Source organism: Leopardus geoffroyi, chromosome B1, assembly GCF_018350155.1.
Source record: "Leopardus geoffroyi isolate Oge1 chromosome B1, O.geoffroyi_Oge1_pat1.0, whole genome shotgun sequence".
Lineage (NCBI taxonomy): Eukaryota > Metazoa > Chordata > Mammalia > Carnivora > Felidae > Leopardus > Leopardus geoffroyi.
The window spans coordinates 185,366,846-185,503,088 of record NC_059327.1 but is presented as its reverse complement, the minus strand read 5'-3'; the positions used below and the strand labels follow the sequence as shown (position 1 = coordinate 185,503,088).

Here is a 136,243-nt window from a genome sequence, read left to right as displayed (position 1 = left end):
GCCAAGATGACAAGCAGAACACCAAACACCGAATATAGCACTTAAAAACCTTGATTCCAGAATTCCAGTTCAGATGCTTACCACCTGATGAACTTGATCCACTGAGACTCAGCTGCTTCAGCTGCAAAATGTGGCTAATCATATTCCCTTCACGAGGTCATGAGAGCCAAGTGAAAAGGGCATCCCCTCAGCATAGATTCTATACAGTTAAGTTATATTGTTATGACTGCCATAACTACTGTCATTGTTAGTCTGTTAGCCCTCATTTTTAAAAGAATCTGGGGGCGCCTGGGTGGCGCAGTCGGTTAAGCGTCCGACTTCAGCCAGGTCACGATCTCGCGGTCCGTGAGTTCGAGCCCCGCGTCGGGCTCTGGGCTGATGGCTCAGAGCCTGGAGCCTGGAGCCTGTTTCCGATTCTGTGTCTCCCTCTCTCTCTGCCCCTCCCCCGTTCATGCTCTGTCTCTCTCTGTCCCAAAAATAAATAAACGTTCAAAAAAAAAAAAATTTAAAAAAAAAAAAAAAAAAAAAAAGAATCTGCCTCCTTAGTTTTGGCCTTTGTCTTTCTCTTCCCCCCGCCCCCCACCCCCGCCTCGAATGGAGACAGTAGAAAGGAAAGGAATGTCAAACCACGAACTCTGCCATTATTTAGATTAGAAAACACCTTGCAAACACATGAGCTACTATTTTACTAAATACCCTTTCCCACTTAATTTGTCTGAATCAACCCTGTTTAATTTAATAAAGACACTCCAGTAATAGCATAAGACATTTTATAGCTTTTTAAAAAACTTTTTATTTTCGACAGAGAGAGAGTGAGCACACAAGTGGGAGAGGGGCAGAACTGGGGAAAGAGAGAGAGAGAGAGAGAGAGAGAGAGAGAGAGAGAGAGAATCTCAGGTAGGCTCCACACTGCGCATGGATGCAGGGCTCGATCCCACAGCCCTGGGATCATGACCTGAGCCGAAATCAAGAGACGGACGCTCAACCACCTGAGCCACCCAGGCGCCCCACGACATTTTATAGCTTTAATAAATGTCACCAAAGTAATGCTAACCACCCACCAAAGTGAAGTGATTATGCCAGAGTGTTGAAAAGGGGCATTTGTTGAATTCAGTGCAATCACCTGTTGACCATAGGTATTGGATTGAATACTATTTGCAGATGTAAATCAAACTCTAACACCAGAAAACGGCAACATCATTTACTGCAAACAGTGGCTTGTAACTCTTAGGATTATGAAGTCACTGCCATTATTTGCTTGGCCTTTGACTGCCCCAGAGCCTTCATGTCAAAGAGGCACAGGGAGAAATGAGTGGAGAGGAAAGACCACAGTTTCACATTTGTGCTCGGTTTGCGCAGTGCATCAGCTGGAGATATAATAACGTTGGAGGTTTTATTTTGCTGTTTGAGGGAGAAGGCAAAAAACTGGTAAGTTTTTTATTGCCCCTGTAAGAAATTACCACAAACTTCGTGCCTTCAAACACATAAACTTAACATGTTACAGTTCTCGAGGTTGGAAACGTAAAATTAATCTTGCTGGACAAAAGTCAGGGTGCTGCTGGGACCCCATTCCCTTCTGGAGGCTCGAGGGGAGGATCCTCCCCCTGCCTGCTCCAGCTCCGAGAGGTTGCCTGCACCCCTTGGCTCATGGCCACTTCCACCATCTTTAAAGCCATGGCTCCAGCCACTGCTCTATCATCCCATCTCCTTTCCAATCTCGACCCTCCTCCCTCCAGCTTATAAGGCCCCTTGTGATTATACCAGATAATCCAGGATAACTTAACCATGTCTAGAAAGTCCCTTTTGTAAAATAAAAGTTTCTGGGAATAGGGACGTGGACATCTTTGGGGGACCATTTTCCTGTCTGCCACAGAGGGAGAAATAAAAAAAAAAAATATATATATATATATATATATATATATATATATATACAGAGGAATGATCCCAAATCCTTGAGGAAATAAGTAGAATGTCACCTGACCTTCTAGAGCCTTTTTCCTGAAGTGTGCTGCCATGACAGGATCCAGATCCTGGGCAGCCAAGTCTTCAATCCGTTCCTCATGCTTCCCTGGTTCTATCCCTTCGAGGCAATTCCTCAGGTCTCTGTGAGGGAGCTGCTGGCTGAGTTGAGCTGATGAGAGGGACTGAGAGGGCGGGAAGGGGAGAGGAAGGAGAGAAGCTGAGGCATTTCTCCCCTCCCTGTTCACCTCAAGTAGCGTCCCCTAGTCTGTACCACTGTTACAGCTTCTCGTTGGTGACCTTGACTTCAGACCTCCACCTCCTCCTTACCGGCAATCATGGCTTCCTGCTGAGGCTAATCCCTCACTTACCTCTAGGTCTCCTTTTGGCTTCTCTCATCTGTGAACAAATTCCTGCATTGAATTCACTCTCTGTAAATACCCACAGGGGTTTCTACTTGCCTAGTTGGACCCTGACTGATACAGGTGGGGAGAAATTATTTTAAGTAGACTTTAAAGGAAAATAGACACTTATTTCTTTTTTTTTTTTAATTTTTTTTTTCAACGTTTATTTATTTTTGGGACAGAGAGAGACAGAGCATGAACGGGGTAGGGTCAGAGAGAGAGGGAGACACAGAATCGGAAACAGGCTCCAGGCTCTGAGCCATCAGCCCAGAGCCCGACGCGGGGCTCGAACTCACGGACCGCAAGATCGTGACCTGGCTGAAGTCGGACGCTTAACCGACTGCGCCACCCAGGCGCCCCCCCCTTTTTTTTTTTTTTAAATAGACACTTATTTCAATGATATTATCACTACTCAGATTCGTTCTGAAATTTCTTTCTCTTGGAGAATTGTCTTAAAACCACCTTTTCAAGCCAAAAAAAAAAAAAAAAAAAAAAAAAAACCCACCAGACCAGTGTATTAACTTTCTGGAGCTATCGTAACAAATTACCACAAACATGGAGGCTTCAAACAAAATCAATGTATTCTCCTACTTCTGTAGGCCAGAAATCTGCAGTCAAGATATCGGGAGGGCTGTATTCTCTCTGAAGGCTCTCAGAGGGAACGCTCTGTTTTCTGTTCCAGCTTCTGCTGGCTCCTGGACTCATGCCTGTGACACTCGCATCTCTACCTCTGTCTTCACATGGCCTTCTCTTGGCTGTCCTCAATCTCCCTCTGTCACATTCTCAGAAGACACTTGTCATTGGATTCATGGCCCACCCAAAAAATAAAAGATGATCTCATCCTGAGACCCTTAATTACCTCTGCAAAGACCCTTTTCCTAAATAAACGCACACGCCCAGAATTCCTCAGAATGGGACGTACACATAGACCTTTTTTGGGCGGGGGGCATCGTTTAACCCACTACAACTTGTTTCATTGCTCTGTGGCCAGCTAGGAAGATCTCTTACACACATATACACGCGTGCACGTGTGCACATGCACACGCACTCACACTCATTGCTCTATCATCAACTTTTTTCACCCAACTTAGCCCTCAATGTTTTTTGCTGTTTCCAAAAATTGAATCAACTCTTAAAAGAGTTGAGGAATAGCGGGATGACATAACAGCATAAATAGAAAAGAAAAATGATTTGCTGATATCACAAACGTTGGTCCATGGAAAAGGTATGCTTTGAAGTCCGTCTTTCGCCATGGCTGACTCCTCCATTCAAGCAGAAAAGGGATTTGAGTCTCTTTACTACAAAAGTATGCTTAGCCCACTTTGTACTCCCTCTCTGCCCTCACTCAGCCGTTGCTTTTTCTGTTTTTAATCTGAATATATGTTTTCTCATTTATTCTTAGTGCTCATTTGTCTGCCAAGTTAAATACAGGTAAGACAGCTATTGGCCGTGCGATTATTTTTAATGGTACAGGGAGGTCCTTCATAAAGGCGTAAGTTTTCACGGGATCTTCTGAAGGCTTCATTTATATCATTGTCCGTGTCCTGATTCAAGTCGATAAACAACAAACAGTGACGTAAATGCAGACTTTAGATGACTTACTGAGATAATACTCCAGTTACTGGTTCAGAGCAAATAGAATCCTTAACTAAAATATAGCTGCACTGACTAATGCTCACCAAGAATAAGCTGGAAAAGAGCATTAGATGTTGAAATAGAACAAGTAATTGCCCTGAATTAAAAAGAGAGAGAGAGAGAGATGTGCTTTGTAGATGAGTCAAATTCCATATAATTTTTAATGTAAGGGAGAAGCAAAGTCCTCTGTAGACTATTTGTAGAGTCTTCAGAGAGCCAGGGGGAGGGGACAGCGGAGCTTTAAGTGTGCTTCCTAGTGACTGGTTCAACAGCACCCCTCTCCCCTCTCCCCTCTCCCCTCTCCCCTCTCCCCTCCCCATGTGCGGGTACTGGGGAAGGCTTGTCTCACAACATAAAGATACTAGAGGAAGGTTTTGTACAGTATTAATTAAAATGTAAAGAGGAAAGAGCCCCTAAAATCCCTTTCTTTTCCTTTTTAAAACTGTGAGTGGCCAAATGTGTCACCGACCATCCAAGGATATGGATTATTCTCACAAAACACTAATCTGACACATATTTTATGAAACTCATAATAGCCTTTCTATTGATGAATTAAAGCCACCAGTCACTGTGCTGAGGCCATCATATACATCTCCAATATTTACGACAACTCTGCCCTTTTATAGATAAGGAAATTAGGTCTCAGAAAAGCAAAGACTTTACCCAAGGCCACACATGGAATTACCTCAATTCCAAAGTGCCATTGACTGTGGGACTCACCATTGATTTCGTAACTGCTTCACAGGGACCAACAAAAAAGACACTTCATTAACTGTACAGCTCGGTGGTAAGATCAATTGTGCTTTCGAAAACATTAAAATTTGAAGGAAAAAAAAACCAGAGCATCTGAAACCCACAGAAAGGTGGCAGAACATCAGCCTCAAGGAAGGGCTTCGGCATCAAGGTCTCTGTGGACCCGAGACTCAGGTCGTCTCCACGAATGCCTGCTTACTGTCTGCTGTGTAGCTCAGGGCCAATAGCCAGCACCACACTGTAAAACAAAACCACGGTTTTAGTCCTCCGTGTCTCTGGGTAGCTTTTCTGTCCGCTGCATCAGCGAGGCCTTTTTGTTTTTAAACCTAACATCAGGCAGCGTTGACTCATCGGCATCTCCCCCATCCACTTCTTCAGTCTGCAAAGATTGTGAGCCAGAGCCCATCCCTCCAGGGCCCTGCACGGGCTCTGGCTCAACAGCGAAGAGCAGAACTCTGTCCTCATGGAGCTTCCGTGTGGGCTGGAGGAGGTGGGAAGATGGGAAGCAGGGACATTAGTAAGTAAGTAATCACCCAAACCAATGAGAGGCACTGCTGGGGTGTGTGCTGTTCAGGGAGAGTCCTCAGTGCTCTGGAAGCCTCTCTAAGGGAATTCGATCTACTGGGGAGGAGATGGCATTCCTGAACTGAGGTCCAGGAAGTGAGGAGGAGTTACCTCTGCTAAAAGGGGAAGGAAGAGCAGGCTTCATAGAGGGCAGAGTATGTGCAAAGGCCCTGTGGTGAGAGCAGAAGGGACACAGGGAGAGGAAGCAGGCCAGTGTCACGGGAGTGTGGGGAGTGAGGAGGCTGGTGAGGTGGCAGGTGCATCCAAGAGGGTTTCAAGAGCCACTAGGCCATTGTCCAAAGCACTAGAAGACCATGCCCCCAGAGCCCATCTCCTTGGGTTAAAGTCCCTATTTTATCACTTATTAGCTGTGTTACTTAATCTCTCTGTTTGCTCATGTGAAGCATGAGGATATTAACGAGGATTACATTAATTAATGCTGGTGTATGTAACACCTTTTAGGACGGTGCTTGGTATATATCCAGTGATGTACGTATATATTTGCTGTATCATTCTAAGAGCAAGAGGGAGACAATGCAGCTTTGTAGCAAGAAGGTGACATTCTCAGGTTTGGATTTCAAAAAGGTCACATTAACCTCCATGTAAAAAAAATGGATTGTAGGAAGGGAAGAAGCTTCAGGTTGGCCAGGTAGAATTGTTGCAACAGTCCAGGTGATACTTGAAGAACGATGGTGGGGCGGAGACGGACAGAAGTAGACAGAATGCAGAGACAAGAGACAAAATCAACAGGACGTGGAGAGTGAGAGGAAGGGCTCATCCTGGTCAACACCACCATTTTTACCACGTGACAGCCAAGGACCTGTGACTAGAAGACTCAGAGGCAAAAGCAAGAAAGAATTCTGAGAAAGCCAGGAAATAAAAAACACAACAGGTATTTATTTAAAAAAAAATTTTTTTTAACGTTTATTTATTTTTGAGACAGAGAGAGACAGAGCATGAATGGGGGAGGGGCAGAGAGAGAGGGGGACACAGAATCTGAAGCAGGCTCCAGGCTCTGAGCCGTCAGCACAGAGCCCGACGCGGGGCTCGAACTCAGGGACCGCGAGACCGTGACCTGAGCCGAAGTCGGACGCTCAACCGACTGAGCCACCCAGGCGCCCCAAAAACACAACAGGTATTTAAAAGAAACACCTGCAAAACTACCCAGGTTACCAACTTTGCATTCATCTATTCGTGGTAGAATAACAGCTGTTTTTCGGACAAGATTATCATTTTCACATCTGCAGAAACCAGCATTATGCAAGTCAGGGATAAAGGCATTTTGCTAGGTAAACCACAACTGCCAGGAAATGCTGAAGGATTCATTTCTTTTGGGTACTAGAACTAGACAGGGTGATCCTGTTCTTTTGTTTTGTTTTGACTTGTTGTTATTTATCTCAGGATGCAGCATTTCCTATTTTTTCCACCCATGGGCCATGAGGGGTGCACGTTATTATGCCCAGTGGGGTTGTGCAAAGAGGCTGTGTGGCTTCTCTACCTCCTGTCCCACTTCCTCCTGCCACCTCCAGTGCTGAGGGACCTTCTGTGCTGCACGTCCTTCTTCAGCCTTTTCTGGATCCTCCTGCCATTTGGGAGGTCCCCAAGAAGCTCCCTGGACTCTTATCTGCCACTGGACTTTGTACATGCAAGGGGCTTTGAGCAACAGAAATTCAGGGCCATGAGGAGGAAGGTGGTTGGAAAGCTTCTGGCAGGATTCCGCGTTCTAGTGAGGTAATATAGTGGCTTGAATAGTGTCCCCCCACCCCACTACTCATGTCTACCTGGACTCTCAGAATGTGACTTTATTTGGAAATGGGGTCTTTTCTTAAAAACTGAGAACAAACTGAGGGTTGGTGGGGGGTGGGAGGGAGGGGAGGGTGGGTGATGGGTATGGAGGAGAGCACCTGTTGGGATGAGTGCTGGGTGTTGTATGGAAACCAATTGGACAATAAATTTCATATAAAAAAATAGATAAAAATCAAACGAAAAGAAAAAGGAAATGGGGTCTTTGCAGGCATGATTAGATAAGGATCCCAAGAAGAAATCATCCCGGATTTGGGGTGGGCCCTAAATCCAATGACTGGCGTCCTTATAAGAAGAGGAGAGATACAGTGGAGAAGGAGATATCAAGATGGACGCAGAGATTGGAGACATGGGTCTAGAAGCCAGGGAAGGCCAGGAGGTAGGCCAGAAGCTAGAAGAAGCAAGGGAGAATTCTCCCCCCCTCTAGGACTTTGGAGGGAGCATGGCCCTGCCAGCACCTTAATTTTACGTTTCTGGCTTCGAAAACTGTGAGAGGATAAATTGTTGTTTAAGCCACCAAGGTTGTGGTAGTTTGTTACGGCAGTAGGTAGAGAAATACAGGTGGCGTGTTGGTGCAGGAGATGCAGAGGGGCTCAGAAGAAAGGCAGAGGATTGGGGTGGTGGTCTCAGACAGGAACCCCCTCTCCCCCCCCCGCCCCCCCCCCCCCTCGCCCCATCCCAACAGGTTAACTTCCAGGACCAACCGAAGGCAGGGTCTGACTTCGGAATCAGAAAATTGTTGAACAATGACATACAACTTAGATGGTATGGCAAAAATTACGGTGTACCAGTGCCTTTTCTCCCTTCCTTCCTCTTAATGATAGAACCGCCCCCTGCCAACAGTTACCACCCAATCTGTACCTTCTTCCTCAACTGCAGTGTCAGATGAGAGACAGAAGTAAATTTGAGTCTCGTGTGAGGTTCTGTGTCTTCGCAATGAGTAGTTTGGCTTCACCCTAAAAAAATGTGGGGGAGCCCACAAGATGAAGTTGTAATGAGAGGTCCCCAAAGGTGGGTATTTAGGGTAAGACGGTGGAGCACAAGTCAGAAAAAGACATTTCTCAAGCTTTGCCCCCAGGGGGGGCCTGGGCCCAGAATGTTAATTGCCACTATAGACCATGAGCCTATAATGTAGGGTCAAAACTTCATCCGGGCTTGGCCCCTGATTCTGAGAAAACCAGTGGGTAATAGGGGTCATGGAGGTTAATTGCCAGCTTTTACTAAACAATCACACTGTTGGCATTTGAAATCCCTTTGTCACCAGGCTACTGCTTGTTTAAAGCCCTCAGTAATAATGACAGTGCTGTTTGGAGACAGGCTCCAAAATGTGCAATCAGCTCTCTTTCCTGAGCTTAACCAGGGCTGAATACGCGGATTCCCCAGGTGACCGTGACAGTGTCCCCAAATGGGCAAAGTCCAAATACACAGGCTGAGTGGTCTTTCCTCCCCTCTCTGTCTCCCAGGCCTTGAGCTCTCCTTAACACCCCTCCGCCTGCCGACTTGGAGCTCTTAGAAGAGTGTCCCCTTCACACGACATTTGCAATGCAGTTATCTACCTGCTTCCCAATGACAGCAGTGCCTTGGGTAATAAATTCTCCTCTCTCCGACACGCCTGAGAAGGCAGCCTCTTCCGCTGATGGAAAAATTAACCTATAAACTGAGGGCCTTATTACCAGACACAGCTTGCAGCCCTACAAGCCAACCCCCAACCCTCCCCTTTTTCCTTATTGTATAAAGAATGTCACAGTAATATATTGAACTGTTTTCGTGGGCATCCACATCAGCTTTGCAAATGGTCACTTATTAAAGGAAGGCGAAAACGCACGCAGGGCGGTCAGGGTAGAGGGTGTGCCAGCCTGCCCCTGCACAACCAATTTCCGGTGTCGAAAAGTGTCCCATCCGTTTGGGGGAGGGGCTGTCGCAGATAGTCGCAGAAAAATCTACATTTTGGGCTCGGCCACCAACGGCACTCCCTCCTCTGTCGCAAATCCAAAGGTGGTATTTCGTGAACTTTCGCTCTTCCCACTGTCACCATGGGGAAGACTGGCAGAGAAAAGTCGAGAACGAGCCCGAGGCTAGAAACTCAGGGTCTCCGGAGTGGCCTATGCTGCCCAGATGCCTTCCGGGGAGGACGAGAGGTTTTGTTTTCCCAGGAGAAGGCTGACCGACACCAGGCGTGAAGGGATGCTGCAATCGCTCCCCCCCCCCCCCATACCTATTTTCACTGCCTTCCTCCTCAGGAGCCCTTGCATTCTTGAGTGCAAGTGCCAACTGTGTTCAAAGCATTTGTTCCCATTTGTCTCAAAAGACGGCAGATCCAGGAATTGCATCTTTGTTTATCCTGGCCTCTGTAGTCCCACTCCTTCACACCTCTCTAACCCCCCCTCCCCCCCCACCTACCACCTTGGGCCAAACCTCAGGGAGTCTTGGCCGGCCCCTCTCCTCATGAGTTTTCTGAAACAGAACAAATGCTTCCACAATTCTGCTTGCAAATCCAAATTGTCCACTGCCTAATTCTCAGGATGGTACCCAAATCTTTCTGACTCCAATTGGCTTCGCCCCTTAACCCTTCCATCCTACCCCACCACGCACCATCAAAGCTCTGCCATATCAACCCCCCCTTCCGGTCCTTAAATTTACTCCTTCAGGCTTCCCGACATGTACACATCTTCTTTCTGCCAGGCTTCTTCTCTGCTCTACCTGGCAAACTCCTATTCATCCTTCAGGACCCGGTAGTTTAAATATCACCTCCTCTTTAGGACTTCCCTGACACCTCCAGGAAGACTGTTCCCTTTCCTGTCTGGTTTCTTGCTTTGCTTTGTGCATCACATCGTGATTAAGAGCTTTTATCACATTGTATCGTAATTGTTGCATGGCGAGAGATTTTGTGATTATGTTACACAGGGAAGCTGCCTAAGACAGGGTATTTTCAATTTTTCACTATAAGTAATCCCAAGATGGTTATATCTCTGCTTATTTACTTTGGACATATTGAGAAATATGAATGAAAATCATACACTTTTTTTTTGAAAATCATAAAAGTTTTCAAGGCCCTTGATACATGTCACTAAATTGTTTTCCAAAAATGTAACAATTTACCCTCCTACCAGCAATGATGAAAGATCCCTTTTCTCACCACACTCAGCAGAATTTTATTTAGAAAACAAAACAGGGGCGCCTGGGTGGCTCAGTCGGTTAAGCGTCTGACTTCAGCTCAGGTCACGATCTCATGACTCAGGGGTTCAAGTCCCAGGTCAGTCTCTGTGCTGACAGCTCAGAGCTTGGAGCCTTCTTCTGACTCTGTGTTTCCCTCTTTCTCTGTCCCTCCCCTGCTTGCTCTCACGTATGTGGTCTCTCTCTGTCTCTCTCTGTCTCTGTCTCTGTCTCTCTCTCTCAAAAATAAATAAACCTTAAAAAATACAAATCTGTCATATTTCCTTGTGGGAATTTTCAATTCTAGTTCATTTTGGGTTAGTTTTAATATTGTGTATGGAGTTTAACTTGTACAACGTCTTTCTTTTCATCATACGTTTCATGCTTTAGAAAGTCCATTTCCGGGGCGCCTGGGTGGCGCAGTCGGTTGAGCATCCGACTTCAGCCAGGTCACGATCTCGCGGTCCGTGAGTTCGAGCCCCGCGTCAGGCTCTGGGCTGATGGCTCAGAGCCTGGAGTCTGTTTCCGATTCTGTGTCTGCCTCTCTCTCTGCCCCTCCCCCGTTCATGCTCTGTCTCTCTCTGTCCCAAAAATAAATAAACGTTGAAAAAAAAAATTAAAAAAAAAAAGAAAGTCCATTTCCATCCCTGAATCCTATAAACAACTTGAAATGCCTTCTAGACTTTCTGGTTTCTTGGGGGGGAAAGGGAAAGTTTAACTCTCCAATCAGTAATTCTGATCAAACGTATGAGGTGAAATCTGCATTTTCCCCCTGATAATTAAATAGTTGTTCCAATACATTTATTTAGCAATTTTTCTTTACTCTTTTATTATATTTATCAAATAAAAATCTTATGCTAGAGTTTTTTCTGGGCTAAATCTTCTGCTCCATTCATCCATTTGTCTAGATAGATTTTAGAGGCTGGATTTTTACTATCACATTATGTTTTCTGGAAATTAGATTTCTCAAACCTCATAATTTCCCATCTACTCAACTATATTATAGGGCTATTCTCCTTGCCTGGTAGCCTTTATTTCATATCTTTCTATTTGAGTGTGGCTTCCTTGGGAAGCCCTCTTAACCCTCATCTAATAAAGCTCCCCTCCCCAGGGCTTACCTAATAAAACACTTTATTACAATTCACTGCGTAGAATACCTAACTCTTTGTTCTCTTGCCTGCTTATTCCATTAGACCATCAGCTCCTTGAGGGAAGCTTTTTGCCCCTTCATTTTGTATCCCTATTACCTAGTAAGTATAATGCCTTTCTCAAAGTAGGTGCTCAATAAACGTTTGTTGATTTGAATTGAGTTAAATTGAGTTGAGTTGAATGGAAGCCAATCATATTGAATTGGATTGCTAATAGTGTATAGATTGAGCTGGGTCCCAGATGTCATTGTTTAGCAAACTGGCTTCCCTTTCTGTATCAGTTAGGCTCCAGCCAGGTAAAAAGAAACCACTCTAAGTATTTGAGACAGGAGGCAGTTACTGCTAGAATCACTGGGGGCGGAGAGGAGTAAGAAATATCCTGGCTTCTGCCTTCTTTCTACCCTGCCAGCTCCCACCATTGGGAGTCACTAGCCAAACACAGCCAAGGTCAATTATATTGGAACCTGGGGAGCACAGCCTGTAAGGGCGACTCCCTCCATACAGAGCAGAACAGGAGAGGGAATGAATTCAAGAACAATAGGACCCATACATTTTTTTCTTTTTTTGTTTGTGGTTTGACAATATTATTAATTTCTAAATGGAGCAGCTAGGGAAATGAGATAAGGAAAGTCAACGAGTGAAAAATCAACCCACAATGGAAGGCAAATTAACAGACTGCAGTGACTCCTTCTAACAGACTCTTCTCTCCAGTGGTCTAGGAGTCAGTATGGATGGCTAAGTGCTTGGGGAGCAGGAGTGGCAAGGGGGAGGCCATGATAAGTTAAGCATGGCTGCAGTCTCATTAAAGATCCAAGGGTGACGTTGGCCATCAATTTTCTTTTTCCCAGAATCTTTCTCTGATCTGATGCTTTGTGAAGATGGATGGCTGAAATGCAGAGAGAAGACAGAAAGGAAGTCTAGGGATCCCGGTATACTCCCGAGCTGCTGGGTCTCAAACTGGGCCAGACGTCCACATGAAAGAGAAAAGAAAGCAACAAATATATTGCAAGATGACTAAGGAATGCTGGGATCTTGGCTTCAACAGTCTAAACGGAGCTCCAGAGAAAGTATGGAAGAGACTTTTAAGAGCTTTGCTTTGGGAATTGGAAAAGCCACTTTCAATTCTAAACTCAGATGCTGAGTTGACTGTGTAAATTTGGACAAATTACCCAAACTCCCTGTGACTCAGTGTCCTCATTTGCAGAATGGGAAAATGAAAAACACCTGTCTCCAAGGGCTACTGTGAGAATTAAATAAGATTATACGTGTGAATCGCTTCACCGTATAGTAAACATTCGGGAAATGTCGGCCCCCACCTTGGTGGTGTTTTTTCATTACCGGGCGTGTCTTAATAGAGCTGACCCATGGCTTTGTGTGTGCTGTGCTGTATTTTCTGCCTGAAAGGTCTTTCTCCTTGGTCTCTTCTCCCTCCTTGGTCTCCTCCCACCCCTCCTTCAAGACCCAAATCAAATGTTACCTCCTCCAAGAAGTCTTTCTTCCCTGATCCCCACAGGTCTGAGTTGGCTGACCCTTCTCTGTGTTCCCATGGCATCCTGTTCTTACACTTACCATATATCACTTCCCACATTGTATTGTTTTTGACAGATTGCTTAGTGGGCCACAAGAAACTAAGACTACAACTAGGCCTTTTCAGTCTATCTCTTTAGTCCCTAGTACCTGGACCAAGACATAACAGGTGCTGAAAAACTGCCTGTTGAGTAAGGGAATTATAATTTCAAGAGTCCCTGGAAAACTCCTCTTGCCTCTCTCACTTCCTAAAATTCTACCGTCAGAGCGTCTCCTTCTAGCTAAGACTCTGGTCTTATTTAAATCCTATATATCGCCCACCATCCCCTGCCACCTGCCACCAGAAAATAGGTGCTCAACTAATATTTGAAGAATCTAATTGATTGAGAAGTTGGGAAAAAACACAGACATCGGCAAATCAGAGAGGAGAGGATGGGGTGGGGCAGAATAGAAGGTGCCTTCTCAGTAGGGATCTCTCACCAAAACAGAAGCCCAGCTCCTCCCACTCAAGGCAAAGTTCAAGGAAAGGGAAGGTTTCTTCCGGGTCCTCTGATTTTCCTTGGGTTCCATTTTCCCCTGTAGCCCTTCCAGACCTACTTCATCTCCTCAGGAAAGCTCCTGGTGCCTTCATCTGTTCCATGCCTTTGAGAGGATAGACTTTACTGAGAAGCAATACTTAACTCACAAGAATGGGGATTTGAAGGAAGGAAGGGCAGGTACCCATGCCAGGAGCCCTACATGCAATTTGCTACCGCCTCTAATAATGCAGAAAGGTAAATGCTATTAGCCCCATTTTACAGATGGGGCAAATGAGGCTCAGAGAGATGATCGCCTTGCCCAAAGCCAGGCAGCAAGTAAGTTGTGGAGCAAACACACCACAGCACCAGACATCTAAGAGGCCTTCCGTGAATGCATGTATTTTATTTGCTAAATCTGGCCACCCTACTGTATTTCAATGGTGGGTTCAAAGTACTTCCCTTGCTGCCCTAAGTTCATAATGGGAAAAGTTTCCTGGCATTTTTCTTGTTCGTATTGCTGCTCTATAGAAGTTGGGTATACCCAACTTTGCATTTCTATGTCTAAGTTCCCTGATTTACGTGTTATCTCTTGGTGATTTTTTTATGCCTTCCTCTTCAAAGTTTTAAAAGGGTTATCAAGCACTCGGCTAGCTGGATGTGTGGTGATGTGTGTTGTATTGATATAAAATAGAGAAGAAACACTGTTGAAATGTCTTTTTTGTTTTTGTTTTTGTTTTAATACACACACACTCACTCAACAGGAGATGGGTGGTGGGTGATATGCTAAGAAGAAATGGCATCATGTTTAGACCAAAGACTGGGAAACGCAGCCTTGCTGGGTGACAGCCAGTCAAGACAGCCCTACCTAATGGATAGTACAAGCGTTGTTTGGGGACATTTACTACAGAATACAATGGGGTAAAGGCACCAAAGGTGAACAAAATATCATCCTTCATGGGCAGAAACACAGGCAGTGACAGAAAATAAATTGCTGGCGAAGTGTCTCTTAAAGAAAAATAGGCTTAAATGTCTGCCTGATGTGAGTTCTAGAGGCTGCTAGGACTTTTATCAACTGTAGGGATGGAGTTCAGCAAAAGAAGTTTGTTTTATTTTTCTTTTGGAGGGGGCGACGTGATGTAGAAAAAGCTGGTTGGGTTTGGAGAAACATTAAAATGCTTAGCTTCTTTGGCAGTAAGCATTTTTCCTTTTTCTTTCTTTCTTTCTTTCTTTCTTTCTTTCTTTCTTCTTTCTTTCTTTCTTTCTTCTTTCTTTCTTTCTTTCTTCTTTCTTTCTTTCTTCTTTCTTCTTTCTTTCTTTCTTCTTTCTTTCTTCTTTCTTCTTTCTTTCTTTCTTCTTTCTTTCTTCTTTCTTCTTTCTTTCTTTCTTTCTTCTTTCTTTCTTTCTTCTTTCTTTCTTCTTTCTTCTTTCTTTCTTTCTTCTTTCTTTCTTTCTTCTTCTTTCTTTCTTTCTTTCTTTCTTTCTTCTTCTTTCTTTCTTCTTTCTTTCTTTCTTTCTTCTCTCTTTCTTTCTTCTTTCTTTCTTCTTCTTTCTTTCTTTCTTCTTCTTCTTTCTTCTTTCTTTCTTTCTTCTTCTTTCTTTCTTCTTTCTTTCTTTCTTTCTTCTTCTTTCTTTCTTTCTTCTTTCTTTCTTCTTTCTTTCTTTCTTTCTTCTTTCTTTCTTTCTTTCTTTCTTTCCTTTCTTTCCTTCTTTCTTCTTCTTTCTATCTTTCTTTTTTCTTTCTTTCTTCTTTCTTTCTTTCTTTCTTTCTTTCTTTCTTCTTCTTTTCTTTCTTCTTTCTTTCTTCTTTCTTTCTTTCTTTCTTCTTTCTTTCTTTCTTTCTTTCTTCTTTCTTTTTTCTTTTTCTTTCTTTCTTTCTTTCTTCCTTCCTTCTTTCTTTCTTTCTTTCTTCTTTCTTTCTTTCTTCTTTTCTTTCTTCTTTCTTTCTTCTTTCTTCTTTCTTTCTTCTTCTTTCTTTTTTCTTTCTTTCTTTCTTTCTTTCTTTCTTTCTTTCTTTCTTTCTTCCATATATTTAACCTCAAATAAATAGTTTGGGAGCAATATTGGATAACATGATGGTAGTAGAGTACAACACTGAAGACCACAAAATTTTGTAGCCGAAAGAGCTAGAGTTGCATCCTGACTCCAATGACTATTAGCTGGTTAAGTTACTTAACCTCCCTGTATATTAGTCAGGATAGGATAGGCTGTGCTGCAGTAACAAAAATGCCCCATAGCTCCAATTTGATTTCTGGCTTGTGTGCCAGTCTGATGCAGGTTGAACACCAGATCTCTGTGGCTCTGCTCCAAGCAGGGATTCAAGGGTTCAGGCTCCCCCCATCTTTTGACAGTTTCACCTTAAACACGTGGCCTCTGAGGTTGCTGTGGGAGGGGAAGAGAGGGTGACAGGTAATGCGGGAGATTCCAGGGCCAGGCCTGGAAAGGATACGTATCACTTCTGCCCCTACTCCATTTGCCAGACCCAGTAGAGTGGCCCCACCTAACTGCCACAGAGTCTGGAAAAGGCGGTCCCCCAGTATAAAAACCAGGAATTACCCCCACCACACTGTGTGAACATCTATGTAAGGCAGAATGTAATAGAACCTGCTGACGTGGCTGCTGTGTAATTCATGGCTCGTGCCAACATAGCTACTGTTATTTGAATGTAAGCTGATACAGGTATAGCTAATGTGTCCAAAAATTAGGTTTGGGTTGTAGTCAGAGTCATAGAAAACCTAGAATGGTGGTTACCAGGGGCTGGGGGCAGGGAAGAATGGGCAGTTATAGTTTACCGGGCACAGGGTTTCTGCTGGCAAGGTGAAAAATCTCTATAGAGGGTTGTGATGGTTTCACAACCGTGTGGGTGTACCTAAGGCCATTGACCTGTACACACACAGGTGGTTAAAATGGTACATTTTCTGTTATGTAGATTTTACCGTAATTTTTTAAATAAATAATTTTGTTAAAAATCAGGTCTGGGTTAACTCCAAGGTCTGGGTTCAGCTGGCTCCAGACAGAGCAAGGGCTGTGGAACTCATGTCCGATGGCAGTCAGGTTGATTCTGGGCCTCAGCTTCCAAGGACACGAAGGAAGTTTGATCTGATCCTCTCGTGTTGTGCTTTATCTTTGGAAGCATGGTGTTTAAAGTGGTCGAAGTCTATCTAGAATGCAGTCACTTAGCATGAGGATTAAAGCAGTGATGATCCCAGTCACTTTTCCCGGCACCCGCCTCTCCCATGCTTGCTGGCTCTCCTGTCCCTGGGTCTTGCCCCGGTCTCAGTCGCCTCAGGTCTTAACCCTGGGTCTGCACCGTCCAGCCGGAGTTCCTGGCCCTGGTGCGCAGTCAGATTCGTCTGGGGAGCTTTAAAGCCTACGGATACCCAGGCTGAAGCTCATTGCAATTAAATCAGCCTCTCCAGGGTGGGGCCTGGGCACCAGTGCCGTTTGAAAAGCTCCCCACTGATTTTCCTGTGCATCCAAGCTGAGAACCGTTGACTACAATCTGTTCTGGCCTCTTCCCAGCTGCCTTTCTGCAGCTGCTGAAAGCAGGGCCTTGAGGACAGACTCAGGCTTAAGCCCTATTTCAGCCCCTCCTGTGTGGCCTCAGGCACATTGCATAACCTCTCTGGTCCCTAGTCTTCATATCTATACAATAGGGGTGATGGGAAACAGTACAGTGCCTGACACAAGGTTTCAGTGCTTACTATACAATGATATATATTACTATGAACCTTTCCTGTTACTGTTACCTCCTGAGAAGGATAGAATGCCGATTTCCCCACACAAATTCCTTTTTTTTTTTCTCGTGTACCCATAGTCCTGGTTATAGAATCTATTTTCTATAAATTATTCAATTTATTTAAACTAAAAAAAAAAAAAAAACCATCAGTTCACCCATTTTTCCTACCCTCACCCCCCAACCTCTGGCAACCACCAACCTGTCCTCGGTATCCATGAGTTTGGCTTTTTGTTTTTAAATTCCACACATAAGAGAGATCACACAGTATCTGCCTTTTTGCTTGACTTGTTTCACTGGCATAACTCCCTCGAGGTCCACCCACGTTGTCACAAATGGGCGGGTGCCTTCTTTTCCATGGCTGAGTGGTGTTCCATCGTATGTACGTAAGTACCACAATTTCGTAATCCATTCAGCCTTTGATGGACCTTTAGGTTGTTTCCATATCTTGGCTTCTGTAAAGAATGGTTCCATGAACACAGAGGTGCATATATCTTTTTGAGTTAGTTTCCATTTTCTTCAGATAAATACCCAGAAGTGGAGTTACTAGATGGTATGGTATTTCTATTTTTTTTTTTTTAACTTAGGGGGAACCTCCATACAGATTTCCACAGTGGCTTCACCCATTTACGTTCCCTTTTCTCCATATCCTCACCAACACTTGTTATTTCCTGTCTTTTTGATAAAAGTCATTCTAACAGGTATGAGGGGATATCTCATTGTGGTTTTGATTTGCATTTCCTTGATGAGTGACATCGGGCGTCTTTTCCTGTGCCCCTTGGCCATCTGGATGTCTTCTTTAAAAAAATAGCTATTCAGGTTGCTCAGTCAGGTAAGCGTCCGACTTCGGCTCAGGCCACGATCTTATGGTTTGTGGGTTCAAGGCCCACATCAGGCTCTGTGCTGGCAGCTCAGAGCCCGGAGCCTGCTTCGGATTCTGTGTCTTCCTGTCTCTCTGCCCCTCCCCCACTCGTGCTCTGTCCGTCTCTCTCAAAAATGAACATTAAAAAAAAATTTAATAAAAACAATTATAAAAAATAACTATTCAGTATTCTGCTCATTTTTTAATCGGGTTGTTTGGTTTTTTGCTATTGAGTTGTATGAGTTCTTTATAGATCTTGGATAATATCTTCTTATCAGATATATGATTTGCAAATATTTTCTGCCATTCAGTAGGTTACCTTTTCATTTTGTGGATGGTTTCCATTGCTGTGCAGAAGCTTTCTAGTTTGATGTAGGAATGTTTTAACTTGCAGCGTGTTGCCTGCCCCACCGAGATCCCTCAGATTCCGTCAAAGACCATGAAGGGGCCGTCTCTCTTTGTCCCTTAACATGGCCCCTCCCTTGGCCAGTCACCTGCTACTCTCTTACAGCGCTCTTTTCCCTTAGAACATTCTAAATCCTATTAAGCAAAACCAAACATGAATATAAATAATCAAATCCAGATTTCTTCCTCCTACACCTGCCAAGAAGTGCGACAGAAATGTTCTTATGGGGGGTGGCCCTTTAACCACGGCTTACAGGAATTTGTTCAGGCTGGTTTGAAGCTTAGGAGTATGGCTCGGTAAGGAGTTGTTGCCAGTCTGAGTTAAACTAGGTTTAGTCCTTAATCTCCTAAACAAACCCAATTCAGACAGGCTGAGGCACGAGGCATACTAGCTAGAGCCAGGCCATTGGGACAGGTGGGAAAGTCAAGGCAGCTAAGGAACAGAGGGACAGAGACTAGGAACATGCTCTAGGCGCTAGCCTGGGAAGGGAGTGACCTTGTACTTGGTCAAAACAGGAGGTGAGAACTGCTCCCAGATATTGTAACGGGTATGAGTTTTATCCTTGCTTCATTTACATAAAGCATATTATTTACATAATTATGCATCAAATTAAATACAAGTCAAGCCTCCACCTACCAAGTTCTTTTCCTGGGAAAGATCCTTTGGGGGTTAGGTGGGCGGGGGGGGGGAGACAAGAGTTCGTAACTAATCCAGAACATCTCCAGAGGACCCTTTTGGTGGCCAGGTCTCTCTGGACATTGTTGACAAGCCGGAGATTCTGAGGACCTCCAGGGGCTCCAGGTAGGAGCCTCCCAGAAAACCACGCTCAGGGCACCTCCTTCGAGGTCCAACCACACCAAAGCAACTGAGGTGAGGCCCCACCACCCCGGCCGCTCTCCCAATCACATGCCCTTCCAAGTCTTTGAGAACTTTGCTCCCAGCTCTTGTGACTTGGAGGTCTCTCACTTCCCCGCTCATGCCTCAGTTTGCTCATCAATGAAATGAAAATAATACCAATTGTGCCCTCCTCAGAGGATCAGATTGCAGCAAAGAATGGAGGAGTTAATACGAAGCTCTTGGCACAGTGCCCAGCACAAAGTCCTGAGTGCCTGTTAGCTTTTGTTAATGCTGCTAATCCTCAGAGTCCCCCCCCACCCCCCGCCACCCTCAACACCACCCAAGCTTCCTGTTGATGCTGCTACCCCTCCCCCCACCGCCAACGCCACCCAAGCCTCCGCATCCCCTTGTAGCCTCTGGGCTCCTTGTCTACGCTTTCAAAACCAGGGGTCCCTTCCTTCCTCCCCAAGCATAACAAAATGCTCAGTTTCAAGACTCCAAGTTTCCAAGCTCTGCTTGCCTCTTGAGGGGAAAGAAAAGACCAAAAAAAAAAAAAAAAAAAAATGCCTTTCATTTTTACCAACTCATCTGCCATTCCAAGGACATATAAAAACCTAATATTTCAATATCTTCAGCAGCTGGGAGCCTAAGGAAGAGGAAGATCCAATTCCCCAAGAAGGAAGGCGGACCGTATATTCACTTTTTCATTTTGTATTAAGCACCTACTGTGTACCAGTAAGACAGCAACCCCCCCCCTCCCCCTCCAGGAGGCCACAGTTTAAGGCTGTGTTCTCAACCCTGGTTGCACATTAGGATCCCCTGGGGAGCTTGTAAAAGCGTCAATGCCTCCAGACCTGTTAAATCAGAATCTCTTGGGGTGGGGGTGGAGCTCAAGTGGCAGTATTTTTTCAAGTTCCCCAGAGGAGTCCAACGTGTAGCTAAGGGGAGAGCCAGTGATCTAGTAAGAGTGGCAGGTAAAAGATTATTCCGATCCGGTGTTGTTACAACAGGCAAGTGATATATAGTGCCACTATGATACCTTGGTAAAGCCGTTGAAAACAGGCAAGTATGAGGTTAAACAGGCAAGTATGAGGTTACCCGCACCCAGGGAGGACAGGCTGATTCCACCCGGGGATTGGGGTAGAATTCAGCAAAGCCTCCCAAAGGCGGGAAGTTTCCTCCTGCTTAGATAGCAGAAATAGACATGCTGAGATAATGAGGGGAAAAGTGTGCACTTAATTCTCATTTTGAAAGCAACAGCCCCCCGTGTTATTGACAGTATAGGACACACTGCATAATTAAGTCTGTTAATGAGTATTAATAAAATCGGCGCATTTTTTTCATTTAGATTAACACTTCTCAAGCCTGGAGGTGGTTTAGTTGGAGCCGACTGGGAACTCTGAGGGAAGAAGCCTGATGTGTGAGCGAAAAAAGAAAGTCCTGGACCAGAAAAAGCTCAGTGGCAGCTTTCACTCACCTTTCTCTCATCCTGGGTCTGAGGCGTCCCCAGTCCTCCTCGGTCTCTGCGGTGAAGAGAGTCCAGACATGGCCCTGGTAATTCCCCTTCTCCCGGTGCTTTTGTGCCATTCATCAGGTTAAGAGGTGGGACCGTGGGGACGCCTGGGTGGCTCAGTTGGTTAGGTGTCCAACTTCGGCTCAGGTCGTGATCTCATGATGTGTGAATTCGAGCCCCGCGTCCTCTCTGTGCTGACGGCTCAGAGCCTGGAGCCTGCTTCGGATTCTTTGTCTCCCTCTCTCTCTGCCCCTCCCCCTTCTCACTCTCTCTCTCTCTCCCCCCAAAAAAATCATTAAAAAAAAGAGGTGGGGCCCATATTCTCTCCCCTGGGATCTGGACTGGCCTGTGACTTGTTTTGATCAATAGAAGGTTGTAGAATTAATTTTGAACTGCCATGCCCAGGCCTGAAGGGTTGGCAGGGGCTTCTTTGTCTCTCTGGAGCCCAGAGGTCATGCTAGGAGGAAATTCAGGCTACCCAACTGCATGGTCACAGGTTATGCATGAAGAGAGGCCTTGGAGGATGCTCTGGACTGAACTGCATCCCCCCTGAAATTCTTGTTGAAGCCCTAATCCCCAATGTGACTGTATTTGGAGATAGGTCTTTTCTGGAAATCAGTAAGATCAAATGAGACCATAAAGGTAGAGCCCTGATCTGAGAGTATCTTCCTTATAAGAAGAGAGACCAGAGCTCTCTCCCACCCCAGCAACAAGGCATCTGTGTATACACCAGCAAGACAGCCCTGACAAGAAAGCAAACACTGCCAGAAACTTTCCAGACTCCAGAGCTGTGGGGAAATAAATTTCTGTTGTTTAAGTCACTCAGCCTGTGCTGTTTTGTTATGGCAGCCTGAGTAGAAACACATAAAATGCGAGGCCAACTTGGAAGTTCCAGGTCTGGCCAACCTCCTAAGTGAAGGGAGGCACAGGAAAAAACCCAACTGAGACCAGCAGAAAGTTGCCCACCTGAGCTCTGGCCAACTACTCGACCTACAGAATCATGAGGAAATTAATAAATCATTGTTCTAAGCCACTAAGCCTTGGAGTCTTTTGTTATATGGCAACAGCAACTGAAAAAAAAATTCTCCCACGGCACCTTTCCTTTCCATTGAGTAGCTTCACAGTCTGATGGAACCATGCTTGTTGTGTCCCAATTATTAGTTGGGCAGCTATTAGCAGCCTCCCAATAAGAGCTTTTAATCTGGGGGTCATGGAATTCAAGAAGGTTCATGAACTTGGATAAGAAAAAAAAATAACACCTTTATTTTCATTAACCTTTAACTGAAACTTAGCATCGTCTTTCATTACGAGTGAGACAACCAGTTACAGCCGTGTAAGAATACTTGTGACTTTGTCACTAATAGAAATCACAGAGAAATTTTTTCATATCATGTTACAATTGTTATCAAATATCCTAGAATATCTTTCAGGCTTATCACTACCCACTGCTAGACATTGCTATTTAAGGCATTCATAAAGGAGTGCACATATTGTAATAAATTTTTCATTAACATTTCGATAGCTGTACCTCAATGTAATTTATTTCTGCTGCATCCTAGTGTTTTGTTTGATGCATTTAGAAGCATCATCCTGCAATGGTATCTGTAGGCTTCACCAGGCTGCTGAAGGGGTCCATCGCCCTAGAAAGGAATAAGAAGCCCTGAACCAGAGGTAGATATGAGCCAAAGTTCTGTGCTCTACAAATTTCCCACCAGGTTTCACTGAAAGCAAGTGTCAGACTAAGTCCTGCCACCTACACAGACATTTATCAGCAAGCTGGCACTCAAGCAGTTCCTACAATGTATTCTGGAAGCAAGATCAAGTTCTGGCTCCCTCTGTCTTTTTAGGAGTTCCTATGGCATCTCATCTGAAAGGTTCATTCAAGGCAAATATTCTAGTTGCACGATTCAACCAGCTAGCAGCTGGACACTATAATCATGTCTTAGGAACTCTTCCAAAAATCAAAATCAAAATAGTGCGAATGCGAATAATATAACAGCTAGCACGTAGTTGAGAACTGCTTCTTATACTAAGCGCTCAACATAAATTAACTCATTTAAATCCTCACAACTACCAGATGAGGTAAGCATATTATTATACCCAGGTCGTAGATGAGAAAACTGAGGCTCACAGAGGTTAGTAACTTGCTCAAGGTCACACAGCTAGCTCCTAAGCAGCTGAGCTAAATGTGGAGCACACCAGTTAAGTCAAGGTTGGCAGGCAGAACTCCGGTATCAGATTTCTTAAGGCTGCGCGATCACAATGTGTAGCCAGGTTTGAGAACTCATGTATTGTTGGATTCCCTGGACACTTAAACTCCGCTCATGCAAGAGTGGGAGTCCCCGTACAAAATTCAAGCCCATCCACACATCTTGAATACTTCGTATTTCACCAATAAGCAACAATTTCTAGCATCCATTATGTTGATTAACAAAGCCTCTGACATTGATCCAAGATAAAGATTGCTGAAAACTTATGGTGGCCACCTCAAGAGGTTAGACTGACTTGAAATGCTAACCACCCACCCCTGGAACACTCTGATTAGAATGTTCTAAATGTTAACTGTCTATAAAGCATGAATCAAAACGAACTCACATTTACATCTTATACTATCTCTGTTAAAATATTTTAGATTAACTTATAGACAACATAATGCTTCACCATTACCTCTACTCCCTTCTCATGTTGACAAACCTAACAAATCTTCCCGCCTGTCCTATGGTCAACAGCTGGAGTTTGGCTAATCAGCTAATTTATAATATTAGTAGATCTTTTTAACCACCAAATTTTCAACGTGGAATTTCAAGATCAGGTGCTATTTGCCTGTCCTTGAGATCAGAACAAGATCACCTCAAGCTATCCTGTCCCCCCCTTTATACTTTATCCCCACTATTCTGTCAGGATCTGAGACGTTATCCTCTTTGCAAGCTATTAAGTTAGCCTGACATGGTTTCACGGATGTTGGCAGAAGACACAAGACTCTTGGGTCAGAGACAAAAGGATTCATTATTCACAGCCTCGCAAGTAGTGGGGCACAATGTTGGCACTGGTATTCGTATCTCCCGAGTCCCATTGGGATGACCCAGAGGGGCCAAGTGGGATGCATTACATATAATGGATTTGCATTCCAGCAGAAGAGCGTGGGGGAATTTATAGCTTCTACAGTGAGCAGTAAGCAAACCTGCTCTATGTGTGATGGGAAACAAGATTGCTCACCACAAACACAAGCCTGAGAAATGGCCTAGTAGAGAGGGTCTCACATTCTTGGCATACCGAGCAATGAAAAGCAGGACACTCAACACCCATATTGGATTGCTTCTTCCAACACCCGTTGCTTTGTTTTATTTTCATCTCAGCACCTAGCTTCTTGACATTTTCTCATTAGTTATTTCCTACCCACTTCTAATGCAGAAGCAGCTCCACGAGGGCAAGGACGTGTCCACCTTTTCGTTGCTAATCCCCCAACACCAAGGATAACACCTGGCTTGGCCCATACGAGGTGCTCAGTGAACGTTTGTTGAACGAGTAGGACTGGCTTCAACTTCCAACTTGGGCTCACTGCTCAGGCTCATCCACCCCAAACCCAGTTCAGTCCCCTCTCAATGTCCTTCCACCTCTACGTCTTCCTCTTTTTTTTCCCACGGTCTTCCCCTTTGGCCTCATGCATTATTATTATTATTGCTATCACTATCCCCTTCTTCCCTACCATTCTTATTTAGTTGCCATGGTTTAAGGATCTCGTTAACATGTATGTATATATCCCAGGTGGTGAGAAAAGGAGATGAGGCCAGGGAAATAGGAAAGGATAGTCCTGACAGTCTCCGGATATCTGCATTGCTACTTACTAGCTGCATGGCCTTAGGCAAGCAGTTGAACCTCTCGGTGCCTTAGTTTTACTATCTGCAAAATGGGAGGATGCCCATACCTATCTCATAGTGTTATTCTGAGAATCAAATGGGCTATTCTATGGAAGGTATGAAGAACGGAGCTTTTTGGTTATTTATGGCACACCTACTACCTGGATGTTTTAGATGCATTCTTGGAGGCCCCCTTGGGAGTGCCTTCCTTGAGGGCAGAGGTCTGGGTTTCCAGTTCTCCTGCTTCCCAAGCTGCTCTTCACTCTGCGGGGAGAACACCTGACTACTGGGGGAGGGAAGGCATGGAAAGCATGTTGAGCAGATATCCCCAGATGAAGTCAAATCTGTCACAGTATTGGGAGTCGGTGCTCACACATGACTTTAATTATGGTCAAAAAGAAGGGCCTTGGGGCGCCTGGGTGGCGCAGTCGGTTAAGCGTCCGACTTCAGCCAGGTCACGATCTCGCAGTACGTGAGTTCGAGCCCCGCGTCAGGCTCTGGGCTGATGGCTCAGAGCCTGGAGCCTGTTTCTGATTCTGTGTCCCCCTCTCTCTCTGCCCCTCCCCCGTTCATGCTCTGTCTCTCTCTGTCCCAAAAATAAATAAACGTTGAAAAAAAAAAAATTAAAAAAAAAAAAAAAAGAAGGGCCTCGTTGAGCCAAATGGCTGAGAAACGGTTACCCCACATTTCAATACCGGTAAGAGAAGCAAAAGTTATAGTGGGTCGTCTTACTTAGAGTTGGTTTTCTTGGTTGAGGAAGACAAATATTTCCAACTAGCTCTGGACTGGCTTGAACTAGTTTTTTCTCCCCAAGTACTATTTTATTGATAGCAAGAAGCCACCTGTTTGTAGAACTTCACAAAACACCTTAACATACCTCATCCCCTTTAACTTTTACAATCCTCGGGGGTAGGCGTTTTCACCAGCCTCATCATTATCCCACTTCATAGAGGAGGAAACTGAGGCACAGAGGGTTGCAGATAACAGAGCTGGGATTTCAGCCCCGTCCGACCCCTGAAGTAGAATAAATGCATTTCCAAAGATGACCTTGCCCTAATCCCCAGGATCTGTTAATATGTTTCCTTGCATGACCAACGGGACTTCAGAGCTGTGAATAAGTTAAGGATCCTAAGATGGGAAGATTAGGCTGGATCCTCTGGGTGGGCCCTCTCACGCGGGTCCTTAAAAAGAGGAAACCAGAATCATAGATAAGAAGATGCAGGAGCCACAAGCCACAGAACGCAGAACTCTCTAGAAGCTGGAAATGGCAAAGAGGTAGATTCGCCCATGGAGTCCCCAGAAGGAACACAGCTCTGCAGTACCTTGATTTTAGCCTGGCTAGATTCACTGAGGACTTAGGGCCAGCCAAACTATAAAATGAGAAGTCAGTGCTGTTTTCAGCTAAGTTTGGGGTAATTTGTTACGGCAGCAACAGGAAACTAATACATCCCCCGAGTGGCTGCCAGGGCACCATGATGTTGTCAGCGTGCCTTTTTTAAGTGAATTTATACTTGATGGGAACAGGATACAGGCATGTAGGATCCAGAAGGGGCCTCCATCTACCTTGTCCTGTCGGCTCCTGGAATTACCTCCTAGGAAATTAGTAGAGGCAGGACGCATGGTGGTTAGGACGTGCCTCTGGAGCTCACGGCCTGTGAGACACTAGACCAATTATTTAGCCTCCTTCCAGCTGTTTCCTTTCGTGTGGACGAGAATGAAAACAGTATGGACTTCAAGGGCCAGGAGAATTAACAAACGCTTGGAACTGCGCCTGGCACTGGGCCGTCAGTTATCGCTATCAAAGAACTTCTAGTCCTTTAAAAAGCTTATTAAAATTCAAACGTGGTAGAATGGATGGTGAGGGTGGGGGGAGAGGGGGGAGATCGCTGACTGAGCCTCTTGTCTGGTCACCTACCCAGTAGGTGGGGGATCTGGGATCCAGACCTGGGCTGTGCCAGGCTCCATCTCAGGGACTGCAGATACACTATCTGATACAATCTCCTGACAACCAAGAGGTGAAGCTCAAAGGACTAAATGCCCAAAGTTATGCGGTAAAGACGAGGCCGAATTCAAACACAAATCTGTCAGATTCCAAAGCTCTCTCCAGAGCCACCTCTCACACCACAGCAAGAACAGACAGAAATTGGAAGGAAATTGACAAGTTAGGGTATTTTCTGAGCCTCAGCTCTCTCGTCTGTATGATGGAGATGAAGTGAAGAATAACCAGAACTGCTGGAAAAAATCAGAACACATAATACCCAGGAGCTTCCTTTGCAAGCCAAAATGCACTGTTCCGATGAGAGGGGCAAGTGTGATTACTGGGAAAGTCAGCTGGGGTGGGACTGAGGACAGGGAGGGGTGGGGTGGCCAAATGTGGACAGAGCGGCTGGGAGGATGGGGAGGAGAGAGTGAACACCAGACCGAGGCACTTTACTCAAGAGCCGCTATTTCTTTTTTTTTTTTTTTTTTTTTTTCAACGTTTATTTATTTTTGGGACAGAGAGAGACAGAGCATGAACGGGGGAGGGGCAGAGTGAGAGGGAGACACAGAATCGGAAACAGGCTCCAGGCTCTGAGCCATCAGCCCAGAGCCCGACGCGGGGCTCGAACTCCCGGACCGCGAGATCGTGACCTGGCTGAAGTCGGACGCTTAACCGACTGCGCCACCCAGGCGCCCCAAGAGCCGCTATTTCGAAAGGTGGTTCTGGGCCGGGCACTGGGCCAAGTGCTGGACATTCGGTCCTCAGGCCAGCCCCGCTCCCCCTGGGGTCGCAGATTCTTTTTTTCTTAGAGATAGAAGGAGTGGAGGTTTGGGGGGAAGTGTGCAAGCCACTAATACATCAGCAACCACCACTGAAATGCTGAGTGGAGAATGTTCTGGCCTGGAGTGTGTCGGCTGAAGGATTTTCCAGCAAGCAGTGGCCAGGCCATTTGGGGTCAGTCAGCACCCTGGTCTAAAAGCATTGGTTTTGTGGTGGATGAGAGGTCCCTGTGCCCCATGATCCCAAGCAGGGAGACCACCTTTCCTGGTTTGCCAGGGACCGAGGGGTTTTCTGGGACCCCCTCAGGCTTTCAATGCTAGAACCGGGAGAGCCCGAGACAGAGCAAGTTAGTCTCCTTATTCCCAGGACTTTGGCCCTCCGTTCACCAAACCACCATTGGGAATTCTCCCCAGCTTGACCTGGAAGAGCATGGATTTCAAGCCCTCGAGTTTGGATTTCCTGCCTGAAGCAGAGACTGCCAGCGTTTACAAACCAAGAGCAAACACGGCCCATTTGCCGAGCTCTTTACCGCGTGCAAAGTGCTTTCTCACACACTAACATGTTTAGTCTTTAGAGCGATTTCCAGGCTAAGGAAAATAAAAAAGGTAGCTGTATGAGGAATGCTTTGGGCTATAAGGGACAGAAAACGTAACTAGAGTACCTTAAGCAAACGGGTTGGATTGTTTCCCCAAACAGGAAGTCCAGAGGTAGGAAGCTACTGGTTTTGATTCAGGAGCACAATGGTGTCAAGATGGTTGCCTGTGACTCTCCTGGCCTTCCCTCATGGCTGTAAGACGGCTGCCACTGCTCCAGGCATCCTGTTGCGTTCTAGGCAGGAAGAAGAAGGGTGAAGGAACGATACCAGCAGAATTCTGGTTATGTTTCTTTGCCGGAAAAGTGTCATGCAGGCACTCTTCGCTGCACGGCAGGTAGAGAAACCAAGTATTTAACCTTCTAACCTCTATAGTAGAGGAAAGTAATGGATAAAAGATTTGGGAATGGTGTTGAATGAGTCACCTGCTGGTGACTGCTATCATAGAAGTAGAGGCTACAGGCTGGAAGAGACTAGAATGACTCAGGATCTTATGGAACCCAGCGGTCCTCAACACTTGGTTGTACATTAGAATCACCTGAAGATCTTTTAAAATAATGATGCCAGGCCTTACCCTAGACTACTTAAATGAGAATCTCAGGGAACGCATTCTGGCATTGTTATCTTTAAAAACCACCCGGCAGATTAAAATGCGTGTAGCCAGCTTCTCAGAGCTGTTCTGTCCAACACGGTAGCCACGAGCCCCATGCGGCTATCGACATTGACATTGAGATGAATTAAAATTGGATAAAATTTAAAATTTACTTTCTCAGTTGCACTGGCCGCATCGCAAACAGTCATCAACCACACGGGGCCGGCGGCCGCAGTATTGGAGAGCACAGGTATAGACCATTCCCATCACCTCAGGTAGTGCTGTTCCGGAGGAACCTAAGAGTGAGAGCCTGTTCAGCATTTCAAGGCTTCTTAAGTCTGGCCTGACTGAAGTGGGGCAGGGCAGAGAGGTTTGACCTGGAAGCAGTGGAGAAGAGGTGCTTAAGGGCATGAAGCACGGGGCCACACAGCCCAGGTCCGGATCCCAGATCCCCCACCTACTGGGTAGGTGACCAGACAAGTCACTTACCTCCTCTTTCTACATGTGTAAACTGGGAATGCCGTCTCCTGGGCTCGCGATGAGAACGCTAAGCTGCTTCGGGTAATGGTGCCGTGGCCCCTGCTATCTGCTATACGTATCTGCAGCCCATGTTGTCTAGGAGGGCGCCAGGGGTCCGAAGCCCCCACCCGGAGGGGCCCTCGCTGGCCACTTGTGCCATGTTACCCGTCAACACCACCGGGAACCGCACCTAAGCTTCCTGACTGGGGCCCCGACGCTGGCATTTCCACGCCACCCCTTGCTCTGAGTCTGTCCTCCTGGCACCCAGCTGGATGGCCCACCCTGGTCCCTGCCTGTAGGGCGAGTGAGAGAATGAACGAATGGATGAACCCTGCTCACATCCTTGTTTTCATTCACAGAGTGTAAGGAGGCCCTTTGCCATGTAACTCGCTCCTGGGTGTGGTGGCTGCAAGAGAGTGTGGGGGCAGGAGAGGCAGGCTGTGTGGTCCTGGGCAGGCCACTGGGCCTCTCTGAGCTTGTGGCCCCTGATCTACAGAATCAAGGGCTGGAGGGAAGAGGGAGTACCGCCTCTGAAGGGCGTGAGATCTCTGCAGCACAGTTGTCCCTTCTTGGGGAAAATTACAGCTTCCTAACCAGGGTGGCTGTACCTTGGTCTTCTTCCAGGGCTTCTGATCTCCCCAAGGTGAGATGGGTTTCCTTTCTCAGCTCCCCAAGCTGCCACCCGAGCCTCCCCTGGCCCTTCCCTACCGCCAGGCTGTGTTCACAATGTCTAGGAATGGGGTCCTGGGGTAGGAAGATGTCATTTACTGCACCAGAAATGAACACGATGCCCCCCTCCCTGCCACATGAGGGTTCTCAGAAAGTGGGGGCGGGGGTGGGGGAGGGGGGGCAGCGGCGAGGCTCCTTGAACAGTCCGCCTCCCAAGGAAGGAAGGGCATTTTCAGATGCAACAACCTTGAGCCTCAGCACATCTGCTCCTGGCGTGCGCACTCCTCAGCGCGGCAGACACGCCACGATGGGTCCCAGTCATTAACTGGCTGTCAGGTTCTTCAGATGATGGAGCTAAAAATAGAGCGCTATAGATAGAACCTTCTCCCACGCAGGCAGGCACAGACTGCAAATGGAAGTGGGGAACAGGAGCTGCGCGGCTCCCTCTCCCCTAAAGGGAGGTGTGTGCCCATCTCCAGCCCCCTGCCGCCCTCATGGGCAATGCCCTGCCTCCCTCAGCCGCGTCCCCCCCCTCCCCTCACTTGCGACCCGCAGATGCGCCCCACTGTCCCTAACGCTCACTGCTGGCGGGGCGCTGCGGCGGGGTTCATTTGTATGCAGCACCCTGGATAAAAGTGATAAGGCCCCAAACCCTCCAAGGAGACCGCGCAGATGAAACCCCGCGCTGCTCGCTCCGGAGGCGAGCTATTTATAGAATCCAAATATCAGCATTTTCCACCCATTTACACAAAGCAATTTCAGCCTTTTCAGATGAGAAAAGAGCAGCCCGGGCCGTCATTCATGCCGGTGCCGGAATCACATTTGGGGCCAGGAAGCCCTGATTTTATAGGAAACCTCGAGGCGGGCTCGGATTAAAGATCAATGGCCACATAAAATGTAGGCTGTCATATTCTCGCTGCGAACTTGTCCTGGTAATAAAAAATGTTGTTTTAGTAAATAAACTCGGGGAGATGCATTGCCGGGTGCTGTTTATCCCTCCACCCCTTCCCCGTGCTTCACCCTGAGCCCTGAGAGCAAAGGACTCAGAGACAGAAAGAGACAGGGGAGCAGGTCATGGGAGCCCAGCGCTGAGCCTGCCCCCCTGACTCGCTCTCCGCCCGCAGAGCCCACGGGCCTGCCCTGGGTAGGTCTTTCTCTGCTGCTTCCTTAAGAAAAGTGGGAAACGGGTTTGCAAATAATGATGAGGCTGGCTCTAGAGCTGACTGGTTGGCAGAGTAGATCCTGGGACGGACAGAGGTGGGGCCGAGGTGGGGTCCTAGCACATTCTAGCTGCTGGCGTCTGGGGAAATTATCCAGTCTGCTGAAGTTCAGTTTCTCATCTGTTAGGTGGGGGCCTGGTGGTCTCCCCTTCCCCCCTCTCTCCCTCTCTCTCTCTCTCTCTCTCTCTCTCTCGTTGGCCAAAGATCCTCGTGCATTCAGACCGTCCCCTCCACACATCCGCGTCCCCTCCGACACCACACCCTGGTTGGGCACATCAAGCCGAGAAGGGGGCTGGCAAGGACCTGTCGCTCATCTGTTTGCTCACTGGCTAGACCAGTGGTTCTCAAACTTTAGCGTGTCTTCAAAATCGCCAGGACAGCTCACTGAACCCCAGAGTGCTGAGCCCCGCCCCCGGGTTCTGATTCAGTCAGGAGTGAGACGGAGTCTGAGAACTTGACGTTCCTAACCGGTTCCCAGATGATGCCAATGGCTAGAAGAGGACCCGGCAAAGAGCACTGTGGGAAGGAGGGGCCAGCGTATGTGTCGGATGGAGACACATGGCCGAGGGAGGGAAGTGAGAGCAAAGGAGAGAATACGGTTAAGTATGAGTTTCTAACCCAAAGAAACCAACTGCCAGCTGTGGTCTTGTCATCTTGTCGACGCTCCTTGATGAGAGGTCAGAACAGACGCTCAGAGGCTTCCTCCTCCCCAGAATTCCTCCCGCCTGCCTCAACCCCATCAAGTCCCGAGGCTGAGGGCCCCACCCTTGTTGACTGTTCTCACCCTGTGTATTGTTTCGGTTGGGGACTGCTGCATAGACACCCCAAGGGTTAGTTCTCACAACTCTGTGGGTGGGCTGGTTCCTCGGCTGGTCTCACCTGGGGTCCCATGTGCCCGCAGCTGGCAGATGGCCTGGGGCAGCTGCTCAGCTCTGTCCATGTTCTATTGGCGGAGGGGAAACGGAAGGCAGGAGGTGGAGAGAAGAGTCATTCCTTCCTGTTTTCTTCCTGTTTTCATCCACATCAGCCACAGCTCTCAGGCCTCAAGAAAGGGTCTAGAGGTTGACAGTCTGAAGGCTGGCTTAGTTTTTCAACAGGGTTGCAAAGGACCCAGATTCTGTCTTCTTACTCTGCCACCTGTGAGTGTTGTCTTTTCATCTTCATGCCTGTCACCTCACGGTAGCAAGATGGCTGCTGCAGCTCCAGACATCATGGCTACATCAAAGGCAGAAAGCAGAGAGATGGCTATGAGGGGCGATGAGAAAGAACTTCTTCCTTCTCTCTCTCTCTCTCTCTCTCTCTCTCTCTCTTGAAATTTCCTCAACAGACTTTCCCCCCACATTTCATATACCCAAACTAGGACAATACCTCTAGCCGCATGGGAGGCTGGTTAATGTAATGTCTAGCAAAGGAGGATGAGATTACCATGAAGAGCTGAGGTCAACCGTCATTTCCTACCCAGGGCTCCGTGTACGACCTGAAAAAAAATCAGGGGCCTCTTCTCAGTAGGATGTGGAAGGGGAGCAGCGAAAATGGGGAACACTGCAGAGAAAGCAGTCCCCATCCAGCTCCTTGCCTGGCCTGCCTTCCTTGCCCCCGGCAGATCCACAGGCACTCAGCTGGGCTCCCCTCCAAGTCTCCTGACCCAGGGCTTGCTGCGACCTCTGGGGCCACCCCTGCAACACAGGAAGCAAGCTCCGGCCCTCCCGCTGCAGACACGCAGGTGGCCAGACAAGCCTGGGGTCCCGTGCTCCGGCTCCCTGGCCTCTCTCTGCCTTGACTTCCACACTCTTGGCTAAGGACCCTCTTTCTGGCCAGCTAAGGAGACACATCTCTCCCTCCAAGCTCTGTGTTTCCACATACTCCCTCAGACCCCCCCTCGGAAGACAGGCTCAGACCTTAAAAAAAAATGCACAGTCCCACCAGGGCCCTGACTCCCCATTCTCCCTGCTGCTGCTCCTTCGTGGGCCTGCCTGTGTTCAAGAGAGAAATAAAGGAATTTAGGAAAACGTCTGTCCTCTCAACAGCACCTGGCTTCAGGAGACTGTTCTCTTCCTAGCGCAGGCAAGAAGATCCCAGCCCAGGAACCCAGGGGACACCTCCTCAGGATGGCGTGGCTCCCCACCCCTGCCTCTCCACCATCACCCATCACTGCGTCACTGTATGGACAGACTGAGGGCTGGGGTTCCCCGGAGGCCTGCTGCCTCCCCTCGGCCATGAGCGCCCCGTGCAAATCTAGCACACCCACGCTTATCTGGATATTTCTAAAGCTACTCACTCTGCCAGTGGACCTAGGTCCGTGACGTTTTCAGTCTCTGTCTGGTGCCATTTTTCTCCATGACCTCTTGGGGTCAGAAAGGTGGGAAAGGGATTTCCACCTCCTTTGTGTTATATCCTCCTTCTTCTTAACTCCAGCTCAGCTTTTGTGACCCATGTTGGCCACTGCTCTCTTCCCAGGGCCTAGAACAGTGCCTGGCACACAGTGGGTGCTCACCGAGTTGTACTCTGGAAGGCTGAGCGCCTCTGGTCCCCTCCCTCACCCTGCTCCTGGGATGTCCGGCCCATCCTCCCCCCCCCCCCCCCCCCGCCTCTTCCTGGCAAATCCTGCTTATCCGTCATCGTCCTGCACACATTCACATTTTTCCAGGAAGCTGTCCTATCCTCTGCAGCAATTAGAATGACTCAAGAGTTTCTTCTTTCTTTCTCTGATCTCTCCCTGAGACTCATCCCCACCCCCTCTGCTTAGAAAGGACTTTTTTTTTTTTTTTTTTAACTTTGTGTTTGATCAAGTTGCACACGCACCCTACCCCCATTCTGGGTGTTTGTTACTCATTGAAGAGAATGGGAGACATTTTATCTTGCTTTATATTTATTCCCCCTCCCTCTTACCCCCATTTCCAGGGGCCATCACCATGCTTGGCACATAGTGGGTGAATATTCGTTGAACGACTACTAATGATTATTTTATTGTATATAATATGTATGTAATATTATATTTACCTATAACAGATGTATATTGTACGTTGTAGATGTATATATATGTTATGTGTGTTATATATACTAGTTATATATAATGAGTCTTCCTCTACGTTCTTAGCACATTATTAACTCATTCCCTCCTCCCAGCAGCCCTGAGGGCTGCACAGTCAGTAGGAGAGAGTAGGAGAGAAAGCTGGGAATACAGCACTGGAGGGTGCTTGGTTTTAAAAGCATATTCTAGGGGCGCCTGGGTGGCTCAGTCGGTTAAGCGTCCGACTTCGGCTCAGGTCATGATCTCACGGTTTGTGAGTTCGAGCCCCACGTCGGGCTCTGTGCTGACAGCTCGGAGCCTGGAGCCCCTCCAGATTCTGTGTCTCCCTCTCTCTCCGCCCCTCCCCTGCTCAAGCTCTGTCTCTGTCTCTCAATAATAAATAAATGTTACAAAAAATATTTAAAAGCACATTCCAAGAAAAGGGTGTTGGTCTTTGGGGCATGGTAAATCCGGGAAGGCTTCTTGAAGGCAGGGGTAGATTGCATGGTTATTTAAAGGAGAGGAAGAATGTTTTCTAGGTGGGTGGAGGCAGAGAAGAACAAGACAGAGTAGGAGGCCCATGGCAAAGCCAGTTGCCCTTTTTCTATTCCTCCCTCATCTGGCCTTAAGTCAGCGAACTCGAAAGAGCAACTGCTTTATTTGGTTCCAGGGAAAGATGGTTCCAACAAACATTATCCGGATATGCCGACTTACCGGCCATCTTCGCTGCTGGAAAAGTCGCCCCGTCTTGGCGTATCAGACCTTTAGTAAGAGTTTACGGTCAGTTACCAAGGTGCATTACTTCCCACATAGGTATTCAGTGAATTGCAGAAACGCCATCCGCCGTAGCTAAAGGGTTCCGTCGCCATCTGCATAATTCCCGATGCTGTCAGTCTGCGTGACATGTGTGCACTGGGCCTCTCACGGCCATCTGGCAGTCTCTCTGAAATCACAGCTTCCCCTGCACCCCCCGCCCTGTCCTCCATCAGGAGTGGGGTCCCCGAGCCAAGACTATCGGTAAAGCAAGATCAGGACGTATGGACGCCTGTGTGATGATTTAGCCGCGTCACCTGCTTTCTGACATTTCCATAGCTCTTCCCGGCTTCACCTCTGCGGCCGGCCAGTTGAAAGCCGCAGGAGGCAACAAGCAGAAATTGAATTTTCCACAGTCTGCCCACATTTGGGAGGCCCATTCCTCAGCTCTAGGGGCAGCTACCTGGGAAGGTTCCAGCAGCTGCGACTGTCCCCCACGCTCTGCCCTTGCCAACTCCCCTGAGAGGAACTGTCCCCACCCGGAAAGGGAAACGTGGCTCCAAGGACAGAGGCGGAGGTAGGACTGTGCTCTTCTCTGTGGCCCCTGAACAGGTGTATGGAGGCCCTCCCTCGATTATCCTGAGAAAGCCCAAGAGAATTTCCCATTTCGTGGACAATTTGGCCACACAGAGGCTCCCCGGGGTGTCATGATGAGTGTGGCTACGGGAAAGGCACATCCGCATCCACACTTGGCTTAGTTCTCTAAATCCCTCGGACGAAAGAATGTTTGTCCACGGCAAGGTAACACAGGAACCGGGAAGAGAGATTTTCTTCGTGGTCTGCTGGACACCGGACCCACGGGCTAACGTGAGGGTGCGTGAGTGAAGCGAGGGTTCCAGACAACCCGGTTATTTGTTTCCGTCTAAACCCAAAGTCCCCTTTCTCTGACTGAGCGTTTCACTCCAGCACCTATCAGGCGGGCCACGAGTGACGGTTCCTCGGTTGCGGTGTGTAAAGGAATTTCCTGGTGGCTGTGGCAGGACCGGTCCAAGCTGCAGGGGTTCTCACTGAGTCGCTTTGAGTGGACCCAGGAAAATACGCGTTAAACAAGTACCATGCAGGGTTCTCTTGTAGGTGCTTCTCAGCTGTAGTTTAGGAAGTGGGGTTGCTACCTGCAGTCCCTTCCTACCGCGTGGAATCTCTCCTTGAGGGTTAGGGCAACGGTGCCCACGGGTGGGGGTGGAGGGGGTTGTTACAGATGTTCTGTGCTGCTTCTTTTCTTTTGTTCTTAAATTTTTAAAAATTGATTTATTTGGGGCGCCTGGGTGGCGCAGTCGGTTAAGTGTCCGACTTCAGCCAGGTCACGATCTCGCGGTCCGTGAGTTCGAGCCCCGCGTCAGGCTCTGGGCTGATGGCTCAGAGCCTGGAGCCTGTTTCCGATTCTGTGTCTCCCTCTCTCTCTGCCCCTCCCCCGTTCATGCTCTGTCTCTCTCTGTCCCAAAAATAAAATAAAGTTGAAAAAAAAATTAAAAAAAAAATTGATTTATTTATTTTGAGAGAGAGAGGGAGGGAGCGTGAGTGGGGGAGGGGCTGAGAGAGAGGGAGAGAGAGTCCCAAACACTCTCCACACTGACAGTGGGGGGCTCAAACTCACGAACCATGAGATCACGGACCGCAGCCGAGAAACCAAGAGTCAGATGCTTACCTGACGAAGCCACCCAGGCGCCCTGATGCTTCCTCTTTTCTATCCCTTAGGACATGGGATACAGTCTCTGCAATTCACTGCTCGGGATGACCCTTGCTTTCCTGCGTTCTCCCTCCCACTTATTTCTCCTCAAAGGCAGGTGCCTCCCCGACTCCTTGTCACACGCTGGGTGTCCATGGGGGGCAGCAGCAGAAACGAAGCCTAGCATGACGGACTTTGTAAATATTTTCGAGCTACTGTGTTGCATATGTATTAAGTCCTAACTTTGCTTCAGGCCCTAAGCTAGCTGCTAATGAGAAGAAATAAGGTAGAGAAATAATTTTAACTGAAATTGATAAATAGCGCTGAGGGTAAAGGATGAAGCAGCCACTCTATTGGATTGGCACAGGTTGAAAAAAAGGAAAACACCCAGCTTTGGCAGAGGTGGGGAGAAGTTCTGACGGGGTGTGTAGGACTGCAAATGGGCAGGGCCGTTCTGGAGAGCAATCTGGCAATACACGACCAGAATAAAAATGTCTATTCCCTTCGATCCTAAAACTCTAGTTCTAGGACACTTTTTCTAAGGAGATAACTGAACGAAGACACAAAGCTCTTCACCTGAGTTGTTCCTCAAACATCTGCTGAGAACCTCCTATACCTGGGCGTGGAGCGAGGCACTGGGCAGCCAGAGGGTGACTCAAACAGGCAGGACGAGGTGAGAGTGTGGATGGTGTAGGTGCGTGTGGGGAGGGGGACGGTTATCAGAGCAAAAGCCCAACAGCAACCTACAAGGCCATCCGTGGGTGGCCCACGCAGCGTTTTGATAGAACAGAATACTGAGGACCCTAAGCATCCATTTAAAATGTTGCTGTGTATTTGCAGTCGTTGTTGGAGGCTCTCCGTGACATTGTTGAATAAAAAAACATGCAAAACCAGAAAATGTCTCATTACGTCAAGTGACACCCAGATGTCCACGTGACTGTGTACATAGAGAAAGGTGTCGAAAACTTCACCGTCCCGTGTCAGAATGTTCAAAGGGTTTGTTTCTGGTTCATGGGGTGTTCTGTATTCCTCTTTCTACCCTTCTGTATCTAGATTTTTTATAAGAGCAGGCACTCAGGATGCAAATACCGTCTTTGTAAACGGAATGAACGAGCGAATGAGTGAACGAGTGAACCAACGAACGAGGGAAAAAGCAAAATAGCATCAAAGCTCAAGCAAAGAGCTAACTGCCTGGGCGGGCCAAATGGCTTTTCATGGAAGCCCTGGTGAGCCCTCGCCCTCTGCCCTGGGAGGACTCTAGCTCCTGGAGGGTAGGCACCAGGGCCGGCAAATGGTAGGTGTGCAACTGTGTGGAGGCTGCCCTTCTATGTCCTTGGGTGGCACATCCTCACCCCAGAAAGCCTCACGGATCTCCTCTCGTCCGACAACTGTTGGACCCCATGGCTTTTCCGGGCCTCTTCCACCAGGGAGGCTCGGAGAGGCTGAGACTCCGACAACAAGAGAACCCCATCCAGGCCTCATCGGGCTGGAGTCCGCCGGCTGGCCCCGGGTTGCTGTTTCTTATCTGCCGAGGCTCCGTTGAGCTGGCTGAGTGACAAGGCACAGCTGAGGCAGTTAAAGCTCCCCCAGCAACGCATGTGCGGTCAGGATTATTCACAGCGGCTTCGGTCCCCTGCCCAAGACCCCTTTTCCCCAAAGAAACCCTTCCAAGCCCGACGCATGGCTAATAAACCCATACCCAAATTGATCTCCCAGCTGTTCTCCAGAGGAGCTGCCAGACCCCCTCGTCTGATCCAAGCTGTTTGGCCTTGCAATAAATCGGGGCGATTTTTCATCCGGGGCCTTTCATTGGTTTCAGAAATTGTTCTCATTCAACAAAGGCTGTGTGTGTGTGCCTGTGTGTGTTTTAAGATTTTATTTTTTAGCGCAGTTTTAGGTTTACAATAAAATTGGGAGGAAGGTGCAGAGATCTCCCATATATCCCCCTCCCCTTCCACATGCGTAGCCTCCCCACTTGTCAACATCACTTATCAGAATGGCACATTTTTTTTTTTTTATTAAGGACAAACCTACAGTGACACATCATAATCACCCAGAGTCCACAGTTTACCTGAGGGTTCACTCCTGGTGTTGGACATTCAGTGGGTTTAGACAAATGTATAATGACATGTATCCATCATTATACTATCATACAGGATATCTTCACTGCCCTAAAAATCCTCTGTGCTCTGCCTGTTCATCCCTCCCCTCCTCACCTCCACCCCTGGCAACTACTGATCTTTTTATTGTCTCCATAGTTTCAGCAAAGGCTTTTCAGTAAAGACAGTAACACATCTTGGCAACAACATGGGTTTGGAAAACTGGCTTTCTCCTATCACCACATATATTGGCCAAAAAGACGCCCCCCCACCCCTCCCACCCCCCTATCTGCTAATATAGCTTGGTTCTTCCATGCCTGCGTGATTTGTTCATGAGAAAGACAAGGGAACGGTGAATGCCCCCTTCTCACAGCTTCCTTTCATCAAATTGAGGCAGAACTTCAAACAACATGGCCCAGATGCAAGAAGGAGGCTGGATATTAAACACCACTGATGAACTCAGTACTAAGCAGTTGGGGAAACAGGAGAGGGGTGGTTCTTAAGAAGGAGGTGTCTGGAGGCCCATGAGGACAAGAGCTGCAGACCACAGTAAGGCCAGCAATGGCATAAGCCCTGGAACCAGTAGCCAGAGTGGTGGTGGTGACAGCGGTGGGAGAAGTAACAATTATCATGACAAATATTTGTGCAGGGCTTGGCCTTCCACAAAGCATGTGCCCATATATAGTCCCATTAGCTTTGGTTGCAAAGACAGATTTTCCCTTAGATGCATAGCACCCGATGACCATGCATGATTCATCCATCCATTCATTCATTCATTCACTCACTTATTGAAAAACACTTACCAAGCTCCTCCTTTTTCCCAGGCACTCTGCTAGGTAATTGCCAAATCCAGGGTATGCCACAGGAACAGAGCTGATATGATATTTGTATGTAAAGAGAGAGCTTTAGGGGCGCCTGGGTGGCTCACTCAGTTAAGCATCCAACTCTTCGTTTTGGCTTATGTCACGATCTCATGGTTTCGTGAGTTCAAGCCTCGTGTTGCTCTGCGCTAACAGTGTGGGGCCTGCTTGGGATTCTCTCTCTCTGTCCCCCCTCCCCAACTTATGCTGTCTCTGTCTCAAAACAAATAAACTTAAAAAAAAAAATAAAGAGAGGGCTTTATTTTAAGGAATCTACTTACAATTACGGAGGCTGGCAAGTCCAAGATCTACAGGGCAGACTAGCAGGCTGGACAGGAAGAGCTAATGTTGCCATTCAAGTCCAAAGACCATCTGCTGGAAGAACTCCCTCTTGCTCAGTGGAGGTGAGTCTTATTCTAGTCAGGCCTTCAACTGATTGGATGAGCCTCACCCACTTTATGGAGGACAATCCACTTTACTCACTGTCACCTGATTTAAATGTTAATATCATCCGAAAACATCTCACAGAAGCATCCGAAATAACGTTTGACCAAATGTCTAGGCACCATGGCCCAACCAAGTTGACAAATAACATTATTATAGTCATGAAGGCACTAAGCTGAAAAACTCAGTCCTCAAGAAGATCATAGACTAATAGTAGAAGCAGTCGTATGTACTAGAATGGTAGCACAAGATAGGAAGTGATACATGCTATAAAAGAGGCACAGGTAATAGTGCCAGAAATCCAAACTTTGTTTGGCCATGGGTAGAAGGTAAAGGAGCAAGGGGTTCCCAGAAGGCTTTCTGGAGTAGGAGGATTTGAGCAGGCTCTTGAAGGATGGGTAGACTTTAGAAGCGTGCACGTAGAGGGAGGGATATGGCACTAGGTAGATGGAAGAGCATGAACAAAGAAAGAGATTCGAATCTGTTCACTGAGCAGCCAGGAATGGAATACAGGTGTGTAAAGAATTAACAAGCAATGTTGCAATCAACAGAGCAGACAAAGGCATTGAAAGCGTGCTTTCTTGTCCCTTTCCACCTTCCTGTTCCCTGTGGTCTGACTTCTTTCTTTGTTCAGTTATAGTTAACTACGAGTAAGGCAGGCTGCAGGAGGCAAGCAACCCCCGTGTTTGTCCCAGCGTCCACGGAACCGCACCCAGCACTCCGCTCTGGGGGACACTCTTCCCCAGGCTCCGGCCCTGCTCTTCAGTTCACGCTCCACCATTGGCTCTGCGACAGAACATCTGACCCAGTCCTGAACCAATCAGAGCCCCACACTCGCACTGCTAGAGTGATTGGTCAAGAATGGACACGTGACGGCACCGTGGCCAATTCCGCGCTGCGAGCGGGTTTTCGCGCTTCCTCTCGCCCTGAATATGAGTGAGAGTATGAATGGGGAGTGAGCAGAGAGGCTCCAGCGGAGGCTGAGCCTGAAGCCCACACGCTGCAGGGCAGAGTCGACAAGAGAGAGAAGATGCGTTCCTGTACCTCCAAACACAGCCCACAGAACACGGAGGAGGCTTCTGTGAGCTCTACATCCATAAGCGTCTGGCAATGATTAAAAACCCTGATAGGAATGAGCAGCAACAGTTTATTGAACTCTTACTGTGAGTCAAACACTAACGTAGTCTGTCCTTGGGGCCTCCCAGCCTTGAAAGGTAGTTACTGTCATCCCCCATTTTATCGCCAAGAAACCAGTTCTAAGAACTGCAGGAACTTCCTCAAGGACCCCTATCAAAAGGTAGCAGGAAAATCAAGTTGCAAACCCGGGTCTCCCCAGTGGTGAACCCCAAGCTCTCTCCACCTCAGTGGTTCAGAAACCCCTGGGAAGATTCTGAGAGAGTGGAGAAATGTGGGTCACTTGGTCTGGAGAGGTTGCCCGGGCACCCCTAAAGGGTAGCCACCGCACCAGATCGTATGGCAGGCGGTTCCTATTGCTGGAAAGTCCTCGCAGCCACGTGCACAAAAGCGTGTGACCCCGACCCTGCAAACTCCCAGCAGCCCAGGGCAACCCTGACTTTGACTCCACACCGCCATTTGGATCACGCGATTCCAGTTCAGCCCTGATTGTGAGAACTGCCAAGTCTTCTAGAGGGTGCAAGGGAGGCGTGGGGGGAGGGGGGTGGGCTAGGCCAAAACAGGAGACCCCCTCCTTCTCTATTTAAATTTGGCCTGTCATTTTTAGAAAACAGGCTGCATAGTCCATGAAGTGAGGAAAAGCAGCTGCAGTGAGAAACTCAGGGACGTGGGATCCTGGCTTGTCACAGCTATGATCCACGTTCTGTTCCACTCCACTTACAGGCACAAATGTCCCTGTGATATTCAGGGAACAGTGTGCACAGCTGGTCCCACCACAGCATACCACAGCCGGGGCCAGGAAAGAGGCTGTCTGAGGCAGGGCAGGAGTCTGACTCCAAGTCTGGGGGCCATTTGGATTTTTAATTGTTGGGCGGTGGGGATGGGAGTGGGGGGTGGGGGGCGATGAGGAGGGAGAGAGGTCGGGGTTGTTTGCTTGTTTTGGAGAGTTGGCCAAATGTAATCAGAACTTCTTTTCTGAACATTCTTCTTGCTTTAAAAAAAAAAAAAAATGCCTGGACTGCAATTTTGGTTTTATGGCCTTTCCCATGAGATCAGCTTTTATTTCAAAAGTAAAACCCCAGCACAAAGGGTAAGGAAGCTTGCAAACCTTTTTGAGGATGGCTGTATAGCATGAGTTTTCATTAAAACGCTTCAGTAACTCCTATGTTACCAGGAGAAGACCTTTTGCACCTTACTCTAGAAACACCAGGTTCCTTCTGATTTTCTGGTCCTGTGATTCTCTTGTGCCCAGCACCGTGCCTGGCACATAGTTGGTATTCAGCAATTTTTTTTCCCCAAAGAACAAGAGCAGAAGAGAATCCTTATTGACCAACTAGCTTCTTTCTTCAGTAGCAAGTTGCTGCAAGGACGTCAGTATTACATGAAACGTGAAATTATTGCCAAACTGAATTTTAATGAAACATTTCACCATGGGGGGAAACTTTAAGTTAAAAAAAACACACACACACAAAAGCAAAATTATCCTCCTTGTTGTTACTATTTTAACATGATTCTACAAATAAATAAACAAACTTTAAAATAATGCTCAGAGGGGGGAAAAAAAGCCCCAGAATAATAGGAATAGTGTTGGAGAGCATGGTATCTATTTCTAAAATGCAATGGAGATATATTTTGGCCCAAGACTCAGCTCTTAAGACCTTTCTCTCACACTGGTCATTACTCAACATTCTTTGGCTACAACCAAAGATGAATCAATCTATCTGTGCTACATAGCCAGACCACATTTCTTCATCTTGTCCAAAAGGCTGTTGTTAGTTCTCTGATAAAGATCTCACAAGATCAAGGTCTACCAAGTCTTCAGCATTTCCCAGACCCATATTAACCCCATCCCCAAAAGAGTTTAAAGGGGTTTGGCATGACTTGTTTGTGGTGAACCCATGAGAGTACCTGGTGATCACTTCTTTCTTCTAATCCAGGTATGTCCAAACTGTTGGATATTTTTATAAGGGATTATTATCACACAGTCTGGGATTTCTACAATATATCCTTTTCTCCTTACAAAAATAACTAGAAAAACCCTTTCCATCTCTGGCTCTCTCTCACGACTCCCCTCTTTTGATTCCTCAGAGGACTCTGGCAGCAGCTCTATGGCCACGTCCACAAGTTTTTCAATGTCTTGGAGTACAATTTAGCTGAGCCTTGGGAATGGCACTAAAGTAGCTCCATATGCTTTCACTATCTTCCTGCTCTTAAGAATCAGTTCGCTTATTCCCTGAACAATTGTTTAAAGGCAAGCCTCTCCAACGAAGCTAGAAGCAAACTAAGTGTGATCGTGGTCTGTTCTGGGCTTCCACACATGCTCACATTCTCTAGAATAACAGCTGCATCTGCTGATGAATCTACAACGTGTTGGACGTGATTCTTTCAAAAAACTCAGTGAAGAAGGTACAGCTATTAACCTTGTCATACAGATGAGGAAACTGAAGCATAGAGAAGGTGAGTCATTTCTCCAAGGTCACACAGCACAATGGCAGAGCTGGTATTCAAACCCATGTCCTTATCCAGTATGCTATACTGACCTGTCCATTCTTTGCCACTTTTTCTGAACTCAGTTTTAAAAGCTCTTTGCGATATGACAGGATTATGGGAGATGATTTTTCAATTTTCTGCTAAAATGTTTTTTATCCGATTAGTAGTTTATAAAGCCTGTTTAGGTGACTCCAGTATCACTGATAGGTCCTTATGGAAGCCTAGCGAATCAGGCTCCTTTCCTGCCTCCTGCTTCACTCCCCATCGGTCTTTTCAGGAGCCACAGGCCCCATCTAAGATGGTGGCAGGAACAGAAATCACTTCCGTGGAAGCATCAGCCATAAGGAAAGACTTAATGTTGTGTGTTGAAATGTGTCCCTCTAAAATTCACATGTTGAAGTCCTAATCCCCAGGATGTCAGAAGCTGACTGACCTTATTTGGAACCAGGGTCATTGCAGAAGTAATTAGTTAAGATGAGGCCATATCCGATATGACTGGTGTGCTTATAAGAAGGAAATTTGGACACAGACACACGTAGGGAAAATGCCATGAGGAGGCATAAAGACAAAGACAGAGATCAGGATGATGGATCAGAAGCCAAGAAAGACCAAAGGTTGCCAGCAAACCACCAGAATCTGGGAGAGAGGCACGGAACAGATTCTCCCTCACAGCCTCCAAAGGTACCAACCGAGCTGACAGCTTGATCTTGGACTTCCAGCTTCCAGAACCGTGAGACAATACATTTCCGTTGTTCAAGCCTACTTGGTGGCACTTTGTTACGGCAACCCTAACTGATACACTGAATGTGAAACAATAAAGAGGGACGAAGGACATCCCAGTTAATGAAATCCTCTGACTCTCCACTTAGATGCCCCCGGTCTCAGGAAGCCTTCCCCAAGGCCCCGACAGTGGTCTACAAGAGAGGGGGGCTGGGGGCAGCTCCCTGGCAGAAGAGAAGGCCAGGGGAATGGTGTGGAGGTGGGGGTCACAAAAAGTAAGCCTAGGCCCTTAGTAAATAGCAACTATTCCTACCTTTGCTGTTCCATGAACCAGCCAGTGATATTCTTGGAGCCAGTAGCCCATAGTTGCCTAGGTGGTATGTGGGAGGTGGGGTGAGGGGGAGCGGAGGGCTTGGAAGATGTTTGGAGCAGGTCCCCAACTTCTCCTGCACTGGTTCCTACTCCCCAAACCTTAGGCAATTTTACAGCTTTGGGGACCCTCCAGGGGCTCTGTTTAGAAGGCCATCTTGGGTGTGGGGCTAGTTCCTGTAAAAGTAGGTTGATCTCAAAACTGCTTCTTCCAAGATGTCAGTGTTTGGAAGCAGTCGCTGATGCTCCCACCAGCTCATCTGTGAGTGGTCTTGCCTATCTGGGGGCAGTAGGCCTCTACAGCCACTCTGCTGTGGACACCCCGTGAGCCTGGGCCCATCAGCACAAGGCACAGCCCTTCAGCTCTTACCAAGTCAGCTCGTTCAATGGTTGGCAGCTCCCAGGTCCATCAGGGTCAGGGATGGGACCCAGCCAACTCTGAACACTGGAATCGATGCCCAGGACAGCACAAAGGCCCCTTCTGCTTCCTATCCATGTTAGCTTAGGTCTGGAAAGGCTGACTACCTATGGTCCCTATTGTCTGTGCTGTGCTCTTTGCTCCTGGTGTCTCTCTGTGGAGCCTCCATGGTCCAAGCTGATTGCTTGAGTTCCAGCCATCACATCTGCATTCTGCGTGCTTCCCAGAGACCCCCATTGTGACTGTTACTAAGTGCATGCCTTATTGATATGGGTGCCTCTTTAAAACATGTCCACAAATTCTCTGACCCTCCTACAGAGAAAGATGCAGGTGTATGTCCCCTCCCCCTGAAGGTGGGCCAGCATTTGCGACTCACTTGTAACCAGTAAAATGCAATGGAAGAGAGACTGCTAACTGAAAATCAGAAAGGTCATGCAGATTCCACCTGGTACTTTCTGGCTGCTGGCTCTGGGTGGGTGGGGGTGGGGGTGGGGGTCATCACTTAGGAAGTCTCAGGCCCCAGAGCCACCATGCTGAAAAGGCCGTGCCCAAGGAGCGACAACATTGGTATTGAGACCACTGGCTGGGAATCAGAGGGTCCAGTACCAGCCGAGCGGCCGTTCCGGAACGGCACTTTCTCTCTCTCGCCTGTGAGGGGACAGCAGGGCGCACCGCTGGAGTGTGGACCCGAGAGACTGGGGGTCAGGATTCGCGTGCTGCTTCATGCACTCCCTGGCCGTGTGCCTTTCACAGGCAACTTGATCTTTCTGTGCCCCCGTTTTCCCCATCTGTAAGATGGGGATAATAATCGTCCCTCCTTCACAGAATTGACGTGAAAGTTAAATTGGTTACTACCTGTGACAGACTGAGAACCTCGTCACGCTCAATATTGCCTTGTTCTCTTTACTTCATGGCAACGATTATTCCCTGGCATTGGTGTGTTTCCTCATTTATAGCTCTTTCTCCACTCGGATGTGAGTATACAGGTAATGTGTCACGTGTACAGGTCTCGCTGTTGGGTCACCACCACCTGGAGGAATGTGTGGCATATGGTGGGGACTAGTATCAGCTTAGAGCAGGTTTGGCTGTGTGTACCAAATGGATTCAGGACAACAGTAGTTTTATTATTTTTAGAAATTTTTAATGTTTACTTATTTTTGAGAGAGAGAGACAGAGAACAAACAGCGGAGGGGCCGAGAGAGAGGGAGACACCGAATCCGAAGCAGGCTCCGGGCTCCGAGCTGTCAGCACAGAGCCTGACGTGGGGCTTCAGCTCACAAGCCAGATTATGACCTGAGCCAAAATAGGGCACTTAACGGACTGAGCCACCCAGGCGCCCCAGGACAATAGTAATTTTTAAAGGTAGCCTTTTAAGGAAACTTTCCAAAAGTCACATACAGTAACTCAGCCTACCTCTCATCGATCTGACCTTTCTACGTTTCTGCACCTAACTCCAAAGCATGCTGGGAAATAGAATTCATTGGAAGGGTGCCATTACTCCCGGTTAGAGCTGAGGTTCTAGGGGAGAGGTGGAAATACTGAAAAGAAGCTAGCGGTCTCTAGCCAGTGCTCAGTAAATCTTAGTTTGACAGATAGATAAATGGTGTAGTCCTTTCCAAGGGGATTGCCCTGGGGAGTCCCATGGAACTGAAGGCCAGTTGACCTGTAATTTGCATACACCAAACTATGACTGCTGTCTGAGTCAGAGTCAGAAGGTAGGAGGCAGGCTCAGGAGAGAGGACTGCTCAAGGCAGAAGCAGTCACTCTTTGTAGCATACCCGCTCCTTCCCATAATTAAGGTCCCCAAGTCATGGCCAGAGCAAGCCCTGGGCACAGAAGAGGCGACTGACCAACCATGAGGCTGTCGGATGGAGTGGGCACGGCCAAGAGCTGACCTCCTTCACTTGCACTTCACCCCAGGACCTCATCTGCTTGGCTACCAAGGGTTCTATGCAAAGTGTCACCTTACTCATGGTGAGTGGGAGCGTCAGTGGTCACCTGGGCAGGCGCGGACTTTCCGGCTGACAAAGGGGAACTTCAGGCTTCCTCTTAGTATCCTGGGTCCTGAGAGCCCTGCTCTCACCTCTGGAGCCGCCCCCTTCCTACCTCCAGAGTGTAGAATCATCTGAGGTGGGTCTCTAGAGGATCCCAGAAACATGTGCCAAGCCACAAGCATCTGCTTCTGAAAGGGGAGAGCAGGGAGCCAGATTTGGGCAAATCTAGGCCAGCCGCCCACATGCTGAGCAGACAGACTCAGGACTTTTTCCTGGATTCAGCTCTTCAGCAGCTTTCTGTGCTCCCAGGCGTCTTCTTCTGGCCTCCATCCCAGTCTTCCCTGGTGATGCCAGAGGCCCGTAGACCATGACTCCTGGCCTGGGTCTGAATTCTTGGGGTGATAGGATTGGAACGCTGTTTCCAAAGTTCACACCCTCTTAGTTCTCAGGAATTAGAAGAGCATATTTGGCTGGTAGACAATTACCCCCCTCCCCCCACCACCAACACCAACACTCAGGTCAGGTTCAGAACCTGAGCTTGGAGGTGGGCGCCGATGAGGTACAGAACAGGGAGTTCATCGGCTCTGGAAGAGTGCTGACCCCATGCACAGCACCAGGGTATGCACTTGACATGTGTTATCCCCAATCCTATGGGGTAGAGCCTGTTGTTATTACCCCCGTTTTAGAGATAAGGACACTAAGGCCAGGAAACACAAATTCCTTATCCTGATTTCGGGTCAGGAGACCTAACATGCAGCCCGTGCTCGTTCAGCTTGGGCCTTTCTTATCACCGATGAGATGATTTTTAAGAGCGTATCTTTGGTTTAAAAAAAAAAAAAGGATGTCTGCCCCGTGGGCATGTCTGGATTTCTCTTCAATGCACAATTTTTCATTAGCGCCAGGTGCAGAAAAGGCTGGGGTTGTTTGAAAGAGACACGTATATTTTGGGAGGACAAACCATTCCCGACGTAGCATCGGGTCGTGGCACCTCGCATGTACCGAGGGCAAACTTACGACACACATTATGCTGAGTGCTTCACAGCCGTTACATTTCACCCTCCAGTTCCTGCAGGGAGTAATCATCACCTTTTCCATCTTGTAGTTGAGGACACTGAGGCTTATCTGGATCATCGGCCCCACTTAACAAACGGCAGGACCAGCTCTAAACGTGAATCGCACACCATGGCCCAGAGCAAAACCCAACCAGCCTCCTTATTTTTGTACAGCTCACGAGCTAAGAATAGGTTTTACACTTTTAAATGACTGGGGGAGAAAAAAATCAAAAGAAGGCGAATATTTCACAACTCATGAAAATTATCTGAAATTCAAATTTCAGTGTCCATAAATAAAGTGTTACTGGAACGCAGCCATGCCCATCATTTACATATTGTCTGTGGCTGCTTTCGAGTAATTGCGGCAGAGGCCGTATGGCCTGCAAAGCCTAAAATATTTACTACCCGGTTCTTGACAAGAAAAGTTTGCCTGTCCCTGTTCTAAAGCAGGATCCTGTTTGAAACCCTTGTTCCAAAGTTTCCACGAAACCTCCGAAGGCCTGAGTCACAGCCCGAGCGCTAGGGTTTCTAAAGCCCTACCCCTCGGAGTGAGGCCAGACAAGACATCTAAGTCATCAAACGCCTCTTGGGTTTCACCGCAGAATAAGGATCATCACCACACCCTGCCTGGCTCCGAAGGCTGTCAGTGGATGAAAACATGATAATGTATATGAAAGCATTTTGTAATCTGGAAAGCACTCTATAGAAATGGGAGGGATTACTGCATTATTTGGTTCAGGAAAAGGAGGTTGGTATGAGGGAACGAAGCCAGTGAGTGCAGAGGAAGGGGGTGGAGGGGAATTCTACTTTGCTTTGGCATGATTCATTAATAAAACAGACCAAACCTGCTAGAAATGGCCTTTGGCATAAGCCCTAGCCCCCTGGCTCATGTGGTGGTTTCTTTGGCCTTGCACAGTGGAATCCACCCTCAAGCATTCATATTGGAGGCCAGTGCCTCGGCCCTGAAACGGCTTGGGCTGCCGCAGGGGGCGGGGGTGGGGGGCTTCCCAGGTCCGCCCTTCTTCCCAAGGAATGGGCTTCCTCCTCAGCGGCTCTTAAGGTGCTAGGAAGACACCCTTGCCCCCAAACATGCCCTGCTCTTCTGTTTCCTTGTTTGCAAAATTGCAAGAACTTCACTTCTATCTTTATTCCAAAGTTGTTAAAACAAACATTTCTAGAATAGGCTACCCTTCAACCCTATTGGTTATGTCTATAGTGTTTAGCAAGTTAGTTGATCATTTGTTCAACAAATATTTACCAAGGTCCTCCCATGTGCGGAGCAAAAGGAGGAAAATTCGGGAAGTAGATCAATGCTTCCCCCAGAAAGGAGGCAATCCGAGGTCCAGGCAGGGGAGGCGAGGAGGGCGAAATCGAATCTGGTGCCATCACCACTGTGCTGAATCGACCCCATTTTTCAAGGTGGCTAGGAAAATGAAAGGTGGAGAAGAAAGTTCGGCAGGAATCTCAGGAGGTTAGGGTTAGGTTCGAAAAGTTTTGTAATATAGGAGGCCAGGGGCATGAGCCAGGTCTTGAGTCCGAAGGGATAGTTGGATCTGCCGCCTGGTAACTCCGGGGTGGGGGGGGGGGGGGTCCGCGGCTGCAGTGAGCCCCCTCCCACTAACAGAAAACCTGCTGTCCTGTTGGCTCTGAGCACGAAAGCCAGGCTGGAACCCAACGGCAGCCCTGCTCTCCTATGCCCCCCTGCCTGGATCCCCCCGCTGGCACGGTGCACGCCTGACACTCAGCCGATCTTTTAAAAGTGAGAGACAAACAAAACTGTGTGCGGAATTGGATGTTTATTTCCACCATCTGCGTGGCAATACAAGTTCAAGTTATAATGGCATCCGCTCTCCACCAGTATTAGGGAACCATTTAAACATCCACAGCCATTTACTGATTATAAACACACACTGAAAAAAAGGCGGCAAGTGGCATGTGGCCCCACACCTGCTGCCTTTGTGTGCGTCAGTCAATTTCATGCCTAGGAAGCGCTGGGCTCCGTGGGGATGGCGATAGAAGCAGCTTGGTTGGTTGTGAGTTTTTCTTTTTTTTCCTTTTTTTCCCGAGGAACAGCATACACCAAGTTATAAACCAACCCCAAATACTCTTATTGCAGATAGATAGGAATCAATGCGACAGAGACAATGATCATAAATGCAAACCAAAAATGCTGTATTTCCTAATGTCAAAAGGTCCATTTGCTTCCAATTAGTAGATTAAAACTAAAGAATATTTTTTTTTTTTTACTGGCCTTCCAGAAAAGTTACAGGGGTCACTGTGCAAAAGGCTCCTCTCTCTCTCTCTCTCTCTCTCTCTCTCTCTCTCGGCCATCAAAATCTCCCACAATCACCCCGGAAAATTGAGTCACCAGGCAATGGCAAGTAGGTCATGAATTGGACATGGAAACAGCAGGTGTGGGAAATTGAAGGAACAGAGAGAACTTGATGCATTTTACAGGCAAGAGAAAATTTACCCCAAAGCTGTGAAAATGGTCTCTGGATCAACTTTTTATCTTGCAAAGGGCTTCTTCACCTCCTTCAGACCTGCCCCTGCCCTGTCATGGGTCCACTGGAGGCTTCAGACTCAGTTCTGACCTTAATTAGCTGTGTGACTTTGGGTCCTCATTCTCAGAACCTGTTTTCTTACTGGGGAAAGCTGAAGGGGGTTGGGGTGGTGGTGTTCCATTAGACCAGGGCGTTCCTGGACCTTTGGATCACCCATTTCCCCCTTAACTTCTCCAAGAGAGGTTTTGGCTTTGTTTGGCTTTGCTTTGTTTTGTTTTGACTGCTTGTTTGTTTGTTTTGCCCCCTGGCAGCTTTCTTAGTGCAAGTACTTCCTGCATTTATGGTGTAAAGGACCCATCTATTGCCTTCACCAAATTTTTTTGGAGCGGGGAGTGCAGGTTAGCTCTCTCAGCTTTTTATCTGGTCAAAAACTCCAAATACTTCCTAAGAGTTCCTTCGTCTTTCTGATGTGATCCAGGAGACACATCAGGCTGACTCCTGCCACAGGAGGATCACACTGACTGCTCTGATCAGTCCCAGGGGGCCCTCTCTGCCTCCCTTTTCCTCTGAACACTGGCTTTGAGATGGCACTCTAGTTTCCACTGCTCATTAAGCCTGGCTGACTGGAACCAACATAATGGCTCGATGAGCCTTCGATACATTCATTTAGAATAAGGGTTCCCTCTCTATAGCTAGAACAATTACCCCCACTGCCTTGTAGGCCTAACGCACTTTGGGGTTCTAATTCACAGCGTTATATGAAGGAAGTGGGCATTGAAATTGTACACGAGTTCGGACTGAAGTCCATTTCTTAGGTTAACGAGCAGGTAAAATTGTGACTTCTCCAGTGTCCTGGGACATCTGTAGGATCCCATGTACAGCACGAATATCCTCCACGAATCCAGTATCATTAGTCGGTGGAAAAGTTGTTAGAAAAACACCACCTCACATGTTTTGACTCTCCTCTCTCTGTGCTGGTCACATTTTCACTGTTTCTTATGTTACGTCTCACCTTTTCCCCATTTCCACTAAAATCTACCCCTAGGAAATCTTATTTGGATCCTGACTCAACCGTAAAAAAAGAAAAAAAAAAAAAGGTAATTAGAAAAATGGACACTGACAGTGTATTTGATATCAAGGTATTCATATTAATTTTTTTAAAGTGTGATAATGGTATTGTGAGTTAAAAAAAAAATGAGTCCTTTACTTTAGACAAACATATTGAAATGAGCTATCTGTGAAACGATGCCTGAGATTTAGTTTAGAACAGGGTGGTGTAGGGGACACAAACTGCACTTGAGTTTGTAAGTGTCAAAGAGCGTGATCGATACGAGGCTTCATTACACGGTTCTCTCTGCTTTTGTATACGCTTGGAATTTTCTATAATAAAAAGTGTTTTTGTTTTTTGTTTTAAATAACCCACTCCTAGGGATACGTGATAAACTCATCTACATTAAGATGTCACTAGCTGATAAGTATAAATATAGTTATCTGATTTCTCGGTGTACCTGCATTTTACCAGGAGGAAATAGACTTATGGCAGAGCAGTGAATCCAACAGTGGCGAGTCAGGAAGGGTCAGAGGGCACGGAGGGGAGGCAGCCGGGCCACGAGGAGAAAGGCCGCTTGAACCAAGAACTCTGAATACAGTTCCAGTCTCTGTGTTCTTTTTTTCATCTGACCTAATAGGATTTAATAAAGATCAGGCTGATGAACACGGCTGCATATTAAAAAGATTCTTTCTGGTGTTACCTTACTGCAGATACCGCCCAGTTCTTGCTAACCGCCATGTGAAAATAGCGACTATCTGAGCCCTTGCCATATATCAGACTCTCTGCTAGGTACTTCACACACGTGATTAAGAGGATCTTTATTAACCCTTTTAGATATTGTTGCCCCTATTTTACAGACGAGTCAAAAGTGGCTTGTGCAAGGCCCTTCAGCCCAGGTGAGGTCTGCGTCTTAATGACTCCATGGTCCCTTTGCGCCTTGAACAAAAACTCTTCCTGGAGGTTGGTCATTGGATGATTTCCTTCTCTCACAGAGTATGGACCACTTCTCAAAGTTGAGCTAAATTATTAAGCCTTGCCGCATACTCAAAAACATTAATTAGTATTTTAAACTATGAAACAGCTAACAAATGATGCCACATTAAAATAAGAATCTGTGATGGCCAACACGCGAAAGATCAATTAAGCTAATGAGGAATCATACTGTGGATTGGTATTACTTAAACGGTAGTAAGCGGGTGCCCTCGGGGTTTGGCCTGTTTAGAGCAAGGGACAAGAGGGGTGGGTGATGAAGCCGACTGGAGTGGTGGGCAGGGGAGTATAGCCCACCCTGTAGGCCACAGGTGTCTGAGGTCGGAGTCTCTGGGAAGCACGGGCTGAGACAAGCACCTACCTTTCGTACTTAAGAGTACGGAAGGTTTATGGGAAGTAATAATGCCTGTCGGAGACAAGGGGGAGAAGGAGGCGGGAGCCGGGGGAGCCATCAGGCTGCGATGCAGGCCCCATGAAGTCCAGCCAGCCCTGTGGGAGACGCTGAAGCAAAGACAGCCCCTTAGAGGAATCCTACGTTAGACAAAAAGCCGGGCCCTTGTACCACTGCCTTGCTCAGAATTTGCCCAAAGGGTGTGACTTTGGCTCCACAACTGAGCTTTGAGCTAAACCTTGAAGGAGCTCACAGCAGGGAGGCTAAGCACACTCCCTGGCAAGCTGGGTAGGAAGTCTTTTCCTGAAGGAGGTCTGAGCAGCAGTACCTCGGTGTCGAGCCCCGTCCTGATAGTGGAAAACCACAGAATAGTTCCAATCAGACATGATGAGACTGCACATATGGTTATGTAAATATTCACCAGTGCCCATTGAATCGTTCCTACGACAAATATTTGAGTGTCTGTCACGTTCCAGGTACTTTTTAGATGCTTGGGATACATGAGTGGGCAAAACAAAGATCGTGCTCTGCTGGAGCTGATGTTCTAACCAGAGGGAGAGAGACAAACAATAGGGCACAATAAATACCTAAACTACTTAGGAGTTTGCTAGAAATGCTGGCCTTACTCCAGACCTACTCATTTCAAATCTGCATTTTAACGAGAACCCCAGGAGATGCTCATACGCACAGCACAGTTGAGGCTTCACTCTCAATTTTAAGACAATCTTGAGACACTGTTAGAGCGGGGGAGAGAACTCTAGTGTTAAAAAGGATAGTCCGAGTAGACATCACTGGAAAGGAAGGTGAGGCCTTTAGCCGGGCGTCTGGGCTGCGGGGTTCCCAGGCAGGGGGAATAGAGGGAGCCAAGGCCCTAAGGCAGAGGGTGCCTGCGGTGCTTGAGGAAGAGCAAGATGGCCAGTTCGGCTGGAGCGGAGGAGGCCAAGGTGAAGAACAGGAAGAAACGAGTCAGATAAAGGAGGGAGGGTAGGATGGCCACATGCCGTTGAACCTTTGGGGACAGCAGGGACTTTGGCTTGTACTCGGTCACATGGGATCGGAGTCTGAGCAGATAGCTGATAGGATACAGGCCTTAAAAGGATCACCTTGGATGTGGTATTCACAACGGACTGCAAAGGGTCATGGAGAGAAAGCAGGGAGGCTTTTGAGGAGGGCGGGGAGCAGGGGGAAATACTGCGAGAATCCCGACAAGAAACGCTGATGGTTCAGATGCGGCTGGTAGCGGGAGAGGAGGTGAGCAGGGGGTTCGATTGTGGATAACTTTAGAAGGTAGATCCAAAATGATTTCTTGATGGATGAGATGTAGGATGTGAGGAAGAGGTTTTTTGGCCTGAGTAATTGAAAGAACAGAAGTGTATTCAACTGAGGAGGAGAAGGCTGTGAGTGGAACAGGGTTTGGGGGGAAAAGATCAAGGGAATCACCTTGGCATGCGGAAGACGAATGTCTAACAGATATCCAAGAGATGATTAGGCAGTTTCATAGGAGTGTGCAGCTGAGGAAAGAGGTCTACTAAAGATGTAAATTTGGGAGCCTTCATCAGTCATTCTACTGAATGTGCAGTCATCTAAGAATAGGGCTAAATACAATGAGCTGCTGGCTATTCCAAACACCTCAGTCACATAATGCAACTGATGTGGAAGTCCCTGTGGCATGAACTGTTACTCTTAACATCTCTCCTGAGCTGTGATCTGAGTTCAGGTGCATAAAATAGTACAAGCATCTTAAATATGGTTGTTAAAAATAATTCCTAAGTGTAAATGCAAAACAAAAAGAAATTCATAAAAACCAAAATAGAAACACTCTGAAAAAAAAAAAAAAAAAGAGATGGTCAGGGGCGCCTGGGTGGCTCAGTCAATTAAGCACCTGACTTCGACTCAGGTCATGATCTCACGGTTTATGGGTTTGAGTCCTGCATGCTGGGTCAGGCCTGTGTCAGCCCTGTACTGACAGCTCAGAGCCTGGAGCCTGCTTTGGATCCTGTGTCTCATTCTCTGTCTCTCAAAAATAAATAAATGTAAAAAAAAAAAAAATTTTTTTTTAAAGAAGATCATGTAAAAATCAACTACATACTTTTTAATTTCCACTGGAGAATGGGCAAAATTCATTGATGACTCCCCCTCAAAAAAAGTTCTAATACATTCACTAGAAAATGAATATAATTTAAATCTAGTACAAACTAATTTTATGCTGAGCATTCATAGCAGTTATTAACAGAAAGTGCTATTTCAGGCACTGAGTTAAATCTTTACATATATTACCATCTTACTTAACCCTCAATCCTGTAAGATTGTACCCATTTCACATACGACAGGACTGATATTCAGAAGTTAAATGTGAGCTCACATGGCTAATAAGTACCCGTGCAGAGATCCAGCTCCAAATCAAATTAGAAGTACCTGCAGAATTCAAACATCACAATTTAAAAATGAAATCTGAGGGGCGCCTGGGTGGCGCAGTCGGTTAAGCGTCCGACTTCAGCCAGGTCACGATCTCGCGGTCCGTGAGTTCGAGCCCCGCGTCAGGCTCTGGGCTGATGGCTCAGAGCCTGGAGCCTGTTTCTGATTCTGTGTCTCCCTCTCTCTCTGTCCCTCCCCCGTTCATGCTCTGTCTCTCTCTGTCCCAAAAATAAATAAACGTTGAAAAAATAAATAAATAAATAAATAAATAAAAATAAATAAAAATGAAATCTGAAGAAGGAAGTAATACTATTTTATTTCTTTTCAAATAAAAGTGCTTCGTGTAGAAAAGGTTCTGTACTTGTATGCATCCAGCTTTCTATGGGCAATAAATCCTCTGCAAAAGGTTGGAGTGTCATCGCCTTCCTCTTTTAAAAAAAACAAACAAAAACCTAACCCCCACCCCCATGACTCATGATTCTCATTGTAAGTATGACTTTTCTTGCTGATTGATACTGATGATTGAATCAAAAAAATGAGCACGTAATTTGGTATCAGTTATCTGTACTTCCAGATTTTATCTATAGCAATGATTAGGTAAAATAATGCACTGTCAGTGACTTATTAAAAATTTATTTCATGTAATAAATTATAGAATTCATTTTTATTTTTAAACAGTCTACACCAAAAATATTTTTTGAAACATCTTTTTCTTTTGGAAAAACGTACAGGGTAGCAGGCTGACATCACTTCACTTCTAGTAGGTAAAATCCCCTTGCAATTATACAGTCAAACATAGCTTTTCCTCACATGTCTCTAAAAGTTCAAGTTGACACGACTTGATAAAAACAAGACAGCATAACATAAACATTTCCGGATTTTTGCCTAAGGCCTTAGATCGAACTGAATATTAGGTGGAATATTACAAAGATATACTCGGCAGCCTTGAACTCATCATCTTACGTGTATACACACACCATATGGCTACAAGGAGCAGGAAAACAAGAAAGGCACAAAAGGACACAGTGGGGAAGTCTCAGACCTGTACATCAAGAATGGCCATAAGAGACATATAATCAACACAATGTGACAGACAAGGAAGTTATTTACAGGAATTTTTTAACTGCTAACAGCATATTCATGGTTTTTATCAAATTATTCAGAGGGTATCAAACTTCTGCAATGACCAAATTTCTGTGTCCACACACTGGATTAATTTTTAGTTGCAAAATGAAGTCGGCCTCACGAATGCAAAAACATAACAAAACCATTGAAGGGCTTGGGAGAAATTAGTAAATGGGAAGAGAAAACTCAAGTGTAATCTGAACGATACTCATCAGAGTTTGCTGTTGTAATTGTCAAATGTTGGCTATTTTCCTCTATGAAAGAACACAAGAATTTGATTCTCGTGATGAGCTACTAATTCAAGAATAAAGCACTATCACTGGTTAAAAAAATTTGCCTTTATTTAATTTAAATTTTACACCTATCATAGATATATAGTCTAAAAATAAAAACACATCCAAGAGCTTAGGCCTCAATGACAGTGTTTTGGGGTGTTGGGGAGAAATACCAGAAAAAACTTAATTTATATTTAAATTTACCATTGTGTATATCAAGTGCCTACTGGCTGAACAGAACTGTAGTCAATAATTCACACTCTATAACTTCATTCAACTAATACAAAAAGCTAAATAGAAAGATTTATAGTTGAACACCGAGTTCCTAAGGCTGGTATCACATATCATTCCCTGATAGAGCAAGAATTCATCAACAGAGGACATAGGAGCCAAATTGAGAGCTGGATTTTAAAATACCTTTCCCTGCTGTGCGTATAAGTAACACATTGTGTAGTGACCTAAAGAATATTCTGTGTTACTCAATTTTCTTTTCTGGGAAGACTACCACAGTCCAGTGACTTTAAGAACCAAACTCCAAAAACTCTACCTGAGAGCCTTAATAAGGGCAGCTGGGTCATGATTGAAAAATCTATCAGCCGATGCCCCTCTGCCACAGTTCAAGGGTAACTAGGCCAATTATGAGGCTTACCCAATGGTACCAATAATTTAAAATAAATAATTGTACGTGTATACTTTTTTACACTTACACGTGAAAATGGGCGAGAGTGAGTGAAAATGATGCTTGGCTGGGAGCAAAGGAAACCTATGACACCCCTTCAAAAACTCTCGTGAATTCCAGGACCTCAAGGTCAGATTTAAACCAGCAGGAATAGGGCTGTTATTCCAAAACCTCTGAAAAGAAAGAACTAATAATAAAAACTGCAGCTGATTTTATGCACCAGGAATGAAATGTTACAACACATCTATCATTCACATGTGGGTTCATGTAATTTATCTTCAATTAGAATTATTATCTATTCAGCAGCTGAAGCCCAAGAAGTGCTGATACACTGCAGATGAGAAAACATTTGCTGGTCTCTCGGCTCTGGCCTTCTCCAGCTAAATGATGAGCACACAATACAGATCACTCGTTCTATAAAACAACCTTGGCTCACGTGTCCAGTTAAGCCGTGCCGCCAGCACGTACATTTGCAACATCTCTTCATCCCCTCTCGTGGACCCCAGAGGGTCCGCTGGGGCTCTTCAGCTTTATTGGTTCTACAACTCGGTCCCAAATTCACATAAAAAAAAAAGCCTCACACAACCTTTTAATCCAGGATTTACTCCTCTGAAATGTATTATTGGAGCTATAGCTAAAATATTTGAACCCCAAGGATACAATAATTTAAAAGTAACCTTTACAATATTTATAATTGAGTACTTTATCTCCACAGCCTTGACTTCCAAGGTTGTCAAGCTAGTGTCAAAGTACTTTAACTTCCACGTTGATGGGAGTGGCATCCCTCTGAGCTCGTGTTTACCGCAGTTTACACTCTACCAAATCAACAGGGAAAAAGACAACCCGGAAACAAAGGCAGCATTCTCGACTGCAGTGTTCTCAAAAGCATGTTCAGTGGGATGTCAGTAGGCGTCTAACTGAAAATAGGGGTTTCATCTTCGGATAAGGACACACTCGAGCTGGTTTCCAACCAGTTCTTTGAGCCTTTCATGTGCCGATAGGCAGGTTTGCAAGGGCCCCAGATTATCTGCCTCTGAACATTTATCCCCGTGAGCACCTCCTAGGAACACGGCTCCACAGGGCAGGTCTTGAGAAACATGGCTTTGGCATTTTGGTGTTCGGAGACTTCCCTAATCCCTCGGGCTTTGAGACCATAGTCTAGTTCTTAAAAATAAACAACACAAATAACTGTGAAAGCCGGTAAGTCTGGAATAGCAGACTCAGAAATTGAGCGTGTGGGCAGGGAGGGGAGAACACACCTGTTTATCCTCCTACAGCATTTTCATCTCCCCAGCAAAAATACGTCCCCAGATTCCCAGGTTAACCACTCCTGATAATGGCTGTGCACAACACCTGAACGAAATAAACAACATACAAAGGCCACTGAAAGCAAAAACAGTGGAATAAAGTTTCACTTGCCCAAATGGGGAAATGAACAAGTGCCATATAATCTCATGTTTACAACCGGTAACCCTGGTTATTGCTTACGAGTCTGACACTGTACAGGTGCCTGGGTGGCTCAGTCAGCTAAGCATCTGGCTCTTGACCTCAGCTCAGGTCACGATCTCACAGTTTGTGGCTTCAAGCCCCTGTTGGGCTTTGCACTGACAGCTTGGAGCCTACTTGGGATTCTCTCTCTCTCTCTCTCTCTCCCTCTCTCTTTCTGCCCGTTCTACACTCAGGCTTTCTCTCTCTCTCTCAAAATAAATAAATACGCTTTAAAAAAAGAGTCTAACACTGTATAATTTGATAACATTTATAGAGCTTTCTTCTTTGAAGCACTACTGAATAATTAAAGTTGCTATGGCAAACTTCTTTACTTGAGGAGTTCGTTTACTTTAGAGTAGGATTTCTTGACCTCAGTACTACTGAGATTCGGGGCTGGATAATTCTCTGTCTGGAGATGCTGTCTTGTCCATTGTATGGTGTTGACGGTACACCCCCGGCCTCAACCCCTGGATGTCGACTGCACTCCACAAGTTGTGACAACCAAAAATGTCCCCAGATGTTGCTTAGATATAAGCAAATCATCCCCAGTGGAGAGACATTGCTACCGAGTGCAAACTAAAGCTTGACTCTCCTTCCCTGGGCAATGTCCATTTCGCAGGCATACTGTGACTTAGACACATCAACGTCTTGTAAATAGTAGCATCAAATCTTTCTACCTTCTCTGTGACCAGAAACATAAGTAATCTGTGTGTGAATGGTAGAGAATGGTTAGAAGGAAGCAGTCTACACATTTCGAAAGGAATCAAAAAGTAATTTTACTGTCCTGTAAGAATTATCGGAATCATAATGCATAACTGACAAATAGGATAACAATTAGGAAAATGTTAATTGTGTATTATCTGTTAAGGATCATAATGACTGAGGCGGTCTAAGAGTAAAAAAACTAACAGTCATCAGCGACTAGCTCCGATCACATTCTAGTTCTCCACCAAACATTCTCCACGAAATTCTCAATTCAAAAACCTAAAGTCTTGTCTTTAAACCGCTTATTTGTACTGCAGCCTCGTCACTTCTTTCAAATTATCAAAGAGAAACCTTTCACATGTCATGAAGAATTCTGGTATGTGTCAAGAAGCACATTATCTACTTTTAAAGCCATTTCTTCAATATCCACATTTTCAGTTCTGTCATAATTGTCAACTCCAGACACATGACTCTCTTTATTTTGTTCTTTCCTTACTGCCTTTAAACACTTGTCAAGTCTCTTTATGAACAAGTCCACATCCTGCGTCTTCATTCCAATGGCTGCGGCAGCATTTAGGTAAGCACAAGGGTAATTATTTGTATGTGACATAAAGCCTTGGAAAGTGTAGCCACTCACGGTTTGCACAGACCCAAGAGGCACAACCCTGAAAGAGAAGAGATTTAGCAATTTAATATGTCTGGTGATGCTAACAGAATATCACTCATAAACAAAAGATATGTGTTACTAAGCCTTGTATCTACTTATTGAGAAGTTTAAAAACAGTCATAAATCATGACCTATGAAAATACACTGTGACAGCCTTAAAATAAAATTATGCAATACGTTGCTATTTTACATAGAAAAGTACTGCCTGGAGAGTACCGCTCACTTATCTTCTATTGAAGAGCCATAACCTCTAGGAATTGCAAATACCTTTGTACCTTCTTCAAAGAGAAAAAAGAAAATGATTTCTGTTTTGGTACCAACTATGGAATCTGACTTCACATATACCTACCTTAATGAAATACTGAAATTTGTAAGTCAAACCACTTTGGTTAATTGTGTATTGCCTCAAAAAATCAACAAACTAAAATCACACCCATCTGATCTGTGCTGTGCAATGGAGAGCTGTAAAGCAAAGATCCAGAAAAAACTATGCACCCGCTCACAGTGGATGGTGGTCAGCAATCAGTATATTCAGCAATGGCATGTGCATTTCTTAAGCTAGATTTCATTAGCAAACTTGATATAAGCAGATTTCTACCAGTATTTCTTTCAAAAAAATAAGTCACTTAAGGTCAATCTAAACAAAAAGACAAATACTGGCGACACTAAAAGCAAGGCTAAGAAAACCACTTTAGAAGTGTCAAAACTATGCTGTGTATAGACAGAGTTCATCAAGGTAAAAGCTGAATTAATCTAAGATTTTTTTCTTTTAAAAAGTTGTCCTTTGATGTGAAATCTCTAATCTCTGGTAGTCAAGAGAGAAATGCTTTCATAGAAGCATGTAAAGAAGAGTACTTAGGGCAAGGTATTTCTTTTCAAGTCATTTTTCTCTGACCTCATCAAATATAAAATGAAAAATGAAATTCATTTTTAAGCCGTGTATCTATAAGAGAAAAAAGTACACTTTTCAAAGGTAGCACTTAGACAAGAATTGCATAACCTTTTTAGTTCAGGAAATGGGCTTCTCCTTAAAAATGTTTTCATCTAGGGGCGCCTGGGTGGCGCAGTCGGTTAAGCGTCCGACTTCAGCCAGGTCACGATCTCGCGGTCTGTGAGTTCGAGTCCCGCGTCGGGCTCTGGGCTGATGGCTCAGAGCCTGGAGCCTGCTTCCGGTTCTGTGTCTCCCTCTCTCTCTGCCCCTCCCCCGTTCATGCTCTGTCTCTCTCTGTCCCAAAAATAAATAAACGTTGAAAAAAAAAAATGTTTTCATCTAAATTTAGTAATGAAGATGACTTATTTCTAATACCCTGACGTGACACCACTGAAGATTATCTAACAAAGGAAAATAAAGATAAAAACGTATAGAGACAAGCGATGTAACTTTGTTTCTGTAGCTCTACGAAACAGACAAGATCCCGATCTCCCTGAGGCTGTTGCCGGCGTGGGCCTTCCACAGGCGAGCTTTCATAGCACCACACGTTTTCCATCTCTTCATTCTTTCACCCATGACGAATCCTCAGATGCAGCTCAGCATATACATGGGGGACTATTGTTAAGGAAAGGTACTTTATTACAGGGAGCTTGGAAAAGCCAAATAAATCCAGGCCTCTTTCAGACACACTCACCTGGCTCCAGACACCTGTCTGGTAAACAGCATTGAGCCAAGCTGAGTGACAGCTTTGTCTTCGTCTTCACCTAGTGTCTTAAGTGTCATGGCTGAAAGAGAATAAAGGATCCCAAGGTACTTTGGTTCACCAGCACAAAATCACTCAGAAAAAAAGTACTTAATGAGGGAGACCTGACTTAGGTGTGTGTGCGTGTGTGTGTGTTAAAGGACACATAACATAAAATGTTAACATCTTAACCATTTTTGAGTGTTCAGCTCTGCGCTGTTAAACACACCCACACTGTTGTGCGACCATCCCCACCACCCATCCTTGTCACTCCTTCCATCTTGCGAGGCTGGGACACTGTACCTCCATTCTCCCCTCCCCTCCAGACCCCCAGCAACCACCATTCCATTTTCTGTCTCTAGGACTCTGACTATTCTAAGTACCTCATACAAAAGGAATCCTACATTCTTTGTCTTTTTGTAACTGGCATGGAGATATTACTTTTTATTCATTGTCAAGGGGCATGATTTCACTTTAATGCACTTAATAAATCTTAATAAATGCAGACAAAAATTTGTTAATATAAACGAACATACTCAGAATCAGAACAGAATTTCCGGATCACCCTTCTGAAGAGTGAACATTCCAATTAAATAGATGGAACAATGACATGATCAATATGGCAGTTTATTCAAATTCAACCATGTTTTAAGAACTTATAAAATGAGAATGTGGGATATTTTCAGCACATACATAAGGTTATGTAAGATCAACTTCTGCATATACAAATGAGAATAATCTTTCTGAGGTTACATGAGTAAACTATGTTCTCACCACCACTACTAGCTACCATTTCCTGAAGACTTGACTTCCCACACTAGATACTTTACAATCTCAACCATTCTTTAACAATTTTGCATGTGAGGGATCACTGTCTCTATTTTATATAGATAGGGGAAAGGAGGTGAGAGGTTAGTACATAGCAGAGTTGTGATTCAAAATCATACCATATCATCTTCTGTAATATAAACCAGCAAAGGACTAAATGGGATGGGTTTTATTATATATTGGTGGCATATATAATTTGTTATATATTAATATATATATTTAATATATTTTTAAATATTTAATATATATTATATATTTTCCATGGAAGCCAACTCCTGCAAAAGGCTTCAGTTACAAATGATTGTTTCCTTACTTTCCTCAGATATGCATGAAATATGAAACATTCCACTATATATATATATATATATATATATTTGCAAAAGGGAGAATTATGAAGCTTAAAAGCTAAATGCATAAAAGTCAACATTCATATTAACCTGTTAGTAGCCTTTGTACTACATAACAAAAATATATAGTCCTTTTACAAAGGAAATCATAAATATGGAGTTCTCTAACATAAAGACAATCAGGAAAACAATCACAGCATTAAAAACAATATAGATTTAATTTTTAATATTATGGTGTTTTGTTATATGGTGAAAAATTTTATAGAGTTCTTACTAGTGACTAAATTATTTTGGTTAGAAGCAGGAGTCAAAGTATCCTTTTCTGTATATTCTAATATTGATTTGGATTCTTTCCAGTGTATGGTTTTTCATCTCAGGAATACATTAAAGCATTTCTAAAGGCTAACTAAACCTTTTCAATTTACAAATTAATAATGTAATGAATTTAGAAATATCATTGTAACCAGAAAGAATTCATACTCTTTCTAGAAATACCAGGTCCCTGCTGGGGATGGTTATGAAGCACTGATTTTTTTTTTTTTTTCTTAAGAAAAATATATTACCTAAAGATATGGGATTGTGAGGTGTATGCAACAGTCTTTCATTGTAGGTTTCTGACAGCTTCTTTAGTTGGCTGGACAAATATGAAAACATTTCCTGCAACAACAAAATGTTACATTTATTTATTTATTTTTTTTTAAAGATTTTTAAGCAATCTCCACACCCAACATGGGGCTCAAACTCACAACCTCAAGATCAAGAGTTGCACATTCTATTGACTGAGCCAGCCAGATGTCCCCAAAATGTTACATTTAAAGAAAATCAAATGAATGCTTACTGAAACTTGCCAGATTTAATAAAACAAAATCTGTTTGGTGTGGTATCTGTGCTGTAAATTAACTCATTTCTGTGCCCTGGGAGCCAGTTCTTTCCTTTGATACAATATAGAGAGATTCAAAGCCGCCCCAATTATCAGAAACCACAGGATTTAGGTGAAGAAGGCAAAGGACCGGCATATTTCCTGCTTTGGGGATATTATGGAGCTATCACAAATCCGTCCTCTCTTCCCAACCTCCAGGGCTACCACTCTGGTCCAAGCTGCCATCACCCTGTCCCCTGGACCACAGCAGTAGATTCCAAATGATTTCTCTGTTGACTTTCCTGCCCCTCTACAATCTGTTCTACATGCAGAGGCCAGAGCAGTCTGAAAAGCATAAATCAGATCATGTCCTTCTCAATGATTCCCGTCTGTAAGTACTGAAAACCCAAACTCTTCACCTATTAAGGCCCCAAATGATCTAGCCCAGCCAATGTGCCCAACTCAGCAACTGTCATTCCCCCATTTAGTATAGCGACAGCCACATCAGCCTTCTTTGCAACCACCAAACACAGCAAGCTCATTCTGGTATAAGAACCTTTGCGCCTGCTTCCTCTAGACACAAGACAGTGCTTCTCCCAGAACGTTCGATAAGCCCTCCCTTTATTATTTGCCTATTAAAGTCCTCCCGGTCTCCCTCCTACAACCACTACCTATTTTGGTTTCTTCACTACACTTATCACAATCTGAAATTACCTAATTTATTAGCTTAAATGAATACTTCCTGTGACTACCTACTCGAATGGGAAAACTTGAAAGCAGGGACTTTGTGTTCTTCACTACTGTTTTCCAAACACCAAGAAAAACGTGCCGTACTTTTAGTATGTATGTAACATAGGAAAAAGTAGCTTAAAATGCATTTTCTTCGAATTGCACAAACTCAATGTTAACAACTCCCTCAACTCAAAAGAACATAGCAACTCAAAACAAAACAAACAAACAAACAAAAAAAAACTCTTCTTGGTCCTACTCTGGAAAATAATGTATACCTAAGACTAGAAAATAAAATAAAAATATTTTATAAGTATAGTTCCATGTGCACATGTATGTAAGCAGTTTAATAAAGTCTAATAAAATAAATAAATCTTAAATTGGCAACTGTTTGACCTAAAATTATACTTTCTTCTAGTAAGCCCTTTATAAAGTGTTGAAATAAAAATCTGACCAAATAAGTCTTTCCTGAAGAAGCCCATTTGCCCTGACCTCCTCCAGTCACAGTCAAAACACATACTCTATGGATACACTAAAGGGCCAAGGGCCAACAAAGTACCAAGTGTGGACAGCAGGAAATGATACTTCTCCTACTTCGAAGGCTGCAAAAAGTGCTTCGGTTTTCTCTAAGGTAAGGGTTGGATAGTCTGATTCTACCTAATCCATCTTCTGTTAAGATTAAGAAGAAGAAAAGTCCTGGGGCGCCTGGGTGGCGCAGTCGGTTAAGCGTCCGACTTCAGCCAGGTCACGATCTTGCGGTCCGTGAGTTCGAGCCCCGCGTCAGGCTCTGGGCTGATGGCTCAGAGCCTGGAGCCTGTGTCCGATTCTGTGTCTCCCTCTCTCTCTGCCCCTCCCCCGTTCATGCTCTGTCTCTCTCTGTCTTAAAAATAAATAAACGTTGAAAAAAAAAAAAATTTAAGAAGAAGAAAAGTCCTACCAAGTTTGTTAATTATTAATGAGTCTACTTAAGACCACAAACATTTTTTTTTACACAGTATATTTTGTGCTCTGACCTGAAAAAAATTTTTAAACTAGTAGTCATTCTTAAATTTTTAGGCTATTCTATAAGATCAATTGTCTCAGCATGTCAGAATTGTGAAATCCTAGATCACTAAAATAAACTGACTTTTTTATATTAGAAAACTTAACATCCATATTGGCCATATCTAATGAAGTTATGAGGAAATGTTACTGTTAGATGTAATAAACCTTTCTCTTTCATTAAAAAACAGAGTAGGGACGCCTGAGTGGCTCAGTCGGTTAAGCGTCCAACTTCAGCTCAGGTCATGATCTAGCAGTTCGTGAGTTTGAGCCCCACGTCAGGCTCTGTGCTGACAGCTCAGAGCCTGGAGCCTGCTTTGAATTCTGTGTCTTCCTCTCTCTTTGCCCCTCAGCCACTTGAGCTTTGTCTCTCTCTCTGTCTCTCTCTGTCTCTCAAAAATAAACATCAAAAAAAAAAAAATAATGTCGAGAAATAATTAAGGAGGCAAATGTCATCACCACTTGCAAACTGTAAAGAACTGTTTAGGCAACTTTTCTTAGACATATAAAGATTTCTTGGCCCCTCCTTTTTAAACTACTGTTCTGATATTCATTTCAGAAGGTGAAACAGTAAGAGAATCAAATGGAATGCAAAGATCAAGAGTTTTTCTGACAACTGGAACAATTCCTAATCTTTTAGTACTATGCCAGTATTAATGAACAGTAGAATTTCTGGTTTTCATTTATACATTTTCATCTACTATAAAGTAACTAGGTCACTAATCCAAATGCTCTGTATTGCTTAAAAAAGAAAAAAGCAGTCACATTTTAATTTAGATGTTAACTGCTGATTTTTCATCATCTATATTATACACCGAAGTCTTAATTTGCAACTGTCTGTCTAACTCTCTTAGTCTCAAATTCAACTTCTCATAAGCAGAAACAAATCTGATAGCTAGGAAATGCCTTTTATTAGCCTCCTACATTTTCCACCCTAAGAGTAACAGCAAAATACTTCAGTGGTGAGGACAAATGTAAAATATTATTCTATCCAGTATGGCTACCACAAGAGTCACCAATGTGAACACACTCGTAAACTAAGAAGCCTGACGAGTAATTAATATGTATTTATTTGTACTTAGCTATTTCCAAAAAAAAAGAGGAAATGTTTCCCTAGTAACACCCCTAGAGGGTGCTTTTAAACTTACTGACGCATACATGGCTATTAAAAAACTGAGATTCTCCTAATACTCAATTTCTAATACTTTAACAAATCACTTTTAACCAGTTCTACTGATTGCTAAGATCACTAGAAATCAGTTTTACCTAAAACTTTAGACTACAAACATAATGCTAAGGTAACTAAATCTTACATATAACGAGTATGGGAGTAATTACACAAAAAAGAAAACATCTGTGAGTCAAGTTCACATCCATCTGCAAATATTTTGTGTAAAGGGTTATGATAGGTAAGCCAATAAGCAAAGAAGCTTAAATATCTTAACGTGCAATATACTGAGTCCTACAATATCTGACAGGTTAAGGCCCTCAATGTTCTCCCATTAATATCACTACATTTAAAAAATATCATTTGGAAGACTGTACCACTATTTCCTACACTACTACTTAGCTAAGCAGTTTTTTCCTGATATATTAAAGGTACTACAAAACCTGCACTATTTTTTTGCCACAGTTAAATCTATAACTGACATTTATTATAAAATACTTCTGTAAAGGGAGAAATTTATAAGTACCCAAAGCAAATGTATATAGAAAGATCTTACTTAAAAGAAATGAAATATTATTGATTTTCTATGTCTTTTGTGCTGTATTTAACTTAATTTTAAAAGACTCTTCACTAGAGATAAACTGAACTGCATACTGAATGCTAATGTCAGCTATATTTCTAGAATAAAAATACAAAACTTTGCACCATAGTTCAAGATGTTAATGGAAAGGAAGCTGAATTATATTAAGCATTATCTTTCACATGGCCTTTTGTAAATTGATTTGCAGTTGTAAAGGCCAACGTTTAGCCTATCCCTCCCCATAACCCCCAAATGTGCATAATTCACTAAATTTTAAGGGAAAATGTCTTATGTAATGTTTTCAAAACATACTGTTTCTTGTTACAAGATAAGATGAAAACAGAGCTTCAGAAATTATTATAATATGTCTTACAAAGTAGGTCATAGATCGAAAGGGAAACGTAACAAGTGGTCTAACACATCCATGGTACCCTGAAAGGATAGGCGACAACAGACCGCACGTACAGACCCATGCACATGGAGGTCCCCGTGTGCACATGCCAGCACGGAATGCAACATGCTGCTCTGGCCGTGGCCAGCGGCAAGGACCTGGGTGACCTCAGCAGGCCCAAGATCTCAGGCTAACGCCCTGCTTTCAAACTCCTCTGTGGAGGCTCCATAACCAGGCCTGAGATCTGACACTCTGGTGGAAATTCAACTACTCCACTTCTAGGGCTGCAAATCTATTCAGGTTTCCAAGCTTAGCTCTGTTAGAGAACAGCATCTGAAGCTGTATGTCTGATGCTCTTTCAGAACTTAGCTGGTCTTCCAAGCCCAGCTAGCAAGCGCTGGCCACTGGAGCGGCCCTTCCGCTGTCACTCCTCATCCACCCTTGGCCCACTCAGCGGATACTTGCAACAACGAATGATTATGCACGTGCCCTGTTCAGCAAAGCACTCTTCTAGAAGGAAAGCTAAGCAGAATGCTGGCCTTCTCTGGAAGCAAAGAGAAGTCAGGAGAAACTTCTAAGACTGATCCTTCTTTTTGCAGAGAGAAACCCATAGAAATGGTGTCTTAAATTTTAACCCCTTTCTCAAAGGGTTCTTCAGTTAAATTCATGGCCATCTCTCCCCTCAGTGAAGCAGAATGTTGATCAGGAAGGGGCTAAGGGCACAGGTTCAATTCACACGACGAGTGCCACTCTCTCTGATCCTTTCACACTTCAAAAAAGAAGGCTTGAGAAGGAATGGCTTCAAGCTGAGTTCTTGTCTGCCTCTACTGTGAAAAGATAAAGCGCTTTCTGAAGAGATATACTAGATGAAATAACCTCTAAAAATATCATTGTGGTGAATAAGGGCACAGAATGAAAAAAAAATGCTAAGTTTTCTTTTAACACTCCTTTTTTAGTACGCAATAACACCGATAATATAAAAAGGAGCTCTCAGTGATGGTATATAAATAGCTCCGGCTGAAGCAAAATAACTTTGCCTCAGCTTCTCCAGAGCCGAACCGATAAACTATCACGATTAAATTTTCACAGTTCAAAAGCAAGTCCATTTAAACAAAAGAGGCCCTTACTTCTGCAACAAATCCAATAAAAAAACAATATTTATGCCACATACATGCAATTAGGGCTCATGGAGGACATCCAGATTTTTCAGTGAAGAGCCCTGCCTGTTGAATGAAGTTGTTAAAGAGTAAACTTTTATTCACTCACAATGACAGGGTTCTCAAAGGAGCACTTTAATACTTTGAAGATTACTACTACAGGTAGTCTCTAAGAAATTCTACACAAAGAATTTTAAACATTAGTCTTTGAGGTTTTTACATACCTCCAGTAGCTAAGAAGAAAGCGTTGCGAGATGATCATTTTTATGGCTCCGATGCCTAGCACAGAGCAGGAAACCATGCCCCCAGTGCTGGACGAGCGACTGGAAGCAGTGGGAAGGGAGTGGTTAAGACACAAAGCGCAGAGGCATTAGAATCACACAGACCTGGGTTTCAGTGGCAGTTTTGGCATTTCTTGTGCTCTCTGGATAAGTACCTAACTTCTTTGAGCCTCAACTTTACCTGTAAGATGGAGATAATACCTACCTCATAAACTTGCTTTAAGTCGTACATGAAATAATGAATATAATAAACCTAGCAGAGCTCCTAACATACAGCAAACATTCATAAAAATGCCAACTTTCCACCCACCTACTTTTCCCTCCTAAAAGAGTTTTCTGGTTAAAATAACTAACATTAGCTGGCAGGACTCTCATAGACACATGCCAACACCCCATAGCTATAATCCTATTCTTGTCGTCCTGTGCATTCCATTCCACTCTATTCCATCCCGATAAAAGGAAAAGAAAAAAGTTCCGGATGTTACAAAGACAAGTACTTCTTGACATCTGAGATGGAGCCATCCAACTTGTAAATATCACTAGACATAAAATTAGTCTCATAAAAATATTTGTTCAACGATTAACAAAGAACAAAGTCCCAATGAGAAGCAGAGTGGGGCTACCTGCTGAGCAAACTGTACACACGCATGGGTGTTTCGAATCATCTAAATGTAAGTGAAAAATTTAAAGTCAAACCCTAAATGTCAGAAGTCAGAAGAACCATGGCATCACAGAAATTCTTAGATTCCAAAACGATGACAGAGCCCCTGTAAGATCAACAATTCCAAAATCCTACGGTAAGGAAATAAATTTGGAAGAGGAGTAGCCTGATATAGCACCTGTTACACACAACAGGTTATCGCCATTTTAACTCGTTCCTTTTCACAAGTTATGGTGAGTATTGAGAAATACTGAGAAATATTCCTATGAGAACATCTAGTTCATAACGTCAGTATCAAAAATTATTTTCTCTCTAACTGGAAGATACTCATTCTGCGTAAAACAAGAGATGACCACGCCAAAGTAAACCTAGGTGTTCCCTAATACCTCCCATTAGTTCATTCGACCAACATCTGAAGAGCATCTAGCGCCTCAAGCAAAGGACGCTAAGCCCAGAGGGATGAATGCAAGCTCCAGGCTGGACACTAGTCTCCCAGACTCCCCGTCCAGAAGGACCAAGTCTCATTTCACACCCCTGATGGTGATTTCTGGGGGGTATGCACTCGGATAATCAGTTTAATATGCTAGCTAAATAAACTTAACTACAAAATCACTCAAGACTGATATTAGTTTATTACAGCAAATATGTAATTTTATTAGCTATTATCATATATAGTTTCAATTGAAGAACAGAAATAGGAAATACTGAACAGTACACTTATTTGATACTGTAACAGCATATAAAAATTTTTAAGGTTTCAGGGCGTCTGGCTGGCTCAGTTGGTTAAGCATCTGACTTCAGCTCATCAGGTCCTGATCTCATGGTTCATGGGTTCAAGCCCTGTGTCGGGCTCTGTGCTGACAGCTCAGAGCTTGGAGCCTGCTTCAGATTCTGTGCCTCCCTGTCTCTTTCTGCCCCTCCCCCCACTCTCTTTCTCTCTCTCTCTCTCTCTCTCTCTCTCTCAAAAATAAATAAACATAAATTTTTAAAAATTTTTTAAAAGTTTCTATCTATATGATAAACAATAATCTTTAAATGTCTAACTTAAAACTTGATGTAATAGTCTTCTCAGAGATCTTATATTTCCAAAAATGAATTTTTAGCCAAATCTGTAGAGGGACCATTAGAAGGCAAAGAGCAACAACAATACAAGAAAGGACTATAACTAGGACAACTAAAGAGATCAGAAACAGATACCTAACAAGTTATATTTTTAAACCTTTGATATTTTGGGATATTTATATAGTCCATCTCAAACTCCTAAAATATTATCTACCTATGTACTAAAATGCTAAAAAGTTATGTTTCTTCTCCAAGTTTCTGTTATAGATACAAGTGACCTGTGTGCCTCCAAAATAATGGGTTTCAAACTAGGATGCGCATCAGATTTATCAGGGAAGTTTCTTAAAAATGCAGTTGTCCTATCGCTTCTTGGCCTTTTGGCTAAGATCAAGTGTAAAAATGCAGTTGTCTTAGCCCCACTCCAGACTTACTGAATCTGAATTTATCATAAAGGAAAGTTAATTTTATGAAGTGATCTCGAACAAACTCTCTTGGAACTGCATAGGACTTTGCTTTCTAGACTCAGTCTAGAATATCCTATAAGTAGGGCACTTAGGTGGCTCAGTTGGTTGAGTGCCTGACTCTTGATTTTTGGCTCAGGTCATGATCTCACAGGTCCCTGAGATCAAGTCCCACATCAGGTGCTGACAGTGTGAAGCCTGCTTGGGATTCTCTCATTCTCTCTCTCTCTCTCTCTCTCTCTCTCTCTTTCTCTCTCTCTCTCCCTCCCTCCCTATCTCTCTCTCTCTCCCCCTCTCTTTCTGTCTCTTCCCTGCTTGCACTCTCTCTCTCTCAAAATAAATAAATAAAAACTTAAAAAAAAATACCCTGTAAGAGTTGTACAGGTATTTTAGCCATCCAGTCTAGTTTATGATGACACCATAAGAGTCTAATAAATGCACAAGTTGTACCTTCATAGAACAGATGCCACTTCGTCAGGGAGGCTTTCCCCAACCCTCTCAAAACTGGGTTAGGTGCCCCAGCTGGGTTGGGTGAAACATGCTCTCATATCTTCTGCTTGTCCTTACATAAAGCCAAACAGATTTGTAATTATTTATTTAACATCTAGATTTCCCCCGACTATAACTTCCATGAGGGTAGAGACTATGTGAGTCTCACTGGTGAATTTAATCTTAGGGCCTAAGCATAAACATTTCTTTGCCTGAATAAATGAACAAGCAAGGTCCAATACTGCCAACATAATGTGGGGGCCAGACTATAAAGGATCATGATGGCAGGGTAAGCTTTGTCTTGCAGGCAACCAGAACTCAAAGCAGAATAACTTGAAAAACTTTAAAGTATTAACCTGGCACACTCATTTACAACACAGATGAGAGTAGGCTACAGATTAGAAGCAGAATTAGTAAATTCCTGTAGCCATCCAGGGGTGCTATGGTAAGGGCCTGAGCTAGGGAGCAGTAGCAGTGGAAGGGAAAAGCAGGAAATGAATGTTGGGAAACATTAGGAAGGACTCAAGGGCATAAGAGGAATCACAAGTATCAGTGTCAGAAATGTAGTTTAAAACAAAAAAGGGAATTTGTTGGTTCATCTACAGCCAAGTCTACAAGGAGGCATGGCTGGATCCAGAAACTCAGATGATTCTTAGTTCTGTTTTCCCTCTTAGATTTTCTAGTCCCAAGAAGGCTTTCTTGGTGAGGCCAGAAGTATGGCAGGTGAGTAATAAGATCATATGCTTACAGTTTACTATCTGCAAAGCAGCAAACCCCCTCTCTCTCAAGACTCTATCAAGTCTGCTGGAAGGAATCGACCTCCACTTGCCCACCTGTGAACCAAGCTAGCCGGGTCATATGCCCACCGCTCCGACAAAAGGAGGAAAGAACACTGTAACTGACAGTCCCACTGGGCTCACCTGGAGTCAGGGAGGGGCAGCTCCCCATCAACAGCGATTCTGTACAAACAAATACCTTATATCCTTTCTAAAATACAACTGAGCTTTTTTGGCCAGGGTTGCTAAATTCATTCATTGCCTTTGCCTCCTTTGCGTATTGGTAGACATAAGTCTTCAGATTTATAGCTATGTAAGATAACTACACAGCTACCAGGCTAGATTATTTATCCATATAGGAAAAAAGCAGCAGAGTTTAGAGGTTAAGATAGAGGATCAGAGGCCCAATTGCCTAGCGTTAAACCCATGGCCCACAATTTACCTCAGACACATTATTTATCCTTCCATCTCCCGTAAAAATGAGGATGACAGAAACACCTCACAAAAAATCTGCAAGTTCAAATGCCTTTTCCATAGTAAAACAACCAGTTGTAGGAGAGCTAAGACCCACGGGCACTTAATACAACTAAACTCTCATATGAACAATACAAACAGGTGATAGTTTTGCTCATCTATAAACAGGTCTCATCTGTCATATGGAAAAGGCTCCTTGGAAGATTTGTTGAAGTCTTCTCTTAACTACAACAATCTATTACCGTGATGATCACTTCGGGGAGTTGATCAAACTGGAGTTTTAGTCAAATCATTTGGAAATGTTTGTTAGGTTTATTGAGGCATAATTTATATACAGTAAAGTTTCGGAGGCCCAGTTTTCAGGGGTTCACGTCTACGAGTTTGGACAAACATATACAGTTATGAAAACACTCCCACTCTCAAGATACAGAACAGTTTACTACCCCACGAGTCCCCTCGCTCAACCCAAGACTCTGACAACCACTGATCTCTTCTCCATCCTGATATGTTTTTTGCCTTTTCCAGGATGGCATACAAATGAAACCATTTAATATGTATCTTTTGAGCATGGCTTATCTCATTTAATATAAGGCCATTATTTTGAGAGCCATTATTTTGTTGTACATATCAGTAATTTGTTCCTTTTTATTGCTGAGTATTATATACCACAGTTTGTTTATACAGCAGATGACAGACATTTGGGTTGTTTCCAGGGTTTGGCAATACTGAATAGAATCACTACAGACATTCACGTATAGGTTTTTGTACAGACATAAATTTTCATTTCCCTTGAGTAAAGAACTAGGAGTGGGCTGGCTAGTTTATATGGTAGCATATGTTTAACTTTATAAAAAACTGCGAAAGTGTTTTCCAAAGTCGCTGTACCATTTGTGTTCCTATCAGCAATGTCTGAGCGATCTACTTGCTTGAGAGGTTTGCCAGCATCTAGTACTGCCAGCTTCCTTCTGCGAGGTGTGCAGTGGTACCTCACCGTGGTTTTCATACGTGTGATGTTGAGCATCTTTTTCCATATCACATAAGTATTAAGAGAGGTCCTCACAATATAAACAATTACTTTCCTACGGACTGTTTTTTGGGGGGTGGGGGGGCGGTGCGAGGACTAGAGTAAAACAGGGAACAAAATTTTTCAACTTCTGTTGCATATTCATAAGGCTGTTGAGAGGATCTACCACAAAACATACATAAAGTATCTTAAAATACGTGAAGTGCTATTAATAATCTAAGGGACTACAACTGCTACTGATGGTTGGGAAGTTACACAGATACAAAAACTGTCCCAGGGGCCGCTAGCTCTCCCAGATGGGAGATGAATAAAACATTTTAGTCTGACCCGCCCTGCCAACACTGTCTCTGTCTACAATTCTGGAGTTGTCCTGAATTAATTAAAGCTAGTTTTTAGTGTTGGAGACAAAGTCTAGTTTTTAAGCACAAATGTCACTTTTCTTTTCACAGCCAACATAACCAGTGAGTTCAGCATTGCAGTAATGACAAGGGATGAATTTATCATTTTAGAATGAGAAGCTAGCTAACTTCTGACCTGGTTCTTTCTCCTGTGACTGACATCTCACACCTATACAAGTCTTCAGACTTCCAAAAACTAAGAGGAAACAAACATGTATGTTTGTTTTTCAAGGGTCTCTATCTTTAAGTGATAAATGAACTGATTTTTACTAAACTAATAAGAATCTCTGATGTAGGAGTTTCTCAAAAAAAAAAAACAAAAGCAAACTCACTTGTCCAAGATCTCTCACCATATCTGGACAGACAGGAGAGAACGATTCACTGAAAACCCCCTGGGGTGATTCCAGATCAAAGTAAATGCTCTAGGACCACACTAGCTAGCTATGCCTTCCAAGTGGCAGACCAAAAGGCAAAAACACCAGTAATATGGAAGGATTTTAGTCAAGGGTATGATTTTGTACCAAAATGGAAAACTTACCTTTCTTTCTTTTAGTAGCTTCTTATAGCCATTTGATCCAAGTGATAATAAAGTAATAAGGACATCTAAAGAAGGTGAAGCAGAAGCTCTTCCTGAAATAAGATGAACAAGTCACATTCAGGGCAGGGAAATTAAAATTTATTATAGTGGCCTAGGTACAAATGGCATTTTTGTTTGTTAGTTACTTTTTCTGAAGAGCAACTGATTTATTTACCTGGATACATCTTGCTGATTTCCTGAATGAAGGAATCATTAAAGCCAGCAATTATAGCGCCACCTACTGGAACCATGAAATTTTTGTCCAAGCTCTGTACGAAAGCATCTATTCTACCAACTCGAGCCCCCTAGAATGAAGTAACATGTAGTATTACAGATTGGCTTCTAGAAAAAGAGACGACAACTGCTATTAACAAGTAAATACCATTAAACAATGCATGAAATATCAGATCAAATATTCTAACTTTCTTTGTAACAGTGCCAATAAAGGATTTTTAAGTATTAAATGAGTTTGTAAATGCTGCTCCTTTTATATGAAAGAGCACTTTATAGTTTACAACCTGCTTTCATACAAACAAATCATGAAATCCTCACAACACCCTGGGGAGGAAGGCAGCGTTTCCGTAGTAGTTCAGGTGAGAACTCAGCTTTTCACCTTAATGTTGGATAAGACAGTAGATTCTTCCCTTGTCTCTCATCTGTGATCTTCCATTTGACAATAAATGCCAACAGTGGGTCCTGCAACTATTAACTAACTTTAAACAAGAGTGGCCACCATAATCTAATAGACGTTAGCCACCCATGTTGCCAACCAATTAGCTATACATTTAAGTACTGTACTTCTCTTTGATGCTTGGATAGTCTACCTGCATGACCACTTTAAGCGACAATCTGTGCTCCTACCACCATTCAGACAACAGGAGAGAAAATTTATTTTTAATATCAACTAACGGACTCTTTTTGTATACTCTTGGCAATGTTTCTAAAGAACTCGTGTTTCCTGATGTCATAATCTTAGGTGATCTTATTCCACTGCAAATGAACTTCAAGTGAAAATCTAATATTCTAGTGAAAAAATGAATACTTACCTGCTAGAAATGTAAAAACTAAGTTCTAGTCCCCATCCAACATAGTCTGTGACCTTCTATCTAATGTGCTTCAATTTTCTCCTCTTAAAAATAGAGATACTATCTAAATTTCAACTAAGATAGTTTTTTTTCTTTATCTGTAGTGACAGATTTTCAATCTGTATTCACAATCTACATTCTTATTAATATAACCACATTTGACCTTCATCTTCACACTTTCCCTCCACATCCATATCTCAGGGAGAATAGAAGGAGCAGATAGCTGGCCTAATCTAAGAGACCAGATCCAGGCAATCGGTAGAAACACAAAAGCAGGAAAGGGAAGCAGACTACTTCGGAAGCTACTGCATGATTGTTTCAATCTCAACCTTTCCCTACTCCTCTTCTAATTTCCTCATAAACTATGATCAAAGAAAATCTCACTGTATCATAGGAAAACAGAGAGAAGCATATAAAGACTAATAGAATAACTGAACAGCACACAAAGTAGTAGAAGGTGAAAATAAAGAGGAACAGTTAAGAGTTGTCTTTTATTAACACTTCAGTACTGTCTAAGGCTTCCTGAGAGAAACGTGAGCCTAAATCAGGTACAGGAGTGTAAGAGAACCATCACTGCACTGGACTTTGCTAGAATCCCCTCACCGCTAACACCCAGAGAGCATAAAAGGCACTACCACACTCCATGGCAAGAAGACAAACAGGCTCCCAAAAAACAAATGGTTTCATCAAAGAAACAGAATATCTAAATATTCAGTGTATATCTAAATATTTTTAAAAGATGAAACTTTGCAAAAAAATGTGGAAGTGAAGTATGGTTTTTTTTTCAAATTTTTAAGTGAAAAAATGCCAGCTTTAGTGAGATATAATTGACACAGTATGTAGAAGTTTGAGGTATACGACACGATGATTTGATATATGCATACATTATGAAAGATTACCATAGTAAGTTTAGTTAATATCCATCAAGTATGGTTTGATAAATTGCTTAGCAAAAAAGATAAAAAAGCAAGCTAGACCCACTCACTGAAGTCAGAGGATATCAATGAGGAGGAAAAAAATACCAGAAGGCTGAAAGGGTTTTTAAATAAAACAGGAATCATACGAGCATGTTCTATGAAGGAAAGGGTTGTCAATTACCAGCTCATTCATTTCCTTGTTTATTCACAAAAGAAATATTTGGGCACCTATCAGCTGCCAAACATTGTCCAAGGTTCTAGGGACAACGATAGCAAATAAAACAGATACTTGTTCATATAATAATTTCTGCCAGTATTTATTGAGAACCTACTGTGCATCAGGTACTGTTCTAAGCACTTCACATCCTTAACCCTTGTAATAACCATATGAGGTAGATGCTACTATAATTGCTATTTTACAGATGAGAAAATTAAGGGACAATAAAACTAAAGCGACCTGCCCAAGGTCAGGAGTGTACTTAATATTAACAGCACAGTTGGGATTCAAATCCAGGCAGTTAAAGCACCTCACTAGAAGTCACCAAGGTAATCAAAGATACAACAGGGACTAAAACTTAGGTAATCTGGAGGAAGAGCCCAGGTTTATAAAATAAACTCTTATTCCCATGGCATTTCCATTCTTCCAACTGCCCAAGCTAAAGCCTTGGGCTCTGAATTCTCATTTCCTCACACCTCACATCTGATTCATCAATACACCCTGTAAGAGCCACTCTCAAAATACATCTGAATCTAACCATTTCTTAACACCTTAATGGCTACCATCCTGGCCTGAGCCACCAACTTATTTCATGTGAGCTCTGCAACAGCCCTCCACCCTTGCCTTCCTACAGTCGATTACTCACATAGTAGCCACAATGATGGTCAAAAAACATAAATCACACGTCACTCTCCTGCTCAAAACCCTCCCATGGCTGACGACCATACCAAGGATAAAATCCCAAATGCTAACACACCTCACTTCTCTTTACTACAGTACACTGCCGCCCTCATTTGCCCTGGTCCAGCCATACTGGCCTCCTTGTTCTTTGCATACCCCAAGCACACTTCTGCCTCAGAGTCCTGGCACTTACTGTTATTTCCTGTCTGGACTCTAAAGAGCTGAGTGGCCTACTCCTTCCTATCACTTGGGGCTCTGCTCACGTTACTTCCTGGGGAGGACTTTCTGGATTGCTCCATCTAATCTGATACCCCCTTCCCGATCCAGAGCATTTATCAAGGCCCGTCATACTTATTGTTTACTGTCTGCTTCTGCTCCGTGAAGATAAGGATTTTGTTGTATTCGCCCCTGTATCCCCAGTGCCTAACCTGATGCCTGGCACACAGAGGGAAACCCTGTAAATGTTTGTTGAATGAACTGAGAATTAGGTCTGTGAATAAGTAGTATAATACCTACTTTTCCCAAGTTCTTTTATTTTTTAATGTTTACTTATTTTTGAAAGCAGGGCAAAAGGGCAGAGAGAGAAGGAGACAGAGGATCCCAGGCGTTTCTCAAATTCTTAATAAGCGAAGCCACTGCTTCCCACACTTCGGGAGCCTTACAATCCATTCTGACTCTAAAAAGATTAATCCTATGTATTTTTGTGACTCTACCACATCCTTCTCCATTAATCTGTCCTACTATCCATATTCCATCCGTCTTCTAAATGAGTCAGTTTAGCACAGAAACAGAAGCACAGGTTGTTCAGAGCTGACTTCAACGACACGTGCATACCAGAATGCTTTTTGTGCTGAGGATTAAGTCACCCTGGGGCAGCATCTTTAAAATAAAAATAAATAAATAAGCTGACACGCTGTAGCTATAGCTCTTTCTTCACTGACGGTTTGATTACTACACTGCTGTCTTCTCAAGGAAGTGTTTACAGTTTCAGCACGCTGTTTTTTAAAGGAAAACATGGGGCTTTGAAGCCTCACTGAACTACATGGGCCATTTTGTAGCTACTGGACCTTGGGCAAATCACTTAATCCTTCTAAGTTTGCTTCTTCATTTATAGAACAGAAATAACAAGTACACCTTAAGTTGTTAGGATTGAGCTAATAAACTTTAAAAGTCCAGGAGGATGCCTGACGCATGGTGGGTACTCAGTAAATGGTATATATATCACTAAGAACTATTGAGATGAATGAAAGCTAACTTTAATTTTCTAGAACATCATGAAACAGCAGTGGCACTCAAAAAGACCCAAATATTTATTTAGTTTAAAGCAACAGTACCAACACCTCTCTTTGTGAGGGCCAATTTGGGAAAATTCAAATGTTTAAGTACTGTTTTTTTTTTTTTAAGAAATGCTAATTTTAGAAGGTAATACAGTATCTGCGACAATACAACAGCTGTGTTTAAAAACCACTCACCCACCCATCTTAAAGTGTTATTTTCTGGTTAAGATTTTCACCTCACCGATGAAGAGAGGGGACGACAAAGGCAGGCATTCATGAAGCACACTTCCACTGGCACCTTCTACATCACATCCTGGAACGCACTGTCTTTGTCTTAATCTCTCCAGTTATGCCGCCAAATTTTCCAGTATTCAAAATTATACCATGGGCACCACAACACTAAGCACTTCTGGGTTCAATATATAATATCTGAGTGAATGTTTTGGAATCACTGAAATGATCTTTATGAAGATTTCACAGGCATGTGGAGAATACAGAAATGTAATCTATAAAAATTAAATATTTTTTGCACTAAGTTTAAAAAAGTTAACACTAAATGTACACAACGACTGTCACTATTGTAAAAAAGGAATATACATATAAAAATGGGAAGAAAGTGGACACAAACTATTAAGGGTATTTGTTAGTGTACAGGTTTATGAGTGATATTCTACTCCTTCCTCACTCTTCTGAACTTTTAGTAATGCTGATGTGCTTAACTTTCAAAAGAATTGAGGCTGATAAAACTTAAAGAGGAAAAGGGGAAAGGGAGAGGAGACATAAAAACAAATCACTGAAATAAAATGTTTTTCAAGATTTCCAGTGTAGAGAATTATACAGCTTTTCTCCACTACCATTCACATTGGAGATAATCTAGCCTAGAATTGTGATGAAAACGTTCTTTAAAAGTTCAGGAATAATGCAAAAAGATATGGAAGAAATGGTGAATGGTCTTCCTTGACATAACATGCCTACCACCCACTCCAGCTCTGGACTTCTTATGTTATGTAAACTTCTGGATTTCCTCACTGGTTAGGCTAATTTGAGTTGGGTTTCTTTTACTTGCAGCCAACTGCATCCTAACTGGTACAACCTTTGAGTAAAAAAATTAAGCAGGGACACCTGGCCGGCTCAGTGAGTGGCATCCGACTTTGGCTCAGGTCATGATCTCATGGTTTGTGAGTTCAAGCCCCATATCAGGCTGTGTGCTGACAGCTCAGAGCCTGGAGCCTGCTTTGGATTCTGTGTCTCCCTCTCTCTGCCCTACCCCCACCCCCCTTGCACTCAGACTGTATCTCTCAAAAATAAATAAACATTAAAAATTAAAAAAAATTTAAGCAGATCAGCTAATACCATCATATAAACCACATTTATATGAGAGATGATACTAGCATGCTCCAAGAAAAATTTTTTTTCCAGATAGGATCTACTTGGCTAAGAAGCATTCACCACCACACTGGAGAAGATCACAGATAATCTGTGAGTTAAGTCTTGCCCACGTAACACAAACCACATGTGCCAAAACTGAGTATGTGATTCACAACATTATGCATACAAATTATGTAACTTACACCATACATGGATAACGCCTACCCACATCCTCATACAGTATAAATAATCGTTGTAGTAGATATAATACTTCATTTACTCATCCAATTTTTTCAGTAACCAGTTATTGAGTATCAACTATGTACCAGAGACCGTCTTAAATATGGAAGACATAACAGTGAACAAAACAAAGTCACAAAGTCTCTTCCCTAACAGAACCTTAATTCTAGTTACTACCAATAACTAGACAATAAAAAAATAAATATTTTATCAAATGGTGAGAAGTGCTATGAAAAACAGAGCAAGAGGTCATCAATTTTAAGAAGCATCCAAATTTTCCACACTACTAGGTAAGAAAAAGCATTACCAATTAACATTACAATGTTAATCAGACACCACTGATTCTAAGACACCCCAATTTCAGGGATGTTATAATGTGGAAAAATGTGTACCTTAAAATCAATGTTTCTGGTAAAAACACAAAAAAGGAGACAGAAAATGCAGGCAAGACACAGGACCCTGTTATTTTAGATAGAGAGTCTAAGAGAGTCTCACTGACTTCAAGAGAGGTAAGACACCAAGTAACTCTCTGGAAGAGGAATCCAGTGAGAGGAAGGAGCGAGAGTAAAAACAGGGCAGTGCACACATTATGTGGCACACGGGAGGCACAGAAAAAAGGCAATTAGGCCCAGAGACAGCGGATGGGAGGAAGAGCACAAGTAAATGAAACTGGAGAAGGTGCAGAGGCCTGAAGACACAAAGCCTTGCAGGTCATGGCGAGATTCTTATTCCGAGCGGGATGGGATGCCCAGACACATTTTCAAAACATGAATCTAAAACAGATGACCAGGATCTAGTTGATGCTTGTAAAAACAAAATCATCACGTGTTTTAAACCCTGCCAATTCCACAGCCATACACTAAAATGTTTATAAGTGAGGCCATTTCCAGCCTAGGATAATGAGGTACAGTGGTTCCTTAAATCTTAAATATGGAATCAATCATCAATATAGCTTAAAAAAGACAATAATCCAGTAGATTAGAAAAATGAGAATACTGGTAATGAAACGTTCTCAGAAAGTTACAAAAAATAAGCTACTGAAGTATTTCTGTGTTGGTCTTGACCAAAGCTAGTAGTCCAATTACCATTAAAGAAAAATGATTCTTACTGTGTGGCTATAAAATGCTAATTTCTAACCCGCCATGAAGTTGAAGATGCTACAGAGTTGATTTTACTACGTTAAGTTGTAAGAAAAACAAAGTAATAATCCTGTAATACGTTAAAATCATTGTTTCTTGACGCATCTTTCTAAACTCTCTTACCTGCTGGATGAGGTGCATACATTTGGAAGACTGCACCCCGTACGCATTGTTGACTACGTGCGGAATGCCGTAATCAGCACAAATCACAGCCAGTTCTTCTAATCTAGACATAAATATTCAACAGAAAGACATATTTTTACTGTGCTTTTATAAATTACAGTGTGAAAACTTTTCTAATTTAATAGTTATTCTTAATGTACACTAGGAAAAAAAATGGGAAAATTGAAATTTCTATATCAGAATTTTAGCATAAAATTCAGCAGCAGGCACTTTAGGATAAATCTAAAAAAGCTTTTAAAATAATGTTACCAATAAATGAGAAAACGGGTATTTATAAAAACTTACATAGATGGTAGCTTTTAAATCGCTTTAAAATTTCCTATATATATATATATAAAGCAAGAAGCAGATTATAATGACCCCTTACAAGGTGGTATGCTCATTTTTAAATGCTTTTGGTTGCTTATTATACTAAAGCTAATATCTGCAAAATAATTAGCATATCTCGAAATCTTAAGAAATCTCACATTTAACATCTCATAAAGTAAAAAATACATTTTCAAGTAGACTTTAATGTATTAAAAAATACAGAACATTAAAACGTTTCAGTACCAAAATAACATTTTCCAACAACTTGGAAACTAAAGAATCTTTTAAATAGCTGCCAGTTTTAAATTCACTCTTACTTTTTCATTTGACACTCCTTATATTAAAACAATTTGAGAGTCTAACTCTATGTAAAGTAAGGTAATAAATTTCAATTAGAATGTAATAAATGATGTTCCTCTGAGAAACTAACTACTACTTGTGACGGAGGTGATCTCTTAATAGAAACGTCTTCACGTGCTGTGAAGCTAAGACTAAATCCTATGATTTAATAAAGTTAAATTTTTAAAAAATGTTCTTTCTACAATATAAAGAATCTAGAAGCAAAGCACTTTTATTCAGTAAAAGTTCTTTCCCACACGGATGTATTTCAAATATCTATTACATAGTTTTATTACTTACTTTTGCCAAATACGTTTTCTTTTTTAGTAGATACGCGTTAATATGTTTTTAAAGTACAGATAGGACTGACATTATTCTGTTCATTCGTCCGAAGTTTTCAATTTACTTCCTTAAAGTATTATGAATTAAAGAGTCATTTTATCATTCATTTTCATAAAGCTCACAAATTGACACAGGAACCTTTCTACTACTTAAATTAATCAGATGTCGTTTTTAACAAACTAGACCTTCTGGGATACACCCAAGTATTTTCTTCATAAAATGCACTTTGATGTGTTTGTGTTCTAATGAAAGCATTCCTTAATAACAAAGTTCCTTGACAGTAAGATACTATAACAACATAAAGTACTATTTTAAAAAGAAAAAAGAATCACTTGTGAGTAGTTTTAAATAGTCAGAATTGAGGAAGTCTGCTCATGTTTAGAGCGTATATAAAGGTATTTAATGAAAGGCAAGGAGAGACAAAAAATCTTACATGTGAATCAAATTGTATTCTAACTTAGCAGCCAACTGAAGATCAGCTTGTCAAATAGAAAAAATGATAGGGGCGCCTGGGTGGCGCAGTCGGTTAAGCGTCCGACTTCAGCCAGGTCACGATCTTGCGGTCCGTGAGTTCGAGCCCTGCGTCAGGCTCTGGGCTGATGGCTCAGAGCCTGGAGCCTGTTTCCGATTCTGTGTCTCCCTCTCTCCCTGCCCCTCCCGCGTTCATGCTCTGTCTCTCTCTGTCCCAAAAATAAATAAACATTGAAAAAAAAAATTTTTTTTTAAATAAAAAATTAAAAAAAAAAACAAATAGAAAAAATGATATCCTTTTTTATTACATTTCCTTTGACTGATTTTGCCCCACAATACTCTGTCAAATTAATTAATAAAGACAACATATATATACAACTATTCAAATTAAGACTATAAAGGAATTAAGCTTAATGCAATGAAATAAAATCATATTTTAAATTTAATAAAATCAGAAGTTCAAACATATTACTACAACTGTGTATTACCATTTTTCTAAAGTTCACCTATACCAGAAACAGTCATTATATAACACAACTAAAAAAAATGGCACATGAGAATTTTGCTCACTGATAAAAAACTTTGGTGATTTGTTTCCAAAAGAGATAATACATGTAAAATACTTAACCCTACACCAAGCATACTGTAAACATCAAAAAAAAAGTCAAAATGAAACAAAACTATCCTCAAGCATAAATAATCTAACACAGGGGCCCCTAGGTGGCTCAGTTGGTTCAGCATCTGACTTCGGCTCAGGGCATGATCTCACAGTTCGTGAGTTCAAGCCCCGCGTTGGGCTCTGTGCTAACAGCTCAGAGCCTGGAGCCTGCTTTGGATTCTGTGTCTCCCTCTCTCTCTCTGCCCTCCCCCGCTCGCACTCTGTCTCTCTCTCTCTCAAAAATAAACATTAAAAAAATCTATCACAAATATCCATGTGCTGTTTTTAGAAATGGGATTTATTTCTATCACATTAAAATTCTTCTAGATAGCAATACAATCAATGAAGAACAATAGGGATGTTTATTTAATATTTCAATACAAATTTAAAATCTGATTGGTAAGTAATGAATAAACAACAAAAGCATATGTAACATAATCTTAAAATAGAATCCACAGAGTAACATAACAAGGTAAATTTTCAAAAGCATGCTCTTAAAATTGTCTCTTAAAACATGCCTATAGTAATAAGTAGTAATAATAGTAAAATGATAAAAATTAACATACATTCATTACTGCCGAAGTATGTGATTCCATGAATTAAAACTAAAGTATATACAACTCAACCTAAAAAAGATAGTCCAAGTCAATATAGTTTTCACAAATTATTAGCACATCAGTTCAAAATGTTCAAATGAAACAGTTGCTGTCAAAACTAGGAATCTGTATTACTATACTCAGGCCTATTACATTTCCAGAATAAAAATTTGTGGACACCCTTTAAAGAGTAAACATTTGCTTTTTCCCTTTCTGCTTTTCTTTAGTCTTTTCTTCCCTTTTCTCTTGAGAGAAGAAAGGTGCAAGTGAGCAAGGGGGAGAGGGAGAGGGAGAGGGAGGGGGAGAGAAGAGAGAAAGAGAGCAGCAATGCTCTCCTGAAGCGAGGCTCCAGCTCAGCCGATGTGGGGATGTGGGACTCGAAATCACAAACTGTGAGATCATGACCTGAGCGGAAGCCAGATGCTTAACAACAGAGTGACCTAAGTGTCCTTGCTTTTCTTAAATGTATGCATTTTTCTCAAAATGCAAAGACATCCACTGTGAACACTTGAGTGTACGTGTGAGTTAATCTTCCAATTAAAAGAATTCAAAAGGCAATAAATAATCCTAAAATTTTCTATTTAAAAATCTGTTAATACTGATAGTTCTTACATAGGAAAACTTACTGTAAGATCAAAGAAATGGAGATAGCAATGAAAACAAGTAAATCCAACATTATGCTTAGAAACTTCTACAAAACAATGAGGAAAAGACACACAGAGATTAGAAACAGGAACAAACAAGAAAACAGAGATGTTTTTTGTCTGCTCAGGTCCACTTGCTACTAGTTGTTTTCCCAACTTCTCTATCCAAATTTTCATTTTCCCAAACCACTGTCGTTTCTCCATCGGTCCATTCACCTATTTACTGCCACGTGTTACTTAAGCATGTTTGACAATTAGTATGTCTGCATTTCACTTAAAAGACCAATCAACATCTACAGGACAGTATTTACAAATTATTTACCTATCAGGCACCCTTGGAGCAAAACAGGAGGTAGTAGAATGAACGCACAGAATGTGATCAGGCCCAAGTTCCCGGACTTTAGCCTCCACTGCTTCCAGGTCTGTGCGCAGCTCGTCACCTTCTAACACGTTCTCTATCACCACAGGTTCAAAACCTAACCAAGCCAATCCGAAATCAAAGTGTTAGGTAAACGAAAGTAAGAAAAATCCTGGAACTCTAGGAAACAGTGCCATTCTGCATAAGAACACTAAATATTTGATTTGGTCAGTGAACCCTCCCCTAGTGATAAAGACCTGGCTCAATACTGGTATGAGTCAAAGGCAGGTCAAAATAATGTGAAGGACCCCTAGACCACAATGAGGACCACAAAACTATTTAACACTCAGATATGCCCAGAAAGATATGCCTATTTCTGGGAAGGAAAACAAATGTCAAATAGACACCTATAAAAGTAATTACACAGTCATTGATAAAAGGATCACTTAGTACATACAATTTCAGACCACAGAAAAGTAAATCTACTCATTCTCTGGCAACATTTCATTCTAAGTTCACCTTATGTCAGGAATGAACAAAAAAATAATACAATTCAAGTACCAAAACAAATCACAATCAACTTAATATTTTACTGCTAAGGAAAAAGTAATGCATTTTAGTAGCCTAATGATCACTGACCCATCTCATAGTTTACAAGGGTCTTCTATAACTTACATACAAAAACTTTCCCAATTTTCAATTGAATTAGTACACTTAACTAGCATATGCTCAAAGGTCTACCCAAATAATAACTATGTAATCTTGTATGGTGAATATTTAGAGATCCATGAACATTAAGAGTTGTATGTGCAATATATACACTAAATAATGTACGTAGCATTTATTTTTTTCATATGAAATTTATTGTCAAATTGGTTTCCATACAACACCCAGTGCTCATCCCAACATGTAAAGCATTTAGATAACTAAATTATTTTGTAATATTAGTAAGTACTTAGGGTAAAAGTAAAATCTAAGTGCTTAAATCTTACAAACTGGATAGAAACTAAACTTGGGAAATTTTACACATAAAGTTATTATGCAGTTACATCTTGAGTCTTCCCAAATAGCAAATCCGCAGCAGACTAGACTCATGGATTTAGGGGCTGTAAGAGATTTAGAAACCATTTAGCTGATCTCACTCGTGTCAAAGATAAGGGTGGTGAAGTTTAGGAAAATTGAGTGGCTTTCACAAGACCACACAACAAATTAAAGCACAGTTATGAGCAAGTAGTTTTGTGTTCTAAAATCCATATCAAGTTGTCTGCATTCTGTCTACAGAAATATAAAAACCTGGCCACTATAAAATCAATTCAATTATGTTGGTGCAGAGATGTCCAGGTTTTATACCTGTATTTTCACAGCTATCAAAACAAACACACAAAACTTTAAATAAGTAGCTTCCTAATTACAGCTGATTTTCTATTATTTCTCAAATTCTCTAGACACAATCTTATTTTTGCTTTTAAAACTTTTTAAAATGCAAATTTTTTTTGAGGATACAACTATCTTATTTACTAAGAATTAGGCTATCCTAAGAAAGGATAAACTATAAATTGTAGTATAAATCCTAACATCTTTTGGAATAGTTTCCACTTTTTCAACATGACAATCTTTCCCAGAAGTTTGGTTATTAGTTCTTTGGTTAACATGATATAAATAAACAGACTTAACAATTTTATGCCACTTAAAATAAATCAGTATATTTTTTAAAAGTCTATCAGTTTCTGCTATATGTCCGTACTATGAATCCCTTTACATGAGTTTCTTTAGGATTACTTATACAGTTTAATTATAGCCTAATACAGTTCATTTCATACAACACACTGAGGCCATTCAAAATTAACCTCAAATTCTCAAATTCGACTTGAATTAATCAAGCCAAATACTAAAATACCAAAGTAGAGTTTCTGCCTCATTTATACTTAATAATGTCTATATCCTTACACTTTTTCTTTCTTTCTTTCTTGACTTAGAGACAGAAAGAAAGTGTGTGCACGTGTGCACGTGAGTGCAAGCAGGGAAGGGGCAGAGAGTAAGGGGAAGAAGAGTGAATCCCAAGCAGGCTGTGTGGAGTCTGATGCTCAATCCCATGAACTGAACCATGAGATCATGACCTGAGCCAAAATCAAGAGTCAGACATTCAACCAACTGAGCCACCCAGGTACCCCTGTATCCTTACACTTTGATTCATGCTAATAATTTATGTGTATTCCACTTATGTATATGCAACAACCATTCCTGAAGCACGGTCTATGCTCCAAGGATTGCTGTTGGGCATTTCATATGCCATCCTATTTAATACTCAAAACAATCTTGTGAGATGGGTAATCATATTCTTTAAAATGGGGACATATGATACAGCAATTCCACTTCTGAGTATACAGCCCAAAGAATTCAAAGCAGAGACTCAAACAGGTACTTAAGCACCCATATTCATAGCAGCATTATTCACAAGAAACAAAAAGTGAAAGCAACCCAAGTGTCCATCAATGAATGAATGAATGAATGAACAAATGAAATGTGAAATATATATACGTATATCTATACATATATATATATATATATATATATATATGTATATATACACAGTGGAATATTAGCCTTAAAAAAGGAAAGAAATTCTGATACGTGCTACAACACGGATGAACTTTAAAGATACTATGCTATGTGAAATAAGCCAGTCTCAAAAGGACGAATACTCTGATTCCACTTATATGAAAGACCCAGAGTAGTCAGATTCATAGAGACAGAAAGTAGAAAGGTGATTGTTGGGAACTGGGGGTAGTGTGGAGGGAGCAGTTATTGTTTAATGGATAGAGACTCAGTTTAAGAGGATGAAAAAGTTCTGGAGCTGGTGTTACGCAATGGTTGCACAACAATGTGAATGTATTTAATGTCAGAGAACTATACCTTTAAAAATGATTAAAATGGTAAATCTTGTTATGTGTATTTTATGACAATAAAAGGAGGGAATAGGAACACGCTTAGTTTCTTTCTCATTCATCTATCTCTATATAAACAGTCTGAATCTTCTGCATTATGTATGCCACTCCTCTTCCTTTACCTGCAGTGATCATGGATTTAAAGCAGGACTTCTGGTCTATTCTTGGCCATATAATATATTTTGCCTTTGGTCTTCTGTGTCGTAATGTTAAGAAACACAAGGTTAGACTCATACCAGTTGCCATAGGAACTACAAAGCAGTTGGTCACTGTATGGACACCTAAAAATAAGAAGTAAAAGAGAAATTTGTTATTCCACTGAAAAACCAGCACCCTTCATGAAGAAATGATATACTTCTTCAATTAAATAGTAAGAGTTATAGACTTTGTGCTTCTTGTGTCCTTGGTCTCAGGAGGCTCACTGCCAAATTCATCCTCCTGGCTTATGGTTCTGATTTTCCGTCTTTTTCTAAAGGGTTTTAATATATATATATATATATATATATATATATATATATATATATATATATATGTATCTTTTCGAAAGCCATTTATAACCTATTTGGAAAGAGGCATTAATAAAAGATATTAGGCAAAAGTGTATATGGCTGGTCAGCCAAAAGTATTATGATTAACATAGTACATACCAGCCAACTTTATGATGTCCAGGACCAAAGAATTGGTAATTTTGTTCAAAAGGCTAGAACCTGCAGCTTTTGGTTGCACAGCAGAAATATCACCCGATCGTCCAATTCCATGAATGAACCTAAGCAAAAAATGGGCCAACAAATGGACAAAAATATTCAGTGTTCTAAGTAATCCACTGTATAAGTATATAGACACAATAATCAAAACAACAGGCAACACTTGACTATTGTAGGCATTTTTCATACACTATTAACAATGTAAAAATATCCTAGTTAAGTTGAAACAAATTCATCATTTATACTGTGGTAGCTAGTCTCCCAAGATGGCCACCATCAATTCCTCTTCTCTCTATGCTACACACTATTGTCAACACCAAGAGAAAGAATCAAATTCCTCTGCATTGAATCTGCACTGGCCTTAGTGAACTGCTTGGCCAGGAAGAATCTAGCAAGAAGTGATGGTCTGGAATTTCTGATCTAGGTCAAAGAAGCCTTAAAGCTTCACCTGACCTCTTGAAGGGCTTGCTTTTGTGGGAGTTCCCTCTCATAATCCAGCTGCCATGCTGGGAGAGGCCCATGCCACCTGGAGAGGCCCATGCCACGTGGAGAGGCCATCTGATCTCTCAGCCATCTAAGTGAGTCAACTTAGATAAACTGTCCAGTTGAACCTAATGACTAAACTCTCAGCCAACATCTGACTACAACTGTATGAGAGACAGAAAGCAATAATCATCCTGCTGAGCCCAGTTAACCCCCAGAACTGTGAGAGATAATAATAAATGATTGTTTTCAGCCACTAAGTTTCGAGATGTATGTTAGCAGCAATAGAAAACCAGAATATATGTAACATCAGATTCTCTTCTTTCTTTCCATTTCCTTAACCAGAGCAGTGGACTAAGTTCCCATGGGCATGAGCTGCTATTTCAAATATCACCTTAATTTTAAAAATACTCCAGCTGACCCCTGAAGGCAGGAGTTTGGGGGGGAGGGGGGGACACACAGTCAAAAATTCACAAATAACTTTGATTCCCCCAAAACTTAATTACTAATAGCCTACTGTTGACTGGAAGCCCTACCAATAACATAAACAGTCAATTGACACATATCTTGTATGTGTATTATATACTGTTTTCCAATAATAAGGTAAGTTAGAGAAAAGATCATGTTATTAAGAATATCATAAGGAAGAGCAAATGCATTTACAAGTACTGTACTATATTCATCAAAAACAAATCCACATGTGAGTGGACCTGCACATTTCAAACCTATATTGGTCAAGGGTCAACTGTGTATACTCCTTAAAATAGTGTGCAAATCTACTCATTTTGATTAGATGATGTCATGCACGTGAGAGACACTTCTGAATATTCTTCAGAATCAAAAGTCTGTTTGTACTTTATAGTTAGATCAGAAATCCTTCACGCTGGGATTATCACAGAACACTAGTGTTATACTTCATTATCCCGGAAACCTAATGTAGAAAGCATTTTTTTGCAAATATTATAAATCATGTTATCAGCCCATTTTAACCATGAATTTTTCATCCAAGTTATAGATTCATTATTATTATTAGTTCCGACTGCAATGGTTTTGATTGAAATAAAATTCTACTATCTGCAGAAGAGTTTCATCACTGCAAATTTCAAGACAGGAGTGTTTACTAGTTTACCTATATTTCATGGAAACTTTGAAGAACAGAGACATGATCATATTTGGAAATACTACCAATTAAATGGTTAACAGAATTGATAAAAACTCCCTAAAATATTGCAAAAGAAAAAGGTCACTTAATAATCTAAAATCAAATTTAAGGTATCTTTCCTGCATCTACTGCAACAAAGCAAGGTATTTATAAAATAACTCATTTTAGATACAGATGAACAACATTTTAAAGTTCTACCTACATATCATTCTCTTAAAAAAAAACAAAAACAAAAACTTGCAATGTTAGAAAAGAAACAGCAAACTGGGGCACCTGGATGGCTCAGTCGGTTGGGCAGCCGACTTCAGCTCAGGTCATGATCTCACGGTCCATGAGATCAAGCCCTGTGTTGGGCTCTTGCTGACAGCTCGGAACTTGGAGCCTGCTTCAGATTTTGTGTCTCCCTCTTTCTCTGCCCCTCCCCTGCTCATGGTTTCTCTCTCTCTCAAAAATAAACATTAAAGAAATTAAAACAAAACAAAACAAAAAACCCCCAGCAAACTATAAACAACCTTAACATATTTAAACTCTTACAACCAAACAGGCGTATTACATTAAACGTTATTAACAGAATGTATAGGCAGTATTGTTCACCACCCAGAACCTGACAGAATAGCCACCACTGTCATCCTACTGTCCTGAAAAACACATACTCAAATTGTTTCCATCTCCCTGTTGCATCTAGTTTCTATGTCCATTTGAATAGGGAAGAAGTAGGTTACCAATGGACATTGTATAATTTAATATGTTACTATTACCACCATTGTTTTTAATAAAAAAAAGGGGGGGGGGGAATGTCTTCTACTTTAAAAATATACCTGTAATGACGCCGAGCAACTAATGCAGATGCCACTCTCCCTTCTCTTTCACCAACACCACAATTACCCAGGAAGTTGTTGCTGTCCATGATTGCAAGTTCATGCAAAAAGAGTTCAAGTGTACTTTCATCCCAACCATCCTCTGGACACTTGCCCTTTAAACAAAACAAAACAAAACATGTATAGTGAAGAAAACCATCCCCCAGGACCTTACTTCAATACATTTTTTAAACTTTGTAATGTGTAGTTTGCCATACTCCTTGCTTTCTAAACTTCAGACATAAATTCCGCACTATTAGGAAACCTCGAATAGGCAAAACATTCGTTACACTGCATTACAATTCTCTACAGATTGCCAGAAGTGATAATAAATGAATACGATGAGATCTACTCAGGTTTGATGTTTCAATGAGTTAAAGTAACTGAAAACCAATAAACCTTATCTTCAACGAGGACTGTTCCAACCAGGCTGCTGAAACTAGGGATTGTCAAACGTCAGTGAAATTAAAATTCGGGATACCGGTAGGAACGAGACCTGTGAAGTTCGGGGGCAGCTCTTGGCTAGAGTTAGTATGTCGTGGTTTAGAAACAAAGTGTTCCGTGAGTCCTTGGGAGTAGTGGAAGACGGCAGATGCGAACCTTGCCCTTTTCGCCAACAAAACAGTAGCAACTGGGACTTCCACATCCCGAAGTTAGAAAACAACCAGACTCAAAATCCCGACTCCCGCACGCTCCCTTCACAACACTCTCTGGGTTTTGCTGACTTTGGTGAGGCTGAGAAGGAGCTGAGCGCAGCAACTCAGCACAATGCTTGCCAAGCTGCGACAGACTGCCGCGGACAGGTCTCAACCAGCAAAGAGGAGCGAGTGGGCAGGACGCAGCACGACCTGGGCGCTGGGCGGAACCTGAGGCTGGGTGGGGGGGGGGGGGGGGGGGCGCTGCGGCTGGAGAGGGGCCCGACAGCTCGGTACCTTCTCCAGAAGCAGCCGTACGAGGTGCTCATGCGAGCGGCGGGCCTCACAACCCTGCCGCACGTAAGCCGGCGACACCAGCCGCTCGCCCGCCGCGAAGCTCTCGCGGTTCATTTCGGCGGTAGCAACCGCAGCAAGAGAACACTCGACACACCCTGCACCCACTACTGAACCGGGACGCAACTCGCAGCCTGGACGGTACGGCAAGGCCTTGGGACAAAAAGCGCGTCTCGCTTTCGCACATGCGCAATCCGCACAGATGGTGCACCAGGAAGCGTGGACTTGAGCATGCGTAGACGTCTGCGTGTGTGGCGGGATCCTGAGACGGGCTTAAAGTAAGAGTTTGCCCTTGTGCAGAGGGGCCGAGGAAAGTACAGGGGAGCTATAGGAACTTCTCTGCAGAAAAACTTTCGGATCTTTTGTGTTCCAACTCCGTTGAATGGTGAGAGTTGCGCAGTCTGTGCTTCAGCCTTACACAGTGTTTCTCATATTGCAGAACCTTTCATCCTTTTTGCACGTCCCAACATTTCTTATTATTGCCTTGACAGCCCGCTACGAAATAACCGTGTCCCGCTCCTTCCGTCCTTTGCTCTACAGAAAGCCCCAATACTTGTCACCCACCAACTGATTTTACTTTTTTTTTTTTTTTTTTTTGTATACCCCACACCCACGCCCACATACCTATGGATATAAACTTCCTAAAGTCTAGGGACTTGGTTTTCGCTGCCATACCTCCCCAAGCGCCTAGAACAGTGCCCAGAATATATAGTAGGGACTACAAAAATTTTCATGTTGATTTAATGAATTGTTTTGACCATTAAACAACCCAGGGCTAGGTATGGGATATATAGGAATGAAAAGATAGGATCCCTGCTTTCAACTTCCTTGCACTCTTCTCCTTAGGTGAGCCTACAGTAATTCCTGACATCGCTCGAGTCCACTTGAATTGGTTCATACTCGCTTGCAAAAGCTGATTGTTAAATGTGCGGTAATTTTGTGAGCTGGTTTTTAAATACAGCCACTTTAAATTATATTAAAAGCAAAAGTGATGAATACACAAACTTTATCACTTCCTACTTATTTTTACTACATTTTATTGTTTAAAGTGCGCTTCTGAGATTATTTGCCTCTATTATATCCGTGTGGTGGAATCACAAAATAATGGTGTACCACCGCACATCTCTTTCCAACTCCCTGTTTAGGGACATCATGATGGGAGTTTGGAATTGGCCATGGTAGAGTGGAAAGCACCATGGAAATCAACAACTGCTACACATCAGGCCCTGACCTCTCTGCTGCTGCCCAGGAATTAATTGTTTAGTATGTACCAACTCACCACTGTTCCTACTACATGTTCCCAGGGCATCCTACCATTTGTCAGCCTGGTACTTGTCAAGCTGCATTTCCATTGTTAATTTTCTGTTTTCCTCAACTAGATTGTGAACTCCGGTTTGACGAAAGCTATATGGGATATCTGTGTTCAAAGCACAGAACTAAACACAAAATAGATGGGCTACAAATTCAAATTTATCTGAATGATAGATGGTTTAAAAACTTTGTAAAATTACACAGAAATATAACCCACAAAAATAATGAGAATTTAGCTCATTTTTTAAAGTAAACATCAGCCTTCAAACTTTTGAAGAGTTCAGTTCTTATTCCCAAAATACAACTATTTTTGCAACTTCTTTGGAAAAGCCTTCAAAGCTATCTTGTCAATCACATGTAAGTACAAGATCCATCTCATTATTGAGTGGACACTCTAGGTTTTTGAGCCAGCAGTTTCTCTCACCTTACTTACCAGTCTTAATTTGGAAAAATGTTTGTTTCCAGAAACTAAATCCATCATCAAGGTATGACTTCATAGAAATTATTCAAAAACTGCAGGCTGTGGAAGCAATTTCAAAAGAGGTATTCCAATATTATCTTCATCCATTCACACACCCAATGAGTATTGAACATCTAACATTTTTTAAATTTTTTCTTTCTTTCTTTCTTTCTTTCTTTCTTTCTTTCTTTCTTTCTTTCTTTCTTTCTTTTTCTTTAGAGAGAAAGCGCCTGTGCAAGTGGGGGAGAGAGGGAGAGAGAGAGAATCCCAAGCAGGCTCCATACTCGGTGCAGAGCCAAACGTGGGCCCTGATCCCACAACCCTGAGATCATGACCTGAGCTGAAATCAAGAGTTGGATGCTCAACTGACTGAGCCACCCAGGTGCCCAGGTATCTAATATTTTTAATAGCACAACATCAGAATAATTTAATTGTCTTTACAAGATGTAACATAGTTAAAAATAGATCCAACATTCATAGTCTGAATTTTGCTTGTGTCACTAGTTGTTTGACTTTGGGTACATTACTCGTACTCCCTGAGCTTTACTTTCCCCATTTGTAAAATAGGAACATGGAGGAGACCATTGTCTTGATTAAACGAGATGTAATCTCTCAATGCCATCTTTGCCTTGATGGGCTGGTTGTACAAATGGACAAGGACTAGACCTTGTCTGATGTCCTAAGAACCCCAACCCCATAATCTCTGCAGTAAGTATCCCAGGAAGCCAAACCAAAACCCCTGCAGCAATCTCGCCAGAACAGTTGGGACTCAGTCAATGACTTCCAGCTTCCCAATTTTTTCACTTGCTTCCAACGCAGGACTAACCAGAGAAAGCCAAGTATGCTCCCTAAACCAATGACATAAGATGCCCTTTTCTTTAGCCTACCTCCATCTTCCCCTTGCTAACAACTCCCAATCAGAGCATACCTGAACTCTTCCCATTTTTTTCACCATAAAGCTTTTCCACCCTTCTGCCTGCCATTGAGTCTCCAAATGTGAGTGATGGTGACTAACTCCCTTGCTATAGGAAGCTCTGAATGAATAGTCTCTGTTTATTATTTGGGTGGTCTTTGTTCCTTGCCACAGTTTTCCTGGAGACTCCACTGAGACATGGTCTGCACTGTCCATCACTGTGGCCCCCAGCCTTTGACCAGATGTGGTACACGCAGAGGACCCTTGTGCCTTGCTGCTTGTGGCCTGTCAAGTCTGTGCCATCGTTGTAAGTCAGTGCTGGGTCTGAACTCTGCTATCTTTGCATGGAGTTCCTCAGCTATTTATTGTACTTATTCTCTCCTTGGTGGAATCAGGCCATTCCTTTTGATTCTTTTTTGGCTGTCTTTTATATTTGTATTTTGTATTGTGCTACCTGAAAATGCTGTTTGTCATAAAAAGGAGAATCATAGGGTAGAACACAGCCATAGGCCCTGTAAGCCTGTTGTTCAAACCAGCCTCAGAGACCAGTGAGTGTGAAGTTCTCACCAGATGGCCATCCATTTGGACAAACATCACTGTGGGTCACCAATAAAACTGAGTGAGGCACTCCTTCCATCTTGATTTTTGGTCTTGAGAATTTGCCTTTAATTTAGAGAGGGGGCTCACTCTAATTTTCTACCTGATGGGGGGGGGGCACAGATTGTCAGGTCTGTGTTTGGAGGGGCCAACCCTCAGGTGGGAGGCCTGAGACACAAAGAGCATAAGCATCACTTTCAGCCAACCATTGCCAGCTCTCCTGGGTTTGTCTAAGCCTAAATCCACTTCCCCGCCAGGAAAAACTGCTGCTTCTTATATGTGGTGTCATTACAATCCTACTTCTGGTGGCTGTCTCTCTTAGTGGCATAACTTCAGCAATGAGGATCTGGGCCTTCCGTGGCCACGCTGCGGGACATTTGACTTGGATAAATTTGGTGTTGATAGGCAACCTAGAAAAGAAGGGGAATTAAGATTTCTCAGGTCAATGGACTGCAGTTTTTAACTGGTATGCAGAAGCCTCCAAAAGAAATTCTGGTTCAAAATTTATTTCACTTAAACATTCTTTGACCAAAGCTCGTGAGCAATTCGACAAACTTAGGCAACAAGAAACTAGACTCATTTCCTAGTAAATCCTTCCTGTCCTTGTCTTCCAGTGGCCTCCCTATATCCAATACCCTTCTCATCTCTGTCTTTCCTTGCTTCTGTCAACTATGCCATTCTCTTCCTCTTGAGCAGACCCCCCCCCCATGTTTGCCCAACAGCCTCCTAACGCCACAAAATATCACATGCCTCTGAAGATCCATATCTTATGAGCCAGATAAGCAGGCAAGTGTAGAATTTAAACTTTGGATGATGAATTAAGATGAATTAAGAGCTATAGTTAAAGACCTCCTTACAAGACCCCCAACAAAACCAGCAACTATTCCTAGAAGAATTTACAATGCTTTTGGGTACATATGATTCAGGGCTACCTAACCTACATCAGCTTGTATACATGTTGGTCAGAACCTCAGATGCTAAATCTTGGGTAACAAAAACTAATTGGATTGACGCAGAAAGGGGTCTACAGGCTCTCTTTTATCCACAATAAATCTAGGGTTTAAAAAAATCCTGAAAAGTAGGGCAAAGCCTCTTACAAGCCATACCCCTAAACATTTCCAATAAAAATTAATCAGACTATAATTTAATCATGAAACCAAGAAAAAAGGTAAAAGTATAAGATTTTTTTTTGTGCTAGACTAGAAAATACCTCTGACAACATTCGGGAGTTAATAAAGGTGTCAGTGTAAAAGCAGCCCTTTTATCTCATTCTGTCAATGGAGTTAAGCCTGAAACTGAAGCCTAATTCAAAAATAGAAATTAGAATAGGAAATAGCACCTTTGCCTAAACACCTGTTGGTATATTTTAAAAAGGGTTTAGAATCAAAATGAGACAGAGTCTGAAATAAACTATGATCTTGCCGAACCAACAGCTAGGTGATACACCTTCCAAGCAACATTTTTGACAAGGATGCTGTAGACAGTATAAATAGAAGGGACACTGGCAAAACAGAATGTCCTATCTCATAAAAGAAAACCAGGGACAAAGGAAAACCCTCAATCCTGATCAAAAAGGGTACTCTAAAGAAGGAAAAAGCTCCCAATATCCTGACTTACCCTTAAATGCTCAAGTTGAATAAATTCAGTTGGTAAACCTACTCAATTCCTGGTAGATAGGTGCTGCTCTTACTACATTAAACTCCTCACTTGCTCAAAGTCTTTCTCAGACTAAACATGTGCACAATTCTTTCAGACAGAAATACAGATAGGTCTTTCAGACAACCCACAGACTTTTCCTAACTCCCAGCCCTTAACTGTAGCACTTACTCTCTTGAATGAAAAGCACTCCTTTCTGCTCTGTGATAGCACCCCTGCGAATCTGATAAGGAGAGACTTTCTCCACAGATGTAATTGTAATATTAAATGCTCAACAGAGGAACTGTTAAAGTTCCAGAGCACTCTTCTATTCATAATCAAATTGTGTCTGTCAAGATATACCTTTGCCCTCCTCAGTATAATTTATGCATACTCCAGATAAAGTTCTTGCCATCATACCTGACATTCTATGACCTTCAAAGTCCACTGACACAGAAAAAATAATTGGAGCAGAATGCAGAAAGTTCTACTTACCAAACAGGGAAGGGTTATCATTTTTTTCAAGACTTAAGGACAATCAATAAAACGTTTGTCCCTTGCTTCCCAGTTGTACCTAACCCAAATATCATTTTGGCATAATTCTACCTAAAGTTACGTTGCTTCCAAATAGTTAATCTTTGCTTTGCCTTTTTCAATGTGCCAATCCAGTATAGCACACTGTATTCAGTCATCGTGTCTCCTTCATTTCCTTCAGTCTATTATAATGTCTCAGTTTATTCCTGTTTTCCATGACTGTGACAATTTTGAGGAATACTGGTCAGATATTTTCTAGAATGTTCCTCACCTGTAGTTTGATATTTTCTCATGGTTAGACTAGGGTTATTGGTTTTGGAGAATCCCATAGAGATGCAGTGCCCTTCTCATATCAGTTGTACATGACATTCAAATGATTTAATCACTTGTGGTATCCTAGATTGGATCTTGAAGTGGAAAGAAGATATTAATTAGAAAACTAGAGAAAGCCAAATAAAGTCTGAAGTGTGGTCAAGAGTATGTGTCAAGTTGGCTTCTTAGTTTTGACAAATGTATTATGGTATCATTAGGGGAACCTGGGTGAACATATGAGAACCTTCTGTTTTATCTCTGTAATTCTAAAACTATTCCAAAATTACAAAAAAGTTTACTTTTAAAAAACGAAAGAGACATTTTCAGATGAAAACAGAGAATTCTCACCAATAGAATACCATAAAAGGAAGCCCTAAAGGGTATTCTTAAGGCAAAAGGAAAGTGGTTTCAGGTGGAATATCAAACGCAAAAAGGGGTAAAAAGCAACAAAAATGGCAAGTTATTGTGGTAAATGTAGGTTAATATTGTCTATATAAAAAAACTACAGTAATGTGTTGAGGGGTTTATAGATGTATAGAGTCAAAGTACATGATTGGCATTTAATTATAGAGGGACTTAGTAAATAGAGTTAAGTGTTATAAAGGCTTTGTACTCATAGAGTGGCCCATGGAGGTTATTAGAAGGCAGAATCATGGACTTCTTCTCAGACTTACTAAATCAGAATTCCTATTTTAACAGGGTCCTCTGTTGTGGGAGATAAACTTAGGAATCCCCCGGGGTTACACCAGTGGGTTGACAAGTCATAAAGAAATACAAAGTCATAAAATGTTCACACCCAAGCTTGGGTAAACCAGATTGACACTCCAAGAATAGCGGGGTGCAAAGACACCCTGAGAATAGGGAGGCACAAAGGTGCCAGGAATAGGGAGGTGCAAAGGCACCCCAAAATAGACAGAGAGAGGCAAAAGCCTGAAATAGAAACAGTGCAAAGGTGCCCAATACATAGAAATAACAAGATTAAATATTCAGGGTGAAAGCACCCCAAATTTAGTACTATAGCAGAAAAGTTCCTTTCATAGGAGAATAGGGCCAGGTTAGGTAAATTGGTGAATTGGACTGTGGACCACTGCGCTGCAGGCAAAGCAGCCCAGAGGGGAAATGGTTAACAAAAGAAAAGGTGCCTTGTCAACCCTGAGGTTATTTCCCCTACCTGTCTCATCCCTGAGGCTAGCTAAGGTAAACATAGGTGCTGCCTCATGTCCGCTGTAAACAACGCTCCTCCCAACTGCCTGGCGCCCGGATTTTGTTTTGTATTAACCCAAACCCCTAACCACAAATATCCTCAAGACCCCCTTTCCCTCACGACCACAAGTTAATGTTCACAGATTCATTGTCCCTTTGTGCGTGTCCATCACCATGTTTGTAAGCCTTCTGATCCTAATAAAAACAGGCAAGGACCCTTATTCGGGGCTTGTCTTTTCCCAGACACTAGCCATCTCTCACTTTAATCCTGCGTCCGCTCCTTTGCTGGCCAAAAGAGAACTTTAGACATAGAGTCTATGACACTCTGTGATTTATATACACATTAAAATTTGGGAAATTCTGTTCCAAAGGTACTTCTATTGTCTCAAAAGAGAGTAAAAGTACCAACTGACATTAGATTTTTGTAAATATAGAATTTATTTTGTAATCTCCAGGATAACCAATAGAGAAATAGTAAAAGATTATATAATTTCCAAACTAATACAAGGGAAAAGAGGATTAATAAAAATTATCAGTTCAAAATGAGGTAGGAAAGAGAGAAAAAGAAATGAGTAGGACATGTAGAAATCAGTTATAAATATGAGTGAGCTGAATATCCCTTTTAGAAGATGATGATTATCAGACTAGATTTTTAATGACAAAAACAATTACATGCTCTTTGCTGAGAATGCATCTAAAACAAAAAGCTATGAAAAGATTAAAAGTTGAAAGAAAAAGAATGGGAAAAGATATAACATGCAAATATTAACAAAAAGAAAGTAAGCACAGATTATTAATATTAGACAAAGTAGACTTTAAGACAAATGGCATAAAAAGGAATACTTCATAAAGATAAAAGATCCAAATCACCCAGAAGGTAGAATAATTCTAAATTTGTATATACTTAATAACATAGGTTCAAAACACATAAAGTCAAAACTGTCGAAAGGAAAAATAGACAATTTTACAGAAATACTGAGATATTATAGAACAGTTTTTAAGAACCAATAGAACAAGTTAGCCCAAAAATTGGTAAAGATACAGAAACACTATGTTTAGTAATTTGACCTAGTGTACATTCATAGAATGCCGTACCCAACTGGAAATCACACATTCTTTTCAAGCTCACATGGAACATTTACCAGAATTGACTGAATCCTGGGTCATGAAACAAGTCACAACAACTTTCAAAGCTGTGAAATCATGCTCTGACATGATGCAACTAAGCTAAGAATCAATAACAAAAACAAGACTTATTTGGAAATGAAGCATAATCCATACATCAAAGAAAATATTACAGTAGCAGTTAGAAAGTATTTTGAACTCAATGGTAATAAAAATACCACATATCAAGACTTACAGGAAACACCTAAAACCATACTTAGGAGGAAACTTTAAAAGTACATAGTAGGAGGCACCTGGGTGGCTCAGTCAGTTAAGCGACTGAGTCTTGATTTCAGCTTAAGTCATGATCTCACGGTCATGGGATTGAGCTCCCATTGGACTCCACTCTGATTGTGGAGCCTGCTTGATATTCTCTCTCTTTCTCTTTCTCTCTGCCCCTCCCCTACTTGTACACACACACACTCTCTCGCTCTCTCCCTCTCTCTCTCTCTCTCTCTCTCAAAATAAATAAACTTAAAAAAAAAGTATATTGTAGGGGTGGGGGCAATAGGGGAAAAAACATAGAGTAGAAAAGGAAAAAAGGCTAAAACTTTCTGAGCTAGGATTTTTATCTCAGAAGTTAGTGAATGAACAGAAAATAAATCCAAAGGATATACAAGGAAAGAGATAATAAAGACCAGAGACTAGGGAAATAGAAAACAAAGAGGGGACTGGCAAAACCAGTAGTGGTTTCTGTGAAGTGAGGGGAGTCCAGGTCCAAAGGCCAAAGAAACCCCAAGAAGGCTGTGTGGGTGGAGACTGATGTGCAGCCGGTGGCCAGGCAGTGGGAGAAGAGGCCAGACTTCCAATGGCGGATTTGAAGTGAAATGCTGTATGTTCTAGAGGAAACCCCCATCTACTTCTCCCTATGAAATAGTGAGTCTTTTCTTATTAATCCACTGTAGGTTTGGGTCTATTTGGGGGATGCCTTGAAGCACTAAATCCTGTTGTAAGGGAGGTGATAGAGAGAAACAAAGGCAGCTCAAAAGCACCTTGTCCTCTGATTTACACTAATAAGCACTCGTACCAAGCCTGTGTACCAGGCACTGCTCTAACTTTACCTGCTATCACTCATCCAGTCCTGCCAGCAGCACGACGATGCTGGTATGATTATCCTCACTCCATTTTACAACTGAAGGAGCTGGGCATCAGAAGGGCCCGGTGGGATGGCACCATTGGTCAAGGGAAATAGCCAGGATTGTGACCAGGCTTCTGACTCTGGAGACTGTGATCTTCCCCACTTCTCCGCACTGTCAGTATGTAGTATCAGGGTTCTCTCCACGGGGACGTGGATGGAATAAGAAGAATAGAGCCAGGAGGGGAGAGAGGACAACTTGCCCAGAAGTGTACTAAGTCATAAAGCCCATTAAATCCTATGACCCAAAGAGTCCCCCAGCATATTGGTGCCAGGAGTCCTTGATGCCAAAAGTGCAGAAAGCATCATAGACTCCTCCACTCCAGCACCACTCACACCTCACCCATAAGCAGTCTCCTCACGCCTCGCCCTGCCCCTTTCTCTCCACCTCTCCCACCAGCACCTAGACCAGACCTCTGTCAACCCCCCTGGACAAATGCAGTGGCCTCTCTGCTTCCGCTTTGGCTTATCACCCCTTACCTTTCTCCAGTCCCTACTCAGCAGTGAGAATTATCTTTTAAGTAAATATCAAATCATGTGCGTCCCCTTTCGTTTTCCCATCACACCGAGCATGCAATCCAGACTGACCGGTAAAACCCTGCAAGGTCGGGCCCCCCCTGACACCAAGCACTTTCCTCCCTCACTGGGTGGGCTCCCACCTCACTGACCTCCCTACAGACCCTGAAACACAGTAAGTTCTTCTTTTCCCACCTCAGTATCTATCCACATGCTGTGCCTACTGCCTTAAAAGATCTTCCCCTCTTCATTTGGTGTGGCTGGCTTCTAGTTTCCTTCTAGTATAAATGTCCCCTCCTCTGAGAAGCCTTCCCTGAGTGTCTTATCTAAGCAGGAATCCTATGTATATTCACTGAAAATTCTTTTATGAATTGATTGCTTGTGTAGTATTTGGGATAGAAGCTTCTGGAAGATAAGAACTCTGACTATTCACCTACTCTTCTAGCACTTAGCACAGCGCCTGGCACATGGTAAGCATTCACAAACAGTTTTGAATGGAAAAATGATAAGAATGGGTCCCAAACATTGCATATCATTTGGTGGTTGCTGGATGAACCCAGGTGTGGAGAGAGGAGAGAGCAGGGAGTCAGGGACAAATAGGTGACATGTCAGATTATGAGGGCATTTTATTGTTTTTATTTTTTTTTTTAATGTTTATTTCTGAGAGAGAGAGAGAGAGAGACAGAGCATGAGTGGGGGAGGGGCAGAGAGAGGGAGACACAGAATCGGAAGCAGGCTCCAGGTTTTGAGCTGTCAGCACGGAGCCCAATGCGGGGCTCGAACCCACAGACTGTGAGATCATGACCTGAGCCAAAGTCGGACACCCAACCGACTGAGCCACCCAGGCGCATTTTATGAGGGCATTTTAAATTGTGCAGGAGCTATTTTCCATTGGGAGATGGAAATAACAAATAATGACCATACCCCTTTGTCATTCTGTTCACATGTGTTCTAAAATGTTTGGGTAGGAGAAATGACAAGTGTCTTAAGCATGGCAGGATCTGGCTGTCATCAACCTCATTAATGAGGCCTCTTAAGCAATTTGAAGCAAAATAACTTCCACGCCAATGCCAAGCTTCAAAGAGCACTTGGAAGGAGGAAGTGGGGGAAGAGTAGAATCAGTAACTAGGTTGCTCAGAGAAGTCTCCTGTGATTAGAGAAAAAAAAAAAAAAAAGAAGTAGTAATTACATTTTGCTGAGACTCAGGATTCAGAAAGCTTGGTCTCGCCTTCATCTTGTCTATTTCAGATGGAGAGAGATGGAATAAAAGTAGATGTGGATGTAGCAGAAGGTAATTTAAGACCTTCCCTGGGATGAGTGGAGCAGTTTCCTCTCTGGAGGGAGCAGAGGGGGGTAGAGAAGGCGGTCTCTGAGCACTAACACTGCAGAGATGGATATAATCCCCTGTAAAAGACGGAGCAAGAGAAAAGCTGCAGGAAACTTGTCAGGAGTCTGTGAACCGGCCCAGAGCCTGGGGCTTGCTGACACTTGAAAAAGAGTGAGGAAGAGTTTCCCAGGCCTTTGACACAGAGAGAGGGCGGTGGTGGAGCCCTGATAAAGGCAAGTGGTCGGGGAGTGCTGGGGAAGGTGGCTCTGGAATCAGGCCAGTGGAGTCCAGAGTGGCTCTCTTTCGTTCTCTCTATAAGTTTGGGCAAATTACCCAGTGTCTCTGGGCCCCAGCTTGCTCCTCCGTGAAAGGGGCACAATAATAGTAGGGGGAAGTCAATGAGGGATGATAGGGGCTCAGCCCGGCACCCAGCACGGAGGAGCACTCGGCAAATGTGAGACTGTGATCTCTGCCCTTACAGCTAGTCACGGCCATGGTAGTGAGTAAGCCATTTGAGCCCAAGTGTGGACTTGCTCACTCGGCTTCCTTCTCATGGACCTTACCAGGAGTGGGAGAACTACAAACTACATTCTCCCGACTCCCTCCCAACTAGCGTTCTAGAAGCAAATTACATGTAACCCATTAGACATACTTGCACAAGAGTTGGAAGGTGGAGGGCGTATTCTTGCTTCTTTCAACTGTGTTATTAGCAAGCAAGACAGTGAAGATATGAGGGTTGTTTTTGTTTGTTTGTTTGCCTTTTAGAGTCTGTTCCCTGGGTGTCCAGAGGAAATGCGTCTTCCTGATACGAGTAACAGTCTCGGCGATGGGTTCTTGACATCATAGTCCTCATGGTGGTCTTGGCAGGTGGTAGAGCCCCTGGTGGGTCAGTTCTGAAGTATGCTGGGAGTCAGTTCTAGAAGCCCAGTCCAGAGCCCACATCTCTAGACCTCCCAACGATTTTGTAAACATCTTATGCCCTATGCTAAGCTCCTTCATAGTTAAATTATCTAGAGTCATGTCTGCTTCCTGCACTCAGTCCTAACTGCTGCTCTAGGTGTTTGCATTTCTTTCCTTCACAATCTCAATTATGTACCACATTTTTCTGCAAGTGAGAAAACATTTTAAAGCATCACTCACGACACCTGGTAATATTATTTTCCTGCTTTATTCACACCTACGGAAAGACTGACTAAATGTCCTTGCTCCAAATAACTAAGCCTAAAGCATTGACATCCCGTATGACATTACAGCTGCCCCAAACTGCAGCTGTAATGCTGGATGGGGATATCAAAGTCAGAGTAATCAGAATAGGGCAGACCTCACAATCCCAAACCGAGAAAGTGAAGCCCAATCAATACTGACTTTCTTATGGAATGTTGTAAATGGGAAGAGAACTTTTCCAGTATTGCCCAAGAAAGATGGATCATTGATGACTCAATATAAGTCTTCCCATTTTGAATCTTGGCAGATTCAGCCTTTTCATCGAGTGTGACTCAGCATGCCTCACTGAGACTGTATTACTTAAAAATAGCCACTCCCTTTGCAATGGACTCAAATCATTTTTGGAAAGAGGCAGAAAAGAAATATATTCTACAACCTTACTTTTCTTGGTTACCCTATTGATAAAAGATCATGCTGAGCCTATGACACCTCTGCTGGTGTGCTTGTCACTTCTCTATCTCCCAGAACACTCACAAGTTAGCACTCTAGACTTTTCTCAAGCCTCATAGGTCTGAAGTCATTTTATAAATGATTCAGTTCTACAGAACCTGAGAACCATACCACAGAGAACTGAGGACCATTTGTAAACCTATAGACCTGAGTCAAAATCTGAGCTTCACTCTATGAAAGCCCGCTAACCCTGAGACTCTTCTTCTGTCCTTAGAGCCTGACTTGCATTCCCACAAAGACAAACATACACTCCGATAAGTTTTTTTTTCAGTTTATTTATTTTGAGAGAGAGAGAGAGAGAGAGAGAGAAAGAGAAAGAGAAAGAGAAAGAGAAAGAGAATCCCAAGCAGGCTTCACACTGTTGGCATGGAGCCTGATACAGGGCTCAAACCCACGAACCATAAGATCATGACCTGAATTGAATTCAAGAGTCGGACGCTTAACCTACTGAGTCACCCAGGCACCCCAAACATACTCTCTTTGGTCAATTCTTAATTGTCTGCATGTGGCTTATTCAAAAAACCATGTATTCTCATTAAATTAGGAGACTAGTTGAAAAGACCAAGCTCTTGGATTTCAGAGATATGGGTTCAGAGGCTTCCTGGCTCTGTGGTCTTGAACAAGTTATTTCACCTCTCTGTTTCACTTTCCTAAGGAGCCAATATGAATACCTCCTTTTTGTGAGGTGAAAAATATACAAAGTAACTAAACTCAGTAAATTGTAGCAATTGATATTTTTTGCTGGAAATACAAACATGAGCAAGCCACAACCAAAAACCCTTTAGAAATATCTAGTAGAGGTGGGAATGCAAATTGGTGCAGCCACTCTGGAAAACAGTGTGGAGGTTCCTCAAAAAATTAAAAATAGATCTACCCTATGACCCAGCAATAGCACTGCTAGGAATTTACCCAAGGGGTACAGGAGTACTGATGCATAGGGGCACTTGTACCCCAATGTTTAGGGCAGCACTCTCAACAATAGCCAAATTATGGAGAGAGCCTAAATGTCCATCAACTGATGAATGGATAAAGAAATTGTGGTTTATATACAAAATGGAGTACTACGTGGCAATGAGAAAGAATGAAATATGGCCCTTTGTAGCAACGTGGATGGAACTGGAGAGTGTGATGCTAAGTGAAATAAGCCATAGAGAGAAAGACAGGTACCATATGGTTTCACTCTTATGTGGATCCTGAGAAACTTAACAGAAACCATGGGGGAGGGGAAGGAAAAAAAAAAAAAAAAGAGGTTAGAGTGGGAGAGAGCCAAAGCATAAGAGACTGTTAAAAACTGAGAACAAACTGAGGGTTGATGGGGGGTGGGAGGGAGGGGAGGGTGGGTGATGGGTATTGAGGAGAGCACCTTTTGGGATGAGCACTGGGTGTTGTATGAAAACTAATTTGACAATAAATTTCATATATTGAAAAAAAAAAGAAATATCTAATAGAGAAGGATACCATCTATATATAGGTAACTGTAATAGTCTGAATGAGATGTGCTGTATGATTGACGACCCCATTCAATTTAGACATCAAGCTTAAGTAGGAGGTAGCATTTCAAAGTGGACTAAGGCTTTGTCCAAAAATAGAGTGTTCCAGGAGAAGGGAAGAGAAAAAGCAATAGCATAGGGATAAAAACAAGCCTGATAGGCCTTTCTGGGGAAAGCCTAAAGGCCAGTTTGAGCTTGAATAGTTGGATTGCAAAAGCAGCTACAAATGCTTCTGCCTCCCAGCAACCACACCCTAGGTAACTCTGGCACACGGATGCTGAATTTGGTCATGCAACTTGCTTTGACCAGTGAGATGGATGGTAACAAATGTGATTCAGGTAGAGGCATGAAAAGCACATTTGGGCTTACCCTGATGCTGCACGTGAAATCTTTCTGCCACCATGTGAACGAGCCTGCTCTACCCAGTTGGATGATGATAAGAAACGTGGCCCAGTCGTCTCCACTGCCCCAGTCAACAGCACTGTCGGGGACAGCAACCGAGTGCCCTGCTGCTGGCCATAGATGCAAGAGTGAGCCCAGTCAAGACCAGCCAAAGAATCCTCAGCTGGGCCCAACCCAAATTATAACCCACAGGACTGTGAGCAAAAGAAATGGTTGTTGTTTTAAGCTACTGAATTTTGGGCTGGTGTATTAATGTGGCAAAAGCTTGCTGATAATGTGGAGCCACATTAGCCCCAAAGGTGGGGGCAGGTGAAGGATATGATATGCTATCCAGATAGAAGTGCACTTAGGAAATTGGAGGCACATCATAATTACTAGGTTAGGTAAAATAATTATTAATCTAAATATGCTTCAAAATAAGTAAGTTGATAAGTGCTTATTGAGTGTGGAAGGTAGCAATTCATAATATCCTCCACCTTTGCTACTCAAGTGTTGTCTGTGGGCTGGAGGCAGCATCACCTGGAGTTTATTGGAAGTATGGAATTCGGGCTCCACTCCAGACCTGTTGAATCAGAATATGAATTTCAGCAACATCTCCTAGTGATAAAATTTGAGAAGCAACTGTCCTATCCTAAAAATGCAAACTGAATCCAAATTGAGTACTCATTCACCTGGTCTTTCCTATTCTACTCAGATTTTTTTACTTCCTTTTTTTTTTTTTTAACTTTTTAAAGTTTATTTATTTATTTTGAGAGAGAGTAGGGGAAGGGCAGGGGGGTGGAAAGAGGATCCCAAGCAGGCTTCCGGCGGTCAGCACAGAGCCAAACGCGGGACTCGAACTCACAGACCACAAGATTATGACCTGAGCCGAAATCACAAGTCAGACGCTTAACCAAGAGCCACCCAGACACCCCTAGATATTTTACTACTTTAGATGCTTCAGTGTACCCTCTTTCCTACCTGCTTCCTACCATAGCTTTAATAAAAACAAAGAAAAACAAACAAATATGTGTGTGTGCTTTCTTGGGAACTTTGAGTAGGGCCCAATAAATAAAACTGCTTTCCTCACCCAGGTTTTGAACCAATTAAGAAAAAAGATAAATGATATGGCAGACAGAGGCCAAAATGTCATCTTAGTCACTGATAAGGTCTACATCAGAGATACTGCCAAATGGGGTTCCTATGCATCATCCAGAGTTAGCCAGATTTATCCACAACCAGTGCCAACCCAGAGCAGGCTCTCCACGGAGAAGGAAGAAAGGCCTGGTTGGGGGGAGGGAGAGGAGTGAGTGAGGGGCTGATGACAACTGGAAGCATTACCTCTGTCAGAGGAGACACTGAGAATGGTGATATGTATGCATGTGGTGGTGGTGGGAGAGACGTGTTCTGTAGAATGCAGTCAATGCAACTGCTTCAAACCCCAATTCTTTAGAAGTAACCCTCAGTGGCAACTGATTGATGGTATGATCTTCCATTAAAATGAAATAATGAAGATTGTCAATTCTGATTCTTTTAATGTTTCTTTATTTTTGAGAGGCCTCACGACCTCAGCCAAAATGAAGAGGTGAATGCTTAACCGACTGAGCCACCCAGGCACCCCTGTAATTGGTGATTTTTTAAAAACGAGATTAGAGTTTAGGTTGGGTGGTAATAACAAAGAACCTGTTTGAAAGTTTACGAACAAGAATAGTGCAAAACTGAGATGAAAGAAGAGTAGTGTCAATGTGGGGAAAACAGGGCTTTATTTATGAAGATTGGCATTTGGCCCCGGAGTGGAGAGAGCATTCAAACACCGCCATGGTACCCCACGAGCTGAAGTTGCCCCAAGACACTATACTATGGTTGCTAATAACATCGTGATAATGATGGTGAAGCCTTGCGAGGACTTACTGTGGGCCAGGTACTGAGCTACGAGAACAATATTTTATTTAAGCATCACAAGAAGCCAGCGAGGGCAGTATGTTTTATCACCAGTGTTCCAATTTTAGGGATGAAACCAAGACTTAGAAAAGTTGACAACTCATCCAAGCTCACAAACTGGTAAGTGGTAGAGCAGAGATTCAAAGCCAGGTCACCAGTTCACATTTGTGACCTTGTCCCTTTTATCCTTGTTTTGTGGTCACCTATATTAATTCCCTTTCTAAAAAATAACTTCTTATAATTATTATTTCAAGTATGACACATTTTTTTTATATTTCTAAAAATTTAGAAAATACAGATTAAAAAAAAAGTAAAAACAGGGGCACCTAGGTGGCTCAGTCGGTTAAGCATCCAACTTCGGCTCAGGTCATGATCTCACAGTTGATGAGTTCGAGCCCCGCGTTGGGCTCTGTGCTGACAGCTCAGGGCCTGGAGCCTGTTTTGGATTCTGTGTCTCCCTCTGTCTCTCTGTTCCTCCCCTGCTTGTGCTCTATCTCTCTCTGTCTCAAAAATAAACGTTAAAAATAATAACAATAAACAAACAAGAATCAGCTATAACTTCCCACAGCTATAATTTCCCACAGAGGGATAACCACTTGTTAAAATTGTGGCATATGTCCATCCAGCCTCTCTTTTGTGCACATATTTACTGGTTTTGTTGTTGCTGCTTTACAAAAAAGGGAACACATTGTAGGGGCGCCTGGGTGGCTCAGTCAGTTAAACGTTCAACTTCAGCTCAGGTCATGATCTGGTGGTTTGTGGGGTTGAGCCTTGCATGGGGCTCTGTGAGCCTGCTTTAGATTCTGTGTCTCCCTCTCTCTCTGCCCCTCCCCCACTCACACTCTCTCTCTCTCTCTCTCTCTCGAAAATAAATAAACATTAAAAAATTTTTTATAAAAGGGAACACATTGTATAATGTTTTGTTTTCTGCTTTTTACACTTAACAATGCATTATAGACATTTTCAATGTAATTCTAAATCTTGTATTCTTCTAAAATACCATCTTCAACATCGTATTTTTTTTCTGTTATATGAATCCATTCTAGAGTATTTAACCAATCTTCTATTATGGCTTATTTAGGTTGTTAAAATATTTTCACTGTTACAAATAATTCTGCGATGAAAATTTGTAGCCTCATCTTAGTACTCATACTTACTTCAGACCCTTTTTTGCCTACTCCAACGCCATTTCCTCTGCCCTCTTTTCCCCCTATGAGAACCTCCCTTTTTGGACGTTAAGGAGTGATAACTTTTCGTCTAGACACCTTTTTTCAGCCCGTGTTGCAGTTGGGTGTGGCCATATGTCTGAGTTGTAGTGGATAGAATGTCAGTGAACTTGAACATGCCATCTCCTCGTCCAAGCTCGAAGAAGCAGCTGTGGCTTCCCATCCCTCTGCCTCTAGCCACTGGAGAGTCGGAACAGCAAATACATTGTGGAAGGTGGCTGTATTCGTCAAGGTTCTCCAGAGAAACAGAACTAATAGGATATACAGAGAGAAAGAGATTTACTATAAGGAATTGGTTCACATGATTATGGTGGCCGAGAAGTCTGAGATCTGTGGTTGGCAAAGTGGAGACCTGGCAAGCCAATAGTGTAGTTCCTGCCCAAGTCCAAGGCCAAAGACAGGAGGAGACCGATGTTCCAGCTGAAAGACAGTCAGGCAGAAAGAATTCTTTCTTCCTCACCCTCTTATTTTGGATTGGATACAGACTAGATATGACTGACCCACTTGAGGAGGGCAACGTGCTTTAGCCAGTCTTCTGATTCAAATGTTAACCTCACCCGGGAACACCCTCACAGACCCACTCAGAAATAATGTTTTACCAAATATCTGACCACTCCAGCCAGGTCCAGTTGACACACAAAATTAACCATCAAAGTGGCAGAGTCACAAGATGAAAAGAGTCTGGGTGACTTGATTGCCAGTTAGAGAAGCACTTGCCAGAAAGAACATCTTCCTTACATTCCGCTGTGGGTAAAAAATAACCTATTATGTTGGAGCCATTATACAGATATTTTTGCTGTGACATGGAATAGATAGTGCTGAAAAACACACATTCAGCAAAATTGTACACGCAAAATGTTGCTTTTAGGAATATTAGGATTACAGTCAGATCACTAAACATTTATGTAACTTTGTAACCAGAGCACTAACAAAAACAGTCATTGGTACCTTGAGAGATAACTTGGACGGTCCAGGCAGGAAGCTTAGCGTGGTTAGACGTTGCCTCGAGGCTATTAAAATGCTATTAAAAAATAATTGTGGGAGATTATAGAGATGGAAAATGGATTTGCTGTTGCTAGGGATTAGGGGTGGTGGAAGGGGCTGGGCATGGCCGTGAAGGGGCAGCATGAGGGGGCCTGCGGCGATCCAACAGTTCTATAGCTTAGTTACGAGAGTGCCTATACTAATCCACTCATATGGTAACATTGAACAGAACTACACACACACACACACACACATGCATACAGTGCATGTAAAACTGGTGAAATCTGAATAAACTGTGGATTGTACTGATGACCGACGTCATTTTTCTGGCTTCGGTATTTTGCAATAGTTGTACAAAATATTACTTTTGGAGAGACAGAAGACAGGGTATGTGGAACCTCCCTGTACATTTGCTTTTGTGCAATTTCCTACAAATCATTTCACAATCAAAAGTTTAAAAAAAATGTGCAGAAATGCTATCTGTGCTTGTAGAAACAATAGAGATGGAAATGGAGCTCTGAGCCAGTGGGACTGCATCTAGGCGGCCAGAGCGGGGAAGGCAACCTGCCCTCAGCAGGGCTGGGGCAACCTGTCTGGGAAGGTGTCGCACTTCTTACTTCCTTAATAAATACCCAAAAGACCTCTTGCCTGTGTTTCAGCCAACAGGGCTTGGAAGGTTATAATTCAACTCCTGCTATTCAAGCTCCTCATCTTTCAGAGCATGTTAATGTTTTGAATTTGATTTGTTTTCTGTCTAGCCACTTAGACAGGTATACTTGGTGGCACGTGGATATTTTCAAAATATAAGCCATAATATATCTAAAGGACAGAGTTTTCTGGGAAGATTTGAATTATATGAACACACTTGCTTTTTCTGATGTTCAGGTGTACTTCTGGGACTAAGCTTCTGCAGATCGCTGATGCCCTTGTGTGTAAAGAAAGACACAAGCCTCGGGGCGCCTGGGTGGCTCAGTTGGTTAAGCTGGCTAAGTGTCCGGCTCTTGGCTTCAGCTCAGGTCATGATCTTGCAGTTCGTGAGCTCAGGCCTTGCATAGGGCTCTATGCTAAAGGCACAGAGCCTGCCTGGGATTCTCTGTCTCCTCTCTTTCTGCCCATCTCCCGTTCTCTCCCTCTCTCTCAAAATAAATAAATAAACATTAAATATACACACACACACACACACACACACACACACACACACACACACACACACACAAGCCTCAACCAAAATGGAGTCGGTGACTATAAAAGCCCTCAATTCCTATAACTTAACCATCAGTGTATAGGAATCACCAGGGGCATTTGTTTAAAACACAGGCTACCTGATCTCCCACTCTGAATTTCTGAAGGTGTTGGTCTGGGGATGAGGTCCAGGAGGTGTAATGTAACAAGCGCCCCAGGCGATGTGGCTGCTGTTTGCCTGAGGATCCCCGTTTGAAAAACACGGGCATAAATCCTCAACAAGGAGGAGGCTTGCCCACTAGCTTTTAAGTATTTAGTTGAGTTCCTGCTGAAATAGTGCAATTTGGCTGAACAGTGAGCTGTGGAAGAGACGAATAGAGGCGATGCTTCAAAGACATGCTGAGCAAACTGAAAAGCAAGTTAAAGCACCGTGACATTGCTTCCAGAAGCCCGGAATTGACAGCAGCTGAGAGTCATGCTGGTACCGGTGTCACCTCTGAATACAAAGAACGTTGGGTATTTTGACTTATTTCAGCAGGGATGAAATGTTAGGGAGGAAAATATTCCCCTAACTAGTTCCCTCCTCTGAAGCATCAGTGTGGAATAATAATGCCTTATATTCATGCATCAGCTTTCCAATCACCAACTTATTTGAAGCCATCACAAGAGAGATCTTTTAAATCACCTGCCCTTAGGCAAATGGTACATTTCTTGAAATTCCTTGAATGTTGAAAAATGTACTTTTGAAAAACACATTCCAAGTTCTTTATAGCTGAGAAACATTTCCTTCTCAGGCTGTTAAGAGATGTCCGGCTGAAATAAAAGTGAATACAAACGGAGGCAGAAAGTTGGTTAGCAGATGGTTAAGACATCGAGGAAAATTCTATCCCCAAGTGACACTGAGCTGCATTTGAATTTATAAAAATTATGAGACCCAGGTTTTTCCAAACACCATCCTGAACCTTAATTGAAGAACACGCTTCTTAGTATACTCTTGGATACTCTGGGGTCTGGTCCATTTTTAGAATGTGGGTTTGGAATATTCTTGGCTTCTCAAGGACAAAGACTACAATCCATTTGTTTTGTTTATTCTGCATTTAGTATCTCATCCGATGTACGAAAGATACTCAGTAATTTTGGAAGAATGAAAGCTCTCCTAGAATGCGCTAACCGAGGGGAATCCAGAATGAGTGGGGAGGGTATCTCCAGGCCCCTTCCTTCTTTTTGCTAATGATTTGCTCAGACACACAGAGTTAACCAAGCTGAATGAGGTGGTGGTGGGATTGCTGTAGGCCAGAAGGAACAGTGCAGCGTAAGAACTGCAAGTTCTCCTCATAAAGCTGGAGATCTTCAACAAATAAGACCAAGTTCCTAGTCTGGCTGCTCTAATTGGGCATCTGAATCACATTTAATTTAAGGTTAATAATAACAATACCAATATGTTCTGTGCCCGACCCTTTATTTGAATGACCCCATTGAATTCACACACCAACACCTATGGAACAGACATTGTTGTCTGTAAGGGACTGTGTTTGTGCTCGCTCATCCTTGCCTCCCCAGCCACTACTACATAGTGGATACCCAAATAATAGTGCTTCGGTAAATGAAGCAGTGAGTAAGTGAAGAAAGTGAGGCTCTGGGAGGGAAAGAAACTTGCCCCAGTGGCACAGCCAGTCAGTGGGAGCTGCAGTTTGAACCCAGGTCTGCCTTCTGGAGAAGCCCACGTGACTTCATTCCCTCCCGTCATCTCTGAAGAAAAGACATGGTTTCATTTTATAACAAGGGGACTTAAATTATAAACTCATCTTCTGGTGCCTGTTTATCAGATTATCTGTATCTTCTGTGTAAGACTTGTTTCCTCAGACTTCTAAAAGTCACAACTTCGAGGACACACTGAGTCCCTCAGAAATGACAGATAGCTTGTACATGTGCAGTGGCAGTTCTGAGTGTAGACGCATGACCAAGCCTACAAAAGTAAAGAGAGTAGAAGAAATGGCAAACTAAAATATGTAATAAGGATAAGATGGACTGAAGGAGCAAGATCAAGTGAGATATCATAATGAAGGAAGTGGTACAGACCTGGCTGATGATGGAGACGCCAGTGGAAGGTAATGGAGTCAAACACATCATGGATGCCCTTCAGGGAATAGGGAGGTTTCTTGGAAAACCCATGAGTAACTGAAATTTCATTTTCTACATACCTTCTACTCTTATATTTAAGGCATATTTACAAAGATTGGTCATATAGTTGATCAGAAAGACAGCCTCAATAAATTTTGAAATATGTTATTTCCAGAGACCAAGCACCACCACCCCCACCCCCACCCCGCAGAAAAACAAAACAAAACAAAACAAAAAACAAACCTTAAGCAATCAGGAATGTTAAAACTGAATTTTAGGGGCACCTGAGTGGCTCAGTCAGTTGAGCATGAGACCTCGGCTCAGGTTATGATCTCACAGTTCGTGACTTCCAGCTTCGCGTCAGGCTCTGTGCTGACAGCTCAGAGCCTGGAGCCTGCTTCGGATTCTGTCTCCCTCTCTCTCTGCCCCTCCCCTGCTCATGCTTGGTCTCTCTCCCTCTCTCTCTCTCTCTGTCAAAAATAAAGAAACTTAAAAAAAATCAAATAAAACTGAATTTTAAAAACAAAGCAAAATTAAACAATGGAACAATTAGGAAATGATTTCATACCTAAGCCTATGCATACAGGTCGCATGATACTCAAATGGCAATGTATAGACTTAAATGCTTTCATTATTTGAAAAAGTCTGAAAACAAATGAAATAAGTGGTCAATTTAAGAAACTAGAAAGAGAACAAAATAAAGAAAGTAGGATAAGGTAATTAGTAAACACAAAAGGTAAAATTAATAAAATAAAAAATCCAAGATAATAGAAATAAAATACCCTTAACTTATTTTTGTAAGAACATTGAATATTAATAAACAAATTAGCTGAAAAACTAATTATTAGCAAATCAAACCCAGTAGTATATTGAAGGGCTGGTATACCACTTCCATGTAGATTTTATGTCAGCATGCTAGAATGGTTCCACATTATGAAATATATCAGTAAAATTTATTACATCAAGTTAAAGAAGAAAACTGTAATTAAATCAATAGATGCCAGTAGAATGGACCAGAGAGACCTAACTGCATTCAGCACTCTTCTGGTTTTGAAGCTTATTTATCATCCCTACATCTGTTCTACACTGAGATGAGAATTCTCCTAGTAAGAATAAAAGCAGAATGCTCCTGACTGCAACCTCCCTCCCCCTCCCCTCCCCGCCAGAATATTTCTTATAAAACAGTAAGTACATAGTTGTATTAACGAAAATCCTATCTTCTCTACTTTCTTCATTGTAAGTCTTCTTAGGCATATGGTGGAGGATTCCCTCTTGAATGCAAATCATTATACAGGCATTCTGACTTGTGCACACAAGAAATTCTAGAAGTCTTTAAGTGGGGAGAATGCCCATCTCAGGAAACGGCACCACCATCGGTCCATGTGCTCAGGCCAAGAAACCAATGAGCCACCTTGATTCTTTCCCCATCCCTAGCCCCTCATCTAATGCATCAGTGTCTTAGTCACCTCAGGATGCCATAACGATATACTGCAGGATGGGTGGCTTAAACAACAGAAATTTATTTCTCACAGTCTAGGAGATGGAAATCCAAGATTGGGTGCCAGTAGGATTAGTTAGGGTAAGGAGCCTCTTCCTGGCTTATAGGAAGATGGCTCCCATCTTGCTGTGCCCTCAGATGGTAGTGAGAGGAAGTTCTTCCTCTTCTTATAAGGGCACTAACCCCATCATGAGGGCTCTACCCTCATGACCTCATCTGATCTAATTACCTCTCAAAGGCTTCACCTCCTAATACCATCACACTGGGGGTTAGGGCTTCGACATTTGAATTTGGAGGCAGGGGAGACACAGACATCCAGTTGATTACAATCAGCAGGTCCTGAGGCTCCAAGTTTAATTTTTTTTTAATGTTTATTATTTTTTTTTTAATTTTTTTTTTCAACGTTTATTTATTTTTGGGACAGAGAGAGACAGAGCATGAACGGGGGAGGGGCAGAGAGAGAGGGAGACACAGAATCGGAAACAGGCTCCAGGCTCTGAGCCATCAGCCCAGAGCCTGATGCGGGGCTCGAACTCACAGACCGCGAGATCGTGACCTGGCTGAAGTTGGACGCTTAACCGACTGCGTCACCCAGGCGCCCCTTTAATGTTTATTTTTGAGAGATACAGCATGGGGGGGGGGGGTGGTGGAGAGAGAGAGAGAGAGAGAGAGAGAGAGAGAGAGAGAGAGAGAATACAAAGTAGGCTCCAGACTCTGAGCTTTCAGCACAGAGCCCAATGCAGGGCTTGAACTCATGAACCATGAGATCATGACCTGAGCCGAAGTGGAATGCTTAATTGACTGAGCCACTAAGGCACCCCCTGAGACTCCAACTTTAAAATACATCCCCACATGTAGCTACTTCTTACCCTATCCACACTGTTCTAAATACCATGATCCCCCTCCTAGACTTTTGCCACGCATCTTCACTGGTCTCCTGCTTCTACTCTTCCCCCATTGCAGTCAGGGTGATGTCTTTAAACATAAGTCAGGTCTTGTTGCTTTCTAGCTCAAAATCCTTGAATGCTTCCCACTGTGCTCAAAATACAAGGCAGCTTCAGGGCCTCTGATCTCACCTGCCACTGTGCTCACTCCACTCTGCCATTCTGGCCCCCCTACTGTTCCTTAAAAACCCAATGCTCCTTCCTACCTTGGGCCTTTTTGTTTTAGTTGACTGCTGGGAATGCTTTTCTCCTGAATCTTTGCATTGCTGACTTCCTTTAGGGTTCTGCTCCACGTCACTGCCTCAGAAATGCCTTCCCTGACCACCCAATGGCAGCTCCTCTTATCTCGAAACTCTAACTGATTTGTTTTTTTCAAGTATATATCTCTGCCTGACAATTGTTATTTGGTTTTGTCTGCCCCCCACACTAGAAAGCTCTCCAGGAAGGCAAATATTTGCCTTATTCACAGCTTTATTCCTAATGCCTGGAAGGAACTTGGCTCATAATTGGTCCTTACTAAATAATTGTTGGATGAGTAAGTGGAGATTTCTTCGTTGTTGTTTCCATAGATTGCCAGGCCCTAATGTTGGAGATCTCTGATTTGAGGTCTGAGTGGTATCTCTGGTTAGGGTCCCCAGGAAGCAGACTCTGAGATGGAGATTAGCAGGCAGGAAGTTTATCAGCATCTGTGAGAAGAAGGGAAGAAAGCAGGATTGGGCAGAGGGAGAAGTTGAGTTTTGACACAGTCTTAGTAGGAGCCTCTGCCAAACCTACAGGGAATTCTGAAGATAGGTTGACCTTTGAGGCTGTCCCAGGCTGGAATAAAGGGACAAGGCAGCCCTCTCAGCTGATGCAATTCCTTTGGACAGCTGAGGGCTAGCCGCCAGAAGCCCTCCCAACAGCTGGGGAATTAAGTCCCTCACTTCTGTGTGGCACACCAAGACATCTTCCACAAATGAGAAGACATGTGGTTTAACTATGGCAATGCCAAGGAAGTTTATGGCCCTTTACCTAAAGATCTCATAATGTGACATCTATTGGCAATGTCACAACTCCCCAGGGACTGGTTCTTGGTCTGCCAAATCCAAAACTCCTGTGAGTTCTGATGGTGCCAGCACATAAAAAAATGGACTAGTCTTAGTAGTACACTCACATTAATTGACGTTCTGAGATAGCAATGCATACCAACTGGATGCCGATTAGTTTTACAACGAGTGACATCACTTTCATTAAAACTACAGCCACCAGCGACTTGCCCATTCTTTCCAGAGCTACCTAAACACAGCTTCCTAGGCTATCTCCTGCAGAACCCTAGAGGCTGCCATTCATGTGGATGGTTCTGTCCCTCACACACACAGTGCACCACTGTACCAGCCCTGAGGAACCATTAGGTCGATTGTTGAACATGGAATCAGAGTGAGGAAAGTCAGGTAGGAAGAGCTTAGAAGTGGTCATCAGATAGCATGGTCTGTGACATTCTTCCCCACTGCAAAGATAGTCTTGCCAATAGAACCACAATATTATATGAAGTCTGTTGGCCAAGGTTCCATTCCAAGTGTAGCTTTTGAATGAAACCTCCCTTTAATCATGTTTATAACCAAGAGAAAAGGGTACACTTTACAGACAACTTCATTGCCTCTTTGCATATAATTCCGTTTAAATAATGAAATGCTAGCTAAATAAAAAAAGCTAAAGCTTATTTTTCAACATTATTCCAATAAGACTTAAAAAGCGCTTTTGTTTTTCAAAAATAAACAACAAATATATGCCAATATGTTCTATTTTTCTTATGGCCCTTGGTGTGTAAAATGCTCTGTGTTAATTTAGGTAATTAGGAGACCAAAAAGTTTGCATTTAGTTTGATAAATGAAAACTTGAGTTTAGGATCAAACAGATAACAGTTCAAGCCCCACCTAGTCACTTAGCAGCTTAGTGATCTGGGGCAAGTTCTGGGTCCTCTACACCTCAGTTTCATCAGCTATAAAATGCCAATAATAGTAACCAGTTCATAGAGTAGCTTTGAGAGTGAGATAAAATTACATGAAATAAAACAGCATCTAATCCGTAATGTATTTTCCAAAGTGTTGAGTATTATTGATTGAGTGGAATCAGGGGTTGGCAAACTTTTTCCATAAAGGGCCAGGTAGCAAATATTTTTGACTTTGAGGGCCATGACATCTCTGTCCCAACTATTCGACTCTGTAGAGTAGTGCAGAAGTAGCCACAAATACTATATAAATGAATGGGCGTGGCTATGTTCCAATAAAACTCTATTTACAAAAGCAGGCAGTGGGCTAGATTTGGCCTGCGACCATAGCTTGCCATCTCCCAGACTGGATGAATGGATTGATTTTGTGGCACCATAGTACTATAAATGCAATACTTTTACATCCTTTTTTAAAAAATTTTTTAATGTTCACTTATTTTTGAGAGAGAGACAGAGCATGAGCAGAGGAGAGGCAGAGAGAGGGAGACACAGAATCTGAAGCAGGCCCCAAGTTCCAAGCTGTCAACAGAGTCCGATGCAGGTCTCAAACCCACAAACCATGAGATCATGACCTGACCTGAAGTCAGAATCTTAACCAACTGAGCCACCCAGGCTCCCTTCCATCCTTTTTATTGTAAACTCTAGGATTAATGCTCAAGGATTCCATGAAAGTTCATCTGCCTCTCCTTGCCTCTCTCTTAATGAACATGCAATAACATCAACTCTACGGGGAAAAAAGCAGCTTCTACCCTATCTCTTCAAGCTCACAGCTTCAAAACCCAAGGAAAAAAACCCTAAATTTGACAAGTGTCCTTACTGGACTCAACATAACATACCCAACGTATTGGAATCGCTATTTTACGTTTTCCAATGTGCTAACAGGCCATATAATTAGGCTTATTATTTGTGCCTCCACACGTTCCTCTGCATTATTGGAGCTGAGTTCTGCCAGCTGTGAATCTTCGCAAAGAGTAGGTGGCATTCCCATTTGATGTGAATACGGAGGGCTCACTCAATTACAGCTCCTTCCAACTTGAAGAAATAAGACACCCCCTCAAGCATTTCAAAATAGTTATTTATAATTAAGGCAAAATAATCCTGTTATCTGGAATTTCATCTCAATGGCTTTGATAAATGTATCAAAAATTACTCCTTACAGTCTGTAGTGGATTGAATTTTACCTCCTCAAAAAAGATATATCCATACCCTAATCTCCGGAACTTGTGACTATGACCTTACTCAGAAAAAGAGTCTTTACAAGATTGAATCCTGTTAAGTATAACAAGACAAGACCATTATGGATTAAGGACAATTGTCCTTAGAAGAGGCAGAAAAGGAGAGACACAAGGAGAAATGGAGAAGGCTCTGTGAAGGTGGAGGTTCAGCTCCAAGCGATGCAGGCACAAGCCACGGAACACCTGGACCCACCAGAGGCTGGAAGAGGCAGGGGAGGACTCTCGCCCGAGCCCTCAGGGGGAGCACAGCTTGCCAACACATTGGTTTTGGACTTCTGGCTTCCAAAACTGTGCAAGAATAAATATCTGTAGTTTCAAGCCACCGGGTTTGTAGTGATTTGTTATGGTAGCCCTAAAAAAGCAGTACACAGTCCGGATAAATAAAATGGAGTCAAAACGAATAAAATAAAATAGAGCCAAAAGCAAGGCAGATCGTTTAATACAATCATGAAGTTTCAAATTCAAGCACTTAGCCAAAATGTCCAACCTACTAAACTGTGGGTCTTCTAGGCACATATCACTGTGAACGTGTGTGTTCACATCATTGGTAAGACAGAATTATATTGGAGGCTTGTGTTTTGATTTCCCCAAAGACACCAAACCTGTCTCTTTTCTAAGGTCTTATCACTCCCGTACATCATTCAGGAACCATGAGGCCATTCAGTTGCCCACGACAACTTTTCCAAGTACGGTGTTAGAAACAAAGCAGGAACTTCATATAGACAAACACGCGTCCCTGAATAAGCCACTGTTGTCTTGGTTATTATGACCTTGCCTAATCCCTCATTCAGATACATTCAGCAAGCATTTACTGTGCACCTAGCAGGGTGCTGAGCAGTCAAAGATCAATCACATGTAGTTCTTGTGGTTTAGTCAAAAAAACCAAAGTCGACTGAGAGATGCATGTGATGAGTGGAAAGGTACAGGAGCACAAATAGGGGCACCCCTCCCCCAGCAGACAGGAGGAGGAGGAGGACATGACACCTGGGCTGAGGCTTGAAAGTTTGGTTAGCTGAACTGGGGGCCAAGACGTGTGGCGTAAGGGAGCAAGAGTAAAAGCGGAGAATTTTGGAAAACTGCCAGAGGGTCAGCACGTCTGGATTGGGGATCTCTTTTACGGAAAGACTAGCTATGCAAACAGAGCTGCAAAAGTGAAAAGCCTTGGCGAGGGGTTAGAACTTCACCCTTTAAACAATAGAGCACCATTAAAGGGTTTTGCATTGGGTTTGCACCCTTTCTTGAGTGTTCCCCTATCAGATTGCTTTTCGGAAACGTTCATCGGCTGGTATGTGGACGCTGGGTCACATCGGGTAGCCAGGGAAACCAGGTAAAAGGGCTGTTGCTGCCACCGATCCAGACTTTCAGAAAACCTAGCAGCAGCAGTAAAGGTGGAGAGGAGGAGAAAGTCTAAATGAATATGTAGGAGTCAGTCTTAAGACTAGAATGTGGAGGGCGGGGGGAGGGAAGAGTAGCATTTGAGAGTCACTCTGTGGAGGTTTTGAACTCCTGAGAGATTAAGTACTGTGTTTTTATTCATCTCTGTGCCAGCCCAGCCACTGGTCCAAAATATATCTTCAATTTGTTAGTGGTTGAATCAAATTTCCTAGGTTTCTCTTAGAAAGTGAGGTTCTAGGTACTTTGCACCGTACTCCTGGAATACCCTTCACTTTCAAGTATATAAAGCTGTTATGAGAAATAATTTACAGCTCTCAGAAGGGCCTCCTGTTTTTGTTCGTCCGCCCATTTAGCGGCTTCTTACTGGATTAATGGCCTGATGCATGAATCATAGTGACTGCCTGTGCAGAATTAAGTGCTAACAGGAGGTTTTGGGAGAACCAGCTCTGATGCTGCCTGGGCAAAGGTCAGACGGGGCTGAAGCCCCCAGCCCCTCCAACCAGCCTGCCCCCCCCCCCCCCCGCCCCGGGGTCTCTCAGAGGCGTCTGTAGCATACATATTTTACTCATTCAATACAAAGACCCCTGTTCTTGTCTCTCTAGCTACAAATCCCTAAAGAGATTCCTACAGCACTGCCAATTGAAGCCTTTTTAAATCATTTTGTGACTGAGTGGGCAAGCAAAGCACCATAGCCCCAAGTCTGGACACAACTGAATAGCAGACTGGCTTCCTGAAGCCAGAGTGGCTCCAATGGGCTTTGACAGACAGGCTTTTAGACCTTAGACCAAGAATAGAAAAACAAAACACAACCAACCAACCAACCAACCAAACAAACAAACAGAAAAAGTAGGGCTTAAAGCTATGCAGAAGAGCAGAGGTAGCAACAGCATGGAGTCATTCAAGAGGGAGAGGTGACCTGGGGCCAGATTGCCCAGAGAAAACCTTGCAGAAGTGCCTGGGTGGCTCAGTCAGTTGAGAGTCCAACTTTGGCTCAGGTCACAATCTCGCGGTTTGTGGGTTGGAGCCCCACGTCGGGCTCTTGCTGACAGCTCAGAGCCTGGAGCCTGCTTCGGATTCTGTGTCTCCCTCTCTCTCTGCCCTTCCCCTGCTCATGCTCTCTCTCTCTCTCTCTCTCTCTCTCTCTCTCTCTCTCAAAAATAAATAAACATTAAAAAATGGAAAGAAAGAAAAGAAAGCCTTGCAGAGATGGCTTGGATTAGGTCTCTAAAGAAAGAATTTAACCAAAGTTTTGGGGAGGTGTTCTTGGCAATTTGTGCTGGATGATTCATTCATGGGCCATGCATGGCGTAATGCTTAACATCCCCAACTTCTGCTCCCTAAGTACCAGTAGGTCCAAAATGCTCCCTGACATGCACAGGTTTTCAAATACCCCCTGCAGGAGTGGACTTTCCTCAGTGTGGACCACTGATGGGTAGCAAAGGGATGTGTGAGGGTGATTGAAATGGAGGAGATTCAGATGGGGAGGAGGGGCACATGAGACTCATTCTGGGACCCTTGGTAGAGCAGAGTGTTTGTGGTAGACGATGCAGTAGGAAAACAACATTTAAAATGGGCTAAAAATGAAGTTTATCGTTAAATACTATTCACAACGTGTTCGAGAGGCCCCAAAAGATCATTTAAAAAAAATTTTTTTTTTCAACGTTTATTTATTTTTGGGACAGAGAGAGACAGAGCATGAACGGGGGAGGGGCAGAGAGAGAGGGAGACACAGAATCGGAAACAGGCTCCAGGCTCTGAGCCATCAGCCCAGAGCCTGACGCGGGGCTTGAACTCCCAGACCGCGAGATCGTGACCTGGCTGAAGTCGGACGCTTAACCGACTGCGCCACCCAGGCGCCCCCAAAAGATCATTTTAAACACTCACATCAGGTCCAATTAAGAAGTCAAAGGCATGTAGTAGATGGAAGTGAATTCTAAACTGGGACCTAATTGAATCCCAGCCTCACCACTTACTAGCTATTTCCTTGGGCAAGTTACTCCTGTTAACTTGCCCTGCTTTATCATCTTCAAAATGAAGATCCTACTTTCTCAAAGAATTAATGGGATGTCTTCATGTTGGAGGAGGTCATCAAGAGGATGTGACCTGGTTCACCCACGGGCACAGGTGGACACAGCCAATCTGAGGCACCTCGCTCCCTCCCCTCTATATATTCGGCCCACTGTTGCCACAGCTGGAGCCACTTGAAGGAAGCAACCTGGAGAGAGTAAGGTGTTGTTGAGCCAACCTGGACTCTACATAAGAGCAAGACCTCTAGGGGCACCTGGGTGGCTCAGTCGGTTGAGCATCCAACTTTGGCTCAGGTCATGATCTCGCAGTTTGTGAGTTCGAGCCTTGCGTTGGGCTCTGTGCTGACAGCTCACAGCCTGGAGCCTGTTTCAGATTCTGTGTCTCCCTCTCTCTTCCCCTTCCCCACTCATGCTCTCTCTCTCTCTCTCTCTCTCTCTCTCTCTCTGTCTAAGATAAATAAACATTAAAAAAAATTTAAAAAAAGAGTAAGGCCTCCATATAAACCCCCAAGATTCTGGCAAGCAGGTGCAGAGATCAACTCATCTTACTGCTGCCCAAGACAAGTTTTGTAGGGTAAGTTGCTTTGTTTATTAAAACTGCCAGCTAGCGATCAGGAACGGCCTGCCTCTTTCTTCATTCTCCTCTGAACCTTTGCAAATGGAGGCCCGTTTTTGAATTTTACCTGGGGAACACCTGAGGCTGCAAACCAGCGGCTAAGTGATCTGATACTAAATCTGTCATCAAATCTGCTTGCCAGATACCAGCGTATCAAACTTTTCTTTTGTAAGCGAGTCCTCTAAATGTTGATTGTGTATTGTTCAAAGATAACTGGAAATTTTTTCCTCTTTTTTGTTAAGGTATTATTTACACTAATTTTAAGTGTCCGGTTTGATGAAGGTTTGTAATTTTGGACAATCATTTAACTGCCACCACAGTCGAGAAAGTAGAAGGGCAGCGCCTGGGTGGCTCAGTCAGTTAAGTGTCCGACTCTTCACCTCAGCTCAGGTCTTGACCTCAGCGTGATGAGTTCAAGCCCTGCATTGGGTCCTGCGCTGAGTGTGAAGCCTACTTAAAAAAAAAGAAAAAAAAGAAAAGAATAGTCTCCCCCCTAAAAAATGTCTTCAGACCCTTTGTATTCACTTATCTCCCTTACCCTGGCCCCAGGCAACCATTGATCTGCTTCTTATCATTATAGTTTTGCATATTATAGGATTTCATTTAAATAGATTCATACAGTTTGGAGTCTTTGTCTTTGACTTCATTTAGTTTAATATTTTTGAGATGTATCCATGTTGTTGTCTGTATTAATATTTTCTCTTTTTTTATTGCTGCATAGTTTTCCATGCTACAGATGTACCACTTTGTTTATCCATTCATAGTTATGGACCATTGACTTGTTTCCAGTTGGGGGCTGTTATGAATAACGTTGCCACAACTGTTCATATACATGTTTTGTTTGGACATATGTTTTCATTCCTTTTGGGTAAATAGTCAGAAGTAGAATTTTTTTTAATGTTTATTTATTTTTGAGAGAGAAAGAGAGAGAGAGAAAGAGAGAGAGAGAGACAGAGAGGAAGCATCGGGGAGGGACAGAGAGAGAGAGGGAGACAGGGGGCCCAAAGCAGGCTCTGTGCTGACTGCAGAGAGCCCTATGTGGGTCTCTTACTCACGAACCATGAGATCATGACCTAAGCTGAAGTCAGAAGTTCAACCAGCTGAGCCACCCAGGCACCCCCCCCCCCAAGAATTTCTGCTTGTAAGAATGGTTGTATGGTAATGAATCTTTAACTTTATAAGGTGATGCCATACTGTTTGCCAAAGTGACTATAGTCCCACCAGCAGTGTATGAGTTCCAATTGCATCATATCCTTAACAACACTTGGTAGCATAAGTCTTTTTTTTTTTAGTCTTTTTTTATTTTATCTATCCTAATATATATAGTGGCATCTCATTGTGATCTTAATTGGCTTTTCTCTGGTGACCAAATTGTACATCTTATGATGTGTTTATGAACATTCTTAAGCAAAGTATTTATCAAATTAAATTCTAAAATTCAGTTATTGGAAGCATCATTTTCAAACAGGGAGACTTGAAATTTACCCTTTATTAATAAGCACAGGGGGCTCTGAACCCATTCAACAATGAGCCCTCAGCTAGTATACAATATTAACATTGAAATCCTGTCATTGCGTTTTGAAATATCTCACCTTGTAAGATGAATCATTTGCTAAAGCACCTATTTTTAATTGGATAAATTTATGTTCTGAACAGGAATGAAATGAAATTCAGGAGACCTATCATTACGCAAAATCATAAATAAAGACAACTTCTTTGATGAGGTTTTTCTTATGAAATATTTGTTGAAGAAAGGTCCTCCGTGAAGGCAAAAAAAAAAAAAAAAGGCAGCATTTGGGAAACTATTTGGGCTGAAATATTTACACATGGCAACATGCAGAAACTTAAAATCATGAGTATCCTTGTATTCATTTGCTGGGCTGCCATAACAAAATAGCAGACAGGGCAGCTTAAACAACAAACACTTATTTTCTCCCAAGTTCTGGAAGCTAGAAGTCTAAGATCAAGGTGCCGACGAGTTTAGTTTCTTCTGAGACCTCTCTCCTTGGCTGCCTTCTGGCTGTGTCCTCACATCGTCTCTTCTCTGTGTGTGCACATTCCTGGGGTCTCTCAGTGAGTCTTCCTCTTCTTATAAGAACACCAATCAGATTGGATTAAAGCCCACCCTAATGGCCTCACCTTCATTTAATCACCCTTTAAAGACCCTATCTCATCCAGTCACATTCTGAGGTACTATGAGTTAGGGCTCCCACGTACGAATTTTAGCGTGATATAATTCAGCCCATAACACTCTTCCTTTAGCAGACAAGTTTCTGACATCCTTTTTCCTCCCACATAACACAGGAGGAAACTTGGCCGCTAGCATCCAGAGCGGGGTATTCAGTGGACCAGAAAGTAAACGCCCTCTGCCCAGCAATCTGCAGTCACCCTTGTGTTGTGTGCTTTTCCGCGTGTCATTGTTGACCTGCCAGGCTCCAAAGTCCACGTATTCAGACCAATAATAACTAACTAACCCTTTCACATTGGCACACTTCAACAAAATAGTCTTGTTTCTTCTTTTGTAAAGTAGCGAATGCTCACTGAAAGAAAAAAAAAAAGATCAAATATTGGTGAAGTATAAGAAAAGAAAGTATGTAATAAGAAGATAAGGATCACCTCTGAAAACCACATTAGTTACATGCTCATCAGAATATTTTGTTTAGGGGCGCCTGGGTGGCGCAGTCGGTTAAGCGTCCGACTTCAGCCAGGTCACGATCTCGCGGTCCGGGAGTTCGAGCCCCGCGTCGGGCTCTGGGCTGATGGCTCAGAGCCTGGAGCCTGTTTCCGATTCTGTGTCTCCCTCTCTCTCTGCCCCTCCCCCGTTCATGCTCTGTCTCTCTCTGTCCCAAAAAAAAAAAAAAAAAAAAGAATATTTTGTTTAGCAAACACTTGCATGCTTTTTAACATAAAAAATAGAAATCACAACATATATACTTTTTCAGCTTTGTTTTTCCTACTTAATATATTATAGACAGTTTTCCCTTTCAGTAAATAGATGACTTAAGACGTATTAAAATTCAGGCTGGCCAACCCAGCCTCCCTCCAGAGCCAGGCTTTCCTTAGACTCATTGCAGTGAAGTGGAAATTTCAGGGCCCAAAGGGGCAAAGCCAGTCAATATGAAGCGAAGTCTAGGCATTAGCCCATATGCGTCCAACCACCTGCCTGAAGGTGAGATGTGTAGATTGCCAAGGGTTGCTGGGCCCCGAGTCAGGGAGGCTCTCTTGTGATCTGGGAGCCGACGGCAAGCAAGCTCTGGTATCCTGCAGGCTTGTGGGGACTGCCTTTCCTAGGTGGGAGCGGCCCTCACCTCTTTTACTGACCTTCCTCCAGGCTGAATTTGTGAACCTCGTCCACTCCTGATCACAGTTGTCTTCTCATTTAGGACACGGAGGGGCATCTTTCTTCCCCCAGCGCTCAGATAGACACATAAAAAGCAACTCAGCCTCATCCCAACACAGAGGAACGGTCAAAAAAGAATTTGCAAACATCACTGCATTCTCCTCCTTTGCTTCAAATACACAGTCCGTCTTCTGGGAATTGGGCCCAGAGGTGCCTAAGAAAGATGTTTGCCCTAGGCTGTTCATCCCCACAAGACAGGAAAAAAACTACAGGAAAAAAAAAGCCCAGCAACACAATATCCTCTTAAAGAAGTACTAAGTGTTGCACTGACTGGTAGAAATTATGCCATAACTGATTTCCTATTGCTAGATATTTTACTTTATTTCCAAATTTACTAAATGACACTTCAGGGAATATCTTAGGCACATATTTTGCACTCTTGCCTTAATATATTTCATTAGAATACATTCTTAGAAGTGAAATTTATGGGTCGAAGGATATGCACATTTAAACTTATGACAACTATTTCTGATCTGCTCTCTACAAATGTTATAGCAGTTTATATCATTTCCGTTATTTTAGGTATATACCTTGGAATGAAATTGAGGGTGATTTGGTAAACCTATGTTTAACTTTTAGAGTATCTGTCAGATGATTTTCCAGAACAGCTTTGCCATTTTATATCCCATCAGCAGTGTAGGAAGGCTCCAATTTTTCCAGATCCTCATGAAGGCTTGTTATTATCCCATCTTTTGCTAGCTCTACGAGTAGGTGTGATGTGCTATCTCATTGTGGTTTGGATTTTCATTTCCCTGATGACAAATGATGTGCTCATGTGCTTATTGGCCATTTGTATATTTTCCTTAAAAAGAAAAAATAAATTCAGACCCTGTGTCCATTTCTCAAATGGGTAATTTGTCTTTTTAATGTAGAGGAATAAGAGTTCCTTATATATTCTGAATACGAATTCCTTATTAAATATATGACTTGAAAAAAATTCTTCCATTCCACGTGTTGTCTTTTCCCTTTCTTAATAGTGTCCTGTGAAGCACAAACGTTTTAAATTTTGGTGAAACTCAATGAATCTATTTTTTCTTTGGTTGCTATGCTTCAGGCTTCACATCTAAGAAATCACTGTCCAATCCAAGGACAAGAGAGAACATTTATTCTATGAGTTTTATAGTTTATACACTTACATTTAGGTCTTTGGTTCATTTTGAGTTGTTTTTTGTATATGGTAGGAGGTAGGGGACCAACTCCATCCTTTGCCTGTAGATATCTGGTTGTTTCAGCACTATTTGCTGAAAAGACTAATCTTTAACCCACTGAATTGTTCTTGGCATCCTTGTCAAAAATTAATTGACCCTAAGTTGATTTTTTTCTTAATTCTCAATTCTGTTCTATTGATCTATATTCTGCTCTATGCCAGTACCACACAGTCTTATTTACAATAGTTTTGTAGTAATTTTTGAAATCAGAAAGAGGAAGTCCTTCAAGTTTGCTCTTTTTGTTTTTTTTTTTTTTTTAATTTTTTTTTCAACGTTTATTTATTTTTGGGACAGAGAGAGATAGAGCATGAATGGGGGAGGGGCAGAGAGAGAGGGAGACACAGAATCGGAAACAGGCTCCAGGCTCTGAGCCATCAGCCCAGAGCCCGACGCGGGGCTCGAACTCCCGGACCGCGAGATCGTGACCTGGCTGAAGTCGGACGCTTAACCGACTGCGCCACCCAGGCGCCCCAAGTTTGCTCTTTTTGGTTTTTAGGATTGTTCTGTATATACTGGAGCCCTTGCATTTCCAGATGTATTTTCTACCATTAATTTGTAAAGTTCTTTCTATGTTAATAGTACCCCTTTATTAAACATATTATTTTTCTTATATATTTTTTTCCACTCAGTAATTTTAACATTTAATTAATCTATTAATCTTTCACTCACTGTTTTGGGATTTGGCTATAGCTAACTTTTTGGTATGTCAGTCTTCTGCTCTACCTAATGTAGGCTAGTCCTTTAATCTCCCCATCCTTGATCACTGTGAAACTCAGACTCTACCTGAGTCATAATCTTGTTACCTTCTTCTTATGTAAATAGTGCAAAAGATTAAAAATGGCCAAAAACTATTTGCCACGCCTCCCATCAATAGATGAGGTGTATGTGCCTCCTCTTCAATTTAGGTGCGCTCTGTAACTGTTTTCATCAATAAAATATGGCAAAAGCTTACTCTGTGCCTGGGTTTAAGCCTTAACAGACTAGAAGCATTCACCTCTTGGTCCTTAGAACATTCTTTCGAGCCCTAAGTTGCTATGTAAGAAGTCTGACCACCCTGAGACCACCATGCATGCTTTGTGTGGGAACCCCTGACAGCTGGGGGTCCCAGCCTTCCAGTCATCTTCCAAGAAACCAGACAAGCGAGTAAAGGCTTTCAAAGCGGTCACCCACAAGCTAAAGCCACCAGGTGACCCTAGTTGACCATCATGATGTAGAAGAATCACCCAAATAGGCTCACTTGGATTCATAACCCACAAATTCATGAGACATAATTAAATGGTCATTGTTTTGAGTTTGGCAGTAATTTGTTACACAGCAGTTTGTTACAGATCAATAACCAGCAATGAGCCTGGGCTAACCACCACCCATGTACTGGTAAAATAGATGGAGAGAAAGAAGATGCATATAATCCTTTAAAGAAAATGTTTTCCCTTTTGAAAAGAGAAGAAAGAGTAATGGTTGCAAATCAAATATGGAAGCTCTGCCAAGCCCTTGTATCCCTTGCAGATTCTGGATGAGAGAGGAAGACTGGCTGGGAGGTGGACAGGCAAAAAAAGGCGAGGCTTTGAAGAAGTCTAATGGAGGTGGTGGCTTACTCCCTTACTTTGGTTAATCTCCCCTGAAAACTCCTCCCACCTATGTCATCTAGGAAGAAGATTCTTTTTAATCCCCTTATTTTGAGGATGGAAGAGATACTAGGAAGAGTAGACTGGGGCTGAGTTCTAAAGTGCACCTGGCTTGCCTCCAATGCAGAATCGACTTTAAAACTGCTTTGGCTATTGGTAGAAATATAGAAGGGTAGCTACTATGGAAAATAGTATGGCAGTTCCTCAAAAACTAAAGCATGGAATTGCTCTATGATGTGGCAGTTCTACCTCTGGGGATATATACAAAGGAACCAAAAGCAAGGTCTCAGAGAGGTGTGTGTATACCCACGTTCATAGCAACATCCTTCACAACAGGCAAAAGTGGAAGCAACCCAGGTGTCCACTGATGGATGAATGGATAAACAAAATGTGTTATAAGCACACGATGGGGCATTATTCAGCCTTAAAAAGGAAGGAAATTCTGACAAATGCTTCAACATGGATGAGTCTTAAGGCATTATGCTAAGCGAAATCAGCCAGTCACAAAAAGACAAAATACTACTTAATTCCATTTATAGGAGGTACCTGGAGTATCAAATTAATAGAAACAGAGAGTGAAATGGTAGTGGCTAGGGGCGAGGGTGAGGAGTATATCGAAAATCGCATGAAGAAGTTCTGGAGATGGGTTACGCAATAGTGGGTAATGTTTAACACTACCGAACTGAGCACTTCAAAGTGGTTAAGATGGCTAATTTTATGTTATGTGTATTTTCCCACAATTAAAAAAAAATAAAGAAAACTCCAGATTTTTTTCTGGGTGGAAGTTGGGGGCTCTGGATTTTGGGAAAATGGCTGCTAGGCTGTGAATGCTAAATCCTCAGCGATTCCAAAGATCAATTGTCTTCATCGTGTAAAGGACTTAAAAGGCACTTGTTATTTATAGAACTTCATTTGGGAATTGTATTTTTTTCAGCTCCCAAGATTTAAAGAACAGACACTATTAGGAAGTTTTCTTGTAATTTAAAGATGATCTGTATAGATGTTTATATTATAAAAAGGTATTCGTGTTACAGTACTAATTTGTAGTAGCTAATATTTATTGAGTGTTTACTATGTGCCAGGCCCTTGGCCAGGCTACATCAGTTAGGATGGTTAGGTTACACTGTCACTACAAACAATCCCCAAATAAGCAGAATTTTGTTTTAAATAAATTAAAGTTTATTTCTCACTCATGTGACACAGGTGGGCTGGGGACTGTGTTCCCACATATCATCCTCTTTATCCTAAGAGCCAGACTGATAAAGCTGACAATATCAGGAACACTGCCAGGGCCCTATCAATAGAAAAAACAGAAACGTATATTCAGAGTTAACCAAACTGAAAATTACCCAAACTGAAAAATTTGAGGACACAATCCCTAAGATTGTCCTCACTTCTGACACCAACTGCAAGTTCAGAAGTTTCCCCCAAATACTTTCAGATTCAGTAATTCACTAGAAGGACTCTAAGAACTCACCGAAAGCTTTTGCGCTTACAGTTACACAGCTAAAGGAAGAGACACATCGGGCAGAATCTGGGAAGTTTCCAGACACAAAACTATGCAGTCCTCAGGATGCATTACTCTCCCAGCATCAATCCCTGATGCTACTCACAGAATATTGCTGACCAAGGCAGCTCACCTGAGCTTCTGCATCTAGAGTTTTTATTGAGGTTAGAGAGGCATGATTAATGGCAGGATTTAATGATTGATTGAGTGATTGACTGACAACACGTGACCCAAGGTCCCCACCCTAAATCACATGGTTGGTCTTCCTGGTGTGGCCAACCCCCACCCTCACCAAAGACATTCCTATCAAGTATGACGTTGAGTACCTCGTGGAAGCTGAGGGCAAAGGCCAGTCCCTTCTTTGGGCAAGGCCAAATTCTTTTTTTTTTTTTTTTAATTTATTTTTTTAATTTACATCCAAGTTAGCTAACACACAGTGCCATAATGATTTCAGGAGAGCAAGGCCAAATTCTTCACTACACACCCTATGTCAAAACACACACTGGCCTTTAAAGCTTCCACTCAGAAGGAACACATGGCACTTCTCACATTTTTTTGGCTAAGTCAAGTCGCAAGGCCAAGTTTAACTTCAAAGGGGGTAGGGAGGTACATTCTTCCCATAGATGATTAGATATAGGTGACTAGAGATCCAGTCTACCATGTAAGTGTTTTTTGTGTGTATTATTCACTTAATTCTCTCAACAATTCCTACTACTATCTCCATTTTTCAAATAAAGAAACTGAGCCATAGGGAGTATCTATGATAACTGAGTATCTTACCTCTCTACTAAGTGTCAGGCTTCAAGTCATGCGGCCGGTGAGGCCAGGGCTAGAAATGCCTGGTTTTAAGCCCAGGTACTCCAGCTCCATAGCTCATGCTCTGTAAGACAATAAGGAAAAAATTGTATTGCTTCCTCACGTTTCTTCTTCTCTGCATTCAAATATTATTTGATGAATACTCCTGCTGTCCCAGGCACTGGTCTGTGATGTGCTGGAAATACAATGGTGAATGTGACATTAGGCACTTGCCCCAATGAAGCTGAGGTTTGTCTTACTTTCTTCTTGGACAAAGGATGAAATACAGGGCCTGGAATAATCAGGTCCCATTAGCCACACGCACAGTCACCATTATGACCATTGTATCACACTTAATCTCCCCAACTGGGATAGAATCTTGCCTACCCGCTTCTTGAGACTTTGGAGGGGCAAAGAAAGCGGTAAAGGAAAAATTAAAATTTGGGTGAATGAAATGAAATAAGAGTGTAAAAAGCACAATACGATAACTCTTTGCCACTTCCCCTTACCTCAGAATAGTCAACAGGTACAGTATAGGCACTGCCCCATCTGATGGCAATTACAAACTGTATTCCCACCTGGACTGGTGCCTTCTGGCTCAGTATCAGCCCTATCCTTACCCTTCATCCTCCAGAGTGCATACCTTTTCCTGGAACTATTGAGGAAAGAATATGTTTTCTCGTACTGAGTTTGCTGAGAAGACAAAATGTTGGCAGCTATCCTGTCACCACTGGAGATCAGCCTGTCTGAGAATGGAGCCACAACAGAGGAAAGCAGACAAGATACAAGACATGCAAACCAATCCTTTAACATTTGAGCTCCTGGATCCAGCCATGCCTGAGGTCAGTATGTCCTAGACTTTTCAGTTACGTGAACCAATCAATTCTCTTTTTTTATTTCGTTTTATTTTGTTTTTAATTTAAATCCAAGTTAGTTAACATACAGTGTAATAACGATTTCAGGAATAGAATTTAGTGATTCCTCACTTACATATAACACCCAGTGCTCATCCCAACAATTGCCCTTCTTAATGCCCCTTGCCCATTTAGCCCATCCCCCCACCCAACACCCCTCCAGCCACCCTCAGTTTGTCTTTTGTATTTAAGAGTCTCTTACAATCAAGTCTCTCTTTAGGGCCAAGAAGTTAAGTTGAATTTCTGATATTGAAACCAAAGAGTCTCAATACACCCATATATTCCCCCCTTTTAAAGTTCCAGTGCCACAAAAGCCATCATACATCCTCCAGAGGAAGGGAGAAAGGTTTGTATTCAAGAAATGAAAAGAAACCTGAGGAAGGCAAATGAGGCTACCGAGCATGATACCAGTTTCCTAGGAACCACCTGCTGAAATTGTCTCTGCTTCTACCCATACAGCCTGCAATTTTTAGAAAAGTATGAAGAGCAACAGAAGGAGGAATTGACCACCAGGAGCTTGGAGGGATACCAGCATACTGAGTATCTTCTCTCTCCTAAAAAGATTTAGTACTAGAAAGCTGAAGTGAAGCCTCATATCCTTAAAATTCATTACAGCCATAAAAAGCACCGCCATATTTTCATGAGCTATTAAAACAAACAGTTAAAAATAAAGCCCATTTGGTATCCAATATCCTTCACACGATCGTATTTTTTCATGTATTTGTGAAGCAACAAACGTTGGCTAACTGCAATACATCTCCTTGTAACTGATTCCAATTTCCACATTCTCTTTTGCATCCTAAAATAATCTACAATTTCTCTAGCCATACAATTTATAAATTACATAGACTTCCATCACCGCATGAAATGCGTTCTCTTTGTTTCTCCTCTTCACCTTTCTCAACTGATCTTTCATTTTAACAATTCTTGATGAAATCCCCACAACATCGAGTGACGTGAGAATGAGCATCAGAACAGTATAAAGGGAGGTGAGCCTGGGTGGCTCAGTTGGTTAAACATCTGACATCGGCTCAAGTCATGATCTCGAGGTCCGTGAATTGGAGCCCCACCTCAGGCTCTGTGCTGACAGCTCAGAGCCTGGAGCCTGCTTCGGTTTCTGCCCCTCCTTCTCTCTCTCCCCCTCCCCTGCTTGCGGCCGATATCCTTTTCTCTCTCAAAAATAAATAAACATTAAAAAACAGGAAAGAAAATGCTGAATACACTTCATTTCAGACATCTTTGCTGCTAGAGCATGAGTGTATGACATAGGGCCTGAAGGAAAATCTACTGGAAATTTGAGGGAAAGTGTTCTCTCAGATTAAAAAATAAAATTCACAAAAATAACAAATAAACAAACGAAATTCACTCTCACACACACACACACACACACACACACACACACACACGAAGAAGGATGCTCTTTCTCCCTACTTCTTGTTTGTGGATGAGATCTTGTAATGATGTGATACCTGGAGCTGCAGCAGCCTTCTTGAGAGTGAGGGTATAACCTGAAGTTGAATACTCTAAAGTACTCTGAAGATGGTGAGAAGGAAGAGGGTTTTTAGTGACATCTTTGAACCTCTCATTTAACTAACCCTGGGACCCCACTACCTTAGGATTTAGCACAGTGCCTGATACATACAGAGCCCTTCACAAACATCT

The 136,243-nt window shown here is 43.0% G+C and overlaps 1 protein-coding gene and 1 long non-coding RNA gene across 3 annotated transcripts; one reads left to right on the top strand and one right to left on the bottom strand.

Moving 5' to 3' along the window:
• Nucleotides 1-56,888: 56,888 nt before the first annotated feature.
• SEPSECS (Sep (O-phosphoserine) tRNA:Sec (selenocysteine) tRNA synthase) lies at nt 56,889-93,494 on the bottom strand. 2 transcript variants are annotated; one of them, XM_045474362.1, is made up of 11 exons: nt 93,268-93,494; nt 92,297-92,451; nt 89,777-89,895; nt 89,252-89,410; nt 86,149-86,302; nt 82,408-82,510; nt 75,536-75,665; nt 75,322-75,413; nt 63,796-63,889; nt 62,010-62,100; nt 56,889-60,382 (listed from the first exon to the last, which is right to left on the bottom strand). In XM_045474362.1, exons 1-11 carry the CDS (start codon nt 93,379-93,381, stop codon nt 60,079-60,081), a joined length of 1,515 nt encoding a protein of 504 aa, XP_045330318.1. In that variant the 5' UTR covers nt 93,382-93,494; the 3' UTR covers nt 56,889-60,078. The 2 variants fall into 2 exon arrangements, with proteins under 2 accessions (XP_045330318.1, XP_045330319.1); XM_045474363.1 differs by lacking the exon at nt 56,889-60,382 and adding an exon at nt 61,647-61,930 and having other exon boundaries at nt 93,268-93,480.
• Nucleotides 93,495-93,573: 79 nt separating this feature from the next.
• On the top strand, nt 93,574-135,436 carry LOC123596109. Its single transcript, XR_006711539.1, has 4 exons — nt 93,574-93,709; nt 96,183-96,315; nt 134,302-134,509; nt 135,041-135,436. It is a non-coding gene; the product is annotated as an uncharacterized LOC123596109 (long non-coding RNA).
• The last annotated feature ends 807 nt before the right edge of the window (nt 135,437-136,243 follow it).

What these genes read in the sequence shown, in the direction of transcription:
- SEPSECS (XM_045474362.1), bottom strand. Translation starts at nt 93,381, where the DNA reads ATGAACCGCGAGAGCTTCGCGGCGGGCGAGCGGCTGGTGTCGCCGGCT. An exon ending in AATCAGCAAGATGTATCCAG is followed by an intron (nt 75,414 to 75,535) that starts GTAAATAAATCA and finishes ATCTTATTTCAG; the next exon opens with GAAGAGCTTCTGCTTCACCT. An exon ending in AGCTACTAAAAGAAAGAAAG is followed by an intron (nt 63,890 to 75,321) that starts GTAAGTTTTCCA and finishes TTGTTGTTGCAG; the next exon opens with GAAATGTTTTCATATTTGTC.